Source organism: Mobula hypostoma, chromosome 9, assembly GCF_963921235.1.
Source record: "Mobula hypostoma chromosome 9, sMobHyp1.1, whole genome shotgun sequence".
Classification (NCBI taxonomy): domain Eukaryota; kingdom Metazoa; phylum Chordata; class Chondrichthyes; order Myliobatiformes; family Myliobatidae; genus Mobula; species Mobula hypostoma.
Genome location: NC_086105.1, coordinates 74923338 through 75067516, shown reverse-complemented (window position 1 = coordinate 75067516; position 144179 = coordinate 74923338). Strand labels below are relative to the sequence as shown.

Here is a 144179-nt window from a genome sequence, read left to right as displayed (position 1 = left end):
TCTCACCCAATGAACAACACCGCCGCATACCGTCTCCATCAACACCCCCTCCCAATCCACAACACTTCCCCTTACCATCTCCATCAACACTCTCACCCAATGAACAACACCGCCCCATACCGTCTCCATCAACACCCCCTCCCGATCCACAACACTTCCCCTTACCATCTCCATCAACACTCTCACCCAATGAACAACACCGCCCCATACCGTCTCCATCAACACCCCCTCCCAATCCACAACACTTCCCCTTACCATCTCCATCAACACTCTCACCCAATGAACAACACCGCCGCCATACCGTCTCCATCAACACCCCCTCCCAATCCACAACACTTCCCCTTACCATCTCCATCAACACTCTCACCCAATGAACAACATCGCTGCATACCGTCTCCATCAACACCCCCTCCCGATCCACAACACTTCCCCTTACCATCTCCATCAACACTCTCACCCAATGAACAACACCGCCCCATACCGTCTCCATCAACACCCCCTCCCAATCCACAACACTTCCCCTTACCATCTCCATCAACACTCTCACCCAATGAACAACACCGCCCCATACCGTCTCCATCAACACCCCCTCCCAATCCACAACACTTCCCCTTACCATCTCCATCAACACTCTCACCCAATGAACAACACCGCCCCATACCGTCTCCATCAACACCCCCTCCCAATCCACAACACTTCCCCTTACCATCTCCATCAACACTCTCACCCAATGAACAACACCGCCCCATACCGTCTCCATCAACACCCCCTCCCATCCACAACACTTCCCCTTACCATCTCATCAACACTCTCACCCAATGAACAACACCGCCCATACCGTCTCCATCAACACCCCCTCCCAATCCACAACACTTCCCCTTACCATCTCCATCAACACTCTCACCCAATGAACAACACCGCCCCATACCGTCTCCATCAACACCCCCTCCCAATCCACAACACTTCCCCTTACCATCTCCATCAACACTCTCACCCAATGAACAACACCGCCGCATACCGTCTCCATCAACACCCCCTCCCAATCCACAACACTTCCCCTTACCATCTCCATCAACACTCTCACCCAATGAACAACACCTCCCCATACCATCTCCATCAACACCCCCTCCCAATCCACAACACTTCCCCTTACCATCTCCATCAACACTCTCACCCAATGAACAACACCGCCATACCGTCTCCATCAACACCCCCTCCCAATCCACAACACTTCCCCTTACCATCTCCATCAACACTCTCACCCAATGAACAACACCGCCGCATACCGTCTCCATCAACACCCCCTCCCAATCCACAACACTTCCCCTTACCATCTCCATCAACACTCTCACCCAATGAACAACACCGCCCCATACCGTCTCCATCAACACCCCCTCCCAATCCACAACACTTCCCCTTACCATCTGCATCAACACTCTCACCCAATGAACAACACCGCCCCATACCGTCTCCATCAACACCCCCTCCCAATCCACAACACTTCCCCTTACCATCTCCATCAACACTCTCACCCAATGAACAACACCGCCCCATACCGTCTCCATCAACACCCCCTCCCAATCCACAACACTTCCCCTTACCATCTCCATCAACACTCTCACCCAATGAACAACACCGCCGCATACCGTCTCCATCAACACCCCCTCCCAATCCACAACACTTCCCCTTACCATCTCCATCAACACTCTCACCCAATGAACAACACCGCCCCATACCGTCTCCATCAACACCCCCTCCCAATCCACAACACTTCCCCTTACCATCTCCATCAACACTCTCACCCAATGAACAACACCGCCCCATACCGTCTCCATCAACACCCCCTCCCAATCCACAACACTTCCCCTTACCATCTCCATCAACACTCTACATCAACACCGCCCATACCGTCTCCATCAACACCCCCTCCCAATCACAACACTTCCCCTTACCATCTCATCAACACTCTCACCCAATGAACAACACCGCCCCATACCGTCTCCATCAACACCCCCTCCCAATCCACAACACTTCCCCTTACCATCTCCATCAACACTCTCACCCAATGAACAACACCGCCCCATACCGTCTCCATCAACACCCCCTCCCAATCCACAACACTTCCCCTTACCATCTCCATCAACACTCTCACCCAATGAACAACACCGCCCCATACCGTCTCCATCAACACCCCCTCCCAATCCACAACACTTCCCCTTACCATCTCCATCAACACTCTCACCCAATGAACAACACCGCCCCATACCGTCTCCATCAACACCCCCTCCCAATCCACAACACTTCCCCTTACCATCTCCATCAACACTCTCACCCAATGAACAACACCGCCCCATACCGTCTCCATCAACACCCCCTCCCAATCCACAACACTTCCCCTTACCATCTCCATCAACACTCTCACCCAATGAACAACACCGCCGCATACCGTCTCCATCAACACCCCCTCCCATCCACAATCTCCATCAACACTCTCACCTTACCTCTCCATCAACACCCCCTCCCATCCACAACACTTCCCCTTACCATCTCATCAACACTCTCACCCAATGAACAACACCGCCCCATACCGTCTCCATCAACATCAACAACACTTCCCCTTACCATCTCATCAACACCCAATGAACAACACAACCTTCCACCCTCTTACCATCTGCATCAACACTCTCACCCAATGAACAACACCGCCCATACCGTCTCCATCAACACCCCTCCCAATCCCAATCACAACACTTCCCTTACCATCTCCATCAACACTCTCACCCAATGAACAACACCGCCCATACCGTCTCCATCAACACCCCTCCCAATCCACAACACTTCCCCTTACCATCTCCATCAACACTCTCACCCAATGAACAACACCGCCCATACCGTCTCCATCAACACCCCCTCCCAATCCACAACACTTCCCCTTACCATCTCCATCAACACTCTCACCCAATGAACAACACCGCCCATACCGTCTCCATCAACACCCCCTCCCAATCCACAACACTTCCCCTTACCATCTCCATCAACACTCTCACCCAATGAACAACACGCCATACCGTCTCCATCAACACCCCTCCCACCACACACTTCCCCTTACCATCTCCATCAACACTTCCCAATGAACAACACGCCCATACCGTCTCCATCAACACCCCCTCCCAATCCACAACACTTCCCCTTACCATCTCCATCAACACTCTCACCCAATGAACAACACCGCCCCATACCGTCTCCATCAACACCCCCTCCCAATCCACAACACTTCCCCTTACCATCTCCATCAACACTCTCACCCAATGAACAACACCGCCCCATACCATCTCCATCAACACCCCCTCCCAATCCACAACACTTCCCCTTACCATCTCCATCAACACTCTCACCCAATGAACAACACCGCCGCATACCGTCTCCATCAACACCCCCTCCCGATCCACAACACTTCCCCTTACCATCTCCATCAACACTCTCACCCAATGAACAACACCGCCCCATACCGTCTCCATCAACACCCCCTCCCAATCCACAACACTTCCCCTTACCATCTCCATCAACACTCTCACCCAATGAACAACACCGCCCCATACCGTCTCCATCAACACCCCCTCCCATCCAAACACCCCTTACCATCTCCAACACTCTCACAATCCACAATGAACAACACCGCCCCATACCGTCTCCATCAACACCCCTTCCCAATCCACAACACTTCCCCTTACCATCTCCATCAACACTCTCACCCAATGAACAACACCGCCCCATACCGTCTCCATCAACACCCCTCCCCAACCCTCCCAATCCACACTTCCCCTTACCATCTCCATCAACACTCTCACCCAATGAACAACACCGCCCCATACCGTCTCCATCAACACCCCCTCCCAATCCACAACACTTCCCCTTACCATCTCCATCAACACTCTCACCCAATGAACAACACCGCCCCATACCGTCTCCATCAACACCCCCTCCCAATCCACAACACTTCCCCTTACCATCTCCATCAACACTCTCACCCAATGAACAACACCGCCGCATACCGTCTCCATCAACACCCCCTCCCAATCCACAACACTTCCCCTTACCATCTCCATCAACACTCTCACCCAATGAACAACACCGCCCCATACCGTCTCCATCAACACCCCCTCCCAATCCACAACACTTCCCCTTACCATCTCCATCAACACTCTCACCCAATGAACAACACCGCCCCATACCGTCTCCATCAACACCCCCTCCCAATCCACAACACTTCCCCTTACCATCTGCATCAACACTCTCACCCAATGAACAACACCGCCCCAAACCGTCTCCATCAACACCCCCTCCCAATCCACAACACTTCCCCTTACCATCTCCATCAACACTCTCACCCAATGAACAACACCGCCGCATACCGTCTCCATCAACACCCCCTCCCGATCCACAACACTTCCCCTTACCATCTCCATCAACACTCTCACCCAATGAACAACACCGCCCCATACCGTCTCCATCAACACCCCCTCCCAATCCACAACACTTCCCCTTACCATCTCCATCAACACTCTCACCCAATGAACAACACCGCCGCATACCGTCTCCATCAACACCCCCTCCCAATCCACAACACTTCCCCTTACCATCTCCATCAACACTCTCACCCAATGAACAACACCGCCCCATACCGTCTCCATCAACACCCCCTCCCAATCCACAACACTTCCCCTTACCATCTCCATCAACACTCTCACCCAATGAACAACACCGCCCCATACCGTCTCCATCAACACCCCCTCCCAATCCACAACACTTCCCCTTACCATCTCCATCAACACTCTCACCCAATGAACAACACCGCCCCATACCGTCTCCATCAACACCCCCTCCCAATCCACAACACTTCCCCTTACCATCTCCATCAACACTCTCACCCAATGAACAACACCGCCCCATACCGTCTCCATCAACACCCCCTCCCAATCCACAACACTTCCCCTTACCATCTGCATCAACACTCTCACCCAATGAACAACACCGCCCCATACCATCTCCATCAACACCCCCTCCCAATCCACAACACTTCCCCTTACCATCTCCATCAACACTCTCACCCAATGAACAACATCGCCGCATACCGTCTCCATCAACACCCCCTCCCGATCCACAACACTTCCCCTTACCATCTCCATCAACACTCTCACCCAATGAACAACACCGCCGCATACCGTCTCCATCAACACCCCCTCCCAATCCACAACACTTCCCCTTACCATCTCCATCAACACTCTCACCCAATGAACAACACCGCCCCATACCGTCTCCATCAACACCCCCTCCCAATCCACAACACTTCCCCTTACCATCTCCATCAACACTCTCACCCAATGAACAACATCGCTGCATACCGTCTCCATCAACACCCCCTCCCGATCCACAACACTTCCCCTTACCATCTCCATCAACACTCTCACCCAATGAACAACACCGCCGCATACCGTCTCCATCAACACCCCCTCCCAATCCACAACACTTCCCCTTACCATCTCCATCAACACTCTCACCCAATGAACAACACCGCCCCATACCGTCTCCATCAACACCCCCTCCCAATCCACAACGCTTCCTCTTACCATCTGCATCAACACTCTCACCCAATGAACAACACCGCCCTAAACCGTCTCCATCAACACCCCTTCCCAATCCACAACACTTCCCCTTACCATCTCCATCAACACTCTCACCCAATGAACAACATCGCCGCATACTGTCTCCATCAACACCCCCTCCCGATCCACAACACTTCCCCTTACCATCTCCATCAACACTCTCACCCAATGAACAACACCGCCCCATACCGTCTCCATCAACACCACCTCCCAATCCACAACACTTCCCCTTACCATCTCCATCAACACTCTCACCCAATGAACAACACCGCCGCATACCGTCTCCATCAACACCCCCTCCCGATCCACAACACTTCCCCTTACCATCTCCATCAACACTCTCACCCAATGAACAACACCGCCCCATACCGTCTCCATCAACACCCCCTCCCAATCCACAACACTTCCCCTTACCATCTCCATCAACACTCTCACCCAATGAACAACACCGCCGCATACAGTCTCTATCAACACCCCCTCCCAATCCACAACACTTCCCCTTACCATCTCCATCAAAACTCTCACCTAATGAACAACACCTCCCCATACCATCTCCATCAACACCCCCTCCCAATCCACAACACTTCCCCTTACCATCTCCATCAACACTCTCACCCAATGAACAACACCGCCCCATACCGTCTCCATCAACACCCCCTCCCAATCCACAACACTTCCCCTTACCATCTGCATCAACACTCTCACCCAATGAACAACACCGCCCCATACCATCTCCATCAACACCCCCTCCCAATCCACAACACTTTCCCTTACCATCTCCATCAACACTCTCACCCAATGAACAACATCGCCGCATACCGTCTCCATCAACACCCCCTCCCGATCCACAACACTTCCCCTTACCATCTCCATCAACACTCTCACCCAATGAACAACACCGCCGCATACAGTCTCTATCAACACCCCCTCCCAATCCACAACACTTCCCCTTACCATCTCCATCAACACTCTCACCCAATGAACAACACCGCCCCATACCGTCTCCATCAACACCCCCTCCCAATCCACAACACTTCCCCTTACCATCTGCATCAACACTCTCACCCAATGAACAACACCGCCCCATACCGTCTCCATCAACACCCCCTCCCAATCCACAACACTTCCCCTTACCATCTCCATCAACACTCTTACCCAATGAACAACACCGCCCCATACCGTCTCCATCATCATTCTCCTCTAATCGGCAGAGTTATACTTTATTAATCCCGGGGGAAATCGGTTTTCGTTACAGTTGCTCCTTAATTAGTTAAATAGTAATATGCAAATTATGCCTGTACATTATGAAATAAGTCCAGGACCAGCCTGTTGGCTCAGGGTGTCTGACCCTCCAAGGGAGGAGTTGTAATATTTGATGGCCACAGGCAGGAATGACTTCCTGTGACGCTCAGTGCTGCATCTCTGTGGAATGAATTTCTGGCTGAATGTACATTATGGAGTGGATGGGAGAGATTGACCAAGATGGCATGCAACTTAGACAGCATCCTCTTTTCAGACACCAATGTGAGAGATTCCAGTTCCATCCCCACAACATCACTGGCCTTATGAATGAGTTTGTTGATTCTGTTGGTGTCCGCCACCCTCAGCCTGCTGCTCCAGCACACAACAGCAAACATGATAGCACTGGCCACCACAGACTCATAGGACATCCTCAGCATCGTCCGGCAGATTTTAAAGGACCTCAGTCTCCTCAAGAAATAGAGACGGCTCTGACCCTACTTGTAGACAGCCTCAGTGTTCTTTGACCAGTCCAGTTTATTGTCAATTCGTATCCCCAGGTATTTGTAATCCTCCACCATGTCCACACTGACCCCCTGGATGGAAACAGGGGTCGCCGGTACCTTAGCTCTCCTCAGGTCTACCACCAGCTCCTTAGTCTTTTTCACATTGAGCTGCAGATAATTCTGCTCACACCATGTGACAAAGTTTCCAACTGTAGCCCAGTACTCAGCCTCATCTCCCTTGCTGATGCATCCAACTATAGCAGAGTCATCCGAAAACTTCTGAAGATTACAAGACTCTGTGCAGTAGTTGAAGTCCAAGGTGTAAATGGTAAAGAGAAAGGGAGACAAGACAGTCCCCTGTGGAGCCCCAGTGCTGCTGATTACTCTGTCAGACACACAGTGTTGCAAGCACACGTACTGTGGTCTGCCAGTCAGGTAATCGAGAATCCATGATACCAGGGAAGCATCCACCTGCATCGCTGTCAGCTTCTCCCACAGCAGAGCAGGGCGGATGATGTTGAACGCACGGGAGAAGTCAAAAAACATGACCCGATGAACAACACTTCCACAGCCCAGCTCCATCAACGCCATTTGCGAATGTGACAACAATTCCCCTGCCATCTCCATCAACACCCTCCCAAAGACAGAACATTTTCCCCTGCCATCTTCATCAACACCGCCTTCCAATGAAAACATCTTCCTATGGTATGTCTCAGGAAGAAACACTTCCCCTTTTACCTCCTCCATTGCACTATACAGTGACCAGAATCTCATTGCAGTTGAAGTAGTAATCTGGTTGCACATTAGTCAATTTAATGTGCTGTATTCACAGCTCATCATACAGTGTTATCTAAATTCGGCAGACGAAACATGGAGAAAATTCAAAAATCTTATGTGCAAAGGAGTCCCAGTGCAGGATTCCCTGAAGGGTAACTTGTAGCTTGAGTTCAAGTAAGGAAGTCAAATGCAATGTCAGCATTAATTGTGAGAGGACGAAGATATAAAAGAAAGGATGTAATACTCAGGTTCTATTAGGCATTGGTCAGGTTCGAGTTCAACCTTAAGTTTAATTGCCATTCAACCATAATACAGAAAAATGAAACACGGTGACTTTGGGGCTGAGAGTGTTGTATTTGAATGCACGTGCCATAAGAAATAAAATGGATGATCTTGAAATTCAGCTACAGATTGGCAAGTGTGACGTTGTGGCCATCTCTGAAACTTGACTAAAGGATGGCTACCATTGGGAGCTGCACGTACAAGGATAAAAAGATCAAAAAGATAGGTTAGTTGGCAGAGGGGGTGGTGTGGCTCTGTGTGTAAGAAATAATATTAAATCATTGGAAAGTGATGACATTGGATTAGAAGGTGTAGTGTCTCTATGGGTTGAGTTAAGAAGTGGCAAGGGTAAAAGGACTCTAATGGCAGTTGTATACAGGCCTCCAAACAGCAGCTGGGATGTGGATTACAAATTGCAGCAGAAGATAGAAAAGATATATCAGAAAGGCAATGTCATAATAATCGTTGGGTATTTTAACATGAAAATGGATTGGGAAAACCAGGCCAGTACAGGACCTCAAAGGAGAGAACCCCAAACAGTCCTTCCAAGTGAGGCAACACTTCACTTGTGAGTCTGTTGGGGTCACCTATTACATCTGGTGCCCCCGGTGTGGCCTCCTCCACATGGGTGAAACCCGATGCAGATTGGGAGACCGCTTCGTCGAGTACCTCCGTTCTGTCCGCCACAACAGACAGGATCTCCCATTAGCCACCGACTTCAACTCTGCTTCCCACTCCCATTCACATATGTCCATACATGGCCTCCTCTACTGCCATAATGAGACCAAACTCAGGTTGGAGGAGCAGCACCTCATATACCATGTAGGTAGTCTCCAGCCCCTGGATATAAACATAGAATTCTTCAACTTCCGGTAATTCCCTCCCCCTCCCTTCCTCTATCCCTATGTCACTCTGCCCCCTCCCCCAGCTGCCTATCACCTCTCTCATGGTTCCGCCTTCTTCTACTACCCATTGTGTTTACCCTATTCCTTCTTCACCTTTCCTGCCTATCACCTCCCTGCTTCCACTCCCCCACCCCTTTATCTTTCCACTTACTGGTTTTTCACCTGGAACCTACCAGCCTTCTCCTTACCACCCTCCCCCCACCATATTTATAGGGCCACTGCCCCTTCCGTCTACAGTCCTGATGAAGGGTTCCGACCCGAAACGTCGACTGATCTTTTCCACGGATGCTGCCCAACCTACTGAGTTCCTCCAGCGTGTTGTGAGTTTGCTTTGACCCCAGCATCTGCAGAGTATTTTGTATCTAAGGGATAGAACAGCTTTTTGTTGAGCCTACTAGAGGATCGGCTGTGCTGGATTGGGTGTTGTGCAATGATCTGGAGGAGATAAGAGAGCTTAAGGCTCAGTGCTGGAACCCCAGTTGTTTACAATATATATTAATGACTTGGATGAGGGAATTAAATGCAGCATCTCCAAGTTTGCGGATGACACGAAGCTGGGTGGCAATGTTAGCTGTGAGGAGGATGGTAAGAGGATGCAGGGTGACTTGGATAGGTTGGGTGAGTGGGCAAATTCATGGCAGATGCAATTTAATGTGGATAAATGTGAAGTTATCCACTTTGGTGGCAAAAATAGGAAAACAGATTATTATCTGAATGGTGGCCGATTAGGAAAAGGGAAGGTGCAACGAGACCTGGGTGTCATTATACACCAGTCATTGAAAGTGGGCATGCAGGTACAGCAGGCGGTGAAAAAGGCGAATGGTATGCTGGCATTTATAGCGAGAGGATTCGAGTACAGGAGCAGGGAGGTACTACTGCAGTTGACCAAGGCCTTGGTGAGACCACACCTGGAGTATTGTGTGCAGTTTTGGTCCCTTAATCTGAGGAAAGACATCCTTGCCATAGAACGAGTACAAAGAAGGTTCACCAGATTGATTCCTGGGATGGCAGGACTTTCATATGAAGAAAGACTGGATGAATTGGGCTTGTACTCGTTGGAATTTAGAAGATTGAGGGGGGATCTGATTGAAACGCATAAAATCCTAAAGGGATTGGACAGGCTAGATGCAGGAAGATGGTTCCCGATGTTGGGGAAGTCCAGAACGAGGGGCCACAGTTTGAGGATAGAGGGGAAGCCTTTTAGGACCGAGATTAGGAAAAACTTCTTCACACAGAGAATGGTGAATCTGTGGAATTCTCTTCCACAGGAAACAGTTGAGGCCAGTTCATTGGCTATATTTAAGAGGGAGTTAGATATGGCCCTTGTGGCTATGGGGGTCAGGGGGTATGGAGGGAAGGCTGGGGCGGGGTTCTGAGTTGGATGATCAGCCATGATCATAATAAATGGCGGTGCAGGCCCGAAGGGCCGAATGGCCTACTCCTGCACCTATTTTCTATGTTTCTATGTTTCTATGAACCCTCGGGGAACAGTGAGCACAATATCATTGAGTTCACTTTGAAATTTGAGAGGAAGAAATAAAATCTAATGTGTCAGTATTTCGGTGGAATAAAGGAAATTACAATGCATGGGAGGGGAACTGACTGAAGTTGACTGGAAAGGGACATTTTCAGGAAGGACAACAGAGCAGCAATGGCTGGAGTTTCTGTGAAAAATGAGGGAAGTGCAAGATAGGTATATTCCAAATAAGAAGAAATTTTCAAAGGGAAGAAGAAAATTACTGTGGCTAAGAAGTGAAGTTAGAGCCAAAGTAAAAGCAAAAGAGAGGACATACAAGGAAGCCAGAGGTAGTGGGAAGATGGAGGACTGGGGAGCTTTTAAAAACTTGCAGAAGGAAACTAAGAAGGTTATTAGGCAAGACATGATGTATTATGAAAGGAAACTAGTGACTAATATCAAAGAATATACTAAAAGCTTTTTTAAATAAATGGGGGATGTCGGGGTAGAAGGCTGGTTTGGCAAGTTTGCAGACGACACAAAGGTTGGTGGTGTTGTAGATAGTGCAGAGGATTGTCGAAGATTGCAGAGAGACATTGATAGGATGCAGAAGTGGGCTGAGAAGTGGCAGATGGAGTTCAACCCGGAGAAGTGTGAGGTGGTACTCTTTGGAAGGACAAACTCCAAGGCAGAGTACAAAGTAAATGGCAGGATACTTGGTAGTGTGGAGGAGCAGAGGGATCTCAGGGTACATTTTCACAGATCCCTGAAAGTTGCCTCACAGGTGGATAGGGTAGTTAAGAAAGCTTATTTCCCAAATATTGATTGGCATCTCCCTAAACCGAGGGGTTTAGAGGGGTAGAGTTTGTTAGGTGTGTTCAGGAAGGTTTCCTGACACAATATGTAGATAAGCCTACAAGAAGAGAGGCTGTACTTGATCTGGTATTGGGAAATGAACCTGGTCAGGTGTCAGATCTCTCAGTGAGAGAGCATTTTGGAGATAGTGATCACAATTCTATCTCCTTTACTATAGCATTGGAGAGGAATAGGAACAGACACGTTAGCAAAGCGTTTAATTGGAGTAAGGGGAAATATGAAGCTATCCGTCAGGAATTTGGAAGCATAAATTGGAAAGAGATGTTCTCAGGGAAATGTATGGCAGAAATGTGGCAAATGTTCAGGGGATATTTGCGTGGAGTTCTGCATAGGTACATTCCAATGAGACAGGGAAATGATGGTAGGGTACAGGAACCGAGGTGTACAAAGACTGTTGAAAATCTAGTCAAGAAGAAAAGAAAAGCTTATGCAAGGTTCAAAAAACTAGATAATGACAGAGATCTAGAAGATTATAAGGCTAGCAGGAAGGAACTTAAGAATGAAATTAGGAGAGCCAGAAGGGACCATGACAAGGCCTTGTTGAGCAGGATTAAGGAAAACCCCAAGGCGTTCTACAAGTATGTGAAGAGCAAGAGGATAAGATGTGAGAGAATAGGACTGATTAAGTGTGACAGAGTAAAAGTGTGTATGGAACCGGAGGAGATAGCAGAGGTACTTAATGAATACTTTGCTTCAGTATTCACTATGGAAAAGGATCTTGGCAATTGCAGAGATGACTTACAGTGGACTGAAAAGCTTGAGCATATAAACATTGAGAAAGAGGATGTGCTGGAGCTTTGTAAAAGCATCCAGTTGGATAGGTCTCCAGGACGGGACAAGATGTCCCCCAGGCTACTGTTGGAGGTGAGGGCGGAGTTTGCTGAGACTCTGGCAATGATCTTTGCATCATCAATTGGGACGAGAGAGGTTCTAGTGGATTGGGGGTTTGCAGATGTTGTTCCCTTATTCATGAACGAGAGTAGAGATAGCCCAGGAAATTATAGACCAGTGAGTATTATTTCAAATGTTGGTAGGTTGATGGAGAAGATCCTGAAAGGCAGGATTTATGAAGATTTGGAGAGGTATAATATGATTAGGAATAGTGAGCATGGCTTTGTCAAAGGCAGGTCATGCCTTATGAGCCTGACTGAATCTTTTGAGGATGTGACTAAACACATTGATGAAGGAAGAGCAGTAGATGTAGTGTATATGGATTTCAGCAAGGCATTTGATAAGGTACCCCATGCAAGGCTTATTGAGACAGTAAGGAGGCTTGGGATCCAAGGGGACCTTGCCTTGTGGATCCAGAATTTGCTTGCTCACAGAAGGCAAAAAGTGGTTGTAGACGGGTCATTTTCTGCATAGAGGTCGGTGACCAGTGGTGTACCTCAGGCATCTGTTCTGGGACCCATTTTCTTCATGATTTTTGTAAATAACCTGGATGAGGAAATGGAGGGATGGGTTAGTGAATTTGCTGATAACACAAAGGTTGGGGGTGTTGTGGATAGTGTGGAGGGATGTCAGAGGTTACAGCGGGACATCGATTGGATACAAAACTGGGTTGAGAAGTGGCAGATCGAGTTCCACCCAGATAAGTGAAAGTGGTTCATTTTGGGAGGTCAAATATGAGGGCAGAATATAGTATTAATGATAAGACTCTTGGCGGTGTGGAGGATCAGAGGGATCTTGGGGTCTGAGTTCATAGGACACTCAAAGCTGCTGTGCAGGTTGACTCTGTGGTTAAGAAGACATACGGTGCATTGGCGTTTATCAACTGTGGGATTGAGTTTAAGAGCCGAGAAGTAATGTTACAGCTGTCAGACCGCACTTAGAATACTGTGTTCAGTTCTGGTAACTTCACTACAGGAAGGATGTGGAAACTATAGAAAGGGTGAAGAGGAGATTTTCAAGGATGTTGCCTGGGTTGGGGAGCATGCCTTATGAGAACAGGTTGAGTGAACTTGGCCTTTTCTCCCTGGAGCGGTTGAGGATGAGAGGTGACCTGATAGAGGTGTATAAGATGTTGAGAGGCATTGATCGTATGGATTGTCAGAGGCTTTTTCCTGGGGCTGAAATGGCAAGCACGAGAGGGCACAGTTTTGAAGTGCTTGGAAGTAGGTACAGAGGAGATGTCAGGGGTAAGTTTTTTTGTGCAGAGAGTGGTGAGTGCGTGGAATGGGCTGCTGGTGACGCTGTTGGAGGCAAATACAATTGGATCTTTTAAGATGCTACAGGATAGTTACATGGAGCTTAGAACAATAGAGGGCTATGGGTAACCTGAGGTAATTTCTGAAGTAAGTACATGTTCGGCACAGCATTGTGAGCCGAAGGGCTAATATTGTGCTGTAGGTTTTCTATGTTCCAAATCTTAGATATCAAGCTACAAGAAATTCTTTTTTAAGTTGAATTGAATTTTTAAATTGAATAAAAGGAGGCGGGAGGAGAAGATGGCGGCACGACGCAGCGCGCGTAGCCTCTCCGGTGAAATGATGTCGTATTGTTAAATAGGGGCCGTGCACAATTCTGATTTGATGGAGACAGCCGTGCGAGCACGGAGGAACATCTGGAATAACTTCTGAAATGCCCGGTTCGCTGCCGCTGCTACTGTGCGATCGAGGATCTCCGGAGGGAAGGCCCCAAAATCCTTGGCTTTGCCTGCTGCTGGCGACTGGGGCTGAGGTCGAAGCGTTCGGCAGAGATGGTGCTTGGTGTTCAGTGTCGGAGGGCTGGTCAGAGCTCGAAGTTTTCGGACAACTCAGAGTCAGACTGTGGTCGTGTATGGCAGGGAGAGTTTTCTTCCTTCTCCCGTCTGCATGAGATGTGGGACTTTCCAGAGACTTTGAATTTTTTACCGTGCTAACGGCCTGTTCTTCACCAAGTTACGGTATTACTTACACTGTTGTAACTATATGTTATAATTATGTGGTCATTGTCAGTTTTTTAGTCTTGGTCTGTCCTGTGTTTCTGTGATATCACACTGGAGGAATATTGTATCATTTCTTAATGCATGCATTACTAAATGACAATGAAAGAGGACTGTGTGTCCTCATAATCTAATAATCTAATCTAATCAGTGAGATTCCTTTATTACTCTAATCTAACTAATTAATTAGATCAAGTGTTATTTCCTACTTAAAAGTTTACAGAGAAAATTTTCCTTTTTACTTATCCCTAGTTAGTTAGAAAACCAAATATAATTCCTATTCTCAAGTATTATAGTTAACTTCAGTTTCAGTTACAGGCAGTACATCCACAAGTTTCAATTCAAATTCAAAAATTATTTACATACAGTTTAACTCCTTTCACAACAATTCTCCAAAATCACAGCTCTTAAACAAAGTAAATCAAAGTCTTTACAAAAATAATCAGTTCTTGCAGAAAATCAAATTCAGATTCTTCAGATGAAAATAAACTTATACATTGAACCGTATTAAATCCTCCATGTCATTACACATTTCGTTCCCGCGCTGGTTCTTCATCTTGGGTAGGTCACCATCTTGTTTCTTGGTTCATTGGATTAGATAGTTTATCATCCACAGAAAGTCAGTTCACCAATGTATACAAAATCTTGACCAAATGCCTTTGTATGATTTGACAAAACTAATTCCCGACTGTAGGGTAGAGATCTTGGACACTGGTCTCTACTGATACTGTCTCATTAAAGTTACTGCCATAGCTTCAATAAATCTTAATTATCAATAAATCGTTATTATCTTAATTATCAATTTATTGATAATCTTAATTATCAATAAATCGTTATTGACTCTCCTCCAGGGGTTTTGCCCTGAGGTTTTCAAGTTAATAGGGTAAAGATACTCACTACTAATTCCACTCTTAACCGTCATTGTGTTCAGCTTCTAATCATTGCTTTGTTTCTCTCCTTGTCCATCCTCCGTCCAGCCCTCCCCGCCCTCGTATTACATCTTTTTCATATTCTCTTTTTGTTTAAATCAGTAAAACATCATTTCATCCCTCTGCAGGTGGAACTTTCTAACATTACATCTTTAGGTTTAATTAACCTGGGTTACAATTACATGTATCATGCTTCAGATTCAATGGCGCATCGGCTGCTGCAGTGAATTTACCTACCGTATTCACATCGATACTTCAGCTGTTTGTGTGTTATTGAATATTCCACCAATACATTGTATGCAGGATTGGTTTTAATGATGCTATTGGACCAGTGGGTGCCATTTGTCCCTGTAGCTTTAGAAGGATAAGCAATGCTGGCTTTCTTGCCAAGTCCAATCCTCCAGGAGCAGGCAGAGCCAAATAATGTAACATTATCTAAGACTCTTTGATGCCAGCAAGCAAGGATATCTCCTTATCTCCAAACAAAGAATCTTTGCGATTCTGCTGCTCCTAGCTTTCTCTCCATACTTGTGCATAATTGGCTGTAGTGGTAGTGCTGTGGTTAGCATAAACCTGTTACAATACCAGCTACCTGGTTCAATTGCACTGCTGTCGGTAAGGAGTCTGTATGTTTGCCCCATGACTGCACGGGTTTCCTCTGGATGTTCCAGTTTCCTCCCACATTCCAGAAATGTAAGTGTTAGTAGGTTAATCGGGCACATGGATGTAATTGGACAGCGTGGGATTGTCGGATGAGAAGAGCCTGTTATCATGCTGTAAGTAAAAAATAAAAATAATCTTTATCAAATCTTCTGCTTCATGCCAGGCATAGGCTTCTAAGGGGGCTGAAATCAGTGCGAGGTTTGAAAAGAGCTTGGGAGTTTTCAGCCTCTTTTTGGAGGGCAGCAATCAGTGCAGGGCCAATAAAAAGAAAGGTAAGTAAGTAAAAGGTAGGTAAATAAAAATAAAAGTAAATGAAACAGCCATAGTTGAAGTGAGGCATTATTAAAGAGGTACAGCTTTGGTGAGAACAGACTTTAGGCAACTACAGCTCTAAGTAAGTAAGGAAGTTTCTAGGAAGTTTTATTTTCTATTAGTACATAGCTAGTGTGCTGAGAATGGGTCTGGAGGTAGCGGGATGTTCCTTGTGTGAGATATGAGAAGTTTGGGAGACCTCCAGTCTCTCTGATAACTGCATCTGCATACAGATCCTCAGGCTGCAGCTCCTTAATGGCTGTGTTAAATAACTGGAGCTGCAGCTGGATGACCTTTGGCTCATTTGGGAAAATAAGGTGATAGATAGGAGCTAAAAGATGGGAGTAATTCACAAGTTGAAGGAGGCATCTACTCTACCTGAATGACTGTCAGGAAAGGGAAAGAGAATAGGCACCCATTGCAGAATACATACCCCCGTGGTCATTCACCTTAGCAACAAGTATACCATTTTGAGTACTTTTGGGGGGGGGTGAGGAAGGAGGAAGCCACAGTGACTCGGTCTCTGACACTGAGTTTAGCTCAGTGGCTCTGAAGGGTAGTGGGGAGAAGAGGAGTGCAGTTGCGATAGGGGATTCAATAATTACAGGAGAAAAAAGCAGATTCTATGGACTTGAAGGAGACACTGGATGGTATGTTGCCTCTTGATGCCAGGGTGAGGGATGTCTCAGATCAGGATCACATTATTCTAAAGGAGGAGGGTAAACAACCTGAAGTCATAGCACATATTGGTACCAATAACATATGGTAGGTAGGAAAATGGAGGAGGCCCCAAAGAGAGAATCTAGGGAGTTAGGCGGAAAGCTGAACTCTCTGGATTGCAACCTGTACCACATTCCAGTGAGGGTAAGGAAAGGATGATTTGACAGATTAATGTGTGGCTGAAGAATTGGGTTAGGAGGCTGAGTTTCAGATTTCTGGCTCATTGGGATCTCTTCCGGGGGAGGTATGACCTGTACAAAATGGATGGGTTACACCTGAACCCGAGAGGGACCAATATCCTTTTGGGAGCGATGGCTAGAGCTGTTGGGGAGGGTTTAACCTAATTTTTGGGGCAAGGGAATCTGAATGATAGAGCTGAGGATGGGGCAGTTGGTATGCAAGTGATGTAGTGCGTGGTGAGACTGTGCAGGACGACAGATAGATGATAGAGCAACATTGAATTTAGTAAAATGAATTGAAGTGTAATAGGGGTCCAAAATCATACAGGGAGATGAATACAGGACTGAAGGTTTTGAATGCACAATGGAATAAGGTAGATGATCTTGTAGCACAGTTAGAGATTGGCAGTATGACATTGTAGACGTCACTGAGTTGTGGCTAAAGGAAGATTATAGCTGGGAGTTTAACATACAAGAATATACATTGTACCAAAAGGTTAGCAGCATAAACTTCATGGACCCTGTACAGGTTACAGAGGAGGAGGTGTTTGCTACCCTGTAGCAGAGGAGAAGGTGTTTGCAATTCAGGGTGGATAAATCCCCAGGGCCTGACAAGGTGTTCCCTCGGATCAGAGATTGTCAGTATGATTTTGTGGTCAACACTGAAACGTGGCAGAAAGAAAGTCATAATTGGGAGTTTAACATCCAGGGATATATATTGTATTGAAAGGACAAGCTGATGGGTAAAGGGTGTGGGGTGGTGCAGTTGGTAAAAAGAGGTTGGTTAGAAGATTCAGAAGATCTAGAATCCTTGTGGGTAGAGCTAAGAAACTGCAAGGGTAAAAAGAGCCTGATGAGAGTTATATTCAGGCTTTCAAACAGTATCCAGGATGTGGGCTACAACTTACAACGACAGAGAGAAAAGCCAAGTAAAAATGCATTGTTGTGATAATAATGGGGTAATTCAAGATGCAGGTAGATTGGGAAAATCTGGTTGGTGCTGGATATCAAGAGAGGGAATTTGTAAAATGCCTTCAAGATGGCTTTTCATAGCAGCTCGTGTTTGAGCCCACTAGGGGAATGCCAAATGTCCTAAGTCTGCTTCCATGTCTTATGGTCCTATGGTTGCAGTGACTAATGGTGTTCTAGAACATAGAACATAGAATAGTACAGCACATTACAGGCCCTTCAGCCCAGAATGTTGTGCCGACCCTCAAACCCTGCCTCCCATATAACCCCCCACCTTAAATTCCTCCATATACCTACCTAGTAGTCTCTTAAACTTCACTAGTGTATCTGCCTCCACCACTGACTCAGGCAGTGCATTCCGCACACCAATCACTCTCTGAGTAAAAAACCTTCCTCTAATATCCCCCTTGAACTTCCCATTCCTTACTTTAAAGCCATGTCCTCTTGTATTGAGCAGTGGTGCCCTGGGGAAGAGGTGCTGGCTGTCCACTCTATCTATTCTTCTTATTATCTTGTACACCTCTATCACGTCTCCTCTCATCTTCCTTCTCTCCATAGAGTAAAGCCCTAGCTCCCTTAATCTCTGATCATAATGCATACTCTCTAAACCAGGCAGCATTCTGGTAAATCTCCTCTGTACCCTTTCCAATGCTTCCACATCTACAGGAGTTGGTGTTGGGATTGCTTCTGACTAATGGTGTTCTGCAGGAGTCGGTGTTGGGATCGCTTCTCTTTATGTTTTCAGTCAATCATTTGCCTGACGGAATTGATGGCTTTGTGTCCAAGTTTGCGGGCAATTTGAAGATAGGTGGAAAGTCAGGTTGTGTTGAGGAATCAGGGAGTCTGCTGGAAGACTTTGGTGATTAGGAAATTGGGCAAAGAAGTGGAAGTTGGAATATGGTTTTGAGAAGTGTATGATCATGCTGTTTGACACAAGGATTAAAAGTGTGGACTATTTTCTAAATGGGGATATATTTCAAAAATCATAGATGCAAAAGAACTTTAGAGTCCTCATGCAGGATTCTCTAAAGGTCAACTTGCAGCTTGAGTCAGTTGTAAGGAAGGCAAATCAATGTTAGTCTTCATTTCGAGAAGGCTAGAATATAAAAGCAAGGATGTAATGCTGAGGCTTTATAAAGCATTGATCAGACCACACTTGGAGGATTATGAGCAGTTTTGGGCCCCTTAACTAATGTGCTGGCATTGGAGAGGGTTCAATGGAATTTCATAAGAATCATCCCAGGAATGGAAGGGTTAACATATGATGAGCTTTTAATAGATCTGGGCCTACATTTGCTGGAGTTTAGCTGAATGAGGGAGGATCTTATTGAAACCTATTGAATATTGGGAGGTCTAGACTGTGTGGATATAGAGAGGCTAATTCTTACAATGGGAGAGTCTAAGACCAGAGAGCACAGCTTTTGAATTCAGAGACATCTATTTAAAATGGAAATGAGGAAGAATTTCTTTAGTCAGAGGATGGTGAATCTGTGGAACTCTTTGTCACAGAGAGCTGTGCATATCAAATCATTGGGTATATTTAAGGCAGAGGTTGATAGGTTCTTCAATAATTAGGGTGTCAAAGGTTGAAAGCTGGAGAATAGTGTTGAAAGGGATGATTGATCAGCCGTGATGGAGTGGTGGAGGAGACTCAATGGGCTGAACGGTGTAATTTTGCTCCAGTGTCTTATGGTCTTATTGCCTAGGTGACTCTCATAGTTTACAAACTGTGCAGCCACTTACTATTGACTTCCTGATCCTTTCAGTCAGAGACCCTGACATACAATGCCATTGAGGACCATTTGATTAAATTAAGTACTCCTGTTTCTTGCTCATTGCTCACATAACATCACTCGAGTTCAGAAGGTGAGATCATTCCGTATCTGTGTAGATACAGCAATCACTTCAATAGTTTGAAAATTCATAACTGTTTTATTAAGAATCAATTTTCTTACCCTTATACCATACATAAAGTTATGAGAGCCATAATTAGGGTAGTAGTCAAAAACCTTTTCCCACAGTAGGGGTATCAAGGACAAAAGAGTGCATGCTTAAGGTATGAAGAAGTAGTTTTAAAATGGATCAGAGGAGGAAGTTTTTTAACATACAAATACATCACAGAGGGGATAGTTCAATCAGATACACTTAAGAGGCATTTAGGCAGATGGATAGTCAAGACTCTATGACCATAAGACATAGAAGCAGATTCAGCCCATCAGGGTTGCTCAACCATTCGATCATGGCTGATTTATTTTCCTGTCAACCCTACTCGTCTGCCTTCTTTGACATAGCCTTTGATATCCTTACTAATTAAGAACCCATTACCTCTGCTTTAAATATACACAATGGCTTGGCCTGAAGCCATCTGTGGCAATAAATTCCACAGGTTTACTGCCCTCTGGTTAAAGAAATTCCTCCACCTCGTCTTTAGAACTAAAGAACCATAAAACACTACAGCACAGAAAATAGGCCATTCGGCCCTTCTAATCTGTGCCAAAACTTTATTCCGCTAGTCCCATTGACCCGCACCCAGTCCATAGCCCTCCAGACCTCTCCCATCCATGTATCTATCCAAATTGCTCTTAAAATGTAAGAGTGAAGCCACATTTACCACGTCAGATGGCAGCTCATTCCACACTCCCACCACTCTCTGAGTGAAGTTCCCCCTAATATTCTCCCTAAACCTTTCCCCTTTCACCCTAAAGCCATGTCCTCTTGTGTTTATCTCTTCTAATCTAAGTGGAAAGGGCCTACTCACATTTACTCTGTCTATACCCCTCATTATTTTGTAAACCCCTATCAAATCCCCCCTCATTCTTCTACGCTCCAAGGAATATAGTCCTAACCTGTTCAATCTTTCCCTGTAACTCAACTCCTGAAGACCCGGCAACATCCTAGTAAATCTTCTCTGCACACTTTCAATCTTACTGATAACCTTCCTGTAGTTAGGTGACCAAAACCGCACACAATATTCCAAATTTGGCCTCACCAATGTCTAATACAACCACGCCATAACATCCCAACTTCTATACTTAATACTTTGATTTATGAATGCCAGGATGCCAAAAGCCTTCTTTACCACCCTGTCCACCTGTGATGCCACTTTCAGGGAATTATGTATCTGAACTCCCAGATCCCTTTGTTCCTCCACACTCCTCAGTACCCTACCATTTACTGTGTATGTCCTACCTTGATTTGTCCTTCCAAAATGCAACACCTCACACTTGTCTGCATCAAGTTCCATCTGCCATTTTCTGGCCCATTTTTCCAGTTGGTCCAGATCCCTCTGCTAGCTTTGAAAGCCTTCCTCGTTGTCCACAACACCTCCAATCTTAGTGTCATCAGCAAACTTGCTGATCCAATTTTCCACATTTTCATCTAGATCATTGATATAGACAACAAACAACAATGGTCCCAGCACAGATCCCTGAGGCGCACCACTAGTCACAGGCCTCCAGTCTGAGAAGCAATCATCCACTACCACTCTCTGTCTTCTCCCACACAGCCAATTTTGAATCCAGTTTACAACCTCTCCATGGATACCTAGTGTCTGAACCTTCTGAACTAACCTCCCATGTGGGACTTTGTCAAAGGCCTTACTAAAGTCCATGTAGGCAACATCCACAGCCTTTCCCTCATCTACTTTCTTTGTAACCACCTCAAAAAACTCTACAGATTCGTTAAACACGATCTACCACGCACAAAGCCATGCTGGCTATCCTTAATCAGCCCTTGGCTGTCCAAATACTTGTATATCCGATCTCTCAGAACACCTTCTGATAATTTACCTACTACTGATGTCAGGCTCACCGGCCTGTAATTACCTTATTTACTTTTAGAGCCTTTTTTAAACAACGGAACAACATGAGCCACAATTCAGTCCTCCGGTACTGTACTGGTGGCTAAGGACATTTTAAATATTTCTGCCAGGGCCCCTGCAATTTCTACACTAGTCTCTCTCAATGTCCGAGGAAATATCCTGTCAGAGCCAGGGGATTTATCTGCCTTTATTTGCTGTAAGGCAGCAAGCACATCCTCCCCTTAAATCTCTTTGCTCTAAATGGACAAACCTCTGTTCTGATACTGTGCCCTCTAGTCCTAGACTCCCCCACTACAGGAAGCAACTTCTCATATTGACTCTTTCTAGGCCTTTTAAAATTCAAACATAGAAACATTGAAAACCTACAGCACAATACAGGCCCTTCGGCCCACAACGCTGTGTCAAACGTGAATTTACTTTAGAAATTGCATAGGGTTACCCATAGCCCTCTATTTTTCTGCGCTTCATGTACCTATCCAGGAGTCTCTTAGAAGACCCTATTGTATCTGCCACCACCACCGTCACTGGCAGCCCATTCCAAGCAACTACCACTCTCTGTGTAAAAAACTCACCCCTGACATCGCCTCTATACCTACTTCCACGCACATTAAAACTTTGCCCTCTCGTGCTAGCTATTTCAGCCCTGGGAAAAAGCCTCTGACTATCCACACGATCAATGCCCCTCATCATCTTATACACCTCTGTCAGGTCACCTCTCATCATCCATCGCTGCAAGGAGAAAAGGCCAAGTTTACTCAACCTATTCTTGTAAGACATGCTGCCCAATTCAGGCAACATCCTTGTTAATCTCCTCTGCACCCTTTCTATGGTTTCCACATCCTTCCTGTAGTGAGACGACCAGAACTGAGCATAGTACTCCAAGTGGGGTCTGACCAGGGTCCTATAGAGTTGTAACATTACCTCTTGGCTCTTGAACTCAATCCCACTGTTGATGGAGGCCAATACACCATCTGCCTTCTTAACCACAGAGTCAACCTGCACAGCAGCTTTGAGCATCCTATGGACTCGGACCCCAAGATTCCTATGATCCTCTGCACTGCAAAGAGTCTTACCATTAATACTATATTCTGCCATCATACCTGACCTACCAAAATGAACCACATCACACATATCTGGGTTGATCTCCATCTGCCACTTCTCAGCCCAGTTTTGCATCCTATCGATGTCCCACTATAAACTCTGACAGCCCTCCACACTATCCACAACACCTTCAATCTTTGTGTCATCAGCAAATTTACTAATTCATCCCTCCACTTCCTCATCCAGGTCATTTATGCAAATCACAAAGAGAAGGGGTCCCAGAACAGATCCATGAGGTACACCACTGGTCACCGATCTCCATGCGGAGTATTAGCCATCAAGAACCACTCCTTGCCTACTGTGGGCAAGGCAATTCTGGATCCACAAAGCAAGGTCCCCTTGGATTCCAAGCTTCCTTACTGTCTCAATAAGCCTTGCATGGGATACCTTATCAAATGCCTTGCTGAAATCCATATACACTACATCTACAGCTCTGCTGTCATCAATGTGTTTAGTCACATCCTCAGAAACTTCAATCAGATTTGTAAGGTACGACCTGCCTTTGACAAAGCCATGCTGACTATTCCCAATCGTATTATGCCTCTGCAAATGTTCATAAATCCTGCCTCTCAGGATCTTCTCCATCAATTTACCAACCACTGAATATCCTGGGCTATTTCTACTCCCTTTCTTGAATAAGAGAACAACATCTGCAACCCTCCAATCCTCCGGAACTGCTCCCATCTCCATTAATGATGAAAAGATCATTGCCAGAGGCTCAAGAATTTCCTCCCTCACCTCCCACAGTAGCCTGTGGTACATCTAGTCTCGTCCCGGAGACTTATTCAACTTGATGCTTTCCAAAAGCTCCAGCAGATCCTCTTCCTTAATGTCTATATTCTCAAGGTTTTCAATCTGCTGTAAGCCATCCTTACAATTGCCAAGATCCATTTCTGTAATGAATACTAAAGCAATGTATTCATTAAGTACCTCTGCTATCTCCTTCGGTTCCATACACACTTTTCCATTGTCACATTTGATTGGTCCTATTCTCTCATGTCTTATCCTCTTGCTCTTCACATACTTGTCGAATTCCTTGGGGTTTTCCTTAATCCTGCTCACCAAGGCCTTCTTATGATCCCTTCTGGCTCTCCTAATTTCATTCTTCAGCTCCTTCCTGCTAGCCTTATAATCTTCTAGATCTCTATTATTACCTAGATTTTTGAAAAGCTTTCCTTTTCTTTTTGATTAGATTTTCAACAGCCTTTGTGCACCATAGTTCCTGTACCCTACCATTGTTTCCTGTCTCATTGGAATGTAGCTATGCAGAACACCACGCAAATATTGAGTAGATTTTAATGAGGTCCCTCTCCCCCATTCTTCTAAACTCCAGAGAGTATAGCCCCAGAGCCTTCAAATGCACCTCATATGTCAACCCTTTTACTCCTAGCATCATTGACATATACCTCCTGTGGAACCCTTCCAATTCTTTCTTAGATATGGGACCCAAAGTTGCTCACAATCTTACAAATGTGCTCTGACCACCAGACCCTCCAGACCAACAGTGGTACAACAAGCTGGACACTTAGGGATTTGATTATTACTTTTCTGTAGACTATGTTTTTTCCTAAAATTGTAATCATATTTGTGCCATGTGCTATGTGCAGTGTGCTGTGTGCTGTTGGTGATGTGCTTGGCACCTTAGCCCTAAAAGAACACTGTTTCATTTGTCTATATTCATGTATGGTTGAATTATAATTATACTTGAACTTGAACTTGCTGTGTACATATATCTACTGATGCCTCTGGGCACATCTTCAGTGATGTTCCTGGAATCATCGGGTGTTTCAAGTCTTTCAACATCATACTCCCTCCTCCATGTGACCCAGCCGGGGCTGATCAGACCCCAGCTTGTGTCCAGATGTCTAACTACTTATGACTCCATGGCTCCCCTCTTTTGAGCCACAGCCATCCTAAGGCCCTCTCTGCCACTTCAGTGATACTGCGGATGGCTCTCCCTCGATGCCCAAATTGCTGAAGGCTCTAGCTAAGGAATGGGCTGCGAATCCCCTACAAACAACCTCCACTGGGAGACACCTCGCTCTCCATCCAGCCTGCTGACAGTTGTTGACCAGTCCTGCATACTTGGAGAGCTTCCTTTCAAAGGCCTCTTCCAAGCTATCTTCCCATGGGACTGTCAGCTCCAGCAGCACCACTTGCTTAGTAGACTCAGACACTAGGACAATGTCTGGTGGCAGGGTAGTGGCTGCGATATGGTTGAGGAACTTCAGCTGCCCTTAGAGGTCCATCAACAGCTGCCTGTCCCTTGCAGAGGTCAGAATGCCTGCAGATGTTCTTTTGGCAGGTATTGGCTGCTCCCCAGCTCTGACAAAGACAATGGTCTGCTTGGAGGGTCGGGACCGCTTCGCCCACTCAACTCCTGCGCTGACGGCTTCAGCAATGGTCTTCAGGACCTGATCATGCCTCCATCAGTACCGCCCTTCACCAGGTGCCCTTGCACAGCCGCTGAGGATGTGCTCCACGGTTCCTCGCTTGGAGCACTGTGGGCACGCAGATGACTCTGCTTTGCCCCATGTGTGCAGGTTTGATGGGCTTGGAAGCACATCGTACACTGCCTGGATGAGAAATTGGATGCGGTGTGTTTAGGCTTTCCAAAGATCAGCCCAGGTCACTTTCCTGTCAACCACATTCTCCCATCTTGTCCAAGCTCCCTGTTGCTTCATTCCCACCACCTTGCAGGCTCTCATCTCCTCCATTACTGCTCTCACCTCCTCTTGAACTAGACGACGCCTTTCCTTCCCTCTGGTGTCCATTTGGGGAGTTGGAAAGGATCCTAGTCCATCTCGGCCTTGCGTGACCACTCCCACCAGCCTCCTGTGACGCAGCCTCGCCTCTGCCTCCTGAACAGCTTCCTCTGCTCTCCACTTCCTTCCAGTCCTCACTTGGATCCCTGCTCTAGCCACTTTCACGTTGAGTCCCTATAATGTATCACTTCTCTGACTCCTGTTACCTTGAATTCTTCCTCCAAGGATTTGAAGGGCAGTTGCAGTTTGTTGTGGTGTCCATAGAGTGCGATGCTGCTCAGGCTCTTTGACAGCCCCAGCCATTTCCTGAGGTAGTTGCAAATCCTCTTCTCTAAGGTTTCGACTGTCGAGATCGGAACTGCATAGACGAAGAGGGGCCACAGGATTCTGGGAAGAATGCCTTGCTGATACACCCAGGCTTTAAACTTCCCAGGTAGGGAAGACTTGTCCACAGATTTCAGCCAGCCATCCAACTTGGTGCAGGTCACCTGAATGGATGTTGTGTCCCTTAAAGAGCTGTCAAAAACCTTGCCTAAGCTCTTGACTGGTTTTTCTGTGATGTTTGGGATGGCTGTGCCTGCGATGCTGAACCAGAACTTGTTCTCCACCTTCCCTTTCCTCAGGACCATCGATCTTGATTTGGCTGGTTTGAAACGCATCCTGGCACACTCCACCAGCTTTTCGAGCCCCTGCAGAATCCACCGGCAGCCTGGGACTGATTCTGTGGTGACTGTGAGGTCATCCATGGATGCCCTGATAGGTGGTTGCCATTGAGTGGATTTCATTCTGGGTCCTCTGCACTCTGGTTCAGCAGACTTAGTGAGCATGTTCATGGCTAGGGAGAACAGTGTCACTGAGATAGTGCACCCTGTGATGATGCCGATCTCCACCTTGAGCTAGGTTTATGTAATTGTTCCTGAAGAGATCCTCATCTTGAAGTTGCTGTAATAATCAGCGATAAGGTCTCTGATTCTGCTAGGGACGTGATATTTGTTCAGTGTGAGCTGCACCAGCTTGTGCGGAATGGAGCCATATGCATTTGCCAGGTTGAGCCACAACACTGACAGATTGCCCTTGTTCTCTCTGGCCTCCCTGATGAGCTGTGTCACCACACCGATGTGCTCCAGACAGCCCGGCGTCCCTGAAATGCCACCCTTCTGGACTGATGTATCAATATAGGTGTTCTTTGCTAGGTAGGTGCACAACCGGTTGGAAACTGCACTGAAGAAGATCTTCGCCTCGACACACAGCAGGGAGATGATGTGAAACTGATCTATCTGGGTGGCATTTTCCTCCTTCAGGATCCACACCCCTTCAGCCACTCTCCACTGTTCTGGGATCTTCCCCCTTCTCCAGAAGATTCTCAGGATCTTCCACAGACGCAGCAGGAGTTTGGGGCAGTTCTTGTACACTTTGTACGAGGTGTTGCTTGGTCCTGGAGCCGAGCTTGCCCTTGCTTTGCGGACGACCTCTCTGACTTCCTTTAGTTGCAGCTCTGGCATGTCGAACTGCACATCTGGTTCAGGTGGGTCTATTAGGATGTTGCACTCTCCCAACTCCTGCTTTCTTTCAGGATCATTATATATCTTCTTCAGATGTCGGTCTATGTCTTCCTGCAAACAGGCCAGTTTCCCACTGTGCTTCTCCCCCAGCAACTCCTTGGTGAACTTGAAGGGGTTGGCGATAAAGGCAGCACGTTTTCGGGCCCTTTCACGACACCGTCTCCGATGCCAATCTGCCCGGCGGAGGACCCTGATCTTCTTTCGTAGTATGCACATCAGCTGGGCCAAGCCAATCCTCTCCTCTTCTCCCTCCTCCTTGTATTGGGATTTCAGCGCTTTCATCCCCTGCCTGATGTTGTGAATCCTCAACGCTCTTTGGTTCTTTGAGTAAGATGCCTTCCTTCTCCTCTTCTCCGAACCGTTCAGCTGCGATGCTGACAATGACTGTTGTCATGGCTTGCAGCTTCCTATCAACCCCTCCCTTCACTATTGCCTCCAGAATTTGGTTGACATCTTCATCAAACTGCTTCCACAGTGAAGTCATGTTATCTGCAGGCCATTTGATCCACCTCCTGTTAGACTTGACGTTAGAGGGATTAGTTTGCAACACTTGGAATTTCCGGGCACTATGGGGTGACTCTGGGCCTGGCATCTCCTTCATCTCACCAGGTTGAACACCTGCTCATTGTGCTGCTCCTGCTCCCACCAGACACTTCATCCTCACTTAGTGGATCTTCAAGCCGCAATCGTTCTTGCAGATTTTGCCACAGGCACGCTGCTTGCTCATAGTCGTTCATTCGTTGCCTGGGTCTGATGTCGTTGTGTCTGTCCGACTGGGGTGCTCATCCTCCCCCACTCTTGGGCACCCTTGGGGGAATTTGACCAAGACTTAGAAAGATATAAAAGGATCGGGTCCTATTCAGAAAAAAGCAGGATTTATGTAGGGGAGCAAAATTAGATTTGGCTGACTTAAAGCACAGTAGAATTCCTATGCAATGTTGAAATCATTATTACCCTAATGCACTGAATAGGTAGTTAATCTCTGACTTAGTAATATGGTGACTCTTTACTATTCCTCTTTTGTAGATAACTTTAAAAGCCGTCAAGAACATGGAAGTAAGTTAGTCCACAAAACCAAGGAAAAGTTTGAAGTCAAAATGAATAGCAGATACTACCAGTGGAGTTCAGAACTGTGACTGAAGGAGGAGCAGAGAGCAGATTCTGGAGGCGTGAAAGACACCCAGATGGTATGTTGGTATGGTGGACCCAGGACAGGTCCTCTGAAATAATAACATTTAGGAATTCGTGTAGATGTGCTCAGTGATTGGGAGACATTTACCCATGATGGACTAGGCCATATCCAAGCAACACACAAAAAATGCTGGAGGAACTCAGCAGGCCAGGCAGCATCCATGGAGAAGAGTTAACAGGTGACATCTTGGGGCAAGACCCTTCAATGGTCCTGATGAAGGGTCTCAGCCCGAAACGTCCACTTACTCTTTTTCATAGATTTTGTCTGGCCTGCTGAGTTCTTATATTATTTTGTGTGTGTTGATTGGATTTCCAGCATCTTCAGATTTTCTTGTGACTGCGTCTTATCCATTATTTGTTGAAGGATTTTTTTGTTTAGGGGTATTTGTGTTTTTATACCAGACTGTGAAGCAGCAGTCAATATATGCTCCACTACATAGCCATCAAAGTTTTAAAAGTTTCAGATGTCATGCTAAATCTCCAAAAAGTCCTAAGGAGATATTACCATGCACTCTTCATAATTGTACTTATGCGTGGACCCAGGACATGTCACAACCGTGGATTTGACAGTGCAGTAGATACGGCAACTGTGCTTGAAAATTTGCACGTGTCAGGTAATTATTATTTAATCGTGATAGTATTTAACACCATTCTTGCTGTCATAGTGCTTGTCGAGACTTGGACAGAGCATAACAACACTTCGCTGCTGTTTTGCATTCAGCCTTCCCTGAGCTATTGGACTTTCAAATCAACTGACTCTGAAGACTAGTGGTATTTGTTTAATGTTTAGATGTTCTTTTCAACTGCAGTGTAGGCTTCGTTTTCCTTTTGAGAGTTTTAGTTAACGGCCCTGTTTGGCCTAGCGTTTATGTTTCATCTTCCCTTTAACGCTGTTTGTATTAAAGTCTGTGAACCATCGACCTACTTCCGTGTCTCTCACTCTGCATTTGGGCCATATCCAAACCCGGTAACACCAAGTCTTGAACAACAAAGATGAACCCAGCAGAGAGAGAGAGCAGCTGACCTTGGCCATGAGATTCATTGGCCAGGTAGGAGACAAGCTACAGGCATTGGAATCTGTTCTCAGTGAAGTTACGGAGGCAACGAGGCAGATAACCTCGTGCTGACAAGCCTGGTCTCACTTGGAGGAACAGGTATTGTCCCTAGCTGCAGCTGTTCAACAGCTCACCGCAGAAAATCAGACTCAAGTGTCTGCGATTTCCCAACTCACAGCCACCGCCCACAAACTCACTGTGACCAGCCAGCATCAGCTGACAGCCATTAACATTCTCACCAGCTCAATTCAGCAGCTTCAGGCAGTCTCAGTCCCACTCCCAGCATCTCGCAGGTCCTCCTTTTCTGCTGCCCTGACAGTCTCTGCTACTAATGCTCCCGATCCCAGACCAGATCCGACTCCCATGACTGTTCAAGAACTGAGTATTCCACCACCAGGCAGATATTCTGGTGATCCCGATGGTTCCAGGAAGTTTATTCCCAATGCGAGCTGACATTCTAAATCCAGCCTGGTCGTTTTGGTGATGATGCACAAAAATTGGCATACATGGTCAATCTTCTTGATGCACCTACACTCAGTCTGTTCAACGTTTTACAGGAGCTAGGATACCCCGCAGCCCAGTCGTTCTGACATTTCCTGGCAGAGTTAAGGAGGGTTTTTGATCTTCCAGTACGGGGTCAGGAGGCTGCCCATTGATCCTTGGACCTGCACCAAGGCAGAGGAAAGGTGACAGCCTCTGCAGTCAAATTCCATACTCTTGCAGTAGAGACGGGATGGAATGAGAGATCTCTCATCACAGCCTTCCAGCATGAACTGAATGCACGAGTCTGGTTTGAGATTGCTGTCCGGGACGAGCAGGATAGTCTGGATGACCTGATTAATCTGGCTTTTCGAGTTGACAACCGGGTAACTGAGTGGCGCAGGGAAAGAATGGTTCAAACTTCCTACACGCTGCCAGATCACTGTCTTTCCTCGTCCTCTCCCTCTCCCTCACCTGATCACCATCTTACCTCACCCTCTCTCCCTCCCTCAGCAGATCACCATCTTTCCTCGTCCTCTCCCTCTCCCTCACCTGATCACCATCTTTCCTCACACTCTCCCTCTCTCTCACCAGATCACTGTCTTTCCTTGCCCCCTATCCCTCTCTCACCAGATCACTGTCTTTCCTCCCCCTCTCCCCCTCCCTCATCTGATCACCGTCTTTCCTCACCCTCTCTCCCTCCCTCACCAGATCACTGTCTTCCCTTGCCCCCACTCCCTCCCTCACCTGATCACCATCTTTCCTCACACTCTCCCCCTCCCTCACCTGATCACCGTCTTTCCTCACCCTCTCCCCTCCCTCACCAGATCACCGTCTTTCCTCACCCTCTCCCCCTCCCTCAACAGATCACTGTCTTTCCTGGCCCCCTCTCCCTCCCTCACCAGATCACCGTCTTTCCTCACCCTCTCCCCCTCCCTCACCTGATCACCATCTTTCCTCACCCTCTCCCCTCCCTCACCAGATCACTGTCTTTCCTTGCCCCCTCTCCTTCCCTCACCAGATCACCATCTTTCTTCACCCTCTCCCCCTCCCTCACCAGATCACTGTCTTTCCTCCCCCTCTCCCCCTCCCTCACCTGATCACCATCTTACCTCACCCTCTCTCCCTCCCTCACCTGATCACCGTCTTTCCTCACCCTCTCTCCCTCCCTCACCAGATCACTGTCTTTCCTTGCCCCCTCTCCCTCCCTCACCTGATCACAGTCTTTCCTCATCCTCTCTCCCTCCCTCACCAGATCACCGTCTTTCCTCACCCTCTCCCCCTCCCTCAACAGATCACTGTCTTTCCTGGCCCCCTCTCCCTCCCTCACCTGATCACCATCTTTCCTCACCCTCTCCCCTCCCTCACCAGATCACTGTCTTTCCTTGCCCCCTCTCCTTCCCTTACCAGATCACCATCTTTCTTCACCCTCTCCACCCCCTCACCAGATCACTGTCTTTCCTTGCCCCCTCTCCTTCCCTCACTAGATCACCATCTTTCCTCATACTCTCCCCCTCTCTCACCAGATCACTGTCTTTCCTCCCCCTCTCTCCCTCCCTCACCTGATCACCGTCTTTCCTCACCCTCTCTCCCTCCCTCACCAGATCACTGTCTTTCCTTGCCCCCTCTCCCTCCCTCACCTGATCACCATCTTTCCTCACACTCTCCCCCTCCCTCACCTGATCACCGTCTTTCCTCACCCTCTCTCCCTCCCTCACCAGATCACTGTCTTTCCTCACCCTCTCCCCCTCCCTCACCTGATCACCATCTTTCCTCACCCTCTCCCCCTCCCTCAACAGATCACTGGCTTTCCTGGCTCCCTCTCCCTCCCTCACCAGATCACCATCTTTCCTCACCCTCTCCCTCTCCCTCACCAGATCACTGTCTTTCCCTGCCCCCTCTCCTTCCCTCACCAGATCACCATCTTTCCTCACCCTCTCCCCCTCCCTCACCAGATCACTGTCTTTCCTCACCCCTCTCCCTCCCTCACCAGATCACCATCTTTCCTCACCCTCTCCCCCTCCCTCACCAGATCACTGTCTTTCCTCACCCCTCTCCCTCCCTCACCAGATCACCATCTTTCCTCACCCTCTCCCCCTCCCTCAACAGATCACTGTCTTTCCTGGCCCCCTCTCCCTCCCTCACCAGATCACCATCTTTCCTCACCCTCTCCCCCTCCCTCGCCACCCAGCACCCAGCCCACAGAGGAGCCTATGCAAGTGGGGCATGTGTGCCTGTTTCAGCAGGAATGAGAGCGGCGCCGGAGAACAGGTTCCTGCCTCCATTGTGGTGATCCAGAACACGTCCAGGCGACATGTACCAAGGGTCCAGTAGAAAAGAATACCCATCAGCAGGGAGGGGAATCCTGACAGGTCAGTTCTCTCTTCAGTCAGCTTCCCCTAATTCTGTAATGCTCGCAGCTTCCTTGTCGTGGAGGTCTCAGTCCCATGAACCTAAAGCGTTTATTGACTCCGGTACAGCCGGGAATCTTATAGCCATCCCTCTTGCTCAAAGATGGAGAGTTCCAGCTCAGGAATTAAAAGAAAAATTAAGATCAACGTCATGGCGCTGGACGTCGTCCGCTGGGAACCGGCCAGATCCACCTTTCACCCAACCCCTCCAACTGGTGCTCGAAGGCAACCATCATGAAGAAATATCTTTCTATCAGGTTAACTCACCTGAACTGCCACTGGTACTTGGTCTCCCCTGGTTATCCCGACATAACCCACGGATCGATTGGTCTCTGAAGGTACTTCTACAGTGGAGACTGGCATGCCCGTCTGCCTGTCTGGGTCCAGCTCAAGTTCCATCCCATGAATCCCCTCCTTTGTCAGCTAAGGGTGTGGATGTGTCTGGGATTCTGGCTGAATATGCGGATCTCCTTGATGTTCTCAGTAAAAGAAGGGCACGACCCTGCCCCCACAACGGCCATACGACTGTGCCGTAGACCTCCTACCTGGCACTAGTCCTCCCCGGGGCCGGCTCTTTTCTCTGTCTCATCCTGAAACAGTGGCCATGGAGGAATATAAGAAGGCATTGAGCATGGGGTTTATCCACCCGTCAACCTCGCCAGCAGGAGCAGGCTTCTTTCTGTGAGCAAGAAAGATGGCAAGCTTCATCCCTGCACCGATTATCGGACCTTGAACATCACAGTGAAGAACCTCTACCTTCTTCCCTTGCTGGAGTCTGCGTTTGAACATCTCCAGGGAGCAACAATATTTTCAAAGTTGATCCGCGCAATGCTTACAATTTGATTCGCATAAGGGGATGAGTGGGAAATGGCTTTCTGCACCTCTAATGGCCACTATGAATACCTGGTGATGCCTTTTGGTGTATTCTGTATTTCTGATGCTGTATTCTAGGCCTTTGTTAACGATGTGCTCAGGGATTTGTTGAACCAGTTTGTGTTTGTGTATTTAGATGACATCCTTTTCTACTCCTGCTCTCATCAGGAGCACATCCAGCATGTCTGGAGAGGACTCAGACGCCTTCTTGAAAATAACCTGTACACCAAGCCAGGTGTCACTTCTGGGCTATATACTTACCCCATCCAGTGTTCAAATGGACCCTAGTAAAGTTCAGGCAGTTGCAGAGTGGCCCAACTCGTCTACAGTCAAACAGGCACGACGCTTCATGGGGTTTGCGAACTTTTATCGCTGCCTCATCCAGAATTTCGGCTCTATCGCGGCTCCAATAATGCACTCACCAAGAAGACCTCGGCAGGATTCCACTGGACGGATGATGCCGACCAAGCGTTTTCAGAGCTAAAGCGACGTTTCACCACTGCCCCGCTGCCCCGCTGCTGCAACACCCAGACCCACCTCAGCCATTCATTGTTGAGGTGGATGCATCCGATGTCGACATTGGAGCTGGTCTCTCTCAGCGCTCGTCTGTGGATAGCCGGCTGCACCCTTGTGCCTTTCTTTCCTGTCACTTGACTCTGGCCAAGAGGAATTACGACATTGGGAACCGGGAGCTTCTGGCTGTCAAGGAGGCCCTGGAGGAATGGCGACACTGGCTGGAGGGGGCAGAGCATCCATTCTTGGTCTGGACAGATCACAACCTCTCCTAAATTCAAGATGCTAAGAGACTCAACTCTCGTCAAGCCCGGTGGGCTCTCTTCTTCACACAGTTCAATGTCATCCTCACTTATCGTCCCCCAGCCAGAATACAAAGGCTGACGCTCTCTCCGGGCAGTTCGACAGATCTGAGGACAATGGCGAACCAGAGCCCATTCTTCCTCGCTCGTGTATCACTGCTCCGGTGATCAGGGGAATCAAGGCAGAGGTGACGGCCGCCCAACAATCAGATCCAGGCCCAGACTGTGTTCCTCCCAACTGGCTGTTTGTCCCTGCTGCAGTGCATTCCAAACTGTTGGAATGGAGTCGCTCCTTCTGTCTGGCTGGACGTCCAGGAATTCAATGGACTCAGGAGTTTATAAAGAGACAATTTTGGTGGCTATCTATGTCCCAGGATGTCCACGACTTTGTATCTGTCTGTCCCACCTGCACTCGGAACAAGACATCATGCCAGCGTCCTGCGGGTCAGTTATGTCCACTGCCTGTGCCCCACCTCCCCTGGCTCAACTCACAGTAAATTTCATCACTAGTCTGCCCCCATCTAATGGAAACGCCACCATTTTGGTCGTTGTGGATCGATTTTCCAAGGCTGCCCATTTCATTGCCCTCCCCAGCTCCCATCGGCTCGTGAGACTGCCACACTCATGGTTCAACATGTGTTCAAGCTCCATGGCACATAGTGTCTGATCGTGGTCCACAGTTCACTCCCCGCTTTTGGAAGGCTTTCTGCTGTCTTGTGGGAGCCATGGCCAGCCTGTCGTCTGGCTTCCACCCCCAATCTAATAGCTAGACTGAGAGAGTGAACCAGGAGTTGGAGACAACTCTGTGCTGTCTTGCCTCTTCCAACCCCACGTCCTGGAGTTCCCAATTGGTTTGGGCAGAGATCGCCCACAATAACCTCCAGTTGTCCTCCACTGGTATGTCTCCCTTTGAATGCCAGAAGGAATTCCAGCCCCCGCTCTTCCCTAATCAGGAGATCGATGTATGAGTTCCTGCTGCCGAATAGCTGATCCAGCGCTACAAGCGCACCTGGAGATGAGCCAGGGTTTCTCTGCTGCGTGCCCAGAGACAGCATTCCCAGCAGTCTGATCAGCTCTGTCAACAAGCAAGGCCATTCAAGCCAGGAGACGAGGTCTGGTTGGCATCAAGGGATTTTCCCTGAAAGTCGAGAACCAGAAATTGGCACTGCGCTACATGGGACCATTTGTAGTGGAAAAGGCTGTCAACAAGGTGTCCCATAGATTGCGTCTGCCAGCATCACTGAAGATCCACCCAGTATTCCATATTTCCCAGCTCAAGCCAGTTGATACCTCTCCCCTGGCTCTAGTCATCTCACATCAACCCCCCCCCCGCCGCCCCACCTGGTAGATCTGGTAGATGGTTCCCTTGTCTATACTGTGCGGCGCCTCCTGGCATCTGGCTAGATACCTTGTGTTATGGCCCAGAAGAACGTACTTGGATCCCAGCGAAGGATATCTTGGATAAGTCACTGATCTGGGACTTCCAGCAGATACAGGTCTGTGGCACTTCAGGGGCTGCGCCTAGAGAGGGGAACCCTGTCACAACCAGGGATTTGGCAGCGCAGTAGATACAGCAATTGTGCTTGTGAATTTGCACGTGTCAGCTAATTATTATTTAGATTATGAGGACACGCAGTCCTCTTTTATTGCCGTTTAATAATGCATGAATTAAGAAATGATACGTTTCTCCAGAATGATAGCACAGAAACACATCACAAATCACTAAAAAACTGACAGAAACCACATAATTATAACATATAGTTACAACAGTGCAAAGCAATACTGTAATTTGATAAAGAACAGACCATGGCATGGTAAAAAGTCTCAAAGTCTCTCGAAAGTCCCACCATCTCACGCAGACGGTGAACCTCCAGCGCCGCAAACTTGCCGATGCAGCATCTACAGTCTGACTCCGAATCCGTCCGAAAACGCCGAGCCTCCGACCAGCTCTCTGAAACCGAGCACTGAGCACCATCTCTGCCGAGCGCTTCGACCCCGGCCCCAGCAACAGGCAATAGGCAAAGCCGAGGATTTGGGGCCTTCCCCTCCGGAGATTCTCGATCGCACAGTAGCAGCAACAGTGAAGCAGGCATTTCAGAAGTTCCTCCAGGTGTTCCTCTGTGCTTCTCATGGCTATCTCCATCAAATCAGGATTGTGCACGGCCCCTAGTTACACATACGATATCATTCGGAACGGCCGTGCGCGCTGCGCCGCGCCGCCATCTTCTCCTCCCTCCTGCCTATTTATTCATGATAATACTTAATCCATTCTTGTCGCCGTAGTGCTTGTCAAGACTTGGACAGAGCATAGCAACGCTTCACTGCTGTTTTTGCATTAGGCCTTCACTGAGCTATTGGACTTTCAAATCCACTGACTCTGAAGACTAGCAGTATTCGTTTAATGTTTAGATGTTCTTTTCAGCTGCAGTGTAGGCTTCGTTTTCCTTTTCAGAGTTTTAGTTAATGGCCCTGTTTGATCTAGCATTTATTTTTATTTTCCCTTTAACAATATTCGTATTCAGTCTGTGAACTATCGACCTGCTTCCATATCTTACTCCGCACTTGGGCCATATCCGAACACAGAAACAGGACAGGTCTTCTGAGAAAATAACATTTAAGAATTTAAAGTTTCTAACCCTCTCCACCTCTGATCTTCCAATGAGGATTGGCTCACGGAGTTCTGTTTTTCTTGTCCTGAAGTCTATAATAGTTGCTGAGTTCAATGATCTAGCTCAATAGTTGCTGAATTCAATGATTGAGCATCCTGCAGTAGTAAGAAATTTCACAGTCAGTTTTGACATTAGGAGATTGCTTATCTCTGTTGTCACTTTGAGACTACCCTTCTTTTTCTTACATTATTGTAGTAACTAGAGCAAAGCTATTTTATTATCAGAAAACAATCCAAGAAATATTTTCTTCCTGTTGTGAAACCAAAGATTGAGTCTAATGTTGTGAAAACAATGTTAAATATATGTAAGGATATTGGAGTTAGCACCCTAGTTGCACTGCCTTTATCACTCTTGCTGATTTAATATGATGGCAAATGATAAAAGTAGATTAATGATTTGGGTTCTTGATCTTCCATCATAATATAATGGAAGATCAATGCCCTGCTATGTGACACAGGACATCACAGGAACAAGCCCCATGGCCCTGAACACTTGTGTTGAACAAGATGCCAAATAAAACTAAATCTCTTCTGCCTGCACATGATCCATATTCCTCCATTCCCTGCATACTCATATTTTTACCTAAAAGCCCTTTAAATGCCACTATCATATTGCTTCCAATACTCCCCCTGATAGCCTGTCCCAAGCACAGTCTCTGTGTAGAAAGTCTTATCTTACAGATTTCCTTTAATCTTTCTCCCTTTTACCTTAATTGCACATCCTCTAGTATTTGACATTTCCACTCAAAATTTCCACTGTTTTCCCTATTATACCTCTCATAATTTTATAAGCTTCCCTCAGCCTCCAGAATTTTAGAGAAAACAACCCAGGTTTGTCCAGCTTATACCCTATAATCCAGTCAGCATGTTCATTTTGTCTTTCTCATCACAGATGCATTAATACTTGTGGATTTCTATCATCTATGCATTATTTCTGATTTCTTGCATCAACAATACTTTTTTTCCTAATGATATTGATTGTTTCTAACTCAGATTATAAGATATAGGAGCAGAATTAGGCAATTTGGCCCATTGCAACTGCTCCACCATTTCATCATGGCTGATCCAATTTTACTCTCAACCCCAATCTCCTGCTTTCTCTCTCTCTATCCTTTCATACCATGACCAATCAATAATCTATCAACCTCTGCCTTAAATATACAGAAATACTTGGTCTTCACAGCTGCCTGTGACAAAGAATTCTACAGATTGACACTCTCTGGCTAAAGAAATTCCTCTTCATCTCCATTCTAAAAGGATGCCCCTCTATTCTGAGTCTGAGTCCTCTAGTCTTAGATTTTCCCACTAAAGGAAGCATCCTCTCCACAGTCTATCAAGGCCTTTCACTATTCAATAGGTTTTAATGAGGTCACACATCATTCTTCTGGACTTCCAAGTCTTTTTGCATCTCTATTTTTTGTACTTAGAAAATAGTCAGCCCTTTCATTTCTTCTGCCAAAGTGCATGACCATACACTTCCTGGCAGAACTCTATGTGCCATTTCTTAGCCCATACTTCGAGTTTGTATAAGTCCTTCTGTAGCCTCTGTACTTCCTCAAAACAACAGTACCTGCCCCTTCACCTATCTTCATATCATCTGCAAACATTACAACAAAGCCATCAATTCCACTGTCCAAATCATAGATAAATACCATACAAAGACTCTTGTGAAACACCACTAGTGATTGGCAGCCAGTCAGAAATGGCTTCCTTTATTCCCAGTATTTGCTTCCAGATAATCAGCTGCTGCTTTATCCATGCAAGAAATTTTCCTGAAATACCATGGGCTCATAGTTTGTTAAGCAGCCTCATGTGTGGCACCTTATTAAAGGCTTTCTGAAAATCCAAGTACACAACAACAACCAATTCTCCATTGTTTATCCTGCTTGTTATTTCTTCAAACAATTCTAACAAATTTGTCAAGCAAGATTTTTCCCTGAGGAAACCATGCTGACTATGGCCTATTTTATCATGTGTCTCTAAGTACCCTGAGATGTCATTCTTAATAATCAACTCCATCTTCCTAAACAGAGGTCAGACTAACTGGCCTATAGTTTCCTTTCTTCTGCCTCTCTCCCTTCTTGAAGAATGGAGTGACATTTGCAATTTTCCAGTCTCCAAGAACTATTGCAGAATCTGGTGATTCTTAAAAGATTATTACTAATGCCTCCAGGATTGCTTCAGCCACCTGTTTCAGAACTCTGAGGTGTAAACTTCAGACCTTTCAGTTTCCCAAGATACTTCTCTTTGGTTATGGTAACTTCACACATTTCATGACCCCTGACATCTGGAACCTCCATTGTACTGCCAGTTTCTTCCACTGTGAAGACTGGTGTAAAATACTTCTTCAGTTCATCTACCATTTTGTTTTCCCCCATTACTACTTCTCCAGCATCATTTTCCAGTGATCCAATACCCATTCTTACTTCTCTTTTACACCTTACATATCTGAAGAAACTTTTGGTATTATCTTTAACGTCATTGACTTGCTTACTTTCATATCCTATTTTTACCTTAATGAGTTTTTTTAGTTGCCTTCTGTTGGTTTTTAAAATCTTTACAATCTTATAAGTTCCCACTAGTTTTTACTTTATTATATGCCCTCTCTTTGGCTTTAATGGTGGCTTTGACTTCTCTTGTTAGCCACGGTTGTGTTATCTTTCCATTAGTGTACTTCTTCCTCTTTGAATATATCCTGTGCCTTCCGAATTGCTTCCAGAAATTCCAGCCATTGCTGATTTGCCATTATCGCTGCCAGAGTTCTTTTCCAATCAATTCTGACCAACACCTCTCTCATGCTGCTATAATTCCCTTTACTCCACTGTAATACTGATACATCTGGCTTTAGCTTCTTAAATTTCAGGTTGAATCTGTTCATATTATGATCAGTTTCTCCCAAGGGTTCTCTTACCTTAAGCTCTCTAATTAATTCTAGTTAATTGAATAACCTCCAATCCAGAATAGCTGATCCGCTCGTGGGCTCTAAAAAGCCATCTCATTCTCCCTCCTGGAACGCAGTACCAACCTGATTTTCCCAAACCACCTGCATATTGAAGTCCCACTATGCTCAAACTTTTGATTCTTGACTTTGTCAGAGGTATCTTCAACAGCTGACTCCACAACCTCTCCACAAACTGTTCTTGCACTCTGTTCCCCATCCTCCTGCAACTTTAGTTTAAACCCCACCACGTAATATATGCAAACCTTGCCTCTAGGTCATTAGTCCTGCTCCAGTTCAGGTGCAAACCATCCCTTCTGTACAGATCCTACCTTCCCTATAAGTGAGCCCAATTATCCAAAAATCTTATTGCTCTCCCTCAACACTAGCTCTTTAGCCACATATTAAACTGTATAACCTTCCTAGTTCTGGCCTCACTATCATGTAGCACGGGTAGCCATCCTGATATCACAACCCAGTTAGTGGAGAGGTTATGGAATCGGCTGTTGATGAGACTTCAGGCAAAGTCAAAGTTTGAGCATGGTGAAACTAATGTGCTGAGCTGCGTATATAGGCATCCGTTAGTCTCATGAGACCATGGATTTGCACCTTGGAAAGTTTCCAGGGCGCAGGCCTGGGCAAGGTTGTTTGGAAGACCAGCAGTTGACCATGCTGCAAGTCTCCCCTCTCTACGCCACCGATGTTGTCCAAGGGAAGGGCATTAGGACCCATTCAGCTTGGTGTTGTCACAGAGCAATGTGTCGTTAAGTGCCTTGCTCAAAGACACACACGTTGCCTCAGCCAAGGCTCGAACTAGTGACCTTCAAATCACTAGACAAACTCATTAACCACTTGGCCACGCGCCAGCACGTATTTCAATGCAAGAGGTATTGTAAGACAGGTGGGTGATAATGCTGAGAATGAGATAGCTGGTTTACAAACAGGCAATATTTAGTGAGCAGATGCTGTTGATAGGGCAAAATTACAGTCAACAGGATGAGTTGCAACGTAAAAGGTGAACAAAATCAAAAAGGGTGAATACAGAACTGAAGGTGTTGTGTTTGAATGCACACAGTATATGGAATAAGGTAGATAAAGTTGTAGCACTATTGCAGCTTAGCAGGTATGATATTGTAGGCATCACTGAATCATGCCTGAAAGATTATAGCTGAGAGCTTAATGTCCAAGGATACACAACGTATCGAAAGGACAGGCAGGAAGCCGTGATGCTCATTTGGTAAAAAGTGAAATCAACTCATGAGAAAGAGATGACATGGGGTCAGAAGGTGTTGAATCTTTGTTGATAGAGCTAAGGAACTGCAAGGGTAAAAAGACCCTGGTGGGATTTATGTACAGACACCCACAGCTGTAAGGATGTGGCCTACAAATTACAATGGGAGATAGAAATGCATGCCAAAAGGGCAATGTTACAATAGTCATGGGGGACTTCTATGCAGGTGGTTTGGGAAAATCAGGTTGATGCTGGATTCCAGGAGAGAGTATTTCGAGAGTACCTATGGGATGGCTTTTTAGAGTAGCTCATGGTCGAGCCCACTAGAGGATCAGATACTCTGGATTGGGGGTTGTGCAATGAACCAGAATTGATTAGAGAGCCTATGGTAAAAGAACCCTTTGGGCCAAGTGATGGACAAAGAAATGGCAGATGGAGAACTGTGTCAGGAAATGTATGGTCATGCGCTTTCGTAGAAGAAATGAAAGGGCTGATTAGATTCTAAATGGAGAGAAAATATAATTTAAAAAAGTGGAGATGCAAATAGACTTGGGAGTCCTTGTGTAAGATTCAGTAAAGTTTAATTTGCGGGTTGAGTCCGTGGTGAGGATGGCAAATGCAATATTAGCATTCTTTTCAAGAGGACTAGAATATAAAAGCAAGGATGTAATGATGTGATTTTATAAAGCACACTTGAAGTATTGTGAACAGTTTGGGCTCTTTGTCCTTGAAAGAATGTGCTGAAACTGGAAATGGTCCAAAGTAGGTTCAGGAAAATAATTCCAGGATTGAATGGCTTGTCATATGAAGAGCGTTTGATAGCTCTGGGCATGTATTCACCAGAATTCAGAAGAATGATGTGTGATCTTACTGAAATGTATTGAGTAGTGAAAGGCCTTGATAGAGTGGATGTGAAGAGGATGCTTCCTTTAGTGAAAGAGTCTAAGACTAGAGGACACAGCCTCAGAATAGAAGGGCATTCTTTTAGAATGGAGATGAGGAGGAACTTATTTAGCCAGAAATTAGTCAATCCGTAGAATTCTTTGCCACAGGCAGCTGTGAAGGCCAAGCCTTTCTATATATTTAAGGCAGAGGCTGATTGGTCATGGTATGAAAGGATAGAGAGAGAAGGCAGGCGATTGGAGCTGAGAATAAATTGAATCAGCCAAGATGAAATGGTGGAGCAGTTGCGATGGGCCAGATGGCCTAATTCTGCTCCTATATATCTTAAAATCTATGTTACATATCAGGGCATTGATCTTCCATTATATTATGATGGAAGATTAAGAACCCAAATCATTAATCTACTTTTATCATTTGCCATCATCTTAAATCAGCAAGAGTGATAAAGGCAGTGCAACTAGAGTGATAACTCCAATATTCTTACATATATTTAACATTGTTTTCACAATGTTAGACTCAATCTTTTGTTTCACAACAGGGACAAAAATATTTCTTGGATTGTTTTCTGATAATAATATAGCTTTGCTCTAGTTACTATAATAATGTCAAAAAAGAAGGGTAGTCTCAAAGTGACCACAAGGTATACAATCTCCTAATGTCAAAACCAACTGTGAAATTTCTTACTACTGCAGGATGCTCGAGCATTGAATTCAGCAACTATTGATCTAGATCATTGAACTTAGCACCTATTATAGACTTCAGGACAAGAAAAGCAGAAGTCCATGAGACAATCCTCATTGGATGATCAGAGGTGGAGAGGGTTAGAAACTTTAAGTTCCTAAACATTATTATTTCACAGGACCTGTCCTGGGTTCACACAAGTACAATGATGAAGAACGCATGCCAGTGCCTCCTTGGGAGTTTTTGGAGATTTGATATGACATCTGAAACTTTTAAAAACTTCGATGGATGTGTAATGGAGCATACATAATGGCAGGATACTTGGTAGTGTGGAGGAGCAGAGGGATCTGGGGGTACATGTCCACAGATCCCTGAAAGTTGCCTCACAGGCGGATAGGGTAGTTAAGAAAGCTTATGGGGTGTTAGTTTTCATAAGTCGAGGGATAGAGTTTAAGAGTCATGAGGTAATGATGCAGCTCTACAAAACTCTGGTTAGGCCACAATTGGAGTACTGTGTCCAGTTCTGGTCACCTCACTATAGGAAGGGTGTGGAAGCATTGGAAAGGGACAGAGGAGATGTACCAGGATGCTGCTTGGTTTAGAGAGCATGCATTATGATCAGAGATTAAGGGAGCTAGGGCTTTACTCTTTAGAGAGAAGGAGGATGAGAGGAGACATGATAGAGGTGTACAAGATAATAAGAGAAATAGATAGAGTGGACAGCTAGCGCCTCTTCCCCAGGGCACCACTGCTCAATACAAGGGGACATGGCTTTAAGGTAAGGGGTGGGAAGTTCAAGAGGGATATTAGAGGAAGGTTTTTTACTCAGAGAGTGGTTGATGTATAGAATACACTACCTGAGTCAGTGGTGGAGGCAGATACACTAGTGAAATTTAAGAGACTACTAGACAGGTATATGGAAGAATTTAAGCTGGGGGGTTATATGGGAGGCAGGGTTTGAGGGTCGACGCATCAATGTGGGCCAAAGGGCCTGTACTGTGCTGTACTAATCTGTAACTCTATAACTTTTCTATATATTGACTGACTGCTTCACAGTCTGGTATAGAAACACTAATACCCTTGAATGAAAAATCGTTCAAAAGGTAGTGGATACAGCCTAGTCACAAGAAAATCTGCAGATGCTGGAAATCCAGGCAACATACATAATATGCTGCAGGAATTCAGCAGGCCAGGCAGAATCTATGGAAAAAAAGTAAATAGTTAATGTTTCAGGCCGAGAACCTTCATCAGGATCATTGAAGGGGCCCGAAATGCCAATGCCATGGGTAAAGTGCTCCCAGTCATTGAGCACATCTACACATAATGTTGTCACAGGAAAGCAACATTCATCACTACCCAGGTCATGCTTTCTTCTCACAGCAAGAAGGTACAGGAGCCTCGGGCCTTACATCACCAGAATTAGGAATTTTATCCCAGTTGCCATCAGGCTTTTGAGCTAAAGGGGTTAACTTCACTCAACTTCACTTGCCTCATCATTGAAATGTTCCAACAACTTTGGACTCACTTTCAAGCTCTGTTCGATACGTATTGCTTTTTTATTTAGTATTGTTATTTATTATTGTTATTTCTTCTTTTTTATATTTGCATTTTGATGTCTTCTGCACTCTGGTTGAACGCCCTAGCTGGGAGGTCTTTCATTGATTCTGTTATGGTTATTATTCTATAGATTTATTGAATATGCCCACAAAAATGAATCTCAGGATTGTATATAGTGACATAATGCATACGTACTTTGATCTTTGAACAGAAATTATTATTGAGAGTAAACTTGAGCAAAAGCTAACCAATTTAAAAAAAGTTAACATATAATTCTATCTATGATTTCTGAAATATTTGAATAAAATATTTTTAGCTAAGATTACGTTTCTCAGATGTAAGGTATGTGGTAGTACAGCACCTAAGTTATAAGGCACACACTCAGAGTTCTGGACAATTGATTCGCTAACAGCGGGAGATTTAATACAGTGATTCATGCAAGTGAATAATACACATGCAATTTAAAGGTAAAAAACTTGTCTCAGTAATGGTAACCAAGAAACCACTGAACTTTAGTTGTAAAAATCAATCCTAAAATGAGTGAAATTTGTCTGGTCTGTTCTGGTCTGTCTAGGACTTTATTTCTGTAGGGAGGGACAATACATTCTGGCATTGCCGATGATATTCACATCCTGTGAACAAATAAAAAGTATAATAAAAATAAAATAATGTTATAATGGTTATGCATAAGTCAGTTCAGCTTTATTGCAAAACAAAATACATTATATCATATATCTGGAATACCTAATAATCCAGGTTAGTTGACAAGAAGTGAATAAGAGTATACTTACAAATGAAAACTAACCAGTAATTTGAGAACTATACTAATGGATGTGATTTGTACTATTGAAGTAATAACAATGATAGAAATCTGTTCCCTTCCTGTGGCTAAATGCATTTGTAACTCCCACATTGTTTTGTGATTGGGGCACTTTGTTTAGTGGTAGGGGCATCAAAATAACAAGTTGTATTATTCATCATTAATATTCCTTTTAACAATAAAGTGATTCATTTGCACAGTTGCTTCAATCAAGATTTCAATAAAAATTAAGCCAACAGATTTCTCTACATTTAGATGTGCTTTGACACTAGTACAATGCGTAGGCTGTTGTTTATATTACCTCTATCAAGCTGGTCATTTTGATGTGAGAAATAATTTCCTATTTTTGCCTTGCTCATTTTATTTTAGCTAGAATAAACCAAAGTGATGCAGCTTTGTTTACTCCAGAAGCTCGAAATTCCTTAATTTAGCTAACGATTGCATTGTGTGATGAATGAACACCAAAACAGGTGTCCAAACTAAAAATCAATTTGCACTCAGTTGTGAAGAGAACCAAGTACTGGAATATAAACCATTTTTCAAGAGTGCGAACAGGAATAAAGTAAATACCATCATTGGTTAGAAAGACCAATTGGACACCTAATTTGCATTTGGTTTCTCAATGTAGAGATCATACCAAGGACACTGAATGCAATACACTGAACTGCGAGCATGCGAGTGAATTGCTACTCCACCTAGCAGAATCACTGTTAGGTTCACTGGATGGTAAAGTTAATTATTACTCTTCTTGTGACACTTTCCCATGTAACCACAGAGATGCAATGTTTTCCCCTTTATTTCTTCCCTCCCCACCACCCAAGAATTCAAACGGCACTTCCAGGTGAAGTAGCAATACCCTTCACTTTCTTCCATCTAGTTTATTGGAGATGGTGCTCATGGTGTTATCTGTTCTGTTTTAGAGAAATCTGAGAAAGGGACTGCATTACAGAATACCTCCGTTCCTTCTGCAGGGGTGACCTTTACTTTAATTCTACACCCCACTCAAATTCTGACGTTCAGCAGCACACACAAAATGCTGGAGGAGCACAGCAGGTCAGATGGATCAATGGAGGGGAATAAGCAGTCAATGTTTTGGGCTGAGAATTCTTCATCAAGGCTGGACCGTTAATTGTTTACAAATCTATTCTGGCTTCTGCCCCTTCCTTACCAGTCCTGATGAAGGGTGGCCCAAAACATCAATTGTTGATTTTCCACCATGGATGCTGCCTGACCTGCTGAGTTCCTCCAGTATTTTGTGTGTGTTGCTCTCAAGGTTTCCAGAGCAGGAATCTCTGGTGTTAAAGATTCCGATCTTTCTGTCTTTGTCCTCTTGCACTGTGTCAGCAAACTGCAGCATAAACTCAAGGAATACAATTTCTTCATTCCTTAGGACTCGCTGTCAGACTGAACAAATTAAGAAAGCAAGCCTTTAACTGTGGCCTCAAAATGGACCTCCACCATTAACTATGCATAATACTATCTGACCTGCTAAATTTTTCCAGCAATCTAACTCCAGAATTCCAGTAGCTTCTGCGTTATGCATTACAATTTCAACACAGTTTGTTTTTATCACTTTTGCCCTCCTTCTCCCCTCCTATAAGCACTTCATACTGACAGACAGGAGATTAAAAAAATACTCTCCCGTCTTAAATTTCAGCAATGGCATTTATATCAATGCCACAAGTGGCAGTGAAAGCCAGGTCATTGGGAATATTTATGCGGAGGTTGATAGATTTTTGATTAGTCAAGGCATTAAAGGTTATGGGATAGGAGAATGGGGTTGAGAGTGATAATTAATCTGTAATGATGGAGTGGCAGAACAGACTTGAAGGGCTGAATGGCCAGATTCTGCACCTATGTCTTATGGTCTTAGAGTCTGTTCTCTTTACTTTCTATGTGAACTTCAGCTGGAGTTAAAATTGCCAAAAGAAATATGGCTGGAGAGCTTCGCAATCTGTACCAGAAATATATTTTTGTTAGCAGTCTTACATATGTTATCTGAACACATCAATGTAGTATTTTCTAGCATAACGCAATACACCAATATGTCCATATGATTAATTTATTGTAATTGCATAATGAATTGTAGGCATGTTTCTAATACAGTAAACAATTTGAATTTCAAACTCACTGCAACTATTTCAAATCAACAACTTATGAGAGGCATAGATACGGTAGACTGTCAGAATCTTGCTCCCAGGGTAGAAATGTCAAATACTGGAGGACATGCATTTAAACTGAGGAGCGTGGGAAGTTTAAAGGAGTTGTGTGGGACAAGTATTTTATAGAGAGAGCAGTAGGTGCCTGGAACAGATGCATGAAGCAAACATGGAGCAGCTGGTGGAAGCAGACATGGTCGTGGTGTTAAGAGGCTTTTAGACAGACACATGAATATGTAGAGAATGTAGAAAAGATCTGATATAATTTGGCATTGCGGTCGCTACAGGGATTATGGTCCAAAGGGACTGTTCCTGTCTTGTACTGATCTATTTTTTGACCAATAATATCCAAAGGAGTTTTTTTCAGGAGGAATTATTGATAAGCCATTAGACAGCAAATTCTCCTTCTTCATACAGTGATCAAGACAAGGCTGGATAGTGAGGTGTGGGCCAAAGGAGAAGTGTTTTGTGCTAATCACATGTATCTCAGCTGCCACTAGTAGTCACCTCCCACACGTACACTTCCATATAGAATGTCATTAATTCAGTGGTTGATGTGTAGAAATGGGTGCACACAACAATTGAATATTACATGAGCAATGTCAGCAACTAAACAGGAATTATTTCCAGGCAGTATTCATTTAAGGAATTGTGGATTCTTTGAGAAGTGAGCATTGATCTTTCAAAATAATTAACTAAGATGGACAAGTGATCTTTCTCATCCATAACTATTTCTTTAATTTATTCAGGAGAACGATCCAGACCTGATGTCATTGGCAAGCTGCCTGCCCTCAGTACTGACCTATAAACAATGTTCCCATGTACGTCATTTGATTTCCTTCCAACAAGAGCTTGAGGAGAGAAGCTGGTTCCATCTGTTGTGGCTGCTTAGATTATTGGTGCTTAGGATGATGAAGTGGACAGGTGAGGGTATATCAGGTTGGGCTGGAAGATCTTTGGGTCGTGGCTGGGCTAAGCATCAGAAGTCTATGTGCATGAGGTGCTGGGGATCTTATTTTGATATTTATCAGGGTTAATTTTCAGTGCCTGCTGGAACTGTCCAAATGCATTTCTTTAAGACATAAAGAAGGCATAAGGCCCACTATTTTACATGAAAAACATCAGAAAATAGAAGCAGAAGTAGACCACCAGGACCTTCACAACTACCCTGCCATTAATATTATTATGGCTGTTCTACAGTGCTCCCAACCCCTTTTCTGTGCCATTTCTCTGTACTCCTCTTTTCTCAAATTTATCAAATATTTATCTATTTCCACTTTAAATACATCTAATGATCCAAATCCACTGCTCTCCAGGACAATGAATTGCAGAGATTCACCACCTCTGCCAGAAGAGATTTCTACACGGCTCTGTTTAAATACCTGCTCCCTTGTTTCGTAATTATGTTCCCTTATTTGAGACTCTCCCATGGTTGAAAATATCCCAGCATCCACCGGATCAAGCCCCACAGGTAGGCTGGAAATGGCAGTGGAAACAAAGCAGGTATTGTACACCTCTGGATGCCACTGCGCATGTCTAGGATCAATGATGTGTATGTATGTCATCTGCAAGGAGCTGCTGGTATCAAAAACAGATGAGCGGGTACAGTTGCACAGTGTACTATAGCATTACTACAGCACCAACGGCCTGGATTCAACCCTTGCTGTCGTCAGTAAGGAGATTGCTTGTTCTCCTTATGACCACACGCGTTTCTTCCAGGTGCACTAGTTTCCTTCCACATTTCAAAGATGCGCGGGTTAGTCGGCTCATTGGTCACATGAGTGCCATTGGCCATTGTGGGCTCACTAGGCCAGAAGGGCCTGTCACCATGCTGTACCTCTAAAATATGTCAGAAAATGGGAGTGTGGGATATAGAATCCCTGGGTGACAAACACATGGAGAACAGGAGACGGCAAAAAGAGAAAACCTAGAGCTTAATACAGCAGAAAGCCTGGACAATTTTGGGAAGTGCTGGTGTGAAGTAAGAAGTGAAATTAAGAAAGCAAAGTTAAGATAAGAAAAATATTGGGACAGTTGCAATTTAGGAAAGGGTAGGGCCATAAACAACCTACAAAAGTTGGAAAACTGAAGTTAGAAGAAACTTCTCAAGCTATTCATCAGATCAGGAAGCCTCTCTGGAGGGTAATGTTTCAAGTACTAATAATTCATTCGAACTGGAGAAATGAGAGAACAAACATGTTACAAGTGGCAGAGATAAACAAGGGGAAATGCCTGTGATCAGGCGGACACATTATCCAGGTTAGATTAGATTATGAGGGCACTCAGTCCTCGTTTATTGTCATTTAGAAATGCATGCATTAAGAAATGATGCAATGTTCCTCCAGTATGATATCACAGAAACACAGGACAGACCAAGACTAAAACTGAGAAAACCACATAATTATAACATATAGTTACAACAGTGCAAAGCAATACCGTAATTTGATAAAGAGCAGACCACGGGCACAGTAAAAAAAAAGTCTCAAAGTCCCGATAGCCCATCATCTCACACAGACGGTAGAAGGGAGAAACTCTTCCTGCCATGAACCTCCAGCGCTGCAAACTTGCCGATGCAGCACCCTGGAAGCACCCGACCACAGCCGACTCTGAGTCCGTCCGAAAACGTCGAGCCTCCGACCAGCCCTCCGACACTGAGCACCGAGCACTATCTCTGTCGAGCGCTTCGACCCCACCCTGGCCGCCGAGCAACAAGCAGAGCCGAAGACTCGGGGCCTTCTCCTCCGGAGATTCTGGATCACACAGTAGCAGCGGCAGCGAAAAAGGCATTTCAGAAGTTTCACCAGATGTTCTTCCGTGCTCTCACGTCTGCCTCCTTCAAATCAGGATTGTGCACGGCACCCGACTTGACAGATAACAGATATTCATCACCGGAGTGGCTGCTGCGTACTACGTCGCGCCGCCATCTTCTCCTCAGAGAATCTAATCTATATTAATCCTTTCATCCATGGGATCATTCTCATGAAACTTCTCTGGGTACTTACCAATGCCAGCATATCCTTTCTTAAACAAGGGGCCTAAAACTGTTCACAATACTTCAAGTGTGGTCTGACGAATGCCTTCTAAAGCCTCAGCATTACATCAGGTGCCAGAGTTCAGCCTGTCCTCTGCATCCTTTCTCTGCCCATTCTTTCATCTGGCATTTTTGTTCTGTGAACCATAACACTCCTTGGCCCTGGAGGAACACTATTTTGTTTGGCTGTATACGTGTGTATGGTTGAATGACAATGAACTCCAACTTGAAGGTAAGTAGGGACTAACAAAAATCCAACAAACGTTGAATTTGCAACAGTGTTCTGGAGCAATCATGAACAGAATCTATCTGTTTACAGTTATGAGGAAATGGAGTTGTGATTTCATAACTGGAACTATGCTATAAGCCAATAATTTCCCTACACTGATGAAAATCTCACCACTTTGTAATTACCTGCCATATCCCTACTGTTCTTCCTCAATAAGGGAACAACATTAACCTTCCTACAGATTTTGGTAGCTTACCAATGGCCAACAAAGATGTTAAATTCTCTGTCAGGACTCCAAATCACATCCAATCCTGGAGATCTATCTGCCCTTCCAAGATATCTGACACCCCGGCCTTCTAAATAATGACATACTACAGGCAATCGACATTGGGCCTTCCTGAACTCACCATCTTCCACATCCTTCACCTTTCTGCATGTTGACTACAGATAAAAAGTATTCATTTATAAGCTTTCCCATATCTCCTAGCTCCACACATGGATTATGCTCTTAGTCCTCAAACATAAATGAATATGGATACGGTTATTGGATTCAATATTCCCAGCTTCAGGACATCACTGCAAGAGTTGCTCAGGAGAGTGTTCTAAACTCAATCATCTTCATCAGTTCCTCTGTGACCTCCATTCCAACATAGGGTCAGAAGTGATGATTGCACGATGTTCAATATGATTTACAACACCTTGGCTGATGAAGATATTCTCACGTCTACATATTCAGCTGGAGTAGACAAATGCATAGACTAATCAATAATAGCTAACATTTATGCCACAATACATCAAGCATCAATTCATCCTGTTTCTAACAGGAGAATATATTATTATCTCCACTTGACATTCAATGTGGTATCATCATCACGTTTCCAACATCAACATTTGGGGTCACCACTGACCATAAACTCAGCTGTAATGGTCTCATAAATATATGGTCATATATGGTCGTATGGTCAGAGGCTAGGTATCCTGAGGAAAGTGATGCATCTTCTAAATACCCCAAACTTTTTGCTGCCTACAAATCACTGTCAAGTGGATGGTGGAACACTTCCCATTTTTTTGAACGTGTGCGGTTCCAACATCTCTCAAGGTTTGAAACAACTCAGGTTATCCTTCACCACAGTTTCTCATTCCCTCAACAAGTCATTGTTACAGTTGAAACACTTAACCAATCTCTTTTCCAGGCCTGTGACCTCAACAATCCAGGATAGGAGCAGTAGACACAAGGGAAGATCAGCCGCAATTTCCCCTTCAATTTAGATACCATCCTCATACTGATGAAATATTGTCAGTAGGCGTAGTGCTAGCAGTGTGATCACTCAAGTCAAGTATGATGTTCTTCTTAAGGTTGACTATTGGTGGGTGACTTAATCTGAGATATTAAGGTGAATTCCCTTAATGGAGAGTTCCTGTGAATGACTTTGTTTAATTTGGGAAGGCTGATGCATGCACTCCACTGATCAGGGTCAGGATCCAGTGGCATGGAATCCAAGATGACTGGAAACCTTCACAGCTGCAGCCTTCCTCCGCTTTCACTACCATTGTGAAGCAATTATCACCTTCTCCATCTCCAATGTGAGGTCTTACTTAGATTGCCCTTTGTCTGAAACATTCCTCTTCACCTTTCAGCCGTGGGTGACTGTACCAGGAGCTAAGCTCCAGACTCTAGATCTCAGGAACTCACAAGCCTCCCCACCATTACAAGGTGATGGTCCTTGGGGAAGCCAAGTAAAGATCCTCAGAGAAGATCACTAGTTGTAGCTCCTGAATATCCACACCTACAACATGGTTCGAGTATTTTCATCAGAAGACCTGCAGCAGTTCAAGGCAGTGGCTCACTAGCACCTTGCAAAGGGAATGAGAGAGCGACAATGCTACTGTTATCAGCAATGCCAGACCTCCAAAAGTGAATTAAAAAATATTCCTGCTGGTGCTGTCAGCTTAGCCAGAAATTAAATGCTCTCATCAAGCAAATACTGAATAGATGTAATTTCCACATTAATTGCTGCTTGGCATATTGTGTCACAACTGTTTCTGCCCAGAAGCAATTTTGAGTAGAAAGTCACATCCAGTTCATTAGTGTGCACAGAGTTACTGAAGAAATTAATTAAGTTGTATCAACATAGTTTTAAATCCTGATTCCTTAAGCCTGTCATAGTCGGGGAAGGCAAAGGGGATAACCTCCCACTACCTATTAAATGTTCCCAATGGCACGCATCTTAAATAGCCCCTGAGAACCAAGTTTAGCTCCTGGTCTTCCTGTGTTGCTTAGCTACTAAACCCAGTAAAACCATATCTACTGACAGGAGAATGGGCAAAGGTGGGTTACTGGCACCTTAAAACAAGTTGCTTCAGGCAAATGGGACTCATCAGCCGTGGTTGGCAGCACAAATTATAGAACCATAGAACATTACAGCACAGAAACAGGACTTTTGGCCCTTCTTGGCTGTGCCAAACCATTTTCTGCCTAGTCCCACTGACCTGCACCTGGACCATATCCCTCCATACACCTCTCATAGATAGATAGATAGATATACTTTATTAATCCCGAGGGAAATTTGGTTTCGTTTTGGAAATTTGGAAATCTGCCTCATCCATGTACATGTCCAAGTTTTTTTTAAATGTTAAAAGTGAGCCCGCATTTACCACTTCATCTGGCAGCTCATTCCACACTCCCACCACTCTCTGTGTGAAGAAGCCCCCCTAATGTTCCCTTTAAACTTTTCCCCCTTCACCCTTAGCCAATGTTCTCTGGTTTTTTTTCTGCCCTAGCCTCAGTGGAAAAAGCCTGCTTGCGTTCACTCTATCTATACCCATCATAATTTTATATACCTCTATCAAATCTCCTCTCATTCTTCTACGCTCCAGGGAATAAAGTCCTAACTTATTCAACCTTTCTCTGTAACTGAGTTTCTCAAGTCCTGGTAACATCCTTGTAAACCTTCTCTGCACTCTTTCAACCTTATTTATATCCTTCCTGTAATTTGGTGACCAAAACTGTACACAATACTCCAAATCCGGCCTCACCAATGCCTTATACGACCTCACCATAACATTCCAACTCTTATACTCAGTACTTTAATTTATAAAGGCCAATGTACCAAAAGCTCTCTTTACGACCCTATCTACCCGTGACACCACTTTTAGGAAATTTTCTATCTGTATTCCCAGATCCCTCTGTTCTACTGCACTCCTCAGTGCCCTACCATTTACCTTGGTTTGTCCTTCCAAAGTGCAATACCTCACACTGAGGTATGAGAAAGAAATCTCTGATCCTAAACCCCCATTACCTTGTGGTTATATCCACACATGGGGAAGGCTGCGGAAGTAAACCCCAAGGAAAAATTGACAGCTGGAGTCCCTAAAGCAGTCCTACATTGAGTGTAACGCTGACTGACAACTCCCGCAATGCCACTGGTACCAAACTGTATCAGTCTTTGCTGTTCCTTTGGATTCATCAGCTGCATGGAGAGGGGGAACCTGCTGCATGGGCTCTTCATTTCGTACTGCCCTGGTTTGCATACTGGCTTGTAAGGAGTTTGTATGTTCTCCCCTTGAATATATGGGTTTCCTCTGGGTGCTCCGATTTCCTCCCATATTCCAAAGACATACTGGATGGTAGGTTAATTGGTCATTGTAAATTATCCCATGATTAGGCTCGGATAAAACTGGGGGATTGCCGGGTGGCACAGCTTGAAGGGCCAGAAGGATCTATTCCACACTGTATCTCAATAAGTAAATAAATAAATCATCTTTTCTTGATGATTTTGATTGAGGATATTGAGCAGAATTCACCTCCATTCTTTCACCTATAGCTGAGAATACCATCTGAGCCATCACTTATCATCTTAATAAACCTCTGAATTTCAACTGCGCTGTATAATGTGAAATATCATGTGAGTGTGGACACTATAATTGAATTGAATTGACTTTATTACTTACATCCTTCATATACATGAGTAAAAATCTTTATGTTACATCTCCGTCTAAATGTGCAGTGTACAATTTATAATAACTTATAATAAATAGTATGTATAATATAACATGGAAATACAGTTGTGTCAGCATGAATTAATCAGTCTGATGGCCTACTGGAAGAAGCTGTCCCGGAACCTGTTTGATCCTGGTTTTTATGCTGCAGTACTGTTTCCCGGATGGTAACAGCTGGAACAGTTTGTGGCTGGGGTGACTTGGGTCCCCAATGATCCTTTGGGTCGTTTTTACACACCTGTCTTTGTAAATGTCCTGAATAGTGGGAAGTTCACATCTACCGATCTGTCGACCTCTGCACCACTCTCTGCAGAGCCCTGCAATTAAGGAAGGTATAGTTCCCTTACCAGGTAGCGATGCAGCCAGTCAGGATGCTCTCAATTGCGTCCTCGTAAAAAGTTCTTGGGATTTGGGGGCCCATACCAAACTTCTTCAACCGTCTGAGGTGAGAGATGCGCTGTTGTGCCTTTTTCACCACACAGCCGGTATTTACAGACCACATGAGATGTTTATGCCAAGGAACTTAAAGCTGTTCAAGGAGGCACAATAGCATAGATCTCTGCATTTCCAACAGTACTGTGTAATGTGAAACAACATGTAAGTATAAACACTATAATCAAGAGGGCACACCAGCATTAAAAACAGTGCAAATCCAGAAATAATATATATATATATAAAATTGAGATAATGTTTATGGGTTCAATGTCTATTTGGGAATCATATGACAGAGGAGAGGAACCTGCTTCTGAATCACTGAGTGTGTACCCTCAGGTTTCAGTGCCTCCTTCCTAATGATAATTAATGGGAGATTTGCGAGGGCTACTGAGGTGACTTTAAACTAGAAAGGTTTGGGGGAGGGAATCAAATTAAGGAGTATAGGAGAGGGGAGGGGGAAAAGGAAGAAAAAGGTAACAAAGTTTACTCCATTAAGGATAAACAGAGAGTGGGAGGTGGAGAGTTTCTTAAATGCATCTATTTTAATGCTAGGAGCATTGTAAGAAAGGTGGATGAGCTTAGAGCATGGATTGATAGCTGGAAATATGATGTTGTAGCTATTAGTGAAACGTGGTTGCAGGAGAGGAGTGATTGGCAACTAAATATTCCAGGATTTCGTTCCTTCAGGTGTGATAGAATAGGAGGGGCAAGGGGGGAGGTGTTGCATTGTGTGAAAGAGAATATATAATAGCGGTGCTCTGGCAGGATAGATTAGTGGACTCATCTAGGGAGGCTATTTGGGTGGAACTGAGGAATAGGAAATGTGTTATGATGCTTATAGGGGTGTATTATAGACCACCTAATGGGGACCAAGAGCTGGAGGAGCAAATTTGTAAGGAGATAGCAGATATTTGTAGTAAGCACAAGGTTGTGATTGTGGGAGATTTAAATTTTCCAAACATAGACTGGGAAGCCCATTCTGTGAAAGGGCTAGATGGTTTGTAGTTTGCCAAATGTGTGCAGGTTACTTTTTTGGAGCAATACATAGAGGTACCAACTAGAGAAGGGGCAGTGTTGGATCTCCTGTTAGGGAATGAGATAGGGCAGGTGACGGAGGTATGTGTTGGGGAGCACTTCGGGTCCAGTGATCACAATACCATTAGTTTCAGTGTAATTATGGAAAAGGATAGGACTGGACCTAGGATTGAGATTTTTGATTGGAGAAAGGCTAACTTTGAGGAGATGCAAAAGGATTTAGAAGGAATGGATTTGGGACAATTTGTTTTATGGGAAGGATGTAATAGAGAAATGGAGGTCATTTAAAGGTAATATTTTGAGGATTCAGAATCTTTGTGTTCCTGTTAGGTTGAAAGGAAAGGTTAAGAGTTTGAGAGAGCCATGGTTTTTAAGGGATATAGGAAACTTGGTTCAGGAAAAGAGAGGGATCTTCAATAAATATAGGCAGCTTGGAGTTAATGAGGTACTGGAGGAATATAAAGAATGTAAAAAGAATCTTAAGAAAGAAATTAGAAAAGCTAGAAGAAGATATGAGGCTGCTTTGGCAAGTAAGGTGAAAATAAATCCAAAGGGTTTCTACAGTTATGTTAGTGGCAAAAGGATAGTGAGGGATAACATTGGTTCCTTGGAGAATCAGAGTGGACGGCTATATGTGGAGCCAAAAGAGATGGGGGAGATTTTGAACAATTTCTTTTCTTCGGTATTCACTTAGGAGAAGGATATTGAATTGTGTAAGGTAAAGGGAACAAGAAGGGTAGTTATGGAAAGTATGACAATTAAAGAAGAGGAAGTACTGGCGCTTTTAAGGAATATAAAAGTGGATAAGTCTCTGGATCCGGACAAATTATTCCCTAGGACCTTGAGTGAAGTTAGTGTAGAAATAGCAGGGGCTCTGGCTGAAATATTTCAAATGTCATTAGAAACGGGGATGGTGCCGGAGGATTGGCATATTGCTCATGTGGTTCTATTGTTTAAAAAGGGTTCTAAAAGTGATCCTAGCAATTATCGGCCTGTGAGTTTGACGTCAGTGGTGGGTAAATTGATGGAAGGTATTCTTAGAGATGATATATATAATTATTTGGATAGACAGAGTCTGATTAGGAACAGTCAACATGGATTTGTACGTGGAAGGTCATGTTTGACAAATCTCATTGAATTTTTTGATGAGGTTACTAAGAAAGTTGACGAGGGTAAAGTGGTGGATGTTGTCTATGTGGACTTCAGTAAGGCCTTTGACAAGGCTCAACACGGAAGGTTAGTTAGGAAGGTTCAATCGTCAGGCATTAGTATCAAAGTAGTAAAATGGATTCAGCAGTGGCTAGAAGGGAGACACCAGAAAGTAGTGGTGGATAACTGTGTGTCAGATTGGAGGACGGTGTGTAGCTGTGTGCCTCAGGGATCTGTACTGGGTCCAATGTTGTTTGTCATATATATTAATGATCTGGATGATGGGGTGGTAAATTGGATTACTAAGTATGCAGATGATACTAAGTTAAGTGGAGTTGTGGATAATGAAGTAGGTTTTCAAAGCTTGCAGAGAGATTTAGACCACTTAGAAGAGTGGGCTGAAAGATGGCAGATGGAGATTAATGCTGAAAAATGTGAGGTGCTACATTTTGGTAGAACTAATCAAAATAGGACATACATGGTAAATGGTAGGATATTGAAGAATGCTGTAGAACAGAGGGTTCTAGGAATAATGGTGCATAGTTCCCTGAAGGTGGAATCTCATGTGGATAGGGTGGTGAAGAAAGCTTTTGGTATGCTGGCCTTTAATAATCAGAGCATTGAGTATAGGAGTTGGGATGTAATGTTGAAATTGTATAGGGCATTGGTAAGGCCAAGTTTGGAGTATTGTGTACAGTTCTGGTCACCGAATTATGGGAAAGATGTCAATAAAATTGAGAAAGTACAGAGGAGGTTTACTAAAATGTTGCCTGGGTTTCATCTCGTGAGTTACAGAGAAAGGCTGAACAAGTTAGGTCTTCATTCTTTGGAGCGTAGAAGGTTGAGGGGGGACTTGATAGAGGTGTTTAAAATTATGAAGGGAATTGATAGAGTTGACGTGGATAGGCTTTTTTCATTGAGAGTGGGAAAGATTCAAACAAGAGGACATGAGTCGAGAGTTAAAGAACAAAAGTTTAGGGGTAACATGAAGGAGAACTTCTTTACTCAGAGAGTGGTAGCTGTGTGGAACGAGTTTCCAGCAGAAGTGGTTGAGGCAGGTTCGATGTTGTTGTTTAAAGTTAAATTGGATAGCTATATGGACAGGAAAGGAATGGAGAGTTATGGGCTGAGTGCAGGTTGGTGGGACTAGGTGAGAGTAAAAGTTCAGCACGGACTAGAAGGGCCGAGATGGCCTGTTTCCGTACTGTAATTGTTATATGCTTATATGGTTATATGGTAATGATGAGAGGAGGGCATGTCCTGGGTGATAGGGGTCCCTAATAATGGACAACACACACAAAATGCTGGTGAATACAGCAGGCCAGGCAGCATGTTGCCTGGCCTGCTGCGTTCACCAGCATTTTGTGTGCGTTGCTTGTAATTCCAGCATCTGCAGATTTCCTCGTGTTTGCCTTAATAATGGACGTTGCCTTTCTGAGACACCACTCCTTGAAGATATTTTGGGTACTGTGGAGGCTAGTACCCAAGAAAGAACGGACTAATTTTACAGCTGTAGCTTATTTTGGTCCTATGTAGTAGCCTCAACCCCATCTCCAATACCAGACAGTGATGCAACTTGTCAGAATGCTCTCCACAGTACATCTATAGAAGTTAGTTGAGAAACCAAATCCCTTTTAAACTCCTAATAAAATATATCTGCTGTCTTGCTTTCTTTATAGATGCATCAATATGTTGCGACCAGTTTAGATCCTCAGAGATCTTGACAGCCAGGAACTTGAAATTGCTCACTCTCTCCATTTCTGGTCCCTCTATGAGGATTAGTTCATGTTTCCTTGTCTTATCCTTCCTGAAGTCCATAATCAGCTCTTTGGTCTCGCTGACCTTGAGTGTAAGGTTGTTGCTGCGACACTACTCAACTAGCTGGTATATTTCGCTCTTGTATGCCATCTCATCTCCATCTGAGATTCTACCAACAATGGTTGTATCATCAGCAAATTTAAGATGTTGTTTGAACTATGCCTAGTCACACAGTCATGAGTGTAGAGAGATTAGGACAGTGCGCTAAGCACACATCCCTGAGGTGTGCCAGTGTTAACTGTCAGCAAGGAGGTGTTATTTCCAATCCGCACAGGGTCTGGTTTTCCAGTTAGGAAGTCGAGGACACAGTTGCAGAGGGAGGTACAGAGGCCTAGGCTCTGAAGATTTGCGATCAGGACTGTAGGAATTATGATGTTAAATGGTGAGCTATAGTCAATAAACAGCATCCTGACATAGGTATTTGCATTGTCCAGGTGATCCAACGCTGCGTGGAGAGCCTTTGAGATCACATCTGCTGTAGATCTATTATGGTGATAGGCAAATTGCAGAGGGGCCAGGTCTATGCTGAGGCAAGAAATCATTCTAGCCCTGAGCAACCTCTCAAACCCTCATCACTGTGGATGTGAATGCTACTGGACGATGGTAATTAGGGTAGCTCACACTTAGGCCTTCTTGAAGCAGGTGGGAACTTCTGACTGTAGCAGTGAGTGGTTGAAATGTCCTTGAATACTCCCACCAGTTGGTTGGCACAAGTTTTCGGAGCCTTACCAGGTACTCCATCGGGGGCTCCAGCCTTGCGAGGGTTCATCCTCCTTCAACACAGCTTAACGTTGGCCTCCAAGACAGAGATCACAGGATCACCAGGTGCAGCAGGGATTTTCACAGCTTTCAAAGCGGGCACAGAAGGTGTTGAGCTCATCTGGCAGTGAAGCCTTGTTGCCATTTATGCTCTGCATGACGGATAGATTAGATTAGAATAGATTAGATGAGATTATGAGGACACGCAGTCCTCTTTTATTGTCATTTAGTAACGCATGCATTAAGAAATGATACAATATTCCTCTGGTGTGATATCACAGAAACACAGGACAGACCAAGACTGAAAAACTAACAAAAACCACATAATTATAACATATAGTTACAACAGTGCAACAATACCATAACTTGCTGAAGAACAGGCCATAGCACAGTAAAAAAGTTCAAAGTCTCTCGAATGTCCCACATCTCACGCAGACGGGAGAAGGAAGAAAACTCTCCTTGCCATGCCTGACCACAGTCTGAAAACTTCGAGCCTCCAATCAGCTCTCCGACATCGAGTACTGAGCACCATCTCTATCCGAACGCTTCGACCTCAGCCTCGGTCGCCAGCAACAGGCAAAGCCGGGGATTTTGGGGCCTTCTCTCCGGAAGATTTTCGATTGCGCAGTAACAGCGGCAGCGAACCGGCATTTCAGAAATTTCTCCAGATGTTCCTCTGTGCTTTCATGTCTGTCTCCATCAAATCAGAATTGTCCACGGCCCCTATTTAACAGATATGATATCATTTCACCGGAGAGCTGCGCGCGCTGCGTCGCGCTGTCATCTTCTCCTCCCACCAACTTTCTGAGGGATCACCTTTTGAAGGAGTCTCTGATATCGGAGAGGCTTGTGCCCATGATGGAGCTGGCTGAGTTTACAACATTCCCCATCTTTTTCTGATCCTGTGCTAGTGCAGTGGTCCATAGCAGACAGAGATGCAACCAGTTAGAATGCTCTCCATGTTGCATCTGCCACGTTGTTGGTGCCAATCCCTATCAATCTCTGCTGTTATTTTGGATTCATCAGCTGTGTGGAGAGGGGGAGCTTGCTACATGGGCATCAGCTGTGTGGAGAGGGGGAGCTTGCTACATGGGCATCAGCTGTATGGAGAGGGGTAGATTGCTACATGGGCATCAGCTGTGTGGAGAGGGGGATCTTGCTACATGGGCATCAGCTGTGTGGAGAGGGGGAGCTTGCTACATGGGCATCAGCTGTGTGGAGAGGGGGAGCTTGCTACATGGGCATCAGCTGTGTGGAGAGGGGGAGCTTGCTACATGGGCATCAGCTGTGTGGAGAGGGGGAGCTTGCTACATGGGCATCAGCTGTGTGGAGAGGGGGAGCTTGCTACATGGGCATCAGCTGTATGGAGAGGGGTAGATTGCTACATGGGCATCAGCTGTGTGGAGAGGGGGAGCTTGCTACATGGGCATCAGCTGTATGGAGAGGGGGAGCTTGCTACATGGGCATCAGCTGTGTGGAGAGGGGGATCTTGCTACATGGGCATCAGCTGTGTGGAGAGGGGGAGCTTGCTACATGGGCATCAGCTGTGTGGAGAGGGGGAGCTTGCTACATGGGCATCAGCTGTGTGGAGAGGGGGAGCTTGCTACATGGGCATCAGCTGTGTGGAGAGGGGGAGCTTGCTACATGGGCATCAGCTGTGTGGAGAGGGGGATCTTGCTACATGGGCATCAGCTGTGTGGAGAGGGGCAGCTTGCTACATGGGCATCAGCTGTATGGAGAGGGGGAGCTTGCTACATGGGCATCAGCTGTGTGGAGAGGGGGATCTTGCTACATGGGCATCAGCTGTGTGGAGAGGGGGAGCTTGCTACATGGGCATCAGCTGTGTGGAGAGGGGGAGCTTGCTACATGGGCATCAGCTGTGTGGAGAGGGGGAGCTTGCTACATGGGCATCAGCTGTGTGGAGAGGGGGAGCTTGCTACATGGGCATCAGCTTACTCTCCATATCATACTGACTTGGCTTGCATATCAACAACATAGACAGCTGGAACACAACCTTGATGGTCAACCCTGGCCAACAGAGGCCTCATTGGTTTATTAATGTTCCACGTACCAAGATACAGTGAAATTCACGCAAAACACTGGAGGAACTCAGCAGGTCAGGCAGCTTCTACGGAAAGGAATAAACTATCTATGTTTCAGGCTGAGACCCTTCAGCAGGACTGTAGAAGAAGCAATCAGAAGCCAGAATAAGAAAGTGTGGGGAGGGGCAGGAGTACAAGCTGGCAGGTGATCGGTCAGACCAGGTGAGGGGGAAGGTGGGTGTGTGGGGGACAGGTGATGAAGTGAGAAGCTGGGAGGTGATAGGTGGTAGAGGTAAAGGGCTGAAGAGGAAGGGATCTGATAGAAAGGGAGAGTGGAACATGAGAGAATGAGGTAAACAGTACTGAGAAAGTGTGGTGCAGGCAAACAATAAAGTGTAAGATCATAATGAAGTAGATTGTGAGGCCAAGGGTCCATCTTATAAAGAGTCTGATACCAGTGAGATAGACACTGTCCTTGACTCTGGTGCTATGCACTTCCAAGCTTTTGTCTCTCTTCTCCCACCTCCCTTCAGGCAGAAGGTACAAAATCCTGAGAACATACACTGTCAGGCTCAATGACAGTTTCGATGCCACTGTTAGAAAACTATTGAACACATCTCTGATATGCTAAATAGGAATGCTTGAACTCTCAGTCATGGCTGCTACATTTTATTTGTCTACTTTCTCTGTCTCTATGTCTATTGCACTTTATTCTGCAACCTGTTTTTTATTCCATTTGTACCAGGTTGATGCATTTATATCCGAAACGATCTGTCTGCATGGCAGCAGACAACACTTTCCACTGCATCTTGATAACAGTAATCCAATCACTAAATACAAATTGTAAATTTATCTGTGATGTGGGGTTGATGGAGCAACAAGGGCAGACATTGAGGTACAATAACATGACACACAAGACAACCCCAGAACTTACTATGCATTATAGCAAATATCAGAGGACAAATTCACTATTTTTATCTTTTCTTGTCATTATCAGTCAGCCACCACCTTTCTCAAGAGCTCTTTTTTCAGGCTAGCATAATACAATAGTCAAAATGATTTCCTTTGCTCCATACATTTCTCGATTGCATAAACTCTACTCAAATTTTGTGTAACAGTTTGAGCTATTTTGATATGCAGAGGCACATCAAAATGGGGCATAGCAGTTTCACGGTTCTATATTCAGAATAAAATGAATGAAGTGGTAGCTTTTAGTCAAACTGACCTTCATTTTGATGATGATGCTTCGAATCAAAGCTTAAAAGAGTCCCTGTCACTGTATGAATAGCTGACTTCACTTACATAAAAGCTGGGCTATATATTGGAAGGAAAATGAATTCAGTTCAGATTAAGGTATGGTGTATCAAGAGAACTTAATTGTTCTTATATTTTAATATGTGCACTCAAAGGCCACGTTATTATGTACCTCCTGTATCTAATAAGGTGGCTACTGAGTGTATGTTCATGGTCTTCTGCTGCTGTAGCCCATCCACTCCAAGGTTCAGAGATGCTCTTCTGCTCATCCCTGTTGTGACACATTGCTATTTGAGTTACTATTGCCTTCCTGTCAGATTGAACTAGTCTGGCCTTTTTCCTCTGAGCTCTCTCATTAGCAAGGTGTTTTTGCCCACAGATCTGTCCATCACTGGATTTTTTTTTGTTCTTTTTACCATTCTAAAGTTCAAGGCAGTGCAGAACTAGGTTCACCAGATTGATTCCAGAGATGAGGGTGTTAGACTTTGAGGAGAGGTTAGTTCGCCTGAGACTACTCGCTGGAATTCAAAAGAATGAGAGGAGATCTTATTAACATAGAAACATAGAAACATAGAAAATAGGTGCAGGAGTAGGCCATTCGGCCCTTCGAGCCTGCACCGCCATTTATTATGATCATGGCTGATCATCCAACTCAGAGCCCCGGCCCAGCCTTCCCTCCATACCCCCTGATCCCCGTAGCCACAAGGGCCATATCTAACTCCCTCTTAAATATAGCCAATGAACTGGCCTCAACTGTTTCCAGTGGCAGAGAATTCCACAGATTCACCACTCTCTGTGTGAAGAAGTTTTTCCTAATCTCGGTCCTAAAAGGTTTCCCCTTTATCCTCAAACTGTGACCCCTCGTTCTGGACTTCCCCAACATCGGGAACAATCTTCCTGCATCTAGCCTGTCCAATCCCTTTAGGATTTTATACGTTTCAATCAGATCCCCCCTCAATCTTCTAAATTCCAACGAGTACAAGCCCAGTTCATCCAGTCTTTCTTCATATGAAAGTCCTGCCATTCCAGGAATCAATCTGGTGAACCTTCTTTGTACTCCCTCTATGGCAAGGATGTCTTTCCTCAGATTAGGGGACCAAAACTGCACACAATACTCCAGGTGTGGTCTCACCAAGGCCTTGTACAACTGCAGTAGTACCTCCCTGCTCCTGTACTCGAATCCTCTCGCTATAAATGCCAGCATACCATTCGCCTTTTTCACCGCCTGCTGTACCTGCATGCCCACTTTCAATGACTGGTGTATAATGACACCCAGGTCTCTTTGCACCTCCCCTTTTCCTAATCGGCCACTATTCAGATAATAATCTGTTTTCCTATTTTTGCCACCAAAGTGGATAACTTCACATTTATCCACATTAAATTGCATCTGCCATGAATTTGCCCACTCACCCAACCTATCCAAGTCACTCTGCATCCTCTGAGCATCCTCCTCACAGCTAACACTGCCACCCAGCTTCGTGTCATCCGCAAACTTGGAGATGCTGCATTTAATTCCCTCATCCAAGTCATTAATATATATTGTAAATAACTGGGGTCCCAGCACTGAGCCTTGCGGTACCCCACTAGTCACCGTCTGCCATTCTGAAAAGGTCCCATTTATTCCCACTCTTTGCTTCCTGTCTGCTAACCAATTCTCCATCCACATCAATACCTTACCCCCAATACCGTGTGCTTTAAGTTTGCACACTAATCTCCTGTGTGGGACCTTGTCAAAAGCCTTTTGAAAATCCAAATATACCACATCCACTGGTTCTCCCCCATCCACTCTACTAGTTACATCCTCAAAAAATTCTATGAGATTCGTCAGACATGATTTTCCTTTCACAAATCCATGCTGACTTTGTCCGATCATTTCACCGCTTTCCAAATGTGCTGTTATCACATCCTTGATAACTGACTCCAGCAGTTTCCCCACCACCGACGTTAGGCTAACCGGTCTATAATTCCCTGGTTTCTCTCTCCCTCCTTTTTTAAAAAGTGGGGTTACATTAGCCACTCTCCAATCCTCAGGAACTAGTCCAGAATCTAACGAGTTTTGAAAAATTATCACTAATGCATCCACTATTTCTTAGGCTACTTCCTTAAACACTCTAGGATGCAGACCATCTGGCCCTGGGGATTTATCTGCCTTCAATCCCTTCAATTTACCTAACACCACTTCCCTACTAACATGTATTTTGCTCAGTTCCTCCATCTCACTGGACCCTCTGTCCCCTACTATTTCTGGAATATTATTTATGTCCTCCTTAGTGAAGACAGAACCAATGTAATTATTCAATTGGTCTGCCATGTCCTTGCTCCCCATAATCAATTCACCTGTTTCTGTTTGCAGGGGACCTACATTTGTCTTTACCAGTCTTTTCCTTTTTACATATCTATGAAAGCTTTTACAGTCAGTTTTTATGTTCCCTGCCAGTTTTCTCTGATAATCTTTTTTCCCCTTCCTAATTAAGCCCTTTGTCCTCCTCTGCTGAACTCTGAATTTCTCCCAGTCCTCAGGTGAGCCACTTTCTCTGGCTAATTTGTATGCTTCTTCTTTGGAATTGATACTATCCCTAATTTCTCTTGTCAGCCACGGGTGCACTACCTTCCTTGATTTATTCTTTTGCCAAACTGGGATGAACAATTGTTGTAGTTCATCCATGCAACCTTTAAATGCTTGCCATTGCATATCCACCGTCAATCCTTTAAGTGTCATTTGCCAGTCTATCTTAGCTAATTCACGTCTCATACCTTCAAAGTTACCCCTCTTTAAGTTCAGAACCTTTGTTTCTGAATTAACTATGTCACTCTCCATCTTAATGAAGAATTCCACCATATTATGGTCACTCTTACCCAAGGGGCCTCTCACGACAAGATTGCTAATTAACCCTTCCTCATTGCTCAAAACCCAGTCCAGAATAGCCTGCTCTCTAGTTGGTTCCCCGACATGTTGGTTCAAAAAACCATCCCGCATACATTCCAAGAAATCCTCTTCCTCAGCACCTTTACCAATTTGGTTCACCCAATCTACATGTAGATTGAAGTCACCCATTATAATTTTGCTGTTCCTTTATTGCACACATTTCTAATTTCCTGTTTAATATCATCTCCGACCTCACTACTACTGTTAGGTGGCCTGTACACAACTCCCACCAGCGTCTTCTGCCCCTTAGTGTTACGCAGCTCTACCCATATCGATTCCACATCTTCCCGCTTATGTCCTTCCTTTCTATTGCATTAATCTCTTCTTTAACCAGCAAAGCCACCCCACCTCCCCTTCCTTCATGTCTATCCCTCCTGAATATTGAATATCCCTGAACGTTGAGCTCCCATCCTTGGTCACCCTGGAGCCATGTCTCTGTGATCCCAACTATATCATAATCATTAATAACAATCTGCACTTTCAATTCATCTACCTTATTACGAATGCTCCTTGCATTGACACACAAAGCCTTCAGACGCTCTTTTACAGCTCTCTTAGCCCTTATACAATTATGTTGAAAAATGGCCCTTTTTAATCCTTACCCTGGATTTGTCGGCCTGCCACTTTTACTTTTCTCCTTAGTACTTTTTGCTTCTACCCTCACTTTACACCCCTCTGTCTCTCTGCACTGGTTCCCATCCCCCTGTTGTGAACTAACCTCCTCACGCCTAGCCTCCTTAATTTGATTCCCACCCCCCAACCATTCTAGTTTAAAGTCACCTCAGTAGCACTCGCTAATCTCCCTGCCAGGATATTGGTCCCCCTAGGATTCAAGTGTAACCCGTCCTTTTTGTACAGGTCACGCCTGCGCCAAAAGAGGTCCCAATGATCCAAAATCTTGAATCCCTGCCCCCTGCTCCAATCCCTCAGCCACGCATTTATCCTCCACCTCATCGCATTCCTACTCTCACTGTCGCGTGGCACAGGCAGTAATCCTGAGATTACTACCTTTGCGGTCCTTTTTCTCAACTCCCTTCCTAGCTCCCTATATTCTCCTTTCAGGACCTCATCCCTTTTCCTACCTATGTCATTGGTACCTATATGTACCACGACCTCTGGCTCCTCACCCTCCCACTTCAGGATATCTTGGACACGATCAGAAATATCCCGGACCCTGGCACCAGGGAGGCAAACTACCATCCGGGTCTCTGGACTGCGTCCACAGAATCGCCTATCTGACCCCCTTACTATCGAGTCCCCAATCACAACTGCCCTCCTCTTCCTTGCCCTACCCTTCTGAGCTACAGGGCCGGACTCTGTGCCGGAGGCAGGGCCACTGTCGCTTCCCCCGGGTAAGCTGTCCCCCCCAACAGTACTCAAACAGGAGTACCTATTGTTAAGGGGCACAGCCACCGGGGTAATCCCTATTACCTGACTCTTCCCCTTCCCCCTCCTAACCGTGACCCACTTGTCTGCCTCCCGTGGCCCCGGCGTGACCACCTGCCTGTAACTCCTCTCTATCAACTCCTCACTCTCCCTGACCAGACGAAGGTCAGCGAGCTGCAGCTCCAGTTCCGTAACGTGGTTTCTTAGGAGCTGCATCTCGATGCACTTGGCGCAGATGTAGACGTCCGGGAGGCTTGGAGACTCCAGGGCCTCCCACATCCGACACCGAGAACAGCAAACTGCCCTCACACTCATACTGCCCCTCTCCTCAAATAACAACAGAAAATGAATGCCAAACCTTCCTCGCCTCACCCGTTTCCACCTAAGCCCGTTGAACCGAAGCCCTTAAGTCTTCACTCTGCTCCCGGCTCACTCCGCAGCCCGCAAACTACGCTGCCCGCTCTATGAGGCTCTGTTCCTTTTAAATCTGCCGCGCTGCATTGCCCGAAACATATAAAATTATGAAAGAGATGGATAAGATAGAGGCAGGAAAGTGCTTCCATTGGTTGGTGAGACTAGAACTAGGGGACATAGCCTCAAGATTTGGAGGAGTAGATTTAGGACAGAGATGAAGAGGATCTGCTTTTCCAAGAGAGTGGTGAATCTGTGGAATTCTCTGCCTAATGAAGCAGTGGAGGCTACCTCAGTAAATATATTTAAGTCAAGGTGCTATGACACTACTCAGCCTCCCTCAATCTCCCTCCTGTATGCTAATTCATCAATTCATCATCACCTTTGATATGGCCTACATCAGCAAACTTGTACAATATATAGTGTTGGAGCTGTGCTTAGCCACACAGTCATAGGTGTAAAGTGAGTGGAGCAGGAGCTAAGCACACAGCCCTGTGGTGCACCTGAGCTGATGGAGATTGTGGAGGAGATGTTTTTGCCAACCTGAACTGACTCGTGTCTGCAAAGGAGGAAATCCAGGATCCAACTGCATAAGGGGATATTCTCTGTAAACTCCAGAGAGATCAGCAGTTTGAAGATAAATCATGCTGCTGTTATATGTTAATGGGTAAAAACGTGTCTCTGTTGACTGAAGTAGAAATGACAAGTCCATCTTCTTAACTCTGACATACTATTGTGTGTCCATTTAATTTCTTGTCCATACCTTCCTGACAGAGCTGTTAGGTTTCCCTTGGAACCTCACTCTTTTCCATGTTCTTATTAAACAAAATTTACAAGAAATTTTCCTCACAAAAGTCTAACAAACCTAAAGTAAAAGAGCAAGAATTAAAAACAAATAAATAAATATTAGATTGGTTGGTTCAAAAAAAGAAAGAAGGATTAGAAAAATGAGAGACAAAGAAGAAATGTTAAATTTTCAAGTTGGATTTTTAATCTACTTCATAATGATCTTGCACTCTATTGTTTGTCTGCACTTTCCCTGTGGTTTTACTCTGTATTCTGTTTTTGATTTAACTTGTTCCATCTCAGTGTATTGTAGGAACAGTGTGTAAGAAGAGCTTCTCTCTGTATCTCAGTAGATCTGACAATAATATATCACTGCTATTATTAATATTTGGGTGTGCAGTAGTCACTGGGTGGTCCATCTAATGTTGCCACTGATTCTTGTTCACATTTGCCATTGGAAAAATGCTGATTCACAGTCTCCTGCTTTACATAATTGTATCAGGTCAAATTCTTGACCCAAACGATGTATGATTTTCTTCAAGAACTGAAAAAAACTTGCAGAGATACGGGGAAAGAGAGGAAACTAGATTGGTCTCTGAATGAGTTAGGGTATACTTGTTGGGCAATCAGTCTTTTATGCAGCATCATTGTGTGGTTCCATCCTTCTCATAGGTCAGCTTTTTGTCAGATTTTGTTGGTTAACCCAACCTCCCTATGATTGCTTATATTTCCATTTATACCATCAAAACACACACAGGGGAGGAGAAGATGGTGGCACGACACAGCGCGCGCGGCCATTCTGAAATGATATCATATTTGTGAAGTAGGGGCCATGCACAATCCTGATTTGATGGAGACAGACATGAGAAGCACGGAGGAACATCTGGAGAAACTTCTGAATTGCCCACTTCGCTGCCGCTGCTACTGTGCAATCAAGAATCTCTGGAGGGGAAGGCCCCAAATCCTCGGCTTTGCCTATTGCCTGTTGCTGGGGCCGGGGTCGAAGCACTCGGCAGAGATGGTGCTCAGTGCTTGGTGTCGGAGGCTCGAAGTTTTCAGACGGGCTCAAGAGTTGGCTGTGGTCGGGTGCTTCCAGGGTGCTGCATTGGCAAGTTTGCGGCGCTGGAAGCTCATGGCAGGGAGAGTTTTTCTTCCTTCTACCGTCTGCGTGATATATTGAGACTTTCGAGAGACTTCGAGATTTTTTTTACCGTACCCATGGTCTGTTCTTTATCAGATTACAGTATTGCTTTGCACTGTTGTAACGATATGTTATAATTATGTGGTTTTTGCCAGTTTTTTTAGTCTCGGTTCGTCTTGTGTTTCTGTGATATCATTCTGGAGGAACATTGTATCATTTCTTAATGCATGCATTACTAAATAAAAGAGGACTGCGTGTCTTCATAATCTAATCTAATAACTATTCAATGTTGAAGTGATAACTTCTAAAGGTATCTTTGAGTTTTGTTGGCGTAAGACATAGAAGTAACATTAGACTATTCAGCCCATTGAATCTACTGCACCATTCCAACACGGCTGATTTATTTTTCCAATTCTCCTGCCTTCTTCCCGTAACCTTTGACGCCCTAACTAATCGACCTCCACTTTAAATATAGGCATAAAGATGAAAGGAAAATGGAAGGACAGGTTGGATTGATCGTAGAGTAGGTTAAGAGGTCAGCACAACTTCATGGGCTGAAGGGCCTGTACTTTACTGTTCTATGTTCTACATCCCTTTAAGCCTTTCCTATCCTTGTAATTGTCCAAATACCTCTGGTGAAAAAGAGCTGTATGTATTCACCCTCTCTATGCCCTCAGAATGTTATACACATATAGAAGATCATTTCTTATTCTACTACAGTTCGATGAAAAAAAGTTCCAACCTGTTTAATCTCTCTTCCGGTAGTGCTGATATCTCCCTCCTAATCCCTTCTACATACTCTCCAGCCTAATGAATATTCCCTATAGTAGGGTGGCCATGCAGAACACTATTTTCCAAATGCCGAGTCAGCAACGTCCGTAAAACTGCAACATAACTTCCCAACTTCTATACTCAGTATCCTGACTGATGGCCAGCAAGCCAAAGGCCTTACCATCCCTTTCTGCCCGTGTTTGTGCTTGGTTTCTTTAGTTTAGAGATGTGAACTCTAATCAGTAAAGTAACCAGGAGTACAAGTTGTCACATTGAAAGAATTTAGCCTTTGTAGCCTTGCTGAATGGTATATTACGGCTACTTATAAGACCATAAGACCTAGGAGCAGAATTAAGCCATTCAGCCCATCAAGTCTGCTCCGCCATTAATTAACCCTCTCAACCCCATTCTCTGGCCTTCTCCCTGTGACCTTTGACTCCCAGACTAATCAGGAACCTATTTAAATATACCCATTGACTTGGCCTCTACGTCCATCTGTGACAATGAATTCCACACATTCACCACCCTCTGGCTAACGAGATTCCTCCTCATCTCTGTTCTAAAGACACATCCCTCTGTTCTGAGGCTGTGCCCTCTGGTCCCAGACTCTCTCACCATAGTAAGCATTCTCTCCACATCCACTCCATCTAGACCCTTCAACATGATGTCTTTTCCCACTATGACTGACTTTTGTTATGCTTCTAAAATATGTTGGGAAGTGCAGCTGAACCAACTTTTTAATATGTATGGACATAGATATTTCACATAAAATCTGCCAACTTTAAACAGGCTCTGGTTCAGCCAATTCCAATAATGTTGTGATCTTTCTGCTCCTTCAATATGGCAGGATTTATGAGGAAAGGAGAGCATGGTGCAAGCAGAGGGCACAGCACACATCTAGGTTAGTATCTGTCCTCAATGCAAATGTGTCTGATTCCCAACAGATTTCATTCTCGACCCTTCACGGGCAATTCACATCTCAGTTTACTCTTTCATTTAACAGTTGTCAGGCTGCAGACTGCTCATTTGCTTCATCACACTGTAGTTCAAAGTGATTGCTCATTGAATCATTTCAGACCATTTGGCTTAAAAAGTGCAGTCGACTTCCTGTTTTAAAACACCAGCTATTACCAGGTTAATCCATCTCCACAGAGTTATATTTCTTCTCTTTTTGAATACCTTCAGGTTCAGAAGGTTACTTCAATAAACCACGACTGGTAGTCTTTACTGGGAGGATAATGTCTGTTTGCAAAGTTCTCCAGTGACTGTTCTTGCTTGCTGTGACATAGTTTTCTGATTTCACATTATATTTTGGTAAAGATCATGGAATACTCACATCTCCCAGTTCTGATAAAAGCATCATAGGTAATTCAGCAGCTCAGACATCTATCTCATTTGCTTTTTTCTGGCTCTATGATGTGCAGAGAGAAAATGCATATCAAAGATGACAAGACTTCAATCATAATGTAATTGATAGAGACATAATAAAATCCCTGATCAAACGTACACACAGACACTCACATACACTTACACAGACAGGTACTTACACACATACATACACACCCACCGACAAATACAAATGCTCACACACACATACACATTCACACACACATACGCATACACACTCATGCACACACATACATGCTCCCATGCACACACACACTCACATACACAGATGCACACAAGCACACACACATAATTAACGCTCGCACACCCACAATGCTACCACGCACACAGACATAAACACACATGCACACACGCATATACACAATCACATGCACACACACACTCACACACATACACGTTCACAGACACACACATACAAAGACACAAATGAACACACACTCTCACACCCACACACACAAAAACACTCACACTCACATACACACACATGGATACACACTTTAGTAGGGCAACACTGTCTAAAGTCACTCTGAAGTTTAGTCAACACATCCAGTTGAGCACATGGGGAGATAGCATAGTCAACCTCTCCCTTCCGCAATGCTTACAAGGGCTCCCCCTTCAGCCATTTGCGAAGTCAGATTGCTCCTCCATCTTGCTTCTGCCCATGGACAGGTAGAAGCTGAAACAAGAGGCGGTCGTAGTTAAAACCGTCCACAGTTGGTCTGACCAATCGGTCTCCATGCTACAGGACTGTTTTGATGACGCCAGCTGGAATGGCTTTCATGATGAAAATGTCTCCAAGTTCACGGATGGGGTCATGAGCTTCATCTGGAAGTGCATCAAGGATGTTGTCCTCCAAAAATCACACACACATACACATACGCTAACACACACAGGCACACATATGCACATACACTCATATACACTAAGGCAGCACACACACATATAGCCACACATACACACACACACACACACACACACACACACACACACACACACACGCACACACACACACGCACACACAAAGACTCTCACAGACACAAACACACACAGGCACACACAAACTACCACACCAAAACTGTCTCTCTCTCACTCACAGTCACACACAAACTCTCTCTCACACACACACAGACATGTGTATACACACACAGACACACACGCATATGCACACATACACTGACACACACAAGCATAGACACACAAACAGAAAGACACACACTCCACCCACAAAGACAGTCAAACAGAAACATTCACACACAGGCATACAGACACACACATATTCACATACACACACTGAGATGCACACACATTCACACACACTCTCACATACATTCAACACATACATGTGCTCAGGCACTCACACACAGAAACACATGCTCACACTCACACAAACATACATACACACACTGACATGAACATATATTAAACAAACACTGTTACAAACACACACTTACACTCACACAAACATATAAATAAATGCACAGACACGCATACAAATGCACTCATACATACACACACATACATACAGGCACACATATACACACACATACACAGATACACACTCACACACACATGAATATGTACACAAGAGGTACACACCCATGTGCACACACAGGCAGACTCTCACACACTCACACACACAGAGACACACTCTTACGGACACATTCACATGCACAGACAGATACACGCACAAACTAACACACCAGAACTCTGTCTCTCTCTCACACACATACAGAAACTCTCACTTAGACACATACTCACACACACACACACACACACACACAAACACACAGGACAACAGAAACTGATACTCACCTGCACAGACATACAGGCACACATACTAACACACACTCACACTCTCAGACACACACGCATAGAAACTCACAGACACACACACACATGCACCCAGAGACTCATGTGCACACAATCACTGAAACACATGCTTACATGCACATACATACACTCACAAGCATACACACGCACACACGTAATCCCATACACAGACTTACACATATACAAACACACTCATAGACACACACACTCACAAAGACATGCTCACCCACAAACACACACACACACACTCACACACATGCACACACACACACAGAAACATTCACACACGAACACTCACCCACAAGCACATACACACTCACAGATACACATATACACACATTAATATGACACATACACATACAGACATACATATACACACACACATACACAGACACACACTCACACACTCACACACAAGCACACACAGGCACACGGACACTCAAATACAAATAGACACACTCTCGCAGAGACACACAAACACACACAAACCAACACATGCACACACTGGAACACTTTCTCCTTCTCTATGGTTTGTACACATGCATGCACACACACATTCACTCTATCTCAAACACACACAATCTCATACACAGAGACACACACACACACACACACACAGAGGCATGTGAATATACACAGAAATACACACTCATACACACACACACACACACACACACACACAAGCTAACACACACAGAAACTCACATACAGAGACATACACATATATACACAGACACACATTCACACACACACACACATATGCATGCACACAGAAACTCACAAACAGACACACATACACTCATGGACACAAATACACAAACTCTCACATACAGACACACACACACACACTCATAGGCACACACATGCTCTAAGACACACAATCAGACACAGACACACATATACACATACACAGATGCACACACACAGAGTCATGCTTACACACACAGATGGAAACTCTCTCACATACACATACACAGACACTCACACTCTCTCTCTGTCACACATACATATTTATACACAGACACACACATGTGAATACGCACATGAATACACAGAAACACTGATGTACACACCCTCACGTACACACACAAACACATGCACACAGAACTCACATACAAGCATACACAAACACACACACAAATACACACATACTCATATACACAGACACACGGACAGACATACGTGAATAAGCACATAAATATACACATGCATATGCACAGGCACAAACTCACACACACACTCAGAGTCACACAGACAAAAACTCACACACTCGCACACACACTTGAACATAGAAATCTACACAGACACACACTCATTTACATAGATGCGTACAGACACAAGCACTCACACACACACACATAAACACATAGAGACACATACACACACATAAATGCATACATACACTCACACATACACAAACACACTCACACACATACATACACATGCTCACATGCACACAGAGACACATACACACACATATTTATATACTCACAAACCCACACACACTCACTCACACATATAAACACACACACACACACACTGATATACATACACACACGCACAATCACACATACACAGATACACATACCCACTCACACACAAACTCATATGCACACACTAACACACACAGGCACACATACATATGCACACTCATATACACAGATGCTAAGATATACACTCACAAATACAGGCACACCTATGTACACACACACACACAGATGCACACAAATACACACATACCCAGACACACAGGTACAAGCATGCACAGAAATAAACACACATGCACACACAGACATACCTAAACTAACATACTCACACACGTACGCACATGCACATATTGAAACACACATGCACACACACACAGAGTAAGATACACATGCACACACTGAAACTCACAGACAGACAGACACACACTCACACTCATATACTGGCTGTTGGAAATTCCCCATTCCTATGTTTTCATACATTTTGTCTGAATTCCTGTCTGCATTCATAGCCCAGTTTGAATTTTGATCAGTAGAGTAATGAGGCAGAAACCTGGCTTCTGTCCCAAGTGTCAAACTAATAGCAGCTGATTCATCATCCCTATGTCCTCCATGTCAGGCATAATTTTAGCCTCTTGCTTATTAAATTTTCAAATTCCCAAATTCCTATAAAATGCTATGAAATTCTGTGAACTGAAGCATACAAGTGTCCAAATTGATCACCTGATGGGGCTTTCTAGATTTAACTGGCAGTTTCACATGGAAGTCCCAGCATCTCCTCATGTACCCTGTGCAAGTATGTGTGGACACAGATGTTATCAAGCTCCTCTGAGTAATAACTGGGCTTTTGACTAACAACAGAACACTAACTTTGTATTTTTCCAGCATTTTCCCAATAGCCACAGGAAACTGCAGAGAGTTTTGGACATCATGGAAACCAGTTTCCTCTCCACGGCCTCTTTTTACACTTCTCACTGCCTCAGAAAAACCGGCTAGCAAATTCATACACTTCTCCCACCCTGGATTTTTTCAAGGGAGATAATACTCCCGACAGGCAGAAGATACCAAAGTCTGAAAGCATGTGCCAGCAGGCTCAAACACAGCTTCTACGCTGCTATTAAGCAGAATCCTAGAACAAAAAGGTGACCCCCTGACATCAAAATCTACCTCGCTGTGACCTGCACTGTTCATTCTCTTCAACTTTATACTCCATTCTGTTATTTTACTTTTACCACCTCAATGCATTGTGTAATGAATTGATCTGTATCAACATATTTCGAGGCATTTTTCACTATACCTCAGTACATCAGGCCATGAATTCCACTTTCGATTTTTGCCACTTGCCAGACCGGGACTAATTTATAGTAGTTAATTAACCTAATAGGATATGGGAAGAAAATGAACCCCTCCTCCTCCCCGGGATTAATATCCAAGGGGGTCATTGGGAGAATGTGCGTATTCTGTGCAGAGAGCACCCAAGGTCAAAATCAAACCTGTGACCTTGGACCTATGGGGCAGTAGAACTAATGCAGCATGGTAGTGTAGCAGTGAGTGTAACACGGGATTGCATCTGGTTGGAAGATTGGTGTTCAATTCACACCACTGTGTTTAAAGAATTTGCATGTTCTCCCTATGGGTTACCTCTGGGTGTTCCAGTTTCCACCCACAATTCAAAGACGAATGGGTAAGTTGTGGGCATGTTGTGTTTCCTGTTGACACAAATGATGCATTTCACTGAATGTTTTGATGTTTCAATGTACATGTGACAATAAACCTAATCTTTTCTCTAATCACGCAAACACGAGGAAATATGCAGATGCTGGAATTTCAGGCAACACACATAAAAGTTGCAGCAGACCAGGCAGTATCTCTAGGAAGAGGGACAGTCGACGTTTCGGGCCGAGTCCCTTCGTCAGCAACTTTTGTGTGTGTTGCTTTTCTCTAATCATTAGTCTTGGTGTGGCTTGGGCTTGCAAAGGTTAACTTTCTCCATTCACTTACTGAAAATTATGAGTTAGTTGCAAAGAAGGGTCAGACCAGTTATGCTCACAGATTTTGATTTTGCAGATGACATAGTCCTGCTAAATATCCATTTCAATTATTTTTTTAAACCACCAATTTTGGATAAGGCCTTTTTAATTTGGAAAACCAAGGGAATAACAACTTTTTCAGATTTGTTTTTAGGGGATTGTTTAATGTCTTTTTCTCAGTTAGTGGATAAATATGATTTATCTAATGTACAATTTTTTAGATTTTTACAAATTAGGAATTTTTTACGTGGTTTGCTGCCAATTTACCCTTCTGCTAATCCACCTAATATGACAGATGCTCCCTTTCAGCTTAAACCACTTCAAAAAGGGTTGATAGCTATAATTTATAAATGGTTATTGAATTTACGAATGATATCTAATGATAAAATTAAACGTCCTTGGGAATTGGAATTTCAAGAGTCATTTTCAGATAATCAATGGCGTGAAATTTTTCATTTCGTTAATAACTCCTCTATTTGCGCCCACCATTCCCTGATACAGTTCAAGGTAGTGCCTCGGGCCCATATGTCAAAGGATAAACTAGCACATATTTTTTCCAACATCAATCCTATTTGTGACAGATATGATATTGAAGTGGCCACTTTAACTCATATATTTTGGTCTTGCATAAAGCTAGATAATTTTTGGAGAAATGTTTTTAAAACGCTATCAAAAGTCTTGGAGCTGGACCTACAACCTAATTTACTTACCGCAATCTTCGGGATTATCCCATCGGAAGCAGGAAATATTCCTGTTTCCGCTCGATGTATGATAGCCTTTTCAACTTTATTGGCGAGGAGAGCCATTTTATTGAAGTGGAAGGATTCTAATCCACCTACTGTCTTTTATTGGCTTTCCTCCATTATGTCCTGTTTAAGTTTAGAGAAAATAAGAAGTCAGACATTTGATACATCCTTTAAATTTGAGCAAATCTGGTGACCTTTTATTCAATATTTTCATTTGATTTGATTTATTACTCTTCCAATTTTTTTTTCGAAGTTTTAGATTTGATCAGAAAGTCTTTCCTTTTTTCTTTGGTCGTATCCTCAGAATGGACTGCCCAGTCCCTTTTTTTCCCCTTTTTTCATATAGTGTAGTGGGTTTTTTTTCCTTCTCATTTTAAAAATTTTAAGTTTTATTTCTCCCTTTATGAATTGATAAGAGGAGAATTAGCTGTCTTCTTTTTTATTATATACTACATATTAGCTTAGTACTATGTACGATTTTGATAATGTCCATTTCACTTTCTTTTTGTATTATTATTGACATATATATTTGAGATAGTTCTCCTCTTGTTTGTATATGTGCTCTTTTTAAATCAATAAAAAGATTAAGAAAGAAAGAAAGAAAGACATAGTCCTGCTCTCTGACCAGATGGAGGAAGCACAGCAGCTACTGGCAAAAGCGGAAATTGAGTGCAATAAAGTTGGACTTCACCTAAATGCTAAAAAGACAGAGTACATGGCGTTTAACTGCGACGAAGGTACTCTCAAGACCGTAAAGAATGATACCATTAAGAAAGTCTCTGACTACAAGTACCTCGGGTCAATAATGATGAGTTCGGAGAAGGACATAAGGATACGGAAGGCGCTGGTGTGGAGGGCTATGAACGACATGAAGGAAATCTGGAAGTCAAACCTGACCAGAAGGTTTAAAAAGAGGATCTTCATAGCAGTCATAGAGTCCATTCTCACATACGGATGCGAGACGTGGGTACTCACCAAGACTATATGAAACTCTCTTGATGGTTGCTATACATGAAGGCTCCAGATGGCTCTTGACGTGAGATGGCAATAGCACATGATGAACGTCGAGTTCTATGATGACCTACCGATGCTCACCACTAAAATCGAGGTGAGAAGACTACAACTCGTCATCGTCTTGGCTATCCCTCAAGGTCGAGGATGATGGTCTTCGTTCCGTACAGAGCGAAGACGCCTATGCATGTATTTGTTTAACGTGTACTTGATGTTGCATTCCAAGAAGCACATGATACTTCACAAATCAACCAACTGATTCCAATGGCATGGAAACCATGACGATTGGAGCTCATGGATTTGTTGCAGCCTTCATCCGCCTTCACAGCCGTTGAGTTCGAAGTAACTTCGTCTATCTGTTCCACCATTGAGGTCTTGGTTGCTTTGTTCTTTGTCAGGGACCTCACCCTCAACCTTACCGCCATGGGTGACCCTACCAGGAGCAGAGCTCCAGACGGCATCGATCTTGGGATCTCAGGACCACACAAGCTTCTCCACCGTGACAAAGTGACAATACACGGTGAAGAGATTACAACTAGTGGGGCACTGTCTACGCCACCGCGATCCACCTGCCTAGTCATCATAGCCCAAGCATGGGAGGATGAACCTTGGGCACCCTCCCAAGATTATGGTCAACACGCTCCTAGAAGACAGCGGCACGGCTAATGTAGATGAACTGAACACACTGATGAGGGAGAGGGAGAAGTGGAGAGTCCATCATCATGCCCGACACCAGCCCCCCAGGCCTGAGTCGACATAGCAGTAGTAGTGCAAAGAAGAAAAATAAGTTTCAAGTAATATAGTTTTTGAAACTATTTGGGTTTACTTAAACTTTATAATTGCTTTACTGGATGTATTTAATGCAGAGATGTTGAGATAGTGCTTTCAGAGAGTGTTTTGCTTAGCCAGCTGTCAACATTCTTCATCATTTCTCTGGGTGGGAATGTGCAACCCTTTGTTTCACACAGTACAAATGATTCACCCTCTAATCTCTTAAATCAGCACAAGCATCTAGAGCTTAACCTTTTGTTCCAGTGCATACTTGAAATATTGATGATGGAGTGCCTGAGTGATATTTGTTGGTGACAGCATCCAGCATGAAGCTTGCGGGGTTGTGACATATCTGTCACAAGAACAGAAGGGCGCGTGATAAGTCAGTGCATATAGATAGACATGCAATGTTGCTGTACAAATAGTGTTTAATCTAGAAGAAACATATCTAGTAGAATTATAGAATACTAGACAATTTTCCATTTCTCAATTGGAACGATTTTCATTAATGTTATGTATAGTTTCTCAGCACTGTAAAAGTCATTTTTAAATACTCATTTTTCCCATCTGTCCCATGTGACACATTAGAATTAGAATCAGAATCAGGTTTATTATCACCAGCACGTGTCGTGAAATATGTTAACTTAGCAGCAGCAACTCAATGCAGTACGTAATCTAGAAGAAAAAAAATATATAAGTCAATTACAGTATACATATTTTGAAAAGATTAAAAATTGTGCAAAAAACAGAAATAATACATATTAAAAAAGTGAAGGAGTGTTCAAGGTTTCAATGTCCATTTAGGAATCGGATGGCAGAGAGGAAGAAACTGTTCCTGAATCACTGAATGTGTGCTGTCAGGCATCTGTACCTCCTACCTGATGGTAACAGTGAGAAAAGGGCATGCCCTGGATGCTGGATGTCCTTAATAATGGACGATGCCTTTCTGAGATACCGCTCCTTGAAAATTCCTGGGTAATTTGTAGCCTAGTACCCAAGATAGAGCTGACTAATTTACAACCCTCTGCAGCTTCTTTCAGTCCTGTACAGTAGCCCCCCTTTCATACCAGACAGAGATGCAGCCTGTCAGAATGCTCTCCATGGTACATTTATAGGAGATTTTGAGTGTATTTGTTGACATACCAAATCTCTTCAAACTCCTAATGAAGTATAGCCTCTGTCTTGCCTTTTTTATAACTACATCAATATGTTGGGACCAGGTTAGATCCTCAGAGATCTTGACACCCAGGAACTTGAAACTGCTCACTCTCTCCACTTCTGATCCCTCTACGGGGATTGGTATGTGTTTCTTCGTCGTACCCTTTCTGAAGTCCACAATCAGCTCTTCCATCCTGTTGATGTTGAGTGCCAGGTTGTTGCTGCGACACCACTCCACTAGTTGGTATTTCTCACTCCTGTACGCCCTCTCGTCACCGTCTAATATTCTACCAACAATGGTTGTATTATCAGAAAATTTATAGATGGTATTTGAGTTATGCCTAGCCACACAGTCAAGGGTTTAGAGAGAATACAGCAGTGGGCTAAGCACACACCCCTGAAGTGTGCCACTGTGGATCGTCAGCAAGGAGGATATGTTATCATTAATCCACACAGATTGTGATCTTCCAGTTAGGAAGTCGGGAACCAATTGCAGAGGGAGGTACAGAGTCCCAGGTTCTGTAACTTCTCAATCAGGATTGTGGGAATGATGGTATTAAATGCTGAGCTATAGTCGATGAACAGCATCCTGACATAGGTGTTTGTGTTATCCAGGTGGTCTAAGGCTGTGAGAAGAGCCATTGAGATTGTATCTGCCGTTGATCTATTGTGGAGATGGGCAATTTGCAATGGGTCCAGGTCCTTACTGAGGCAGGAGTTCAGTCTACTCATGACCAACCTCTCAAAGCATTTCATCACTGTAGATATGAGTGCTACCAGGCAAAAGTCATTAAGGCAGCTCACATTATTCTTCTTAGGCACTGGTATAATTGTTGCCTTTTTGAAGCAAGTGGGACCTTCGGCCTGTAGCAGTGAGAGTGTGAAATTGTCCTTGAACACTCCCGCCAGTTGGTTGTCACAGGTTTTCAGAGTCTTACCAGGTACTCCATCCGGACCTTCTGCCTTGCGAGAGTTCACTCTCTTTAAAGCCAGCTTAACATTGGCCTCTGAGACAGAGATCACAGGGTCATCAGGTGCAGCAGGGATCTTCACAACTGTAGTTATATTCTCCCTTTCAAACCGAACATAGAAGGTGTTGAGTTCATCTGGTCATGAAGCATCGCTGCCATTCATGCTATTAGCTTTTGCTATGTAGGAAGTAATGTCTTGCAGACCCCGTCAGAAGTGTGTACATCTGATGTCACCTCCAACCTCGTCTGAAATTGTCTCCTCGCCCTTGAAATAGCCCTCCGCAAATCATACTTGGTTTTCTGGTACAGGCCTGGATCACCAGACTTGAATGCCAAAGATCTAGCCTTCAGCAGAGAATGTACCTCCTGGTTCATCCATGGCTTTTAGTATGGATTAGTTGCATTTGGCAGGAAAATGTATACAGTTCAGAGTACTTTTATTATCAAAGTACATATACTATCTACAACTTTGAGATTTGTCTCCTTACATCAGCCACATCTTAAGGTTGTATATAGTATACATATTTTTAGGTTAAGCTACTGACCTGAATTGTTATGCAGTTTTCTCCTTCACAAACACTACATTACCAAATGAATATTTCCCAGCATTTTCTCTTTTTATTTCAGAACTCCAGCTTCTGTGTCCTTTGTTTTTTTTTAACCAAATACCATGTTTTGTGTTTATAGTTTAATGAATGACATGCCTGAATGGCCTTCAGAAACTATTATAAGCACCAGTTCTGCAACTAGGTAATTATTATCTGTCTTCAATCATTCCCCACTCTCTTAATTCTTGGCTCTTTGAATCTTCAAAAGCTTTAACAATCTAGATTAATAACAGCAATCAGTATTTATATAACCACATTACTATAGTATACATATATTCCAAAGAACGCTAAAGTAGCAAAACATTTATGAAATGTTGATTGATTTCGCAAACCAGCTTCCCTTCCATTGACTCCGCATACACTTCCTACTGCATTGTGAAAACAGCCAACGTAATCAAGGACCCCTCCCTCCCACTCTGGTCATTCTCTGTTCTCACCTCCCTTGTCAGGTAGAAGATCCAACAGTTTGAGAGCATGTACCACCGAGCTCAAGGACAACTTCTATCCTGCTGTTACCAATATACTAAAAGTTGGTATTTCATCTCCCACCCTCCCTCATCGTGGCCTTTGTATTCACTCTTGCTATAACTTCATCCTGCATTCTGTTTTCATTTTCATTACGTTGAGGTAGAGATGCCCGGATGGCATACAAACAAAAGCTTTCTCCTTTGCTACATTTGACAATAAAAAAACAATTCTAATATGACTACAAGGGTAAGGCAGAGACAGTGACTATGTCATATTGAATTATTCAATTTCTGACAGACCAAAATTGTTGTTCCGTATACAAGGCACAGTTCTGGAACATGTGGATGAGAGAGCTTCCGAGACCACCCAAGAAACTCAGCGAAACCCTGCACAAAACAGCCTAATTCACTGGCACCATTCCACCATGTCAGACACACACTCTCTCCCCCAGTACATAACTTATTCCATAGTGTACAGTCAACAAAGTGTGGGCCACACTAACAGCACATCCCAAACCTGTGGAAAGAGATAAAGGAATCATCATCGCTGATGGGCTTCCCTTCCAGGCACACACCATTCTGATATGGAAATGCTTTCTGTGGCCACTTTATTAGGTGCACCTAATAAACTGGCCACCGAGTGCGCGCTCATGATTTTCTGCTACTGTGGCCCATCCACTTCAAGGTTCAACATGTTATACATTCAGAGATTTTCTTCTACACACCACCATCGTAAAGTGTGGTTATTTGAGTTACTGCCACCTTCTTATCAGCTTGAACCAATCGGGCTATTCTCAGGTCACCTCTCTCATTAACAAGCTGTTTTCACCCACAGAACTGCTACTCACTGGATGATTTTTTTTTGTTTGTCTTTCGCACCATTCTCTGTAAACTCTGTAAACATGAAATTCCCAGGAGATCACCAGTTTCTGAGATACTCAAACCTAAAATCACTGGTGAGGAATGGTGATCCCGGGGGATGGAAATCACCGGTGAGGAATGGTGATCCGCAGGGATTGAAATCACCGTTGAGGAATGGTGATCCCGGGGGATGGAGGTCACCGGTAAGGAATGGTGATGCTCGGGACTGGAGATCACCAGTGAGGAATGGTGATCCCGGGGGATGGAAATCACCGATGAGGAATGGTGATCCTGGGGGATGGAAATCACCGTTGAGGAATGGTGATCTCCGGGGATGGAGATCACCGCTGAGGAATGGTGATCCTGGGGGATGGAAATCACCGGTGAAGAATGGTGATCCCCAGGGATTGAAATCACCATTGAGGAATGGTGATCCCGGGGGATGGCGATCACCTGTTAGGAATGGTGATCCTGGGGGATGGAAATTACCGGTGAGGAATGGTGATCCTGGGGGATGGAAATCGCCGTTGAGAAATGGTGATCCCTGGGGATGGAAATCACCGGTGAGGAATGTTGGTTCCGGGGGATGGAAATCACCGGTGAAGAATGGTGATCCCCAGGGATGGAGGTCACCGGTGAGGAATGGTGATGCTCGGGGCTGGAGATCACCGGTGAGGAATGGTGATCCCGAGGGATAGAAATCACCGGTGAGGAATGGTGATCCTGGGGGATGGAAATCTCCGGTGAGGAATGGTGATCCCCAGGGATTGAAATCACCGTTGAGGAATGGTGATCCCTGGGGATGAAGATCACCAGTGAGGAATGGTGATCCTGGAGGATGGAAATCACCGGTGAGGAATGGTGATCCCCAGGGATTGAAATCACCGTTGAGGAATGGTGATCCCCGGGGATGGAGATCATCGCTGAGGAATGGTGATCCTGCGGGATGGAAATCACCGGTGAGGAATGGTGATTCCGGGGGGATGGAAATCACCGGTGAAGAATGGTGATCCCCGGGGATGGAGATCACCAGTGAGGAATGGTGATCCCGGGGGATGGAGATCACCAGTGAGGAATGGTGATTCCGGGGGGATGGAAATCACCGGTGAAGAATGGTGATCCCCGGGGATGGAGATCATGGATGAGGAATGTTGATTCCGGGGGGATGGAAATCACCGGTGAGGAATGGTGATCTCGGGGGATGGAAATCACCGGTGAGGAATGTTGGTTCCGGGGGATGGAAATCACCGGTGAAAAATGGTGATCCCCGGGGATGGAGGTCACCGGTGAGGAATAGTGATGCTCGGGGCTGGAGGTCACCGGTGAGGAATGGTGATCCCGAGGGATAGAAATCACCGGTGAGGAATGGTGATCCTGGGGGATGGAAATCTCTGGTGAGGAATGGTGATCCCCAGGGATTGAAATCACCGTTGAGGAATGGTGATCCCCGGGGATGAAGATCACCGGTGAGGAATGGTGATCCTGGGGGATGGAAATAACCGGTGAGGAATGGTGATCCTGGGGGATGGAAATCGCCAGTGAGAAATGGTGATCCCTGGGGATGGAGATCACCGGTGAGGTATGTTGACTCCGGGGGATGGAAATCACTGGTGAGGAATGGTGATCCCCAGGGATGGAGATCACCGGTGAGGAATGGTGATTCCGGGGGATGGAAATCACCGGTGAAGAATGGTGATCCCCGGGGATGGAGATCACTGGTGAGGAATGTTGATTCCAGGGGAAAGGAAATCACCAGTGAGGAATGGTGATCCCCAGGGACTGAAATCACCAGTTAGGAATGGTGATCCCAGGGGATGGAAATCACCAGTGAGGAATGTTGATCCTGGGGGATGGAAATTGCCGGTGAGAAATGGTGATCCCTGGGGATGGAAATCACCGGTGAGTAATGTTGATCCCCGGGGATGGAGATCACCGGTGAGGAATGGTGATCCCCGGGGATGGAGATCACTGGTGAGGAATGTTGTTTCAGGGGGATGGAAATCACCGGTGAGGAATGGTGATCCCGGGGGATGGAAATCACTGGTGAGGAATGGTAATCCCCAGGGATTGAAATCACCGGTGAGGAATGGTGATCCCCAGGGATTGAAATCACCGTTGAGGAATGGTGATCCCGGAGGATGGAGATCACCAGTGAGGAATGGTGGTCCTGGGGGATGGAAATTACCGGTGAGGAATGGTGATCCCCAGGGACAGAAATCACCAGTGAAGAATGGTGATTCCGGGGAATGAAAATCACTGGTGAAGGAATGGTGATCCTGGGGAAAACAGCATTGTGGGGTCATTATTGGCTGAGATAACTACAACTTGATTGGAGATCCATCCACCATTTACGTGCCACATCCCCTGCAATAGAGTCAACTGAAAGTGAATTAAGGAAGGTACTGGATGATGCCACAACTGTCTTTATGCTGTACAAAATGAATCGTTGCCCAACAGCGGGTAAACGGGTGTTGGTGACAACCTCGATGCCTCTGGTTTGGATCAAGGAAGGACCATGTTTCTCAGAGGAAGTGTGAAAGTGATGAAGGCAGTCGACCGACTACAACGGTTTTTAGTGGCACCATATCTGAGAAAGCTTCTGATATGTTAGTCAGGCAATTGCTTGTGAAGAACAGCTTGGTTTTATGCTAGAAGGGAGCTGAAGGAACTTTAGGAAAATTGCAAGCATTCACCTTTTGTGAGGATAAAAGGCAGAATCTACTCTATGTGCATTAAGGTTATTGCATGAACTCCAAGTGGGAGACAAAAAGCTATTTGTAAAAGTAGATGCAAAGACCAAAGCGCAGTGCAGTGAATGGAAGGCCAAAAAGAAAGGAGTCAATGGAGATATGAAACAGAGGATTGGTCAGACGATGTTGCGGACGTGGAAACTAAGAGGAAAGATTATATTGTAAAGGGAGCAATAGAAGGATGAGAAAGAGAATACTCCAGTGAACTACGCAAACACAAGGAAATCTGCAGATCCTGGAATTTCAGGCAACATAATAAAAATTGCTGGTGAACACAGCAGGCCAGGCAGCATCCATAGGAATGGGAAAAGTCGATGTTTTGGGCTGAGACCCTCTGTCAGGACTAACTGAAAGAAGGGATAGTAAGAGATTTGAAAGTGGGAGGGGGAGGGGGAGATCCAAAATGATAGGAGAAGACAGGAGGGGAGGGATGGAACTAAGAGCTGGAAAGTTGATTGGCAAAAGTGATATGAGAGGATCATGGGACGGGAGGCCTAGGGAGAAAGAAAGGGGGAGGGGGAAGCCCAGAGGATGGGCAAAGGGTATAGTGAGAGGGACAGAGGGAGAAAAAGGAGAGAGAGAGAAAAAAATTAATAATAATAATAATAAATAAATAACGAATGGGGTACGAAGGGGAGGATGGGCATTAACGGATGTTAATGTTCATGGGTAGCCATGAGCACCCGTATGGGTCCCAGCTATGTCTGCCTTTTTGTTGGCTTTGTGGAACAATCCATGTTCCAAACCTATTCTTGTATCTGTCCCCCACTTTTCCTTCACAACATCAATGACTGCATTGGCTCTGCTTCCTGCACACATGCTGAGATCGTTGACTTCATTAACTTTGCCTCCAACTTTCACCCTGCCCTCAAATTTACCTGGTCCATTTCTGACACATTCCTCCCGTTTCTTGATCTCTCTGTCTCTATCTCTGGAGACAGCTTATCTACTGATGTCTACTATAAGCCTATGGACTCTCACAGCTACCTGGACTATTCCTCTTCTCACCCTGTCTCTTGTAAAAATGGCATCCCCTTCTCGCAATTCCTCCATCTCCGCCGCATCTGCTCTCAGGATGAGGCTTTTCATTCCAGGACAAAGGAGATATCCTCCTTTTATAAAGAAAGGGGCTTCCCTTCCTCCACCATCAAATCTGCTCTCAAACGCATCTCTCCCATTTCACGCACATCTGATCTCACCCCATCCTCCCGCCACCCCACTAGGAATAGGGTTCCCCTTGTCCTAACCTACCAGCTCACCAGTCTCCGGGTCCAACATATAATTCTCCGTAACTTCCGCCACCTCCAACAGAATCCCACCACTAAGCACAACTTTCCCTCCCCCACCTCTTTCTGTTTTCCGCAGGGATTGCTCCCTACACGACTCTTTTGTCCATTCGTCCCCCCCCACCCCTTCCCACCGATCTCCCTCCCGCCACTTATCCTTGTAAGCAGAACAAGTGCTACACATGCCCTTACACTTCCTCCCTCACCACCACTCAGGGCCCAAGACAGTCCTTCCAGGTGAGGCGACACTTCACCTGTGAGTCGGCTGGGGTGATATACTGCGTCCGGTGCTCCCGGTGTGGCCTTCTATATATTGGCGAGACCCGACGCAGGCTGGAAGACCATTTTGCTGAACACCTACCCTCTGTCCGCTAGAGAAAGCAGGATCTCCCAGTGGCCACACATTTTAATTCCACGTCCCATTCCCATTCTGATATGTCTATCCACGGCCTCCTCTACTGTAAAGATGAAGCCACACTCAGGTTGGAGGAACAACACCTTATATTCCATCTGGGTAGCCTCCAACCTGATGGCATGAACATTGACTTCTCTAACTTCCATTAATGCCCCACCTCCCCTTCCTACCCCACCTGTTATTTATTTATTATTATTATTATTTTTTTCTCTCTCCCCTTTTTCTCTCTCTGTCCCTCTCACTATACTCCTTGATCATCCTTTGGGCTTCCCCCCTCCCCCTTTCTTTCTCCCTTGGTCTCCTGTCCCATGATCCTCTCATATTCCTTTTGTCTATCACCTGTCCAGCTCTTGGCTCCATCCCTCCCCCTCCTGTCTTCTCCTGTCATTTTGGGTCTCCCCCTCCCCCTCCCACTCTTACTTCCTCTTCTTTCAGATAGTCCTGACGAAGGGTCTCGGCCCAAAATGTTGACTGTGCTTCTTCCTATAGATGCTACCTGGCCTGCTGCCTTCACCAGCAATTTTTATGTCTGTTACTCCCGTGAACTAAATGCTTCTTCCCAAGATCAAGATACACAAACTAGAAGAAGAAAAATGTGTTCAGAGCTGTCAGAACCACTTCCTACAGTCTCAGAGTCAACTCCTACAGCCACCACCGAGGAAGCCCCAGAACCTGAGATAGTTCTCACAGCCACAAGTCTCACTTGTCGAAAAGAGTGACCTCCTTGTCAGGAAAGTCGTTTTCCCATAAGAGTAAGAAATCCTCCACAGTGATTAAATCTTTAGACCTGAATGGGTCAATTTAAAATTACTTTGCTCTGGATATCTGTACGAGGGGTGATTGATAAGTTCGTGGCCTAAGGTAGAAGGAGTCAATTTTAGAAAACCTACCACATTTATTTTTCAACATAGTCCCCTCGTACATTTACACACTTAGTCTAGTGATCGTGGAGCATACGGATTCCTTTTTTGTAGAAGTCAGCGTCTTGGACCTCCAGAAAATGGTCCACAGCAGGGTCGTTTGATAAATTAGTGGCCTAGGGTAGAAGGAGATGAGTTATACAGCTCTCGTTACATGCACGTGCAGTTCAACTCTTTGAGTGATTATGCAGAAAGTTTGAAGTTAATAACTCATATTCTTCTACCTTAGCCCACGAACTTATCAATCACCCCTGCTGTGGACCATTTTCTGGAGGTTCAAGACGCCGACTTCTACGAAGAAGGAATCCGTATGCTCCGCGACTGCTGGACTAAGTGTGTAAATGTAGGAGGGGACTATGTTAAAAATAGGTATGGTAGGTTTTCTAAAATTGACTCCTTCTACCCCAGGCCACGAACTTATCAATCACCGCTTGCATATAGTAGCTATATTATATCATAAACAGTGTATGTAGTTGAGATGCATTTTCTATTGATTTGGAGTTTATACCTATGCAGGAAGGAGTGTTTAACATTCCAGGAACATCTGAGTAATCTTGTAAATATTGTTTGCTTGAGCATTTTTGTTCATTTAAATAATTATTTACTGGTTATATGTAAAAATAAGTGAATTGCACATGTCATGATGTTACCATGTGATACGTATGTGCCTCACTTAGAGAACAAACTTAAGGGTCTCAATTCTAGGCTCTCTTGCTTTCCTTTGAATGAGCTGAATGTTTTGGACATACAAACTCCTTACAGATAGTGGCGGGAATTGAACTCTGTGGTACTGGTGCTTTAATAGAGTTACAGGTACACTAACTGCTACACTGCCAAGCTACCCATTTCATAGGCGCAGCAATCACAGTAGGCTTATTCACTACCACCGTAGTTCTGCTGCAGGTTGAGTTCTAGCTTCTCACATGGTGAATTTCAACTGAAGCTCTGAGAAAATAAGGCAAGGATTGCTTTAACTGGCTCTGTTGATTCAGTGAAGGTCAATCTAAGGTTCCAGTTAGGTCCAATAACTCAAGACTTCAACAGTAATTGATCTATTATTTATATTCTGTGCATAGCTGATACCTGAGAATGTAAATATAATGATTGAGAAAAATGTCCTTGGGCCATTGTAAGTAGTTCATAAAACAAACCTTCAAATTGTAGAGTTCTACTATTGCACTAATCTGGGTTCATCCGGGCTCATAAACTGAGCAGCATCTACTACAATGGGTGCTGTCGCAGGAAAGCAACATCCGTTATCAAGGATACCCACCATCTAGGCCATGCTCTCTTCTTGCTATCCCCACTGGGGAGTAGGTACAGGAGCCTTGGGTCCCATCTTACCAGATTCATAATACCCTTCAACCATCAGGCTCTCGAACCAAGGTGGATAATTTCACTCACCGCAATGCTGATCTGATTCCACAATCTATAGACTCACTTTCAATGACTCTACAACTCATGTTACTTATTTTAAAAAATTTATTATTTGTACAAGTTCGGCACAGCCAAGAAGGGCCAAAAGGCCTGTTCCTGTGCTGTAGTTTCTATGGTTTCTATGTGTGCAGGTCAGTGGGACTAGGCAGAAAATGGTTCGGCACAGCCAAGAAGGGCCAAAAGGCCTGTTCCTGTGCTGTAGTTTCTATGGTTTCTCCTTTTTGCACACTGGATGTTTCTCTGTCTTTGCTATGTATAGTTTTTCATAAAATGTATTCTATTTCTTTATTTTCCTGTGAATACCTGCAAGGTATTATATAGAGACACATATACTACGTAGTTTGATAATAAATTTATTTGAACTTTGAACCTTCCTTGCTCTCTTATTTGCAATGGAATCACAGCTAAATATATGTGTTACAAAATTATCCCATGAAGGTTTTAATCTCACCCCAAGCTATCTATAACCTGTCTATTACGGTGTACAGTACCTACATGAAATCCATCTTTAGTATGCATATGCAATTTTTGTGGCAGAGTAAATCCTCAAATTAAAACCATTCTTCATTTGTGGATCTGCCCTTGACATCTGGCACCATAATTACAAACAGGGAAGATGATGAAATCAATATTGATCCACTATGCACTAAATATTTAAAATACATCACACGACAGGCACAATATTCCTCTTATGCTCACCTATCACCCCATCAGCCTTCGCACCCAGCACATAATTCTCCATAGCTTCCATCATTTCCAATGGGATCCCACCACCAAACACATCTTTCCCTCCCCCCAACTTTCTGCATTCCACAGGGATCACTCCCAGCACGACTCCATTGTCCATTCATCTCTCCCCACAGATCTCCCTCCTGGCACTTATCCTTGCAAGCTAAACAAATGCTACATCTGCCCCTACACCTCTTCCCTCACTACCACTCAGGGCCCCAAATAGTCCTTCCAGATGAGGTAACACTTCTTCCGTGTGTCATCTATTGTATCTGATGCTCCCGGTGTGTCCTCTTGAATATCAGTGAGACACATTATAGATTGGGAGACCATTTTGTTGAGCACCTATGCTCTTTCTGTCGAAAAAAGTGGAATCCACCCATTTTAATTGCACTTCCCATTCCCATTCAGTCCACGGCTTCCTCTACTGTCGTGATGAGGCTACACTCAGATTGGAGGAACAACACCTTATATTCTGTCTGGGTAGCCTCCAACGTGATGGCATGGACATTGATTTCTTAAACTTCTGGTAACGCTCCTCTGCTCTATTTCCCATCTACTTTTCCCTCTCTCACCTTGTCTCCTTGCCTGCCCATCACCTCCCTCTGGTGCTCCTCTACCTTCTTGTTTCTTCCATGGCCTTCTGTACTCTCCGATTAGATTCCCCTTTCTCCAGCCTGTATGTTTTTCACCAGCTCTTTACTTCACCCTTCCCCCCTCCTAGTTTCACCTAACACTTTGTGTTTCTTCCTCCCCTCCTCCCACCTTCTATCTCTGACTCCTCATCATTTTTTCTCAAGACCTGATGAAGGGTCTAGGCCCAAAACGTCGACTATACTCATTTCCATAGATGCCGGCTGGTCTGCTGAGTTCTTCCAGCATTTTGTGTGTGTTGCTTGGATTTCCAGCATCTGCAGATTGTCTCTTGTTTGATAATGAATTAATAAAGGTGTTGCATAATGGGAACTAAATTTGACAGTTCCATTTCCTTTTTACGTAGTGTGTTCAAAAGAAATAGAGTACCCTTCATAAAACCTGCATTAATGGGTTAAATTGATGTCTTGGGTCTGAAATTTCCGGAATGCTTTTTCCATTTCACAGAGTTGGTTGGAGGGTGCAGTATCAGATGAGAATTAAGTGATGCTTACACACTTTTAAATGTTGTTAAATTGAAACAAATTTGTTAAATCACCGAGAAATATTGTTTAACCTCCAATGATCTACTTCACTGAACATTTCACACACTCCATAATCAACACTTACAGGAGTTCCAAAGTCCTTAATTACTTCTGCATGCAACAACCTTGTTGTGATGTGGAAGACTCTAATTATAGATTGCTGGTTAAACAATTTGAAACTTATTTGTCTCCTAAATTGTTTCAAAAAATAAGTAATCATGATCTGATAATTCACCAAAATTTCCTTAGTCATCAATATTAAGTTCAAGTTCGACCATAGACATCTATACAGCTCAATGGAACAAGGTGAAAAACACAGCACACACAGCACATAAACTAATACTAACAATAATAGTAACAGATAATAAAAGCATTCAGTAGATGGACAAGTTGACATAAAATGTATATATGACATACAATTAAATATACAACAGTGTAATGCTACTGGCACTGTCATAAATAATGTGTACTGGGTGGAAGCAGGGTGTTATGAATTCTCACAGCCTGGGGGAGAAAGCTGTACTTTTAAACAAAATAAACATTGTTTATATTTCTAAAAATACACAAATAAACTATTCAATGCCTTTAGATTCTTTACCTTCCTATTCAATGCTTTCCGTACAGTGCTGTTATATTCATGCACATCAATAGTACAGCTGCCACTCATGTGGCACTCCAGGGTGGTGGACTGTGACAATAATAACAGAGTGGCTTCCTCCCCCAACCCATCCCCTCCCTCCCCAGTAGAAGAACCCTACACCGTAGTCCTTCCCCACCACACCCTTGTGGTGACTGCACCAAGTTCAGTGCATCCTGTACTCCCGCAGCTTGGAATGTGCCAGTCAGCAGCATTCCTCTACAGACATCTTGATGTGCTGGCAGATTGAAAGGTTTCAAAGAGCGTCTTTCACCAAGTTGATGATCTGCCAGTTATTTGTCTCCATGTGTGTTCCTGGGAACAGCCCATAGATCAGAGAGTCCTCTGTCATGCAGCTGCTTGGGATTTACTGCAAAACAGGCCTTTTCATCTTTCTCCAGACCTTCTTCACAAACGCACAGTCTGTAAAGAGGTGAGCTAGTCTTGTCCACACTACAGACATCCCATGGACAAAGCAGTGGGAATGTTGCTCTAGACATGCCAGTAGGATCTGACTGGGAGAGCCAGCCAGGCGAGGTCTTGGTGCCTGTTGGTGAAGCCTGGTGATGAGGCATTCTGTCAGATGTTTGGGAAAATCTGCTCAGGAAGTCACCCCACTGTGTCCATTGAGTCCTCTTGCAGTGTCTGGAGGATGCTTCATACCTGATAGCATTATGGTCAAAGCTGTTGATCTGAAAGAACTTTTCAACAAAGGACAGGTAGTTGGGTAACATCTGGCTGACTGGGACATTGCATGACAATGGAGTCATACCCATCCTTCATAACAAAGAGGACAGATAGAAACTCAATACATAATGAGTTGGTGTCCACTTACTTGGGTTCCGTACACAGTCTAATGTAGCCACACATGAATTGGTCATCAGCGTGAAAGCAACATTGGGTATGTTTTAGCCCTCATTGTCCAGGGTCTTTGTATTGTGACCTGTCTGACCCACTCCATGTTGGAAACCCAGGTGAACATGAAGACAGCTTGGGTGATTCCTTGGCTGGAGGAGCGGGAGAGAAGCCACACGTCTGCCAAGTACTGCAGCCCTGAGAGAACACCTCGTACCTGCTGACTAGTTATTGACAGGGAGTGCCTTCCCCCAGTCCAAATTTCTGTTTTACCTTCACAATCCGCTCCAGCCAATTCTTGTTGCACATCTCGATACTTCCTTGGTCTTTTACTGTGGTACCTTCTGCTGACAGCAGGAGGTCAAGGGCATTAATATGCTTCTGAACACTTTTGATAAATGGGAAGGACTAACTAACTAAAAATATATGAAGCCATTTAAATCACATTTCTGTTTGATGAAAAACTTAGTCATGCTAATGAATAGCAACTTCAAAAAGTTTTAGTTCTATCAATTGTTTGTAGATCACCTCATTGACTGATTAAAACTCAAGGGGAATTTGAAGCCACTTGTGTTTGTAATGGAGCCTCAATCTCTCAGTTTCCTTGTTTGATAACTTTTAGCAGTATGTTGCATTCTACAGTCTCAGGCAACAATTACTAGCCTGTGACAAAAGCAAAAAAAAAAAATCTGTTTTCATGACTTCTGTGTTCTGACGTAATGGAGAAACAAAGAAATTTCTGCACTTTTGTCTTGATAAAATATGCTTTAATTCAACAAGGGATGCATTAGACACTAAATCTTTATGCTCACCACTTTTTGCAGATGGTTATGAATGTGACAGCCTTGACTAGGCAGTTCAAAACCAAAAGCAAAACTACATGTGCTAATTAGTTCCTTTTATTACTTTTAATCCAGAGATCAACTCCAAAAGCCTTTAATCCGAACATTAACTCCAATAACTATTCATCTGGGCATTAACTCCAGTAACTTTTAATCTGGATGTTAACTCCAATAATTTTTAATCCAGACACCATCTCCAATAACTCATGCATCACAGCATGTTAGACATCTGAGCCGTAGGGAAGAAAGGTGAGACAGAGAGACCATCATGCAACAACTATTCACTCACAATCACATTTAAAGTTCAAAGTACCAAGTACATTTATTATCGAAGTATGTACACCAAATTCAATCTTGAGATTCACCTTCTTGCAGGCAGCCACAAAATGAAGGATCACAATAGAGCCCACAAAATGCCCCACACAAAGACTGACAAACATCCCAGGTGTCAAAAACAAACAAATTGCACAAATAATATAAAGTGAGTCCACAGTTCAGTGCTGAGGTGAGTGAAGCCAGTCCAGGAGCCCAATAGCTTTAGGGCAATAACTGCTCCCGAACCTGACAGTCTCCTGCACTTTCCACCAATGGCAGTAGTGAGAAGAGAGGGATGTGGCCCAAACACAGGCAAACAGAACAGGTTCAGGTGGGGGATCTTTGCTGGTTCAGGGCAGAGCACCAGTTTGTTTGCCACTCTCAGGCCTCGACACTTTAATCTGTCTCGACGCTTTGGTAGGCGAGGAGTATTGAGGCAGAACATTGATTCATTTTCTGCTCAGTGAGCTGCTTTCCACTCCTGGGCCTTGACGCTTTAATGTAGCTCTGCACTTTAATCAGTGGAGCTAATCAGCACCATTGCCTACTTAAGACATCCCATTTTCAGTGATAACTTGGAGAATGAAATGCATGAGGCATCTCATTGAGGCTTGGTGAAGAACTGACATGAAAAATTTAAAATAGGCAGGCTATTAAGGCTGACAGATTTTACATACCAATTGCTCTGGAATTTTGGCCTCAGACTAGACGGAATCAAAACAGTTTCAACTCATTCTGATACATTGATATGGAAAATAGAATATGTAAAGCTGTTAGCTTGACACTATTACAGTCCCAGTCCAATTCTGGCACCATCTGTAAGGAGTTTGTACTTTCTCCCCTTGAACCACATGGGTTTTCTGCAGGTGCTCCAGTTTCTTCCAGAACAGACAGAACTGTACAGCTTGGTGGGTTAATTGGTAATTGGAAATTGTGCTTGCTCAGGCTGGCTTTAAATAGGTGCTGTTGGGCAGCCTAGCTCACTGGGCCGGAAGGGCCTGTTCGGCATCGTATCTCTAAATAAATAAATAACAGTAATAGGTTTTTCACTGAGCAACTAATGATGGGTACATGGAGAGATAGTGCAGAAGGAGTCCCTCATCTTTCTTAAGGCTGTGAGCAAACTTGTGATCAATTCAAACTTTTCCACTTTCTGCCTCCACAGAACAAGATGATGAAAATACTGTGACCATACATTAATCCCATAGAGGATCCATCCTCAAGCAGAATCACATAGCATCATAGAAATTACTGTCTGGCAAAGAGACAGCATGCTGTTCTGTGCTCTCACGTCACAGAACATTCTCTGAACAGTCTGTTAGCGGGTGCTGAAGTGCTGCAGAAATAGTGCAACCATTAAGGGCCTGTCGAGATGATTCTCTTCATCAAGCATGCTGTATCAGTGCTGTTTGTTGTGCCAGAGTATTTAAAGGATGTGACCTCTATATCTCCCCATTCCTTTAAGTTTTAGTGGAAAGTTCATACAACAATGCTACCTGGCTCATTGCCTAAAACATAGTTTCAGTGTTCCGTGTGATTTTCGGGATTACAAGCACATTGCATAAAATCTGAACCAGTTATTATGTACATGTAACACTAATCGAAGGAGAAAAGGGTATTCAATTGACTTGACTGTACACAGTAGAGCAGAGGTTAACTTAACGCTATTAAAGCACCAGTGACCCGCTGCTGTTTGTACTTTCTCCCCATGGGTTTCCTCTGGCTGCTTGTTTGCCCCACGTTCCAAAGATGTACACGTTAGCAGGTAAATTACCACATAGGTGTAATTGGGCTCATTGGGCTATCAGAAGGGTTTGTTACTCTAAATAAAAATCAGAGTGAAAGGCCCATGTTGCTTGTATTTTAATGCTAAAAATGTTCACATTGAAAAAGTAAGCTGCTCCCACATCCCAGTACTTTGTCTGTATGGAGTGCACTGCATTTCCATTTCCACATGGTTTCTCTGTCTTTAGCCAAAGTCAACGGCAGAACTGGGCTGATCCCGAGATCTAGAAGCATATAGTCATCCTTAATCCAGTGGGAGTGCATGATAATACACAGCACACTTCTAACATAAAGCAACAATTACAGATAATTGCATCTGTATGCTTTATAATGCACGGGCTCAGCTTCATTTGCAGGTTTTCTCATAATGATGATCAGTGTGCAAGAAAAACAAGCTGTGCAAATGCAAAAAAGCAAGTAATAATAATAAGTAAATAAACAATAAATATCAAGAACATGAGATGAAGAGTTCCTGGAAATGAGTCCTTAGGTTCTGGGAACAGTTCAGTGATGGAGCAAATGAAGTTGAGTAAAGTTATCCTTTCTGGTCCTGGAGCCAGATGGTTGAGGGATAATAACTGTTCCTGAACATGATGGTGTGAATCCTGAGGGTCCTGTACCTTCTTCCTGATGGAGGCGGCATGAAGAGAGCATAGCTTGAGTGGTGGGAGTCTTTGATGATGGACACTGCTCTCCTTTGACAGCACTCTGTGTCGATGAGCTCAAAGGTGGGGAGGAATTTACCCCGATGGACTGGGCCGTATCCATCACTTTTTCCACGCTTTTCCATTTAGGAGCGTAGTGTCTTCATACCAGGCTGTGATGCAACCAGTCATACACTCTCCACCACATCCATAGAAGTTTGTGAAAGTTTTAGATGCCCTGGTGTATCTTCTCATCCTTCTAAGGAAGCAGAGGAACTGAAATGTTTCCTTTAGACCATATGAGATAGGAACAGAATTAGGCTATTTGCCCCATTGAGTCTGCACCACCATTTCATAACGGCTGATCTAATTTCCCTCAGTGCCAAAATTCTGCCTTCTCCCTGTATCCCTTCATGCCCTGACCAATCAAGAATCTATCAGCCTCTGTCTTAAATATACATAAAGACTTGGCCTCCAGAACTGCCTCTGGCAAAGAATTGTACAGATTCACCATTCTCTGGCTAAAGAAATTCCTCCTCTTCTAAAAAGATGTCCCTCTCTTCTGAGGCTGTGTCCTATAGTCTTAGACTCTTCTATCAAAGGGAACATCCTCTCCACAATTCAACAGGTTTCAATAAGGTCATCCCTCACTCTTCTGAATTCTAGTGAATACAGGCCCAGAGCCAGCAAACATTCTTTATATGACAAGACCTTCAATCCTGGAATCATTTTTGTGAACCTCCTCTGAACCCACTCCAGTTTCAGTGTATCCTTTCTAATGTTTGTGTAAACAAGGTCCAACCCGTTCTCCCCTTTTGTTGCAAAGTCCACGTTCTGATGGAATCTGGGAAGCACTGACTTAAGGTTCGCATGGTTAAAATCTCTGGCAACAATAAACAGTCCATCTGGGTGTCCGTTCAACAGACGATGCCATTACCATCACCCTCCACCTGGCCCTAACCCACCTGGACAAAAAAGACACGTACGTTTGAATGCTGTTCATAGACTTCAGTTCAGCATTCAACACAATCATTCCTCAGAAACTGATTTGGAAAGCTGAACCTACTGGGCCTGAACACCTCCCTCTGCAACTGGATCCTGGACTTCCTGACTGGAAGACCTCAGTCAGTCCTGATTGGAAGCAGCATCTCCAACACCATCACACTGAGCACGGGGGCCCCCCAGGACTGTGTGCTCAGTCCACTGCTGTTTACTCTGCTGACCCACGACTGTACTGCAACACACAGCTCAAACCACATCATCAAGTTCGCCGATGACACGACCATGGTGGTGTTATGGTCTGGTCCGTGAAGTCCGCATTCCAGTTCACAGTCCGGCCCGTGGACTCAGGACTCTGGGTCTTCCAGCTGTCCCTTGTTTTGGTTGAGTTAATCATAGGCACCTGATTCCCATCTTGGAGCTTGAAATATAAGTAGCCTTGGGGTTGAGTGGGGGCTGCTGGTTTGTCTTGTGAAGATCTCCTGGGAGCAACCCGCTGGTGGAAGGTTGGAGCGGCCACTTGCCATCTTTAGGCCGTGATTGGGGAACCACCCCCTCAAGGAGCCTTGCTGTCAGTAGTTGGAGCTGTCATTGCGGTATGGATTTGGCCGTTTCCTGGGCCAGCTGAGTGGCTGTCAGCCACTCTGAGTTAGGTAGGGATCCGGCTGTTTCTGTAGCCAGCTGAGGTTGCTGGCCATAACTGCTACTTGGAGCAACCCTGATGCAGAGATGGAACTGTCTGTCATTCTTTGCTGTTTGTCTCTTCTTGTCCTCGCCTCTGTAGGGTAAGTCAGGCCGTTCTGCCGTTGCCCTATGGGGAGATCTGTCTTGTCACGTCCTTGCCTCCATGGGGTAAGTCAGGACATTCTGCCGTTGCCCTGTGGGGGGATCTGTCTTGTCTTGTCTTGTCTTTGCCTCTGCTGGGTAAGTCTGGCGGTTCTGCCATGACCCGACAGATGGTCCTGTCCCACCCTGGTGTGGAAAGGTTGAGTGCTGGCTTGTCTAAGTATAAGTTCTGGCTCTATGTCCACGTACAGTCCTGTCTCATGTTGGTGTTGTGTTAAAGATGAGTCCTGGCTCTTCGAAGGATAAGTCCCGGCTCTATGTTGATGTACAGTTCCCAGTGTGTCTCTGAGCTCCAGCCTCCGAGTTATCAGCTTCCGCATGTCAAAAGCCAAGACCGCGGCCTGTCTCCAAGTTCAAGAGCCATGACCCCAGCCACGTCTTGTCCTGTAGCCATGTCATGAACTTGCCTAGTTCTGGGGTCTGAGCCCAAGGCAAGACCCAGGTCCTGGGTCCTTGCCCAGTCTCTGGCTCGGAGTCCAAGCCCAGGCTCCTAGTTCATAGTTCCTTATCCGGGTTCCCTGGGTCTAGTCCATGTCCTTGCCCAAGTCTGCATTCTTGTCCCTGCTCCTTTTCTGTATCCTGTCACGTCCCTACTCTAGTAGAGTCCTGTTCCTTATACTTCAGTGTCTGCGTCTTGCATTTGGGTCTGCCATCAACACCCCCTATTGTGTATGGGTCTCATCAGCAAGAACGATGAGTCAGCATACAGGGAGGAGATGCAGCGGCTAATGGACTGGTGCAGAGCCAACAACCTGTCTCTGAATGTGAACAAAACAAAAGAGATGGTTGTTGACTTCAGGAGGACAAGGAACAACCACTTTCCGCTGAACATCAACGACTCCTCTGTAGAGATCGTTAAGAGCACCAAATATCTTGGTGTTCACCTGGCAGAGAATCTCACCTAGTCCCTCAACACCAGCTCCATAGCAAAGAAAGCCCAGCAGTGTCTCTACTTTCTGCAAAGGCTGAGAAAAGTCCATCTCCCACCCTCCATCCCCACATCCTCACCACATTTTACAGAGGTTGTATTGAGAGCATCCTGAGCAGCTGCATCACTGCCTGGTTCGGAAATTGCACCATCTCGTATCGCAAGACCCTGCAGCGGATAGTGAGGTCAGCTGAGAAGATCATTGGGGTCTCTCTTCCCACCATTACAGACATTTACACCACACGCTGCATCTGTAAAGCAAACAGCATTATGAAAGACCCCATACACCCCTCATACAAACTCTTCTCCCTCTTGCCATCTGGCAAAAAGCACCGAAGCAGTCAGGCTCTCACGACCAGACTATGTAACAGATTCTTCCCCCAAGCTATCAGACTCCTCAATACCCAGAGTCTGGACTGACACCAACCTACTGCCCTCTACTGTGCCTATTGTCTTGTTCATTATTTATTGTAATGCCTGCACTGTTTTGTGCACTTTATGCAGTCCTGGGTAGGTCTGTAGTCTAGTGTAGTTTTGTGTTGTTTTACGTAGTTCAATATAGCTTTTGTATTGTTCTTGTAGCACCGTGGTCCTGAAAAATGTTGTCTTGTTTTTACTGTGTACTGTACCAGCAGTTATGGTCAAAATGACAATAAAAAGTGACTTGACTTGATAAGGAGCCCAAAATGCACACAATACTCCAAGTGAGGCCTCACCAGTACTGTATAAAGTCTTAACCATGAACTGCTCTCAAAAGCCATTCGTAGGCACTCTAGAAAATCCCCCACTTGGAATCCAGCACCAACTTGATTTTCCCAATCTACCTGCATATTGAATTCCCTCGTGACTATTGTAACATTGTTCTTTTGACATGTATTTTCCATATTCCGTGGTAATTTGTAGACCACATCCTTAGTACTGTTTGGGGGGTCTATATGTAACTCCCATCAGGGTCTTATTACCCTTACTGTTCCTTAGCACAATGATTCAACACCTTCTGACCCTATGTCACCTCTTTCTAATGATTTGATTGCATTTTTTACCAACAGAGCAAAACCACTCCCTCTGCTTTCCTGCCTGTCCTTTCGATACAATGTTTTTCCTTGGACATTAAGGTTTCAGCTATAATCTTCCAGCCATGATTCAGAAATGCATACAACATCACAATCTTTTAACTGTGCTACAAGTTCATCTACTTTATTCTGTACACTGGGCACATTCAAATATGACACCTTCAGTTTGGTATTCATCCTTCTTGGTTTTGTCCACCTTTTACATTGCAACTTGTTCTGCAGACTGAAAGTTTGCCCTGTCATGCGCCTCTCTTTGCTCAGTATCAATACACATTGCCTCTGTTTGTAAACCAACTATCTCATCTTCATCATTCCAGTCCCCATCCCACTGACAAATTAGTTTAACCCCCCAGAACAAATCTGGTCATCCTGCCCGCAATGATTTTGGACCCCCTCAAGTTCAGGTGCAAGCTGTCCTTTTTGTACAGTTGGTACAAATTATGGTAGTTTAATTAATACCTTCTATTGGCCTGGCTGTTTAGCAGTTATTAATGGACTCAGACTTCAGAAAATGTGGAGATTGAAAGATACTATTACATAGTGTAATGCTTTTGACACCACAAACTTAATCAAAAATCCCAATCTTATTTAAAGCTTGGAAAGTACTGCATGCTTGTGACCTGAAACTGCAACAACTTACCCAGCAATGCTGTAGGAAGTACAATGGAGGTTTTACTATCACAGTCAGAAACTCTTTTTTAAACTTCCATTCCCTGTTATAGGAAGGATATAGATGCTATAGAGATGATGTAAAAGAGGTTTGCTGCGATACTGTGGATTAGAGGACATGTGCTGTAAAGAGAGGTTGGATCGACTAGAGTTATATTCTCTAGGGTGACAGAGGCTAAGCAGATACCTGATGGAAGGTTGTAAAGTGATGAGAGACATCGATCGAGTACACAGCCAGAATCTTTACCCTGGATTTAGGGTTGAAGATTCTAATTCAAGAAATAAAGGTTCCCAAGTTTTTTTATGCCATGGACCACTGCCATTAACTAAGGGGTCTGTGGACCCTGGGTTGGGAGCTCCTGTATTATAAGGCAAGTACTTAAGGTGAGAGGGGGTAATTTCAAAGATGTGCAGAGCAAGTTCTACAACGCACTGCCTGTTCTAGCGGATACAAATATGTTAGAGGTGTTTAAGAGGCACATATGGAGGGGTATGGACCATAAGTAGGCAGAAGGGATTAGTTTAGTTATATGTGTAATTACATTTAATTAGCTTGGTACAACTTCAGTTTTCTAAAGTAAAATCTACCCTAAGCAAAGACAATATTGTGTCAAACAAAAATATTTTCCCAGCTTAAGCAGAACATCTTGTTCCATTTATTTATGATTTTATTTCACATTACAGGCCCTTCTGTGGGCCACACTGCCCAGCAACCAACCTATTTAACACGAGCCTAAACACCGGACAATTTACAATGATCAATTAACTTACTAATCGTTACATCATTGGCCTGTGGGAGGAAACCTGAGCACCCGGAGGTAGCCCACATACCCACAGGGAGAACGTACACACTCCTTATGTGGAACTGAACTCCCAACTTCAATGCCCCGAGCTGTAATAACAGCGTGCTTTCTGCTAGGCTACCCTGTGCCCTAATTTAACCAAAAATTACTTTCTTTATTCATCTTGTAATCTTCTTTTCTGTTTTCAGAATCCTAATTTTTTTCAGTGACACTCAGTGAAACAAAAAAATCTGCTGGAGTATCTCACGAAGTGAAGCAGCATCTGCAGGAGGAAAGGAATTATCAACGCTCCTGGTCAAATTCTTATATCAAGATGCTCAATGTAACTATGTCAGTACCTCCAGTTGAACTCTATCTTTTTGTGTGTTTCCCCTGAGCTGTGAGTCTGTGGTTTTGTATTGCCATGTGCTCCTGTCCCTGCTCCTGCTCTACTCCGGCCCCTGTATTACTGAGTACTCTGTCTCTCATCTGCTTCTCATTATTAGCTGTATTGCTGCAACCGTGTCCCATTGTGCTCCACCTATCATCTGCCTCTCTGTTTATTGCTCAGTGTATTTCAGTCCTGTGTTTTCAGCTGTATGTTGCCAGATGGTGCTAGTGAATTTTCCTTAGCTTTTCCAGCATTCGTATCTGTACTCTGTCCATCTGAATATTGACTTTGCCTGTTTCTGGATTCTGGTTTTTGGATTTCTCTGGATGTTTTGATCTTTGCCTGAACTTTGACGTTGACTTTGTTTGCACCTTAGGATTTGTTAATCAATGAATATCACTGTGTACACAGTACTGGGTCTGTGATTGGATCCCTGCTCCAGCATCCTGACAAAATAACACCATTCTGCACAGTCCAGTAGTAATTTTATGTATTGCACTGTACTGCTGCCGCAAAAAAAAAAGACTAATTTCATGATATATATGAGTGATGATAAACCTGATTCTGATATGGGTCTCTATTGTGGACTAAGAGTTTAAAGGGGGCAGGGAGAGGGGGAAGGGAGAGGGGGAAGGGAGAGGGGAGAGAGTCCAGGAAGCACCAGAGAGAAATTCTGTAATGATCAATAAACCAATTGTTTGGAATTGAGTGACCTTGCCTGGTTTCTTGGGCAAAATTCTTAGCCAGCCTAGCTAAATATTGTACTGTGGCACATATACATAATGTTTTTGAAGTTGTTAAAGGTTAGACAGAAAGTAATTAGTTCTTAAAATTAAGGTTTTGGAATGAGTCCAAGAAGCTTTCTTTGTGTTGAAACTTTGCTCTGATGTAATGAGATTTTCAATTATTTGAAAGATCAGCATTATTTTACATAATGTATTTGATCCCTTTACTCACAAGATTGAGGTTAGCATCAGATAAAGGTGCTACTGTCAAAAGGAAAACCCAAGAGAAATGAGCTGATTAAAGAGCTTCACACATCAATATTGGATGGTGAGTTATTTAAGGAGTGGGTGTCAAATACCTGGTACTACGACAGAATAGCCATCAATGTGGCAAGTTTGAAATCAATGTTATTTAAAGACCAAGAGATGTGAAACCCCACTGGTTTCCTTGGCTGCATACGTGTGAGGAAGACACACTCTGTTCCCTCCAAACCTGTGAGATTGAGACAGCTCTTCCACCCCAAACCCCGGTTTGTGTAGATGCTGTGTAGTTTGCTACCCTATTACAACTCAGTGCCAAGAAACAACAGACAGCACACTGCATACGATTAAAGGAATTATATTTTTGAATCTTAACTAAAGAGTTAGTAAAGAAAAGAAAGAGGGGGAAAAAAAACAAAAAAGGCCTATTATAATTAAACAGCCAAATGCGCACTAGTTGGAGCTCAACTCTTTCCAAAATTCATATTCTCTGATCCTCAGTCGATCTTGGCGCCTGGTCCCCCACCGGATCGAATCCTATGACCAGTTCTCTCCAGTGTCTTCTCTCTTCATCTCCTGCCAAACAAAATAAAACCAAGACCAACCTAATTGGATGACACACATTCCTCAGCATCCCTTATATTCCATAATAACCCAAACAGGCTGAAAACAGAACAGACCGTTCTTATAGAACTACTATAATGAAATACATACAGCGTAGCAGTAAAAATGTGAACCAGGATGTTACATATGAGAAAACAGAGGTAGGTTGAGGTGATGTCACATTCTCTGAGATACAGATAGGATGAGATTCTTTGCAGGATCAAAGGATTGTCAATTATATTTCTACCAGACTCATTGGATCAATAAAACACCAAATAATCAAAATGAAAATGATGTCTGATTGATGAGCACTAAAGACTTTTACAATTTAGGAAAAATTCTCTCAATATCCATTAACAAAACTGAAAACCTTAGCAAAAGCTTGATACGGTTTGGATTGAGCAAGAATTAATAACTTTGCAAATTTTTAAGTATTGAATATATTGTTATAAATGAATATTGATCCCTTTGTGGTACGTAATGTCCACAGGTCTATTAGATGTTACACTAAGTAATTAGATTTATTGTATCCTTTTCCAACTGAAGTCAATGATTTACAGAAGGGAGATTGTCACATTCAGTTAGCACTACTGAAACAATCTATCCCAGCATTAGTAATCTGAGATTCTATTCTTACACATTTTGAAAAATAATTTTTCAGAACAAGTGCATGCCATTAAAATTGATAATTTCCACCAGTTTGTTATTCAACCAAGATCATGAGCATAGGTTAAAAACTGGTCTATACCACTCAATCCCTCAAGCCTGTCCTGTCATTCATTAGAAATCCAGCTGATATTCTTCCTCACTTCTACTTCCCTCTTTTGTAATCGTGATCCTTGTTTCTCATTATATCTCAAACTCTATCAATCTTTCTTTTAAATTAACTGAATCACTGAGACACCTCTGTTCTCTAAGGTAGAAAATTCCAAAGATTCACTAGCCTGAGAGAATTAATTTTCTACTCATTCTCAATTCTAAATAGCCTGAAACTTAGAAATAAAGCTAATAGATATTTCTAACCTGTCAAATCATATAAGAATGAGATCTCTCATTCCAGGTGCCCTGTGGTTCACTCTGTAAGTCCTACCGTGGCTGATCCTCCTAAAGTGCAATATGTCACACTCGTCTGCATTACATTCCATCTGCCATGTTTCCCAGCTAGCTCCAATCTAATGCATCTTTGCTGCAGTCCCTTTATAACCTGCACATCCTATCTCAATTGAAGAGATCAAAACTGTATCATGTTGATGCAATTGTGGTAAGATCTCCTTCCTATAATTCAGTGCTTCCATAGTAAAGACTAACACATTTTCATTCCAAGCTGGTAGTGGCTTTCAGTGTTTTGTGTATATACACACCTTGGTCATTTTGAACAGCAATACTAGCCAATCAGTAAAAAACATCACTGATTCTCTGAATCACGAGAAAAAGCTTTTGGAGAAACTCTGAGCCAATCAGCATCTGTGGAGACAAAGGAATAGCTAACAGATCAGTTCTGACGCAGGGTTCCTACTGGAAATGCAGCCCATCCAGTTGCATCCACAAATGCCAATTGATTTGCTGAGATCCTCCAGCAGTTGCGTTCTTGCCCCAGATTCAGAATTTACACTCCACAGTCTCTTGTATTTCTGATGTGAAGTCAAAGTCATCAGTCTCACATTCTTCCATATAAAAGCAAAACTTAAATAGTCAGAATCAGGCTTATTATTACTGACATATGTCATGAAATTTGTTATTTTATGGCAGCAGAACAATGCAAGGCCAAAAAAGAATCACTAAAATAAATAAATAGTGTAAAAGCTGAATAGTGGGGTAGAGTCCATTGGTTTATAGACTGTTCAAACATTTAATGGCAGAGAGGAAAATGTTGAGTGTGGGTCCTTAGGCTCCTGTACCTCCTCTCTGATGGTAGTAATGAGAGGAGGGCATGTCTCAGCTGATGAAGGGCTTAATGACGGATGTTGCCTTCCTGATGCACTGGCCTTTCAAGATAGGGAGTGTTGTCCCCATGGAGGGGCTGGATGAACCTACAACCCTTTGCAGCATCATTTGGGCCTGAAAATTGGAGTTTCCATTTCAGGTAGTGATACAAACAGTCAGGATGTCACTCTGGTACATTGTAGAACTTAGCTTGAGTCCTTGGTGACATATCAAATCTGATCAAACTCGGAATGAAGTATAACCATTGGCATGCCTTCTTCAGGACTACATCAAAGTTTAAAGTACATATATATCACCATCTACAAGCCTGAAATTCATTTTCTTGTGGGCATACACAGCGTCCGAAAAACACAATAGAGTCAATGAAAGCCTGCACCCAACAGTATAGACAAATAACTAATATAAAAAGGAAATAAACTTCACAAATACAAAAGAGAAAACAAATAAACAATAACCATCAAGAACATGAGATGAAGTGCCTTTGAAAGTGAGTCCATAGATTATGGGAACAGTTCAGTGTGAAGTTGAGAGAAGTTATCCCCTCTAGTTAAAGAGCCTGATGGTTGAGGGATAATAACTGCTCCAGAGCCTGATGGTTGAGGGATAATAACTGCTCCTGAACCTGTTGGTGAAGATCCTGAGGCTCCTGTACCTTCTTTCTGATGGTAGCAGTGAGAAAAGAGCATGACCTGGGTGGTAGTAGTCCCTGACGACGGATGCTGCTTTACTGCAGCTGCCTCTGTGTAGCTCATTGGTGGGGAGGACTTCCCCCATGAAGAATTGAGCTGTATTCCCTACTTTTTGTAGAATTTTCAATCTGTCAGGTCCACGATAGGTACTCTGAGATGTTGCTGCCCAGGAACTTGAAGCTGCGCACCCTTTCAACTGTTGATCCCTCAATGAGGACATGTGTGTGTTCTCCTGATTTCCTCTTCCTGAAGTCCTTAGTCAACTCTTTGGTTCCACTGACAGATCATTCAGAATTCCCAGTGGTTTAGCATCTGGCTTCCTAATTGAAGTGCTCACTTTTAACTCATTGGAACCCCAGTTCCTGGGGTCACTTTAGAGTTTTATTGGAAAAAGTATTATAATAACGTGCAATATCTAAAATAACTAATGAAAACAGTGTTGGGGTATTCGTAGGAATAACATCCAATACTCTATAAAATCTGCTAGTCTAGCATTAAAGTCCGCACTTTGACAGATTACCAGAGTTTCAGTGTATTCTAGGTACAAAGAAATGTATTTGATCTTTGTGCCTTGACCCCAGAACTAGATTATCTTTCGGGCTTTGTCTTCTGAGTTTGCACAGACTTCAGGCTCAAGAGCAACTTCCATAAATCAGCTGTTATAGGACCAGTGAACAGTACCTGAATGAAATAAGATGACCTTTCGATGTCACAATCTAGACGTCACAATCCAGCACTCGTTCCACCTGCCCATACAATTCTCTGATCTCCTTAGCACCTGCACAGCATTCTCTGAGATTGCTGATCTCTTCAGCACCTGTGGCACGACCTCAGATCTCTGATCTCCTCAGCACCTGCAACTTGACCACTGAGATCTCTGATCTCCTCAGAACCTGCGACTCGACCACTGAGATCTCTGATCTCCTCAGCACCTGCGACTTGACCACTGAGATCTCTGATCTCCTCAGCACCTGCGACTCAAGCACTGAGATCTCTGATCTCCTCACACCCTTCGACTCGACTTCTGAGATCTCTGGTCTCCTCAGCACCTGCAACTTGACCACTGAGATCTCTGATCTCCTCAGCACCTGCAACTTGACCTCCGAGATAATCGATCTCCTCAGCACCTATGTCTCAAGCACTGAGATCTCTGATCTCCCATCTCCTCAGACCCTGCGACTTGATCTTAGAGATTGCTGATCTTCAACTGTACACTCTGAACCCTGGCTCCTGTCCTGACGTTTCATTAACTGCCATTTCTATTCAGATACTGTAAATAACTGGACCCCACTTCATTGACCCCTGCATTGCTTATTAGTTACAGCTTGCTATGTTAAGAAGTACCTGTGTGTGTGTTCAGTAACAAATTCCAATTGCATGTCCGTATATTACCCCAATTCTGTGTGTTCTCACACTTTGAACCCACCTCTTTTTTTAAAACCTTATTGAAATCATTTTGAGAATCCAAATGCTCCACACCTGTTGGTTTCTCCTGGTCTATTCTATGAGCTAAATCCTCCAGATTAGCCAAACATTTATTTTCATAAATCCATGCTAATTTGAACAAATCAGCGCGGCAGATTTAAAAGGAACAGAGCCTCAGAGAGCGGGCAGCGTAGTTTGCGGGCGGCGGAGTGAGCCGGGAGCAGAGTGAAGACTTAAGGGCTTCGGCTCAACGGGCTTAGGCGGAAGCGGGCGAGGCGAGGAAGGTTTGACATTCATTTTCTGTTGCTATTTGAGGACAGGGGCATTATGACTGTGAGGGCAGTTTGCTGTTCTCGGTGTCGGATGTGGGAGGCCCTGGAGTCTCCAAGCCTCCCGGACGTCTACATCTGCGCCAAGTGCATCGAGATGCAGCTCCTAAGGGACCGCGTTACGGAACTGGAGCTGCAGCTCGATGACCTTCGTCTGGTCAGGGAGAGCGAGGAGGTGATAGAGAGGAGTGGAAGGCAGGTGGTCACGCCGGGGCCACGGGAGGCAGACAAGTGGGGTCACGGTTAGGAGGGGGAAGGGGAAAAGGCAGGTGATGGGGAGTACCCCGGCGGCTGTGCCCCTTAACAACAGGTACTCCTGTTTGAGTACTGTTGGAGGGGACAGCTTACCCGGGGGAAGCGACAGTGGCCCTGCCTCCGGCACAGAGTCTGGCCCTGTAGCTCAGAAGGGTAGGGCAAGGAAGAGGAGGGCAGTTGTGATAGGGGACTCGATAGTAAGGGGGTCAGATAGGCGATTCTGTGGACGCAGTCCAGAGACTCGGATGGTAGTTTCCCTCCCTGGTGCCAGGGTCCGGGATATTTCTGATCGTGTCCAAGATATCCTGAAGTGGGAGGGTGAAGAGCCAGAGGTCCTGGTACATATAGGTACCAATGAAATAGGTAGGAAAAGGGATGAGGTCCTGAAAGAAGAATATAGGGAGCTAGGAAGGGAGTTGAGAAAAAGAACCGCAAAGGTAGTAATCTCGGGATTACTGCCTGTGCCACGCGACAGTGAAAGTAGGAATGCGATGAGGTGGAGGATAAATGCGTGGCTGAGGGATTGGAGCAGGGGGCAGGGATTCAAGTTTTTGGATCATTGGGACCTCTTTTGGCGCAGGTGTGACCTGTACAAAAAGGACGGGTTACACTTAAATCCTAGGGGGACCAATATCCTGGCAGGGAGATTAGCGGGGGCTACTGAGGTGACTTTAAACTAGAATGGTTGGGGGGTGGGAATCAAATTAAAGAGGCTAGGTGTGAGGAGGTTAGTTCACAACAGAGGGATGGGAACCAGTGCAGAGAGACAGAGGGGTGTAAAGTGAGGGTAGAAGCAAAAAGTACTAAGGGGAAAAGTAAAAGTGGCAGGCCGACAAATCCAGGGCAAGCATTAAAAAGGGCTAAGAGAGTTGTAAAAGAGCGCCTGAAGGCTTTATGTGTCAATGCAAGGAGCATTCGTAATAAGGTGGATGAATTGAAAGTGCAGATTGTTATTAATGATTATGATATAGTTGGGATCACAGAGACATGGCTCCAGGGTGACCAGGGATGGGAGCTCAACGTTCAGGGATATTCAATATTCAGGAGGGATAGACATGAAGGAAGGGGAGGTGGGGTGGCGTTGCTGGTTAAAAAAGAGATTAACGCAATAGAAAGGAAGGACATAAGCCAGGAAGATGTGGAATCGATATGGGTAGAGCTGCGTAACACTAAGGGGCAGAAGACGCTGGTGGGAGTTGTGTACAGGCCACCTAACAGTAGTAGTGAGGTCGGAGATGGTATTAAACAGGAAATTAGAAATGTGTGCAATAAAGGAACAGCAGTTATAATGGGTGACTTCAATCTACATGTAGACTGGGTGAACCAAATTGGTAAAGGTGCTGAGGAAGAGGATTTCTTGGAATGTATGCGGGATGGTTTTTTGAACCAACATGTCGAGGAACCGACTAGAGAGCAGGCTATTCTGGACTGGGTTTTGAGCAATGAGGAAGGGTTAATTAGCGATCTTGTCGTGAGAGGCCCCTTGGGTAAGAGTGACCATAATATGGTGGAATTCTTCATTAACATGGAGAGTGACGTAGTTAATTCAGAAACATAGGTTCTGAACTTAAAGAGGGGTAACTTTGAAGGTATGAGTCGTGAATTAGCTAAGATAGACTGGCAAATGACACTTAAAGGATTAACTGTGGATATGCAATGGCAGGCATTTAAAGGTTGCATGGATGAACTACAACAATTGTTCATCCCAGTTTGGCAAAAGAATAAATCAAGGAAGGTAGTGCACCCGTGGCTGACAAGAGAAATTAGGGATAGTATCAATTCCAAAGAAGTAGCATACAAATTAGCCAGAGAAAGTGGCTCACCTGAGGACTGGGAGAAATTCAGAGTTCAGCAGAGGAGGACAAAGGGCTTAATTAGGAAGGGGAAAAAAGATTATGAGAGAAAACTGGCAGAGAACATAAAAATGGACTGTAAAAGCTTTTATAGATATGTAAAAAGGAAAAGACTGATAAAGACAAATGTAGGTCCCCTGCAAACAGAAACAGGTAAATTGATTATGGGGAGCAAGGACATGGCAGACCAATTGAATAATTACTTTGGTTCTGTCTTCACTAAGGAGGACATAAATAATCTTCCAGAAATAGTAAGGGACAGAGGGTCCAGTGAGATGGAGGAACTGAGCGAAATACATGTTAGTAGGGAAGTGGTGTTAGGTAAATTGAAGGGATTGAAGGCAGATAAATCCCCAGCGCCAGATGGTCTGCATCCCAGAGTGCTTAAGGAAGTAGCCCAAGAAATAGTGGATGCATTAGTGATAATTTTTCAAAACTCGTTAGATTCTGGACTAGTTCCTGAGGATTGGAGGGTGGCTAATGTAACCCCACTTTTTAAAAAAGGAGGGAGAGAGAAACCGGGGAATTATAGGCCGGTTAGCCTAACGTCGGTGGTGGGGAAACTGCTGGAGTCAGTTATCAAGGATGTGATAACAGCACATTTGGAAAGCGGTGAAATGATTGGACAAAGTCAGCATGGATTTGTGAAAGGAAAATCATGTCTGACGAATCTCATAGAATTTTTTGAGGATGTAACTAGTAGAGTGGATAGGGGAGAACCAGTGGATGTGGTATATTTGGATTTTCAAAAGGCTTTTGACAAGGTCCCACACAGGAGATTAGTGTGCAAACTTAAAGCACACGGTATTGGGGGTAAGGTATTGGTGTGGGTGGAGAATTGGTTAGCAGACAGGAAGCAAAGAGTGGGAATAAACGGGACCTTTTCAGAATGGCAGGCGGTGACTAGTGGGGTACCGCAAGGCTCAGTGCTGGGACCCCAGTTCTTTACAATATATATTAATGACTTGGATGAGGGAATTAAATGCAGCATCTCCAAGTTTGCGGATGACACGAAGCTGGGTGGCAGTGTTAGCTGTGAGGAGGATGCTAAGAGGATGCAGGGTGACTTGGATAGGTTGGGTGAGTGGGCAAACTCATGGCAGATGCAATTTAATGTGGATAAATGTGAAGTTATCCACTTTGGTGGCAAAAATAGGAAAACAGATTATTATCTGAATGGTGGCCGATTAGGAAAAGGGGAGGTGCAACGAGACCTGGGTGTCATTATACACCAGTCATTGAAAGTGGGCATGCAGGTACAGCAGGTGGTGAAAAAGGCGAACGGTATGCTGGCATTTATAGCGAGAGGATTCGAGTACAGGAGCAGGGAGGTACTACTGCAGTTGTACAAGGCCTTGGTGAGACCACACCTGGAGTATTGTGTGCAGTTTTGGTCCCCTAATCTGAGGAAAGACATCTTTGCCATAGAGGGAGTACAAAGAAGGTTCACCAGATTGATTCCTGGGATGGCAGGTCTTTCATATGAAGAAAGACTGGATGAACTGGGCTTGTACTCGTTGGAATTTAGAAGATTGAGGGGGGATCTGATTGAAACGTATAAGATCCTAAAGGGATTGGACAGGCTAGATGCGGGAAGATTGTTCCCGATGTTGGGGAGGTCCAGAACGAGGGGTCACAGTTTGAGGATAGAGGGGAAGCCTTTTAGGACCGAGATTAGGAAAAACTTCTTCACACAGAGAGTGGTGAATCTGTGGAATTCTCTGCCACAGCAAACTGTTGAGGCCAGTTCATTAGCTATGTTTAAAAGGAAGTTAGATATGGCCCTTGTGGCTACAGGGGTCAGGGGGTATGGAGGGAAGGCTGGGTTCTGAGTTGGATGATCAGCCATGATCATAATAAATGGCGGTGCAGGCTCGAAGGGCCGAATGGCCTACTCCTCCACCTATTTTCTATGTTTCTATGTTTCTAAATCAGGTTTAATATCACCGGCATAGGTCATGAAATCAGCATTACAATGCAATACATAATAATAGGAATTATAGTGAAAAAATACATATCATTAAATTAAGTAAGTAATGTAGAAATAGAAATAAAAAATAGTGACACGCACAAAATGGTGGAGGAACTCAGCAGACCAGGCAGCATCCATAGGAAAAAGTAGAGTCTACGCTACGGGCTGAAACCCTTCAGCAGTACTGGAGGAAAAAAGGCTGAGGAGTAGATTTAAAAAGTGGGGGAAGGGAAGAGAGAAACACCAGATGATAGGTGAAACCTGGAGGGGCAGGGATGAAGTAAAGACCTGAAGTTGATTGGTGAAAGAGACAGAACGCGATGGAAGACAGAAGAAGGAGGAAGGAACACCAGAGGGAGCCAATGGGTGGGCACGGAGATGAGGTGAGAGAGGGAATAGGGATGGGAAATGGAGAACGGGGAGGGAGGTATTACAAGAAGTTTGAGAAATCGATGTCGATGCCATCAGTTTGGAGACTACCCAGACGGAATATAAGGTGTTGTTCCTCCAACCTGAATGTGACCTCATCACAACAGTGAGGAGGCCATGGATGGACATATTGGAATGGGAATTGGAAGTGGAATTAAAATGGGTGGCTACTAGGAGATCCCACTTATTCTGGTGGATGGAGCGTAGATTGGGAGACAGCTTCACTGAGCATCTATGTCCAGTCTCACCAATGCACAGGAGGTCACACTGGGAACACCATATGCAGTAAATGTCTCCAACAGACTCACAGGTGAAGTGTTGCCTCACCTGCAAGGAATGTTTCGGGCCCTTGATGGTAGTGAGGGAGGTGGTGCAGGGGCAGGTGTAGCACTTGTTCCGCTTGCAAGGATAAGTGCCAGGAAGGATGAATGGACAAGGGAGTCGCGTAGCGAGCGATCCCTGCAGAAAGCAGAAAGTGGGGGGTGGGAAGGAAAGATGTGCTTGGTGCTGGAATCCCATTGGAGGTGGCCGAAGTTTTGGAGAATTATGTACTGGACATGGAGGCTGGTGAGGTGGTAGGTGAGGACAAGAGGAAACTTATTCCTGCTGGGGTGGTGGGAGGATGGGGTAAAAACAGATGTACATGAAATAGAACAGATGCTGTTGAGGGCAGTGTTGATGGTGGAGGAAGGGAAGCATCTTTCTTTGAAAAAGGACGACATCTCCTTTGTTCTAGAATGAAAAACTTCATCCTGAGAGCAGATGTGGTGGAGCTGGAAGAATTGAGAGAAAAGGATGGTGCTTTTACAAGTAGTAGGGTGGGACAAGGTGTAGACCAGGTAGCTGTGAGAGTCTGTAAGTTTGTAATAGACATCGGTGGATAAGCTGTCTCCAGAGATAGAGACAGTGAGATCGAGAAGGGGAAGGAAGATGTCAGAAATGGGACCAGATAAATTTGAGGGCAAGGTGGAAGTTGGAAGCAAAGTGGATGAAGTCATGGGTGCAGGAAGCAGCACCAATGCAACTGTTGATGTAACGTAGGAAAAGTGCAGGGTGGTCACCAGTGTAGGCTTGGAACATAGACTGTTCCGAGCATTGCGGACAAACAGGCAGGCACAGCTGGGATCCATGCAAGTGCCCATGGCGACACCTTTTGTTTGAAGGAAGTAGGAGGAGCCAAAGGAGAAATTATTGAGAGTGAGGACAAGTTCTGTGAGGCAGAGGAGTTGGTGGTTGAGGGAAACTAATTAGGTCTGGTGTCCAGAGAAAAAAACAAAGAGTTTTGAGGCCTTCCTGGTAAAGGATGGAGGTGTAATGGAATGGACATCCATAGTAAAATTAAGATGGGGGCCTGGGAACTTGAAATCCTTGAAAAGATCAAGCGGTGTGAGGCGTCATGGATATAGGTAGGTAGGAAGTTTCATAGTAAAAATAAGATGATGGATGTGGTGATGTAGTGTCAATGCGTTCATTTCTGAATGCATTCAGAAATCAGATGGCAGAGTGGAAGAAGCTGTTCCTGAATCATTCTTCAGGCTTCTGTACTTCCTTCCGAATGGCAGCAATGAGAACAAGGCATGACCTGGTGATGGGGGTCCTTAACGACGGATGCCACGTCTTTCAGGCATCGGTCCTCGAAGTTGCCCTGGAGACCAGTGCCCATGATTGAGCTGACTAAGTTTACAGCTCTGCAGGTTAGTTTGAATCAGTGCAGTAGCACTGTCCCCCCTCCCCATACCAGATGCTGATTCAGCCAGTGAGAATGCTCTCCACGAGACATCTGTAGAAATTTGTGAATACCTTGTGGTGGCAAACTGTACCAAATCTCTTCAATCTCCGAATGAAATATAGCTGCTGTTGTGCTTTCCTTGTAGCTGCATCGATTTGTTGGGTCCAGGACAGATCCTCAGAGATATTGACACCCAGAAACTTGAAGTTGCTCATTCTTTCCACTTCTGATCCCTCCATGAGGACTTGTGTGTTCCCTTGTCTTACCCTTTCTGAAGTCCACAATGAGTTCTTTGGTCTTAGTGACATTGAGTTCAGTTCATCTTCCACCACAGATTCCTGTCATTTTCCTTACTTCTGATTTACCTTTGTTTTTCTATCCTCTTTTATCTCCTTCCTTTCTTAAACAATGTAGCCATTTTCGCTAGCTTCTAATCCAAAGGAACAACGCGGGATCCATGGATTGAGAAATGTTGCCTTTGTGATCAGCGTCTGGGATGCCGATTCCAGATCAGACCCCTGCAAATCAATGTATCAGTAATAAATTTAACTTGTCAATGGCCAATTTGCTTCATGCAGCAAAGAGAATAAAAAAAATAAAGGCATTAAGATTTATTCATTTCTGTGAAGTTTCTACCAAAATTTGAGGCAATTTGAACATAATAAAATCTATCATAATCCATTCTACTCTTGCAAATGGTCAGTGGGAAAGGCCATCATTGACCAGAATCTGAAAAAGGCAAATTATTAGAACAAGCATTTTACAATGTAAATCTCAATTCTGGCTCTACAAAACTACCAGATCAAACCTGGAATACAAGGAAATAACCAAAGCACTAGTCAGGAAGAGATCTAGCTTCACCAACACTCAACACTTTTGATAAAGTCCCAAACAGAGAAGTATACTAAGTCAGTAGCTCCACTTTGCTCTTAATGTCCATATTGTTCATCACCAGCACCACCAAGATTTGTATGTGTCACAAGATCCTTTGCAGAAACTCACTAAGACAGCTTCGATGGTATTGCAATCTCACCATCACAAAGAGGAACAAATCCAGCATTGTGCCTAGCAAATTGCCAAGTCATCCTTTGATCATACATCACCTGTCAGTCAGGACTCTGAATTTGCTTATAGAAGAGCGCTGCAGAATGAGGAATGGACAGCATCTCACACATCCCGAGGGACTGTGACACTGCTTGTGTGCTTCCCAATAACACAGAGAAAGTCACTTTGTAATTTGTATTATACACAAGCTGAAGCTGAAAACAATATCTGAGCCTTTGGCATTTTCAAAAGCATCATGTTGAATAGATGCTGTACTTTTGAAGCCACTGATCTATTAAATTGCAGATAAAATTGTGTTTCTGCACAGAAGCAACACAGTTATAACAAGTTTATTGTTGTTTCTAGACACTGTATAATTTTTATGTAAATGCAGTACAACATTGCTTCATATTCTTTTTTTAACTCCCTTAACTACTTTATTTCTATCTCCTAACCTAAAGGTTAATTTTACTAATGCTGCCTGCCAGGAGCAAATGCATAAAGGAAATAAATTTTCTTCACTGTTCAAAATAATTTGGAAGGGAGCTGTACATCATTTTGCCTGCAATATTCATGAGGGTCGAACTATATAAAATCTCATTATAAACTGTTCATTCAATGGGATCATCCTGGTTTAGTTATGCAGACACTGTCTGCTGCATATCACTATAGAGGAGATGTCAGAAGAAATGAAGGAAGAACTAGTTCAGACTAAAAAGGGAATTTAAAATTAAAGAAATGCCCAATTGCGCAAGTCCAATGATTTATGAAACCTTACACTCAGTGGCCACTTTATCAGGTGTCTTTTGTACCTAATAAAGTCATCACTATGTGTATATCTGTGGTCTTCTGCTGCTGTAGCCCATCCTCTTCAAGGCTTGATGTGTTGTGCATTCAGAGATGCTCTTTGTCACACCACTGTTGTAATGCATGTTTGTTTGAGTTACTGTCACTTTCCTGTCAGCTTGAACCAGTCCGGCCATTCTCCTCTGACCCCTCTCATTGACAAGGTGTTTTCTCCCACAGAACTGTCAAATTGTACAAGCCATGGGTAAAACATCCCATAGAATATTGTGTGAAGTTCAGGTTGCTATATTTCCATCTCTTTACTGAAGAATTCTTTTGCATCTGTAGCTCCATGTAACACCTGGAATGAGCAGACAGTGCATATGTTAGATTGTCAATAATGTAGTAACTTCAGATTAAGTGTGCATCCAACAATTTTAATGAAGTCTTACTTGTTGAGTTCTGGTTTTTAAAACGCTCCAATCACGGTTAACCAAGAGCCCCTTTGGACTTTTCACAAACACAAAACAGCTGAACTTACAAGACAACTGAGAGATCAGGTGGTGGAAGAATAGTGCAGAATTCAGCAGCAACAATGACACCCTGTTCGTAGGAAAAGATTTTCTGTCCAAACTCACTAACATCTACGCACAGGTGGGAAAGCAGCAAAATAAAAGATCATAAGACCATAGGGCCATAAGACATAGGAGCAGAATTAGGCCACCCAGCCTATCAAGTCTGCTCCACCATTCCATCATGGCTGATTCATTATCCCTCTCAACCTCATTCTCCTGCTCATTTCCCATAACCTTAGACACCTTGACTAATCAAGAAACTATCAACCTCAGCTTTGAATATACCCACAGTCCACTTGGCCTCCACAGTTGTCTGTGGCAATAAATTCCACAGATTCACCACCCTCTGGCTAAAGAAGTTCCTTCTCATTTCTGTTCTCAAGGGACATCTCCCTATTCTGAGACTGTGCCCTCTGGTCCTAAACTCACCCACAATAGGAAACATCCTCTCCACATTCACTCCGTACAGACCTTTCAATATTCGATAGGTTTCCCTAAGATTCGTAAGATCCCCCTCTCATTCTTCTAAACTCCAGCAAGTATGTGTATATCAAAACAGTGAAATGCATCATTTGTGTCAAATCACATCAGCAAGGATTATGCTGGCCTGCCCGCAAAAGTCACTACGCTTCTAACACCAACAATGCTTCTGAGGCCTACAACTCACTAAACCTAACCACACATCTTTGGAGTGTGGGAGGAAACCAAGGCACCCGGAGGAAACCCACATGGTCACAGGAAAATCGTAGAAATTCTTTACAGGCAGCAGCAGGAAGTGAACTCTGACTGGCGATCACTGGTATTGTAAAGTGATCGCATTAACTGCTGTTCAACGAAACTGCTGAACCTACAAGGAACTAAAAACTCAGGCCCTGGACTCAGTCACCAACTACAACCAGACTCACTAGAAAAACAGGTGATAAATTTCAAGTATCTTTAGAGGAATTACTTCGGGGTTTGGATTGAAATGCTCCACTAATCTCAATGAGATGAATTGTTTAAATTATATGACTAACTGAAGTAATTAGCAAAATACATGTCAAATATCTAAACACGCAGACGTTTGAAATCAAAGCAACACGCATAAAATGCTGGAGGAACTCAGCAAGCCAGGCATCTTCTGTGGAAAAGAGTAAACTGTCGACATTTTGGGCTGAGACCCTTCATCAGAAGTTCTAATGAAGGGTCACAGCAAAAAATGTCTACTGTTTACTCTTTACCATAGATGCTGCTTGGTCTGCTGAGCTCCTCCAGTATTTTGTGCATATGAAGTGTACGTTTGATGTGAGGAAAATGTGTTATCTGTGCGCGATGAATCCAAACCTATCTTTCATTCTGGTAAGCAGTATTAAGTAACAACTATTCTGGTCATGCACAGCTTTTAAATATAGCACTTCTGTAACACTGTCATTGTTGTACGTCGTTGAAAGAATTTTGCCTCGGCCAGGGACTTGCCCATAATTAGAATAGTTTGTCTGTAGAACAGATGAGAATTGACAACAGCTGGATTCTGATTTCCTGGCTCGGTGGGGAACAGAGACAGTCTTCACTGGATAACTCAAGATCTATTTTTATAATTGAAGAGAACTGACATCCAGTAAATTACATGTGAAAGTAGTAATTTGCAACTAAAAATAGAACTCTAAGATAACCTTAACAGAATGACGTTAAATAAAATTGGCTATCAAATGGAGGAGCCAATTATCATCTACAGGCTGAGCAACAAAACCCCTTACCCAGTGAAATCCTAAGGAAGAACCGTTTAAACAATTGCCCAAACAAAAATCTATTACTCTTGCTGGCAAGTCTGACCTAGCAAGGTATCATAAACAGGAAATTATCTGTTTAGGATTTAATTATTTAAATGGGTATCAATCTACAGACTTTCATACACAAAACCACTCATTCACGACTACTGAATAGATACAATCTGGAGTGCAGCAAAATTCATTGCTCCCTCTACTGGATACACATTCAGTGAGACAAGTCTGACAGCAGCACCGAGACACTGGCTAGAATTTCAACAAGGTCTCCCTCAGTTCACCAGATTCAATGATGTCCCCTGACTTCGGAAAACAATTTTTTAACAAGCAATAAACTAATATCATCAAATTTTCAATGAATTATGAGTATGATGGGATTAACAATTATGTCATTATTAGAACTAGGAAGAGCTGTGAGAAATTATGATTTTTAAGTGAGAATTCCTCTACCGACAAAGTATGGAGATAGATTGTATAGAAGGTTAATAATTAAAATATTTGACACCTCATTTGGATCAAAAATGAGGCAATTAAGCCCTATATTTTCAGGCAATTGCCTTGACAGCAGTTCTAGGAAATATGCGGAAATTGCTGGCGGAACTCAGTAGGTCATGCAGCATCTATGGAGAAAGATAAAGAGTCAATGATCTCGGAAATCCTGTAGCAACAATAATCTCAGAGAAATATAATTGTTACTTTGGAGATTAGGAGTTAATTTATGTAAAACTATGCAATTTTAAAATTAGCGTCACACAATATTTGGCTAACTTGATTGAGGTTTTAGATAAAGGTTAAATCAAAGACTTTCAACCACTTAAAAATGTTTAAAATGCTAGCCTGGCTCCTGGGAGAAGATTGGCAGACCTGACCTTATTCAGCTTCACTAAATCTGGAAATTGGTGTGTTTGAGAAACTTCTTAATTTCATCATGTAACTCCCATGTCCACAACTCGCTAATCCAGATTAAATTCTGCTTCTGTGTCACTAAGTGAACACCAGTTTACAACTAAATTCATTAGCAACTAATGAGAATTGTGTGGTAATAAAAACAATTCCATCAGCTTTCACCTTCATGCAGTGATAGGGAATTTAGAGTCACTCATGCATAGCCTCGGGGATCAATGCACATTGGCTGCTCATGGAGGGCATTACTGTACCCTTTTCTTCTGTTTTGCCTACTACTGAAGGGAAATTGCTTCTATTCTGGGATCTGCGGGGAACGATGAGTCCTATATGTGTATCTCTTTCATGTATCAGACGGAGGAAGTGCACATTACCTCGTTCTTTTATCTGGCCAGCCTCAGGGTCGTTCAGCTCGCTGTCGTCTAGGGAAACAGCCTCGGCCCCGCCAAACTGGGTAATTAGTTTGTGTGGATGCTGTGTGATGTACCCCACCCTGCCAAATAACAGACAATACACCAGATACAATTAAATGATTTATAGTTTATAGATATTACTGGAACCATATAATTAATAGAGAATAAAATATAAAAGGAAAATAAAAGGCACCACACTTATCAAAGTTCAATCTCTTCATGCACAAACAGTTGGAGCTCAGGACCCTCCTTCTTCACTCTGCGATCCCCTCGGGCCACCTCGACCTGCCACCTGGGACCAACAACGGTGGTCAACCAGACGCTCCACACAAATCCGTCTCCATCCCCTCTCCTCGCTGAACACCCTAGACCTTGGCCTCCTGCTCAGGTTCCGACCCCGCTAGTGAACTCACAGCACCTGGTCCATCCTCTGTCTCTCTCTCCCGTCTTCTCCCAGAAAACTCGCGCATCACAATATCTTACAGACACACCGAAAGCATAACAACTATCCCAATTGGTTTGTAACACATTCTTATCAGTAACATGATCCAACCAAACCGCTAGTGGGAGGACTTTCTCAGCAGGTAACATAACAAAGAAGCCACTTCAATTATAACATAACAAAGAAGCCATTTTAATTAGACTACGCAGTGACATATAAAAAGTAACCCCCTACACTGGCTATCGCCTGCCTGTTGTGGCTCACTCAGGGTAGTGAAACTGATGTCAATTTTCAATTTGCCCAGCGACAATAGCAAAGCAGGACTCGGATCTATTAATGGAGTCATAGAGAGATACAGCATGGAAGCAGGCACTTCGGCACAAAATGTCTGACAAACCATCAACCACCAATTTACACTAATCCTACCTTAATCCAGTATTTTATTCTACCGAGATAGAGTCATAGAAAAGTACAGCACAGAAACTGGCCCTTCAGCCCATCTAGACCATGCCGAACAATTTAAACGACCTACTCCAATCCACCTGCACTGGACCATAATCCTCCTTACTCCTACCATCCATGTACCTATCCAAACTTCTCTTAAACTTTGAAATCTAGCTCACATGCACCATTTGTGCTGATAGCTCATTCCATACTTTCATGACCCTCTGAGTGAAGAAGCTTCCCCTCATGGTTCCCTTAAACTTCCCACCTGCCACTCTTAACTTCTATTTGCAGTCCCACCCAACCTGTGGAAAAAAATATTACACCTCATAATTTTATATGCCTCTATCAAATCTCCCCTCAAGCATTTACATTCCAAGGAATAAAATTCTAACCTATTCAATCTTGCCTTATAACTCTGGGCCTCCAGTTCCAGCAACATCCTTCTAAATTTTCTCTGTACATCTTTCCTGTAGGTAGGTGACCAAAACTGCACACAATACTCCAAATTAGGCATCAGCAATGTCTTATACGACTTCAACACAACATCCCATCTCCTGTAGTCAATACTTTGATTTATGAAGGCCATTGTGCCCAAAGCATTTTTCACAACCTTGTCTACCTGTGACACCACTCTCAATGAATTATGGACCTGTATTCCCAGATCCTTTTGTTTTGCAACACTCCTCAGTGCCCGACAATTCACTGTGTAAGACCCATCTGTTTGGTCCTGCCAAAGCACAACACCTCACACTTGTCTGCATTCAATTCCATCTACCATTTTTCAGCTTTTTTTTTTCCATCTGGTCCAGATCCCACTGTAAACTCAGATAGTCCTCCCCACTGTCCACCATATCCCCAATCTTGATGTCATCCGCAAATTTGCTGATCCAGTTCAACACATTATCAACCATATTGTTGATATAGATGAGAGACAACAATGGACAGCACTAGTCTCAGGCCTCCAGTCAGAGAGGCAACCATCTATTGCCACTCTTTGGTTTCTCTCACAAAGCCAATACCTAATCTAATTTACCTCATCTTGAATGCCGAGAGACTTGACATTCTTGATCAACCTCCTATGTGGACCTTGTCAAATACCTTGCTAAAATCCACGTAGACAGCATCTGCTGCTTTGCTTTCATCAACGTTCTAGGTAACTTCCTCAAAAACCTCTGTAAGATTGATTATACATGAGCTACCAGGCACAAAGCCATGCTGACCATCTCTAATCAGTCCATCACCATACAAATACTCATACTGTATATACAGTCCCTTAGAAAACCTTCCAATAACCTTCTCTCTGCTGATGTCAGTCTTACTAGCCGATAATGTCCTGGTTTATTTTTAGAGCCTTTCTTAAACAGTGGAACATTAGCTATCCTCCAATCCTCCGGTACCTCACCTTATTTACTCTCATTGTCTTCTCACAGATATCTACCATTCACCTATGCACCAGTGGATAATTTACCTATCAACCAACCTATTGTCTTTAAGATGGGGACCATCCAGAGGAAACCCATGCAGTAGAAAATGATTGTGTAATCTATCCACAGACCACAGGGTTAGGATTGAAGCCAGGTGCCTGGCGCTATGAGTTCTACTATAGATGCCACACAAATGCCACACAAATGTTGAGATTGTCCATGCAAGTATATCTGTTATCTGTCAAGTAGGGTGCCAGGCACAATCCTGATTCGATGCAGACAGACATGAGAGCATGGAGGAACATCTGGTGAAACTTCTGAAATGCCTGCTTTGCTGCCACTGCTACTGTGTGATCCTGAATCTCTGGAGGAGAAGGCCCTGAGTCCTTGGCTTTACTTGTTTCTCGGCAGCCGGGGCGGGGTCAAAGCGCTTGGCAGTCCTCAGTGCTCGGTGTCGGAGGGCTGGTCGGAGGCTCAATGTTTTCGGACGGACTCAGAGTCAGCTGTGGTCGGGTGCTTCCAGGGTGCTGCATCAGCAAGTTTGCGGCATTTGGAGGTTCATGGCAGGGAGGGTTTTTCCCTTCTACCATCTGTGTGAGATGATGGGCTATCGGGACTTTGAGACTTTTTTTTACCGTGACCATGGTCTGCTTTTTATCAAATTACAGTATTGCTTTGCACTGTTGTAACTATATGTTATAATTATGTGTTTTTTGTCAGTTTTAGTCTTGGTCTGTCCTGTGTTTCTGTGATATCATACTGGAGGAACATTGTATCATTTCTTAATGCATGCATTTCTAAATGACAATAAACGAGGACTGAGTGTCCTCATAATCTAATCTAATCTAATCTAAGGTGCGAGCATTCAGCTTCCAAACTTCCTACTGTGGAGAGGAAGTGCCTGTGTGAGTTTCTTTGAACATGGAGAAATGTTGCCATTTTGTTAGCCATCAACATTACTGTTAGCAGATTTATGTTCAAGTGGTCTATTGCTTTATTAAATTCAAGTCTAGTTCAAGTCTAGCAAACTTCTGCTTCAAAAGAACTTTTGAAATGTTATTAAATCTCTTAATTTTCAAGCATCAGTGATTTATTAGTCCAATTGAATATTCTAACACAATTTTTCCTAAGCTATTTATCTTCCATCATGCTAGCACTTCTGGTCATGAAATGGTCTTGTGGAAAGTTTCGAGGACTCAAGGTTTGTCAAGATTAAACTGTAGTACAGGGACACAAGAAAACAGGAACAAGAGAAGACTACCTGGACCTCAGGGCTGCTCCACTATTCAACATGATCAAGTCTGATCTGCCCAAGGATCCTGTTTCATCTATCAGCCTCCCAGATAGCCACATCTGCACGAGGTGCACCGAGCAGCAGCTCCTCGGAGAATGTGTTAAGGTACTGGATCTGCTGCTCAATGACTTTTGGCTCATAAGGGAGAATGAGGAGGAGATAGATAGAAGCTACAGGGAGGCAGACACACTCTAAGTTAGAGGAGAAAGGAACCAGCACCTTATCTCCAGGCTTAAATGACCTCATTCTAGCTTCCTTATCATACCAATTTTTCATTTTCTCCTGAGCCGATTTTAAATTTTCCCTGGCTAAGCTACAAGCTTTATGCAATCTTTTCTCAAATTTCAAAACATAATCCAGCAAATTAGTACGTACATCTTTATTAATCCACTGTTCTTTTAACAATGCCAAAGGTCCTCGAACTCTATGCCCAAACAAAAGTTCAAAACGACTAAAACCTAAGGATTCCTGACTGACTCCCATACTGCAAATAGAAGTAAGTGTACACCCTCATCCCAATCCTTTTCATTTTCCACACAATACTTCCTAATCATGGTTTTGAGGGTAGAATGGAACCTCTCCAATGCTCCTTGCAATTCTGGATGGTATGCAGACGAGGTTATCTGCATTGCTACCAGTCTATAAACAGTCTGCTGGAACAATCCAAACATAAAATTACTATCTTGATCAGATTGTATTTTCTTAGCCAACCCAAAATAAGTAAAGAATTTTATAAGAGCCTTTATTACAGTTTTAGCTATTACATTCCTGAGTGGTATTGCCTCTGGAAACCTAGACACTGTGCACATGATGGTCAGTAAATATTGATAGCCAGCTTTATTTTTTGGCAATGGGCCTACACAATCTACAATAAGTAGCCCAAGAAATAGTGGATGCATTAGTGATAATTTTTCAAAACTCGTTAGATTCTGGACTAGTTCCTGAGGATTGGAGGGTGGCTAATGTAACCCCACTTTTTAAAAAAGGAGGGAGAGAGAAACCGAGGAATTATAGACTGGTTAGCCTAACGTCGGTGGTGGGGAAACTGCTGGAGTCAGTTATCAAAGATGTGATAACAGCACATTTGGAAAGCGGTGAAATCATCGGACAAAGTCAGCATGGATTTGTGAAAGGAAAATCATGTCTGATGAATCTCATAGAATTTTTTGAGGATGTAACTAGTAGAGTGGATAGGGGAGAACCAGTGGATGTGGTATATTTGGATTTTCAAAAGGCTTTTGACAAGGTCCCACGCAGGAGATTAGTGTGCAAGCTTAAAGCACACGGTATTGGGGGTAAGGTATTGATGTGGATGGAGAATTGGTTAGCAGACAGGAAGCAAAGAGTGGGAATAAACGGAACCTTTTCAGAATGGCTGGCGGTGACTAGCGGGGTACCGCAAGGCTCAGTGCTGGGACCCCAGTTGTTTACAATATATATTAATGACTTGGATGAGGGAATTAAATGCAGCATCTCCAAGTTTGCGGTTGACACGAAGCTGGGTGGCAGTGTTAGCTGTGAGGAGGATGCTAAGAGGATGCAGAGTGACCTGGATAGGTTGGGTGAGTGGGCAAATTCATGGCAGATGCAATTTAATGTGGATAAATGTGAAGTTATCCACTTTGGTGGCAAAAATAGGAAAACAGATTATTATCTGAATGGTGGCCGATTAGGAAAAGGGGAGGTGCAACAAGACCTGGGTGTCATTATACACCAGTCATTGAAAGTGGGCATGCAGGTACAGCAGGCGGTGAAAAAGGCGACTGGTATGCTGGCATTTATAGCGAGAGGATTCGAGTACAGGAGCAGGGAGGTACTACTGCAGTTGTACAAGGCCTTGGTGAGACCACACCTGGAGTATTGTGTGCAGTTTTGGTCCCTTAATCTGAGCAAAGACATCCTTGCCATAGAGGGAGTCCAAAGAAGGTTCACCAGATTGATTCCTGGGATGGCAGGTCTTTCATATGAAGAAAGACTGGATGAACTGGGCTTGTACTCGTTGGAATTTAGATGATTGAGGGGGGATCTGATTGAAACGTATAAAATCCTAAGGGGATAGGACAGGCTAGATGCAGGAAGATTGTTCCCGATGTTGGGGAAGTCCAGAACAAGGGGCCACAGTTTGACGATAAAGGGGAAGCCTTTTAGGACCGAGATTAGGAAAAACTTCTTCACACAGAGAGTGGTGAATCTGTGGAATTCTCTGCCACAGGAAACAATTGAGGCCAGTTCATTGGCTATATTTAAGAGGGAGTTAGATATGGCCCTTGTGGCTACGGGGATCAGGAGGTATGGAGGGAAGGCTGGGGCGGGGTTCTGAGTTGGATGATCAGCCATGATCATAATAAATGGCGGTGCAGGCTCGAAGGGCCGAATGGCCTACTCCTCCACCTATTTTCTATGTTTTTATGTTTCTATAATTTTGGAAAACGGTTCACCAAATGCTGGAATAGGTTGCAATGGGGCCACTGGAGTAACATGATTAGGTTTACTCACAATCTGACAAGTATGACAAGTTCAGCATCTTTTCTTAAACCAGGTCAGTAAAAATGTTTAAAAACCTTGTTCGCAGTTTTCTTCACACCTTGATGGTCACCCAAGGGCTTACTACGAGCCAAAGTTAAAATCTCATTCCGATAATCTTCAGGAAATACTCCCTGGTGAAAAATCTTCCATTCCTCACTGGCAGGAATTGTAGGTGATCTCCACCTCCTCATTAAAACTCCACTCTTGAAATAATATCCTACTGGCACCTTCTCAATTTCACTATCTGCGAGAGCTTGTTCTTTTAACTTGAATATCTCAGGGTCTCTACTCTGCTCTGCTATCATCTCCCTCCGAGATAGAGACAAATCTTCATGGTCAGACTTACTACAAGAGTTTTGATCAAACAATGAAGGTAAGAAAGTTTCTGACAAATCCTCAAGTTTCGAATCCCGAGGTGAGCGGTTATGGGTAGCAGCCTCGTCGCGCACAGACCCAGTCACCTCAGCAATCTTTTTGGCCATAGCTCAGGTTACAACACAGGAGGAATCCATGTTAGAACCTATCTTTGGTTCATCAGAGATGGGCTTAATAGCCAAATATACTTCAGGAAAAACTTGTCCATCTGCTAAGTCATTCCCTCAAAATAGAGAAACATCATTCACGGGTAAACTGGATTGTAGTCCTACTTTAACAGGTCTTGTAACTAACCCTGACCTTAAATTTACCCTGACCGCAAATGTACAGGCATAAGGGCACTCTCAACACCTCATATATAGTTTACCTCACCAATGTCAGACTCATCACTAAACTTTAGAATACTGTCTAACATAAGTGACTGAGAAGCTCCAATATCCCTAAGGATTTTTATTGGCGTGGATCCCTCTTTCAAGGATACAAATCCTTCGGTTATAAAATGAACATATCCCCTCTTAACTTGGTCAGACTCTAACAAAGCTTCATTTGTATTTATCGAACCCTGTGGATTTACAGGTTTTTAAATATGTTGCACACAAGCATCTGGGACTGCTTCCTTCTCCTTCTTCTTCAGTCGGAAGAGTTAGCTATTACTTGACCAGGTTTCTTACAATAATTACAAATAAGACCAAAATGTCTTTCCTTCACATATTTCCCTTCATCCTTACCTTTCTCACTAACTTCTAATTTAATTTCTGGTTTAACTTGACTGTCTGTGCTATTTTTCCTTTTAAAAGTTCTACCCAGAGGAAATTTACTCTTATGGAAAAGCATACTCATCTGCTAATTTAGCAGACTCCTGCGATGTAGCAGTGTCCCTCTCATTTAAGTATGTCCTTACTTCAACAGGGACGCACCTTTTAAATTCCTCCATTAAAATCAACTCTTTTAATTTATTATACTCCCCATTCATATTTTTAGAGGAAACCAATCGCTCAAAACACACAGATTTATCGTAGGCAAGTTCCACGTAAGTTTTGTCCACGGATTTCAAATTTCTGAATCTTTCTCTACAAGTTTCCAAACCAGTTCATACGCTTCCAGTATATGCTGCTTCACAACATCATAATCAAGTGCTTACTCAGCAGTTAAAGCTGTACAAACTTGTTGTGCTTTACCTTTAATTACACTTTGTAACATCACTGGAAACTCTCAAATCAGAGTAACAATTTCAAAATGCTGGAAATATTTATCTCTTCTGCCTCATTAAATGGAGGAGCCAATATAACTTCCCAACTAGCAACAAACGGTTTCCTAGAACCAGAGGACTGATCCTTGCACTTTAATGTCTCCATCGCTAGTTCAAACTCCCTCTGTTTATTTGCTTCTCTTTCTTCAAATTCCCTTTTCCTATTGGCTTCTCTTTCTGCTACTTCTGCTTTAAATAACTCCAACTTTATCTGTTTGATATGTAATTGCATCTCTAGATTACTCATTGAAAACATATCTAACACCTCCTCATCAAAATTTCCCGAATTTATATAATGTTCCGCTATTTTCCTCTGAATTACTGGCTTTGTTGTAACCTTCGAAATTCCCTTAAGGTCCAACCTTCTAGCAATCTTGGATACATCACCCTTTCTCACCTTTGCTAATACCGCCGTGTCTGGTGATGCCATAAAGTCATCAATATTCATTGCTGCCGAATACCACCCACAGATCAATCACACAAAAGAGTCAGGTATTTCCCCTTTTCCAAATCAGATTGATAATCAAACAAGCACTTAAACATAAAATCGGAACAAATCCTGGACGAGTCCCCAATTTTTGTTATGTCGTCAGCAACAATGAATATAGAATTGAGTCCGGTTTTATAAACAAACATAAAAATTTATTAAGCTGTACTCAGCAATAGTGAAAGGTAAACAAACGACTATTTTTAACCGGAAGTTAATTGCTATACTGAAATTAACAAACAGCCAAACTCTGGAACAGTTCTTACAGTGGTAAATTCGAACACAGTCTTAAAGTGGTAAATTCGAAAATCCAAGTGATTTATACAGTCAGTAAGGTGAAACTTCCCAGAAAACTGATTTCTTCGAAGCCGTGACATTACTGCTGATCCCAGCCGAGAGATGCCTTGTCCAAAGAATTCATGATGAAGGAAATAAAACGGCTTAAAGGAACTGACCTTTTCCTGGAGGGTGAACACTGCACAAACCTTCCTGATCTTGCAGGGGTTATCTCCGATTCAGGCCAGTATTCCCGAATGAAGATTCAATAAGGTTGATCCTTTATAAAACCGCTGAACGACACCAACTTTACTCAGTCCTTCAGGTTCCCATACTTTGGTAAGGTGTTCACTGTAAAGGTAAATCAAAGGTGCAACAAACAAGAACTGGCAGTGTTTGGCAAAACTGCCGGTACAACGTGTTTGTACCTTACAACAGAAAGTACAAACTCCACTTTAAAATGAAACTGCGTCATGAGATGAATATGCAGCAAAACTAACGAATTAACTGACAAACTAACTGTGTGACAACAGGGGTTTCCTCTTTATATACCTGTTGCAACATGCCATGACATGACCTCACACCAGCGGGAAAATTACATCATATGACCCCAAACTGTTGGGAAGATTACATCACCCCTCCATCACAAGACAATTACATTATGCTCACAAGATACTCTCAATCACATCATGCTCACAAGATACTCAATTACATCATGGTCATAAGACAGTCACAAGATACCTATGAGGTATGTGACATGATTCATCACCACTTGCAACACAGTCCACAGCAGAGGATTGGGAAACCTTTAAAAATCAACAGAAGGCAACCAAAATAAGTCATAAAGAAGGAAAGATAAGCTAGCCAAAAATATCATGGAGGATACCAGAAGTCTTCAGATGCATAAAGACTAAAAGAGAGGCAAGAGTAGATATCAGACAGCTGGAAAATGATGCTCGAGAGGTAGTAATGGGGGATCAGTAAATGGTGGATGAAGTGAGTAAGTATTTTGCATCAGTCTTAACAGTGGAAGACATGAGTGCTTCCCAGATTTGGGAACAGCTTGTTTCCAACTGTGATAAGACTACTGAACGGATCCTGACCCGGATCTGGGCCGTACCCTCCAAATATCAGGACCTGACTCTTGTTTATTTTGCACTACCTTACTTCCCATTTTTCTATTTTCTGTTTATGATTTATAATTTAAATTTTTAATATTTACTAATTTTAACTATTTTTAATATTTAATATTTGTAATCCAGGGAGTGTGAAGCGCAGAATCAAATATCACTGTGATGATTGTACGTTCTAGTACCAATTGTTTGATGACAATAAAGTATAAAGTAAAAGTATAAAGAGTGGTATGCCAGAAGTTTGAGAATGTTAGGGGGCAGAATTAAGTGAAGCTGCCATTTCTAGGGGGGATGTGCTTGGGAAACTGAATGGTCTGAAGCTAGATAAATCACCTGGCCCATATGTACATCCCATGGTTCTGAAAGAGGTGGCCGAAGAGATTGAGTTGGCATTCATTAGCAACGATCTTTCAAGAATCAAAGTTCAAACTACATCTATCAGACTACATATATGTCACCACGTTCAAGTTTGAGATTCTATTTTCCCTTTTCTATTTTCTATTTATGATTTATAATTTAAATTTTTAATATTTACTATCGATTTGTACTCCAGGGAGCATGAAGAGCAGAATCAAGTATCGCTGTGATGATTGTACGTTCTAGTATCAATTGTTTGGCAACAATAAAGTATAAAGTATATGACCCTTCATGGAAGAAATGCCCATGAACTGAGCAGATTAGATGACAACAACTAAATCTTGAACATCTGGCTCAGAGTTGGAGACCTTTCCTAGAAACTGACAGGTTCTTTGTGGCAATACAAAACCAAGTGGTTAACAAAAAAAAAAATTAAAGGTACATAATAAAAGGCCAATAATTCAAGATGATAAATGCAGAAAATGCCAAGAAAAGCCAGAAACAATCTAACATATAACAGGATCCTGCAGCAGTTTAACTCAATCTGATTACTTACACAGGCACAATTAAGTGTCAAACATCATTCGTAAGACCATAAGACATGGGAGCAGAATTAGTCCATTCAGTCAATTGAATCTGCTCGGCCATTCCATCATGGCTGATCCCAGACCCCACTCAACCACATTTAGCATATCCTTTGATTCCCTGACTGATCAGGAAATGACCAACTTCTGCCTTAAATCTATCCATGATCCACAGCAGTCTGTGGCAGAGCATTCCACAGATTCACTACTCTGAGTAAAAAAATTCCCCTTTACCTCTGTTCTAAAAAGTAGCCCCTCAGTTTTCAGACTCTGCCCTTTGATTCTGAATACCCCCACCATAGGAAAGAGATTGTTGTTTCACCACACAGCCAGATTTGCAATATCCCTCCTATGTGCTAATTCATCATCACCTTTGATTTGAACTACGACAGTGGTGTCATTAGCAAACTTAAGTATGGCATTGGAGCTGAGCTTGCAAATAGAGCAGGGGATTAAGCACACAGCCTTGTGGTGCAGCTGTGCTGATGGAGATTGTGGAGGAGATGTTGTGGCCAATCCAAACTGACTGGGGTCTGCAAGTGAGGAAATCAAGGATTCAATTACAGAAGAACAATGTTTTAATTGTATAGCTGATTAGTAGAAGCAGCCTACTTCTTCATCATGCTTTTCAGGATCTTGCATATTTCAATAAGATTACCCCTCGTTCTTCAAAGAGACAACAGGTCTGACTTTTAAAGCCATTCATATCAAGACAACTGTTTCATCCAATATTTCACTGACTTCAATCAAGCACATCCTTTCTTCAATAAGAGGACCAAGTCTGTACACAATACTTCACACCTTCATTTAAATAATATATTACCGTACAAATATTTTGTCTGAGTAACTATCTGCATAATGCTCAATTTCTTGCAAGCATAGACATTATTAATCAATTAACATATACTGTCAATAAATTCCGAACTTCAGTTTGGATTTTACACAGGAAGCACAAAAACATGGTTTGTTATCCAGCTAGATATAATAAGGCAATTTTGGAAAGAAACAGCTGCTGCCCTAATGGTTCTGATTATCACCCTCTTCACCTGTTAGACTCTGTGTGGTCTGAGGAGAGGCTGGACAAACTTGGGTTGTTTTCTCTGGAATGGCGGAGGCTGAGGGGAAACTTTAGAGAAGTTTAGAAGATTGTGAAGCTATGTAAGTAGAAGGATCTAGTTAGACTTTGACTACCAATCTAGTTTGGCAAAACATTATGGGTAAAGCGCCCACTTCTGTGCTGTATTGCTCTATGTTCTATGGGATGGTTAAACTACTGGAGGATATTCTTAGAGACAGGATTAGTGAGCACTTGGAGAAGGATAGTCTGATTACGGATAGTCAGTATGGTTTTGTGAGGGGTAGGTCATGCCTTATTAGCCTGATAAGCTTTTGCGAGGAAATGACACAAGAAATTGATGAAGGTAGAGCAGAGGTTGTGATTTATACGGATTTTAGTAAGGCATTTGACAAGGTTCCCCATGGTAGGCTCATTCAGAAAGTCAGGAGACATGGGATCCTGGAAAATTTGGCTACATGCATTCAGAATTGGCTTGCCCACGGAAGGCAGAGTGTGGTAATAGATGGAGCGTACCTGTATTCTACTTGGAGCTCAATGACCAGTGGTTTTCCACAGGGACCTGCTCAGGGACGCCGGCGCTTTGTGATTTTTATAAGTGACTTGGATGAGGAAGTGGAAGGGTTGGTTGGTAAGTTTGCAGATGGCACAAAGGTGGGTGGTGTTGTGGATAGTGTAGAAAGTTGCCATTGGTTGGGAAACAGAGCTGAGAATTGGCAGATAGAGTTAAATTGGAAAAATGTCCAGTGTTGCATTTTGAAAGGTCCAATTTGATGGCAGAGTACAAAGTTAATGGAAAGATCCTTTGGAGTGTGGAGGAACAGTGGGATATTGGGGTCCATGTCCATTGATCGCACAAATTTGCCATGCAGATTGAGTGGGTTGTTTAGAAGGAATATAGTGTCTAAAAGGTCGTCTCTTATTTTGGAGGCTGTGCCCTTTAGTTCTGGATATCCCCACCATAGGAAACATCCTCTCCACATCCACCCTATCTAGTCCTTTCAACATTCGGTAGGTTTCAATGAGATCCCCCGCAATCTTCTAAATTCCAGTGAGTATAGGCCCAAAGCTGCCAAGTGCTCCTCATATGTTAACCCCTTCATTCCCAGAATCATCCTCATGAACCTCCTCTAGACTCTCTCCAACGAAAACACATCCTTGCTGAGATATGGGACCCAAAACTGTTGATAATACTCTAAGTGCAGCCTGACCAGTGTCTTATAAAGGCTCAGCATTATCTCCTTGCTTTTATATTTTATTCCCTTTGAAATAAATGCCAACATTGAATTTGCCTTCTTTACTACAAACTCAACCAGTAAATTAACCTTCTGGGAGTCTTGCACAAGGACCCTCAAGTCCCTCTGCATCTCTGATGTTTGAATTTTCTCCCCATTTAGATAATAGACTACACTTTTGTTCTTTTTACCAAAATGTATTATCATACATTTCCCAATTCTGTATTCCATACACATTTTTGCCCATTCTTCCAATTTGACCAAGTCCTGCTGCAATTGCATTGTTTCCTCAGCGCAACCTACCCCACCACCCATCTTCATATGCAAACTTTGCCACAAAGCCATCAGTTCCATTATACAAATCATTACACCGTGGAAAGTAGCAGTCCCAATACTGATCCCTGAGGAACATCACTAGTCACTGCCAGCCAACCGGAAGAGGCCCCCTTTATTGCCACTTCCTGCCTTCTGCCTGTCAGCCAATCTTCTATCCATGCTGGTATATTTCCTGTAATGCCATAGGATTGTATCTTGTTAGGCAGCTGCATCTGAGGCACTTTATCAAATACCTTCTGAAAATGCAAGTAAACAACATTCACTGCCTCTCTTTTATCCATCCTGCTTGTGACTTCCTCAAAGAACTCTAATAGATTTGTCAGGTAAGACTTCCTTTTGCAGAAACCATGCTGATTTTGACATCATTAGTCTCCAAATACCCCAAAACGTCATCCTTTGTAATAGACTCCAACACTTTCCCAACCACTGAGGTTAGGCTAAATGGTCTATAATTTCCTCTCTTTAGTCTTCCTTCCTTCTTAAAGAGTGGAGTGACATTTGAAATCTTCCAGTTGTTGAGGGCCTTGTACCAGTAACTGAGTAATTCCAGGTAACATCTGAAGTTAATGGATTTACAATCACAAATCTATTTGCTTATTGCACACATAGAGGATTAATCCTTTATGACCTTGCATCTGTAACTGGAGTGATTCCAGGCAACAACAGAAGCAAAGTGCAACAAAAAATTTCAACTGTCCACAGCCACAGGTTAACTCAGGTTGTCAACAAAGTCAGATTTTCTCCTTGACTGGCCCTGTTTTACATGGCAACTTCCAAAGATGTTTTTGTGATTAATCATCACCATGGTAACTGTGACAATGATTAAAGCTATTATTAACCAGCACTTCACATTTCACGTATTGAGTAGTCAGTGCCTTTTTAATATCATTACTCACAGTTCTTTCCAGACAAAATTAAACCAAGACCTCTGGTTAAAACTGGTCCATGATCAAAAGTGCTAATTAGTCACTGAGGTGTCCCCCACTTTATTATCCACCTGATATTTGAACTCATGGATTTATAGAGTCACAGAGCACACAGCACAGAAACAGGCCTTTAGCACATCTGGTTCGCACCAACCTGGTCTTCGGCCTCGTCCCATTGACCTGCACCTGGAACATAACTCTCCACCTCCTTGCCATCAATTTACCCTTCCAAACTTAACTGTTACAATTTAACCCATATCTACCATGTAGGCTGGCAGCTCATTCCACAGACACACCACCCTCTGAGTGAAGAAGTTCTCCCTCAGTTTTCCTTAAATATTTCACCTTTCGCATGAAACTTATTACCTCTAGTTCTAGACACACCCATCCTGCATGCATTCATCTTATCCGTACCCCAGTTAACTTTGTATACCTTCATAAGATCTTCCCTTATTCTTCTTCACTCCAGTGAATAAAGTCCTAAACTATTCAAACTTACCCTATAATTTGGGTCCTCAAGTCATGGCAAAATGCTTGTACATTTTCTCCGCACTCTTCCATTCTAGCTAATAATCTTCATTCTGTCTAAACCTAACGGCAGCATTATAATTTTTAAATAAACCATTTACTTGCTGTCTTGACCCTGTCCCTACCTCATATTTTAAGGGTTCTTTAAATACTGTTTTAAATAACATTAGGAAAATACATACCTTGAAACTGTTTTTTTTCTCAGATGCCTTCAAAGCTGTGGCTGCCAAACCCCTGCTTAAAATGCCAAACTTTGATCGTGAGGTACTAGCTAATTGCAGGCCAATATCAAATAATCCCTTTCTGGCCAAGGTTCTTGACAAAGCCATCTTTAAACATCTCAACAACTTTTTGAATGAGAACAATATTCTGAAAAAGATTCAGTAAGGTGTCAGAGCAAACCATAGCATGGAGATAGCCCTTACCAAAATTGTCAATGACTTTAGGCTTAGCCCCGATGTCAACAGAATCTCAGCTCTAGTTCTTCTAGATCTAAGCGCTGCCTTCGACATAATCAACCACAGCAATCTCCTAGATCACCTTGAGAATGAGGTTGGCCTCTCTGGCTGTGCCCTTAAATGGTTTTGTTCATACATCTTAGAATTTTTTTTTGTCTGTCTCCGAGACCAATTTTCTAAGAGATATGATGTACTCAGGGAAGTGTCCTCTTTCCCTACTCCTCCTTATACATGTTTTCCTTTAGAGACATCTTTAGAAAGCACACAGTTATGCAGGTGCACACAGTTGTACATCTCATAGAAACATAGAAAACCTACAGCACAATACAGGCCCTTTGGCCCACAAAGTTGTGCCAAACTTGTCCCTACATTAGAAATTACTGGGGTTAACCATAGCTCTCTATTTTTCTAAGCTCTGTGTAGCTATCCAAAAGTCTTTTAAAAGACCCTATCGTATCCGCCTCCACCACCGTTGCCAGCAGCCATTCCAAGCACTTACCGCTCTCTGCGTAAAAAACTTACCCCTGACATCTCCTCTGTACCTACACCCAAGCACCTAAAACTTGTGCCCTCCTGTGGCAACCATTTCAGCCCTGGGAAAAAGCCTCTGACTATCCACACGATCAATGCCTCTCATCATCTTATACATCTTTATCAGGTCACTCCAAGGAGAAAAGGCCGATTTCATTCAAACTGTTTTAATAAGGCATGCTCCACAATCCAGGCAACATCCTTGTAAATCTCCCCTGCACCCTTTCTATGGTTTCTACATCCTTCCTGTAGTGAGGTGACCAGAACTGAGCACAGTACTCCAAATGGGGTCTGACCATGGTCCTATATAGCTGCAACATTACCTCTCGGCTCCTAAATTCAATTCCATGATTGATGAAGGCCAATACACCGTATGCCTTCTTAACCACTGAGTCAACCAGTGCAGCTTCTTTAAGCCTCCTATGGACTCGGAACTCAAGATCCTTCTGATCCTCCACACTGCCAAGAGCCTTACCGTTAATACTATATTCTGCCATCATATTTGACCTACCATAATGAACCACTTCACACTTATCTGGGTTGAACTCCATCTTCCACTTGTCAGCCCAGATTTGCATCCTATCAATGTCCCGCTATAACCTCTAACAACTCTCCACACTATCCACAACACCCCCAACCTTTGTGACATCAGCAAAATTACTAACCCATCTCTCCACTCCACTTCCTCATTCAGGTCACTTATAAAAATCACAAACAGTAAGGGTCCCAGAGCAGATCCCTGAGACACACCACTGGTCACCGCCGTTCATGCAGAATATGACATGTCTACAACCACTCTTTGCCTTCTGTGGGCAAGCCAATTCTGGATCCACAAAGCAATGTCCCCTTGAATCCCATATCTCCTTACTTTCTCATAAGCATGGCATGGGGTACCTTATCAAATGCCTTGCTGAACTACATCTACTGCTCTTCCTTCATCAAAGTGTTCAGTCACGTCCTCAAAAATTTCAATCAGGCTCATAAGGCACGACCTGTCCTTGAGAAAGCCATGCTGACTATTCCTAATCATATTATACCTCTCCAAATGTTCATAAATCCTGCCTCGCAGGATCTTCTGCATCAACTTATCAACCACTGATGTACTGTAATATTCACTGGTAATATCACCAGAGGCTCAGCAATCTCCTCCATCACCTCCCACAGTAGCCTGGGGTACATCTCATCCGGTCCCAGAGACTTATCCAACTTGATGCTTTCCAAAAGCTCCAGAATATCATCTTTCTTAATATCTACGTGCTCAAGCTTTTCAGTCCACTGCAAGTCATCACTACAATCACCAAGATCCTTCTCCATAGTGAATACTGAAGTAAAGTATTCATTAAGTACCTCTGCTATACCTTCTGGTTCCATACACACTTTCCCACTGTCACTCTTGATAGGTCCTATTCTTTCACACCTTATCCTCTTGCTTTTCATGTACTTGTAGAATGCCTTGGGGTTTTCCTGAACTGTGCCTGCCAAGGCCCTCTCATGACCCCTTCTTTCTCTCATAATTTCCTTCTTAAGCTCCTTCCTGTTAGCCTTTTTATCTTCTAGATCTCTAACATTACTTAGCTCTCTGAACCTTCTGTAAGCTTTTCTTTCCTCCTTGACAAGATTTATTACAGTCTTTGTACACCATGGTTCCTGTACCCTACCATAACTTCTCTGTCTCATTGGAACGTACTTATGCAGAACTCCATCCCGAATATCTCAGTTCATCCTGACAATGATTAGCACCCTATCTTCTCTGACTTCTGGTATGGCTGCAATAAACAAATGGATGAACATGATTTTTCCTAAAACTAAATGAAGATATAACAGAAATACTTCTGATTTAATCCAAAGCCCAAAGAGATAGTCTTCTTAATAAATTTGCAAGCTTGGCTCCCTTTATAAAATCAGAGGCAACCTTGACTCAGATTTAAATTTCAAGTCCCACATAAAGAAAGTGACCAGAACAACATTTCTACAGTTAAAAAAAAAATTACTTAAGAACTGCTGTGTACTCTGTTTCACCGAGACCTGGCTCTCCACTGCCACCCCCGACTGTGCCATCCGACCGGAGGGATTTTTGATCCATCGGATGGACTGCACAGCGTCTTCGGGCAAGACGAGGGGAGGTGGTGTCTTACCTACTGATCAACACTGCGTGGTGCTCGGACTCTGACACTGACAAGCTCCTGCAGCCCGGACCTGAAACACCTGTCGGTGAAGTGTCGTCCCTACTATCTGCCATGGTCATACTGACAGCGGTCTACATTCCCCCTCAGGCGGACATGGAGTGTGCTCTGAACATACTGTATGCCAACATCAGTGAACTTGAGACCAGGTATCCGGAGGCTTTGCTCATTACAGCCAGGGACTTTAACCAGGCCAACCTCAGAAAGGCGCTGCCAAAGTTATACCAACATGTCTCTTGCCCCACTAGAGGCCCGAATATACTTGACCACTGCTACACAGCAATCAAGGATGCCTACCGTTCCGTCCCACGACCTCACTTCGGAAATTCGGACCATCGGGCCGTACTCCTCCTCCCGGCTTACAAACAGAAACTGAAACGGGAGGTCATGGTGTCAAAAGTAGTGTCACGTTGGACGGAGGAAATGGATGAGGTCCTCCGTGACTGCTTTGAATCAGTGGACTGGTTAGTATTCAAGAATTCGGCAACTAACCTCGATGAGTATGCCTCAGCTGTCATGGACTTTATTTGGAAATGCACGGAAGACTGTGTGTCTCGCAAGACAATCCAGGTATTCCCTAACTGGAAACCTTGGATGAATTATGAGGTCAAGTCCCTTTTAAAGGCTAGAGCTGCGGCTTTTAGGTCTGGGGTACCAGTCGCTACACGGAATCCAGGCATGAACTCCGGAAAGCCATTAAGGGCACCAAGAGGCAATATCAAGCCAAGTTGGAAGCCCAGGCTAACCAGAGGGATGCCAGCAGACTATGGCAGGGTCTAAATGAGATCACTGGGCGCAAAGAAAAGGCTGGGAATATCAATAACTGTGGCGTTTCTCTTCCTGATGAAATTAACATATTCTTCGCAAGATTCAAGCAGAAGAGGAGTGTCCCACTTCCTCTGGATGAACCGGACCTGGTGGCATCGAGATTCATTGTCACCGAGGAGGACATTAGAAGAGCCTTCCTGAAGATAAATCCAAGGAAGGCAATGGGCCCAGATGGTCCCAGGATATATTCTCCGGGCCTGTGCAAGCGAGCTAGCTGGAGTGTTTGCTAACATCTTCAATTGCTCCTTGCTTCAGTCTAAGATCCCCTTGTGTTTTAAGAAGGCAACGATAATCCCAGTGCCAAGGAAGAGCAAGGTGGCATGCCTGAATGACTGTCGACCTGTGGCCCTGACATCAATTGCCATGAGTGCTTCAAGAGATTGGTTATGGCACACATTAACCACAGCCTACCAGTCAACCTCGACGCTTTGCAATTCGCCTACCGGAGCAACAGGTCAACAGCAGATGCCATCTCCCTGGCTCTACATTCCTCCTTAGAACACCTGGAGAATAAAGACGCATATGTAAGGCTCCTTTTCATTGACTACAGCTCTGCCTTTAATATCATCATTCCAAATAAACTGATTCCTAAGCTCCAGAACCTGGGTGTTAGCACTCAGATCCGCAGCTGGATCTTCCAACTTCCTCACAGACAGGACCCAGGCTGTAAAAATAGGGGACAAGCTCTCCTATACAATCACTCTGAGCACCGGTGCCCCACAAGGCTGTGTACTCAGCCCCCTGCTGTACTCACTGCACACCCATGATTGTGTAGCCAAGTTTCCATCACTCAATATATAAGTTTGCTGATGACACAACAATTGTAAGCCGTATCTCGGGTAATGATGAGTTTGAGTACAGAGAGGAAATTACAAACCTGGTGGCATGGTGCGAAGACAATAACCTATCCCTCAACATCAGCAAGATGAAGGAATTGGTTGTTGACTTCAGAAAGAATAGCGGACCACACAACCCAATTTACATCGGTGGTGCGCAAGTGGAACAGGTCAAAAGCTTTAAGTTCCTCGGAGTCAATATCACAAATGACCTGACTTGGTCCAACCAAGCAGAGTTCACTGCCAAGGAGGCCCACCAGTGCCTTTACTTCCTGAGAAAACTAAAGAAATTTGGCCTGTCCCCTAAAACCCTCACTAATTTTTATAGATGCACCATAGAAAGCATTCTTCTAAGTGCATCACAACCTGGTATGGAAGTTGTCCTGTCCAAAACTGAAAAAAGCTGCAGAAGATCATGAACACGACGCAGCACATCACACAAACCAATCTTCCGTCCTTGGACTCACTTTACACTGCACTCTGTCGGAGCAGTGCTGCCAGGATAATCAAGGACACGACCCACCCAGCCAACACACTTTTCGTCCCTCTTCCCTCCAGGAGAAGGCTCAGGATCTTGAAGACTCATACGGCCAGATTTGGGAACAGCTTCTTTCCAACTGTGATAAGACTGCTGAACGGATCCTGACCTGGATCTGGGCCATACTCTCCAAATATCTGGACCTACCTCTCAATCTTTTTGCACTACCTTACTTGCCGTTTTTCTATTTTCTACTTATGATTTATAATTTAAATTTTTAGTATTTATTAATTTTAACTATTTTTAATATTTAATATTTGTAATCCAGGGAGCGGGAAGCGCAGAATCAAATATCGTTGTGATAATTGTACGTTCTACTATCAATTGTTTGGTGACAATAAAGTATAAAGTATTGCAAAGGTACGTCTGTTTCAGTCATGTAATGATATTGAAGCACTAATTCACACCTTTATATTGAATAGACTATTAGTGCAATGCACTTTTTACTGGCCTTCCAAAGCAATCTATTGACAAACTTCAACTCGTTCAGAACACCACTGTTAGACTTCTAACTAAAACCAGGGTGAAGGAACATTTCACTCTCTTCCTAGTTATCTGCATTGGGTTCCTTATCTTTTAGAATTGATTTTAAAGTTCTCTTGTATTTAAAGCTCTTCATGGTGCGACCAGAGTACATCACAGAATTGTTTTTGATTTCTAAGCCTGTATGAGCTCTCAGGTCTTCTTCTGCCAGTCTCTTAAATTTGAACAATCTCCCTCACAAGATCAGGTCAGCTTTTTTGAACTATGCTCTTAAACTGTGGAATTCAATACCTAAAACTATAAGGGATGCAGACTCAATTGACACTTTAGACACCAGCTCAATAGCTATTTATTTAACTTTGGTTTTAAGTAACATCTTTTTGTCTTTTATTTTCATGCTTGCACTTTATCCCCTTGTAAAGTGCTTTAAATATATCGTCTGTTTGAAATATGCTCCGTAAGTTATTATTAAATATCTCTAACATGCAGAAACATGTGAAACTATTACAAGTATAAGTAATTTCTTTAAAAATCATTACAAACTTTATCAAAATCAGAAAGTAACAACAAATTAAAATGCTGAAAAATAATTGTAAAATACAGAAGTAAAAATTCAATAACAGCTAGTTCTTTTTCTTCCTAATTTACTGTCAGTAAACCACATTCCAAGCTGACATGGAATTTGACTATATTCAAGGGTTTAAAAATATGTATTTTTATTCAAGATAACAGAAAATTCCTTCTCAAGCCAATTATTATCTCTCAACTAAAACCACTAACCAGATCATCTGTTCATTTTCTCTATGTTAGGGCACAATTGTCTTACTACAGTGATAACACATTAGAATACTTCATTGAGTTCTTAGGAGCATCATCAGGTCAGGAATGATACAAAATAACTGGATGTTCTTCAGATCATTATAGAAAAATAGAGTTCATGCTGTGCATAAATCCAAATGGATAGTTCGTCACTGCTACTGAGTATAAGAAGACTGGAGTGGTTCTACTTCCTTTCTGGGTTAATTGATTTGAACTAGATTTTCATGAGTCATTACAGGCATATTTATTTCAGCAGGACTTAATTCAGTCCCATTCTAAAACAATTCTGTTTCAGCTCATTGTTATACTGCCAAATGAAAGCTACTGTACATTTACATGTCAGATTGTGGTCTCTCTATACTAGTGCCTAATGCCTTAGTATGGTAAAGATATTTCCCAAATAGGAGGGATGAATTCCAACAGGAATTTCTACTGGAGATACAAGAGACTGTAGCTGCTAGAGTGCAGATGGACAAACCATCTGTTGTAGGAACACAGAGTCTAGCAGCGTCTGTTGGGGTTGGGAAAGGAATTGCAGATGTTTCAGGTTGAAGTTTACTGTCATTCAACTATACACATACTGAAACAACTTTCCTTCGGACCAAGGTACACAGCACAGTACATATACTGTAACTCACATGCACAACAGTACAGAAAGTAATATTACCACAAATAAATTAACAAATGATAAAATATATTCCAATTGACAATTAGCACAAGGTGCTTTTACAGCTCATGTTAAAAAGTAAACAGTATAAAGATACTCATGCTTCATATGTGATATAACTTGAGTAGTGGCAGGGAATCCAGTAGTCTCATGGCCTGGGCTTTTTCCCAACCCAATAGTTCTTGTCCTAATGCTACGGTACCTCCTGCCTCATGATTGGGGGTCAAAGGGATTATGGGATGGATGATTGATAATGCTATAGGTTCTGCATATGCATCGTTCCTGATAAATATCTTGGAAGGATGGAAGAGAGATCCCAGTGTTCGTCTCAAGATGAGGAGCTAATTCTTTAGAGCTTTAATGTGGTTACTGCTGTGGAAGGCTTGGTAGTGTAAACACTGGGGTTAAACATGCTGGATATAACTGGACTTGGTTGTAATTCTAACCATCTCCATGGAAGGAAACACGTCTCGTGCTGACAAGAAGGAAGTCTTTGTCACGGTCAGCCTCAACAACCTGAAGAACTGCTCCTCAAGAGCACCCCTGTGGCTGTCCCCCTCAACAATAAGTACTCCATTTTGAGTACTGTTGGAAGGGAAGATGACCTACCTGGGGGAAGCAACAATGGCCGTGGCTCTGGCACCGAGTCTGGCCCTGTGGCTCAGAAGGGCAGGGAACTGAAGAGGATGGCTGCAGAAATAAGGACTCTATAGTCAGGTAGACAGATAGGTGATTCAGTGGGCACGAAAAGTAAACATGGATCATAGTTTGCCTCTCAGCTGCCAGGATCCACAATGTTTCTGGACATGTACACAATATCCTGAAAAGGGAAGGTGAGCAACTAATAAGTGGTACATATTGGTACCAACGACATAGGTAGAAAAAGGGAAGAGTCCTGAAAAAAGAATACAGGGAGTTATGAAGGAAGTTCAGAAGCAGGACCTCAAGGGTAGTCATCTCTGGATTGCTGCCTGTTCCACGTGACAGTGGGGATAGGAATAAAATGAGGTGCCAGATA

At 43.8% G+C, this 144179-nt stretch overlaps 2 long non-coding RNA genes across 3 annotated transcripts; both read right to left on the bottom strand.

Moving 5' to 3' along the window:
* Window positions 1–44869: 44869 nt before the first annotated feature.
* Window positions 44870–93340, bottom strand: LOC134351280 (uncharacterized). Its single transcript, XR_010019115.1, has 4 exons — window positions 93259–93340; window positions 78063–78221; window positions 55036–55264; window positions 44870–45082 (listed from the first exon to the last, which is right to left on the bottom strand). It is a non-coding gene; the product is annotated as an uncharacterized LOC134351280 (long non-coding RNA).
* An 11523-nt stretch (window positions 93341–104863) lies between these two features.
* LOC134351279 (uncharacterized) lies at window positions 104864–130134 on the bottom strand. Of its 2 annotated transcripts, XR_010019113.1 has the most exons (4): window positions 129635–130134; window positions 121086–121204; window positions 106377–106479; window positions 104864–104988 (listed from the first exon to the last, which is right to left on the bottom strand). It is a non-coding gene; the product is annotated as an uncharacterized LOC134351279 (long non-coding RNA). The 2 variants fall into 2 exon arrangements; XR_010019114.1 differs by lacking the exon at window positions 106377–106479 and having other exon boundaries at window positions 104869–104988.
* Between the last annotated feature and the right edge of the window lie 14045 nt (window positions 130135–144179).